The 144,179-nt window shown below is 41.3% G+C and overlaps 2 protein-coding genes across 3 annotated transcripts; one reads left to right on the top strand and one right to left on the bottom strand.

Annotated features, from left to right (window-relative positions):
• Positions 1 to 86,393: 86,393 nt before the first annotated feature.
• On the bottom strand, positions 86,394 to 101,545 carry LOC126161925 (beta carbonic anhydrase 1). The gene is made up of 5 exons (XM_049918098.1): positions 101,407 to 101,545; positions 101,243 to 101,327; positions 91,397 to 91,536; positions 90,174 to 90,413; positions 86,394 to 89,407 (listed from the first exon to the last, which is right to left on the bottom strand). Exons 1-5 carry the CDS (start codon positions 101,497 to 101,499, stop codon positions 89,198 to 89,200), a joined length of 768 nt encoding a protein of 255 aa, XP_049774055.1. The 5' UTR covers positions 101,500 to 101,545; the 3' UTR covers positions 86,394 to 89,197.
• A 160-nt stretch (positions 101,546 to 101,705) lies between these two features.
• LOC126161924 (uncharacterized) lies at positions 101,706 to 106,273 on the top strand. 2 transcript variants are annotated; one of them, XM_049918096.1, is made up of 2 exons: positions 101,706 to 102,019; positions 102,132 to 106,273. In XM_049918096.1, exon 2 carries the CDS (start codon positions 102,188 to 102,190, stop codon positions 103,334 to 103,336), a length of 1,149 nt encoding a protein of 382 aa, XP_049774053.1. In that variant the 5' UTR covers positions 101,706 to 102,019; positions 102,132 to 102,187; the 3' UTR covers positions 103,337 to 106,273. The 2 variants fall into 2 exon arrangements, with proteins under 2 accessions (XP_049774053.1, XP_049774054.1); XM_049918097.1 differs by having other exon boundaries at positions 101,886 to 102,024.
• Positions 106,274 to 144,179: the final 37,906 nt, after the last annotated feature.

The raw sequence follows: 144,179 nt of genomic DNA, 5'->3' as shown, positions 1-144,179 counted from the left end.
TGGCCGCTCAAGACGCATTACGTCAAGGTCACTTGGCTTTCTTACCGAAATATTTATGACACCAGTTTGCAATACAGTGATAGTCTCATATAAAAATATTTCACAGGTCAAGAATTTGCGTTAGAAATCTGTAGAAACAAAATGCTATTGATATAACAGTGTCCAAAAAATTTTCGTCGGCATTGTAATACATTCACGCATCTACACACATTTCATAACTCTTAAAGTACGATTCTTGGTTTCCAACATCCTTTTTCACAAGTCAGAGTCCCTAACCACTACTCATTATTCCTTACCTTATTCATCGACACTTCAATATTTCATCGTAATAGATACGTAGCATAATCAAATAACTCATATAGCATCAGCTTATTGATCATAAACATTCCACAATAGCATAATACACATAGTCATCGTAATAATAACATCGTAACACCTCAGTCAACTCTCAAAATCGTCGTAGCTTCCTCCAATAATTAAAAAAAATTCTCTGCTCATGTCGAAAGTGTCATCTGCCTCAAACGTACTTTAAAAATCATGATCCCATACCAAATATATCATTCAAAGTTCTCATAATATCACAATGGGTCCAAAAAAAATGAACAGTTCACAAAGTACAGACAAAATACAATTTCGTAAGTGTGAAGTTACCCAACTGTGTAATTGCGTAAACATGTGTCACTGATGTAGTAAAAAAAATGTTTATCTCTCAGTTAAATGATCAGATAGCTGTGTAATTTATGTGTTAGAGAAATATGGTACCAATGTGTAAAGTCGTGTAAGCAAATAGCATATTAGCTAGGGCTCCTTGTGCTTGCCAAACACATGGTACACAAAGTAAGCGTGTACCCCCCTGAGGATTATTGTAATTATACCCTCAGGTGTTACAGATTACAGCAATGGAATGAAATCTATCAAGGAAAACTTTCTTTGTAATTCAAAAATCTTTGAAAATAAATGTTTTAAGTACAAAATTAATCACTCAAATACGTGTCCTGTAGCGCTAAATGTGCGTCTTGCTGTAAGATAATCTCTGTGGAAATGTCATAGTTATTGTCCTCCGAAAGCTAAGTTCTGCAGAAGTCCATGTACTTACCTCATGATAAACAAAAGTGAAATGCTTTGCGTATTGATATCTTAGTTATTACACTTATTGTTGTGATGAAGAAAGTACTTTGCTGTAACGTATTGTTGTGCTATGGAAAAGGCTGTCTCCTTGTAGCTATACCACAAAAGTTACTATTAAAACATGTTTTACTTTCCAGAATAATTCAGAAAACTGTGCAGATATAAAACAGAAACACCGCAAAAGCAACATTGTAAATTGTCATTCATTAGTAGTGTCGTGATAAAATCGTGTAGCTGTCACATAAACTAACCACTGTGTCATCTGGTATTTCACAGAAAGTACTTTAAATCCAGAATGTATTTTCAAGTAAACCAAAATGTTGCATTAAAATCTCATTAGCAGTATATGTTCTAAGTATGTAAGCCGTATATTTGTTACGTAATCATGCAACTAACAAGGAAGAATGTATAAATAACAACACTGTGTCGCCTGTTCGCAATAACAATGCATTCGCAATTACTTGTCTAAGTTACCTATGTTCTTGACTGGATAGTTAGTTAGCTTTAAAACATAGTAGCATGTTAACAGTTTGTAAGTGTGACAAAGAGTACTAGTAACATGAAGTGAAAAATTTTATAGCAAAGACTAAATTAAAAAACAGTTTATCTCTCAATAAACGGTTTTACATGTGAGATGTGGTGTAACCCTTTGCTCTTCTCAGTACGCAGAGTTTCAACTTGAATGCAATTATCATGCGGTATTCGTCCGTAAAGAATACTGGAATTTTGCTCAAGGTTAGCGTCAATGTTATTTTTCTCTGAGCCAGCCGGCGCAGGTGGCTGCCTGCGGTGCGAGTCATTGTCTGCTATCTCTTTGTTGGCGTGCATCGTTATTGGGATTAGGAGACCTAACTTCCACAAATTCACGTTGTCGAGAGTGCCCTGCTCTGTTTGAATCTCGCCAGTTCTGATGCAATTCAGCTCTGTCGTTACGATCATATCGTCTGTCGTCATGTCGGTAGATTCCATAGTTTCTTTCTTGTCGGTTAAGTGGTGGAGAATTTCTCCCTGAATTATCACTGCACGGTGGACCGTTGCGTCTAAAGTTATTGTGTCGCCCTTGATAATAATTATTTTGGTTCCCAAATTGTCTGTTTCTAAGGTAATCTCTGTCATATCCATTACTACGGAACTGCGATCTTTCTCTGTAACTATTATTACTCTGCCAGTGGTTGTCATATGGGTGGTGTCTGTTTTTGTTACGATTTGCGCTGTAAGAATAGCCTTGTCGTGTCCAGTTATTATTTCTTTCATCGCGGAATTGCGACGGATGTGATCTGTAATTGTTGTGCTCCTGTTTTCACGCTCCGTGATTGTCAGTGTCAATTTCCAGTTCTTGTAACAGTCCCTGAAAAGCTTCAATGTCGTCTTTGCAACGTCCTGCCAAAACAATATTTCTTAAATGTTCAGGCAATTTCATTAAGCAAATGCGGATGAGTTCTGAGGGGCTGTATGGGTTTGACAGGTACTGATTCTTGTGCAATATGTCTTCAAAATATTTCACAAGACTGGAAAATTCAGATTGTTCGAAATGTTTCGTCATTATGATGCTATGTTTTACTCGGTCTTGTGTAGTTTGAGACCAATATGCTGAGAGGAAGGCATGATAAAATTCTCCTTCACTGTGACAATCGTGAATGACAGATCGCATTCTTACAGCTGGTTCATTCTCTAAAAGGCCACACATAAATTCTAATCTGTGCTCTAATGACCAGTTGGGAGGAAAACAATGAGAGAATTGATGGAGCCACGCTTGTGGATGAATGTCATTGGCAGAATTCTTAAACATTTTGAATTTACGTGTAGTAATGAATAGCTTATAGTCAAAATCATCGTGTCGGCGAGTAGCATATCGGTCATTGTTACGTCGTGTCGGTGGTTCCATCTCAAAATTCGGTGCACCTTGCCAATTTCTTTCATAATTTCCGAAATGCCCTACGTTGTTATATTGTGGCTTTTCCGTATTTCTAAGTTCCTCTTCCCGTGTTGGAGTGCGAGTGTCCTCTGAAATATGAAATTTTTGTATTACTTGTGCCAACTGATCTTGTACTTCCCAGATTTCTCTTTTGTACTGTGTATTGATTTGATTTTGATTTTGTTTGAACTTTCTAATTTGTTCATACTCTTCTGTGTCAGTGAAGGCTACAGGTCTTGTGTCATTCAGATCATCATCTACCTTTGTAGATAAGTTAGTGACCTGATCCGAAAGTTCAGCTACTTTCTCTGATAGTGAACACATTTCCTCAGTGTGTTTTTCTGAACCAAGTTTCAGAGTGTCCATTTGTGTTGAAATCGAATCTACTGTGTCCTTTAAGTTTTCCTGAGTTTTTGCAAGTTGCGTAACCGAATAGGTAGATGCAACTGAGTTAATTTTAGCCCACAAGGTCTCATGATTTTCATGAACAATGGTTTGCAGTTCTTTTATGGCTGCTTCGTGATTCTGTAATGCATTTTCATGCCGCGAAAAAATAGGTTGAAAATGCTCACAAATTTGTGTTTTTACGTCATTACAGACTTTTTGACATTTCGATTCAATGTTATGTAACTCAGTAGTTAAATCTTCACGTGTTTGTTCAAGTGTGGTGTCTAACTTCCGAAGATTTTGTTCCATTGTGTCTAACTTTTGAAGATTCTGTTCCATTGTGTCTAACTTTTGAAGATTCTGTTCCATTGTGTCTAACTTTTGAAGATTTTGTCCCATTTGTTGCATTAATTGTAATAACAATGCATTAGTGTCTGGAATCTGTTCCTCTACGCTTTTCGGCAGTGCATTTGCACCAGCGACATTCACATTTTGACAAGCGGATAATGTATATTGACTTATTTGAGAAAACGGTGAGGAAGCAAAACCTGAATCTACAGTATTTGCAAAATTGTGTCCTATCATTTCGGATTCCTGAGGCGAGCTGTTGCCGAGCGATCGATCGATAATGCTTCCCTGTTCACTAATTGTTTCACTGCCTACGCCATTGTTTGCCGCCCGCTCCATTTCCCTATGCACAATTACCAAATTACTATGTTGAACATTAGTTAATTCATTACACGGTGGCGCTAACACACTGCTTTCGTCTTCACTGTCATTTCTCAGTTTACTTTGGAGCCTAGTATTACGTTTTTCACACGCCATTATTGTCACAATATTTCACAAGACAACACAGAAAAACACAATTTGAAGAGCCAAAATAGGGGAACACATTAACATAGCACTGAAAATAATATCTAGTTAATTGCAAGCGCAGCTGCGAAATACTTGGTGCAAATCTACATGCATGCCACAACTGTTTTACTGTACAAGAATGAAAAACTAAAACTACAAAGGAAATTTTCTCTACAATTACGTGCTAGCAATAAACAAAAGCCACACTAATTACACAAACTAGAAGAAAATATCAGAAGATTCCAGGTTCGAATCCTGGCAGGGTCGCCATATGAAACATCCCCTTAGAACAATTATACATGACTGTGCTTAAACTGACACACAATATTTTTAGCGCAACGCAATCTGACTTTCAAAAATCTCTACTAAAGAATGGCCCTGACTAACATTAACCTACACCTTTCACAAATCACTTACCTCACAAAAATCTTCGTTACTCGAACTACTGCAATACAGCGAGTGCCACTACTGCCAGCTAAATACTATGGAAGGCACTAACTACTAGTAGGCATAGTTAGCAAATGAAAGATTTTAATAGAGAACAAACAATGTATTCACCTTAACAGTCATAATGTATACAGCAGTTCATGACATCCATTTTTACAAATATCAAACCTCCGCCATTTCTCTCCCCACATCCACCACTGCTGGCAGCTCACCTCCAACTGCGCAACGCTACGCGCTGTTCACATCCAGCTGCCGCTGCCAAACACTAAAATGGCAGACAACAATGCAAACTAGCCACAGACTGCACACAGCACAGCCAGTGATTTTCGTACAGAGCGCTACGTAACGTTGCCAATAAGAAAACATAAACAGCCTACTTACACTGGAAATAATTTGCAGTTCAAAACCTGGTTTATAAATCTATCTTATCATCATGTGGTCTGTCCAACAACTTCCAGTGTGTCAGGTCTCTTCCACTTATACATTCTTCTGTCACTATTCGTAAGAATAAGACCAAGCCTTAGCGATGATTAAATTGTGTTCTCCTAAAAATTCTACCAAACGACTACCTCTTTCATTCCTTTCCCCCTCTCCATGTTGTGCAACTAGTTTTCCTCCTCTTCCTTTTCCTATTTACTATCTTAATTTCTTTTATCTCATCACACATTTTTTCAATCTCTACAACTAAGGAACTCAGTGACACACAAATTTGTACCATTGTGGTGGGTGCTGTCTTCATCTATCATGCCTATGATAATTCATTCAGTATGCCATTCTTAGTAACTTATCCCCATTTCTATTTTCATACTCATTATTAGGCCTACTCCTACACTACCCCTATTTGATTTTGTGTTGCTAATCGTTCACTGTCCTTTGTGCCACAGCACCGTACTAGTTCCCATTTTATGTTAATTTATCCTTTGCTCTTTTTAAATTCTCTAACCTACTTGCCGCATTAAGAAATCTAACATTCCACACTCTCATCCGTAGAATGCCACTTTTGTTTTTCTTGATGACAGCATCCTCCTGAGTAGTTCTCGCCCAGAGATTTGAATAGGAGAGTATTTTACCTGTGTAATATTTTACCCAGAAGGATGCCATCGTCGTTCAGTCAAACAGTGCAGATGCGTGCCCTCGAGTACAAAATTACGGCTGTAGCTTCCCTTTGCTTTCAGCCCTTCGCATTACCAGGATACCAAGGCCGTTTTGGTTGATGTCACAAGGCCATTGATATGTCGCCCTTGCAGCTACTGAAAAGGCTGGTGCCCCGCTTCAGGAACCACGAGTTAAGCTGATTTCTCCAAAGATATCCCTCCTTTGTGATTTCTCCTATGGTATGGCTGCCTGCATCGCTGAGGCACACAAGCCAACCCATTTTAGCAAGCTCCATGGTGCCTCTATAAACTCAATAGCACACCAAAATTAAATAGAAGTCAATATAAAAAAAAGCTGTGGCGTCCAACCAGCAAATGTCAATAGATTGTCTCACGACCAACGGAATAACGACCTATCACCCTGGACACTTTTATTATAGACATACCACAGTTTTAAGTTCCCAACCTATAAACAAAGTAAGTTAATACTGCAAAAACATACCAATCTTAATTCTGTACCCATTCGTATGTGTAAATAACACCCTAAATTTCTGTTTCCACCAGCTTATAATACCTAGCGCAAATCCCATCGCACAAAGTCACACGTTTCTGAAAGAAACGTTCGTTCCAAATCGAAGCAAGTTAGGCATCCTGATTAAATCTCCCACAAAACCAGACTTATTTGAAAAATTGCACACAAAAAATATACTCTATTCTATAATATTGCCCCTAGTTCTCAACAAGGCGACCATGGCACATACCACACCCTGACGTGATCGCCTACCCACATCCCATATTGCCTCCAAGAGTCATACGCAGCCACTCCAAAAGCTCTCATCTCCAACAAATATACTGCTTTAAGGCCAAAATTCACTTTCTCATGCCGCAAAAAGGCTATTTTTTTATCTTCGGCCGCTAGCGAAATAGAAACCACAGTGAAAATCAAAAATGTTTTATTTTTACCATTTAGCTACACCTTCGAAATACTTCTCTATATTGTCGCCGCTCCGACTTAGAAATTTGTCAGTACGGACTTTCTAGTACCCTCGTCATAGAAGGCAGCGGTTTGCGATTTCCACCAATTCCCTACCCTGGTGTGTAGCTCGTGTTCTATGCCAAGATGCTGTCCTCATAGCAGCGGTTCATGTGAACGAAGAGATGAAAATCAGGAGCCAAGTTCGGGTTGTATGGTGGGACGAAAATACTGCAGGAGCAACTTCATTGCACCTGCAGTATGTGGTCGCATGACAGTCACATTATTTGGGCAGCATGAACCTAGCGGAAGCAATCATCAGGACTTCACACTTGGCGGCAGGCACTATTTTCAGGCATCTTTACGTGCTCGATATGCCCTCAGACCTCCCCCCATGAACCATGGACCTTGCGATGGGTGGGGAGGCTTGCGTGCCTCAGTGATACAGATAGCCGTACCGTAGGTGCAACCACAACGGAGGGGTATCTGTTGAGAGGCCAGACAAACGTGTGGTTCCTGAGGAGGGGCAGCAGCCTTTTCAGTAGTTGCAGGGGCAACAGTCTTGATGATTGACTGATCTGGCCTTCTAACACTAACCAAAACGGCCTTGCTGTGATGGTACTGCGAACGGCTGAAAGCAAGGGGAAACTACAGCCGTAATTTTTCCCGAGGGCATGCAGCTTTACTGTATGATTAAATGATGATGGCGTCCTCTTGGGTAAAATATTCCGGAGGTAAAATAGTCCCCATTCGGATCACCGGGCGGGGACTACTCAAGAGGACGTCGTTATCAGGAGAAAGAAAACTGGCGTTCTACGGATCGGAGCGTGGAATGTCAGATCACTTAATCGGGCAGGTAGGTTAGAAAATTTAAAAAGGGAAATGGATAGGTTGAAGTAAGATATAGTGGGAATTAGTGAAGTTCGGTGGCAGGAGGAACAAGACTTCTGGTCAGGTGACTACAGGGTTATGAATACAAAATCAAATAGGGGTAATGCAGGAGTAGGTTTAATAATGAATAGGAAAACAGGAATGCGGGTAAGCTACTACAAACAGTATAGTGAACGCATTATTGTGGCTAAGATAGATACGAAGCCCACACCTACAACAGTAGTACAAGTTCATATGCCAACTAGCTCTGCAGATGACGAAGAAATTGAAGAAAAGTATGATGAGATAAAAGAAATTATTCAGGTAGTGAAGGGAGACGAAAATTTAATAGTCATGGGTGACTGGAATTCGACAGTAGGAAAAGGGAGAGAAGGAAACATAGGTGAATATGGATTGGGGCTAAGAAATGAAAGAGGAAGCCGTCTGGTAGAATTTTGCACAGAGCATAACTTAATCAAAACTAACACTTGGTTCAAGAATCATAAAAGAAGGTTGTATACATGAAAGAATCCTGAAGACACTAAAAGGTATCAGATAGATTACATAATGTTAAGACAGATTTAGGAACCACGTTTTAAACTGTAGGACATTTCCAGGGGCAGATGTGGACTGACCACAATCTATTGGTTATGAACTGTAGATTAAAACTGAAGAAACTGCAAAAAGGTGGGAATTTAAGGAGATGGGACCTGGATAAACTTAAAGAACCAGAGGTTGTACAGAGTTTCAGGGAGAGCATAAGGGAACAATTGACAGGAATGGGGGAAAGAAATACAGTAGAAGAAGAATGGGTAGCTTTGAGGGATGAAGTAGTGAAGGCAGCAGAGGATCAAGTAGGTAAAAAGACGAGGGCTAGTAGAAATCCTTGGGTAACAGAAGAAATATTGAATTTAATTGATGAAAGGAGAAAATATAAAAATTCAGTAAATGAAGCAGGCAAAAAGGAATACAAACGTCTCAAAAATGAGATCGACAGGAAGTGCAAAATGACTAAGCAGGCATGGCTAAAGGACAAATTTAAGGATGTAGAGGCTTATCTCACTAGGGGTAAGATAGGTACTACCTACAGGAACATTAAAGAGACCTTTCGAGATAAGAGAACCACTTGTATGAATATCAAGAGCTCAGATGGAAACCCAGTTCTAAACAAAGAAGGGAAAGCAGAAAGGTGGAAGGAGTATATAGAGGGTCTATACATGGGCGATGTACTTGAGGACAATATTATGGAAATGGAAGAGGATGTAGATGAAGATGAAATGGGAGATACAATACTGCGTGAAGAGTTTTCCAGAGCACTGAAAGACCTGAGTCGAAACAAGGCCCCCGGAGTAGACAACATTCCATTGTAACTACTGACGGCCTTGGGAGAGCCAGTCCTGACAAAACTCTACCATTTGGTGAGCAAGATGTATGAAACAGGCGAAATACCCACAGACTTCATGAAGAATATAATAATTCCAATCCCAAAGAAAAAAGGTGTTGACAGATGGGAAAATTACCGAACAATCAGTTTAATAAGCCACAGCTGCAAAATACCAAGACAAATTCTTTACAGACGAATGGAAAAACTAGTAGAAGCCGACCTCAGGGAAGATCAGTTTGAATTTCGTAGAAACGTTGGGACACGTGAGGCAATACTGACCTTACGACTTATCTTAGAAGAAAGATTAAGAAAAGGCAAACCCACGTTACTAGCATTTGTAGACTTAGAGAAAGCTTTTGACAATGTTGACTGGAATATTCTTTCAAATTCTAAAGGTGGCAGGGGTAAAATACAGGGAGCGAAAGGCTATTTACAATTTGTGCAGAAACCAGATGGCAGTTATAAGAGTCGAGGGGAATGAAAGGGAAGCAGTGGTTGGGAAGGGAGTAAGACAGGGCTGTAGCCTCTCCCTGATGTTATTCAATCTGTATATTGAGCAAGCAGTAAAGGAAACAAAAGAAAAATTTGGAGTAGTTATTAAAATCCATGGAGAAGAAATAAAAACTTTGAGGTTCGCCGATGACATTGTAATTCTGTCAGAGATAGCAAAGGACTTGGAAGAGCAGTTGAATGGAATGGACAGTGTCTTGAAAGAAGGATACAAGATTATCAACAAAAGCAAAACGAGGATAATGGAATGTAGTCGAATTAAGTCGGGTGATGCTGAGGGAATTAGATTAGGAAATGAGACACTTAAAGTAGTAAAGGAGTTTTCCTATTTGGGAAGCAAAATAACTGATGGTGGTCGAAGTAGAGAGGATATAAAATGTAGACTGGCAATGGCAAGGAAAGCGTTTCTGAAGAAGAGAAATTTGTTAACATCGAGTATAGATTTAAGTGTCAGGAAGTCATTTCTGAAAGTATTTGTATGGAGTGTAGCCATGTATGGAAGTGAAACATGGACGATAAATAGTTTGGACAAGAAGAGAATAGAAGCTTTCGAAATGTGGTGCTACAGAAGAATGCTGAAGATTAGATGGGTAGATCACATAACTAATGAGGAAGTATTGAATAGGATTGGGGAGAAGAGAAGTTTGTAGCACAACTTGACCAGAAGAAGGGATCGGTTGGTAGGACATGTTCTGAGGCATCAAGGGATCACCAATTTAGTATTGGAGGGCAGCGTGGAGGGTAGAAACGTAGAGGGAGACCAAGAGACGAATACACTAAGCAGATTCAGAAGGATGTAGGTTACAGTAGGTACCGGGAGATGAAGAAGCTTGCACAGGATAGAGTAGGATGGAGAGTTGCATCAAACCAGTCTCAGGAATGAAGACCACAACAACAACAACATGCCCTCAGAGCTGAAAAGTGCGACGTGACGCGACAGACGGGTATACTAGGGGCATTGCGCAACACATCTGCGTAAAACTTCGCCGGACTTTCACTGCGGTTTGTATTTCACGAGCGATCAGAGGCTAAAAAAAATAAAATATAAAAAAAATGAATGGCTCTCTTAATACGCTCGCACATCTCATCCATCAACTGATCAACTGCTTCCAGGAGCTGGGAATCAACTCTCAGAGACATTCTGTCACCTACGTCGGTCTCATCAACAATAACAGGAACATCAACATTTTCACCAACCAAACAACTATGCTCCGATTCAGCGAATTGAATCACCATGCAAGAAATCACACGTTCTTAATTTTTAATGACCTCTTTCACACCGTTTCAGGTGCTAAGAATATATTGTTGTGTGCATGAGGTGTTTCAAAACAGTACCCATAATTTTGGTGGCATTTCAAGTGGTTGGGGTACGGTGAAACACACAATCATACAAACCCACGATTGTCAGCAGCTAAGAGGCGTGCTGCGAGGATGAAGTCAAGGGTTTTGAACGCTTCAGATATAGTTTTCCATTGCCTTTCATTATTAGCTTAAATTTTGTAACCTCCCAACAGAAAAATAATTATAATATCTACCTTTAGTGTAACCTCCCAACAGAAAAAAAATTCTTTTATGTTCCCAATAATAAAATTTCAAGTTTTAATGTGACCTTCCATTAAAGCCTGACTGCATATCGAGATTAATAAGTTTTGACGTCACCAGCGCTGCGTTATGGCCCTGAGAAATCATCCTAAATAAACTGAAAAATTCTTACCGCACAATGATGTCGCCGGATAACGTTATCTACACTCCTGGAAATTGAAATAAGAACACCGTGAATTCATTGTCCCAGGAAGGGGAAACTTTATTGACACATTCCTGGGGTCAGATACATCACATGATCACACTGACAGAACCACAGGCACATAGACACAGGCAACAGAGCATGCACAATGTCGGCACTAGTACAGTGTATATCCACCTTTCGCAGCAATGCAGGCTGCTATTCTCCCATGGAGACGATCGTAGAGATGCTGGATGTAGTCCTGTGGAACGGCTTGCCATGCCATTTCCACCTGGCGCCTCAGTTGGACCATCGTTCGTGCTGGACGTGCAGATCGCGTGAGACGACGCTTCATCCAGTCCCAAACATGCTCAATGGGGGACAGATCCGGAGATCTTGCTGGCCAGGGTAGTTGACTTACACCTTCTAGAGCACGTTGGGTGGCACGGGATACATGCGGACGTGCATTGTCCTGTTGGAACAGCAAGTTCCCTTGCCGGTCTAGGAATGGTACAACGATGGGTTCGATGACGGTTTGGATGTACCGTGCACTATTCAGTGTCCCCTCGACGATCACCAGTGGTGTACGGCCAGTGTAGGAGATCGCTCCCCACACCATGATGCCGGGTGTTGGCCCTGTGTGCCTCGGTCATATGCAGTCCTGATTGTGGCGCTCACCTGCACGGCGCCAAACACGCATACGACCACCATTGGCACCAAGGCAGAAGCGACTCTCATCGTTGAAGACGACACGTCTCCATTCGTCCCTCCATTCACGCCTGTCGCGACACCACTGGAGGCGGGCTGCACGATGTTGGGGCGTGAGCGGAAGACGGCCTAACGGTGTGCGGGACCGTAGCCCAGCTTCATGGAGACGGTTGCGAATGGTCCTCGCCGATACCCCAGGAGCAGCAGTGTCCCTAATTTGCTGGGAAGTGGCGGTGCGGTCCCCTACGGCACTGCGTAGGATCCTACGGTCTTGGCGTGCATCCGTGCGTCGCTGCGGTTCGGTCCCAGGTCGACGGGCACGTGCACCTTCCGCCGACCACTGGCGACAACATCGATGTACTGTGGAGACCTCACGCCCCACGTGTTGAGCAATTCGGCGGTACGTCCACCCGGCCTCCCGCATGCCCACTATACGCCCTCGCTCAAAGTCCGTCAACTGCACATACGGTTCACGTCCACGCTGTCGCAGCATGCTACCAGTGTTAAAGACTGCGATGGAGCTCCGTATGCCACGGCAAACTGGCTGACACTGACGGCGGCGGTGCACAAATGTTGCGCAGCTAGCGCCATTCGACGGCCAACACCGCGGTTCCTGATGTGTCCGCTGTGCCGTGCGTGTGATCATTGCTTGTACAGCCCTCTCGCAGTGTCCGGAGCAAGTATGGTGGGTCTGACACACCGGTGTCAATGTGTTCTTTTTTCCATTTCCAGGAGTGTATATATCTGCTCCTATAAGAAATTTTTGGCACAGCCCAGTGCAATGCTGGCCACTAGATTTTCATTTGTAGGAAAGCAAGTGATTTACTTTTGCTTAATCAACATGAGTATGCACAGGAAAAATTCGTAAAATCTTTAAACTCAGATAAATGACTGGCAAAGTTTTCTTCAGAACAAAAGTTATCATTGAAACGTTTCTGGAAGGAATTACATGGGACTAACGTTACAATTGTGGTTAAATCAGTTGTGGCAATTAACATATGCGCGCGGCAACAAAGAACCATAATATTTTTTTTTATTACCTTGTACTACATCGCTCAGGTACCGCCATCGTTCTGCAAGACCGGCCCAACACAAGTCAACAGCTGCACTGCCCTGTCCGAACTCCATAACTTAAGTGCTCTGTGCGAGCTACAAAACACGACTGCTGTCTGCGATCTGCTAAACTCTTCGACCATAGATACTAGTAGACTGGCCTTGCTGTGCAGAAGCTATGGGGCTAGTGTGGCTCCAACATAAACCACGTGACTGTTGGCAAAACGTGGCGGGATTTCAAATCAGCGGTCTGCCATCCTATGTTTGTATCGGATTTTCCCCACATTTCTCAATTGACTGCCAAACGCTTCCAACAAAAACTACTTTTTTATTTGTGAGAAATTATGCCAGAACTACATTTGACCTGGATTTGTTCAAAGTACCATTTATAAAATCTAACAAATACATCGAACGCCACTCTGGTGGGCAGCGGGACGAAATTACTATAAACTATCAATTATAGTAAAATGTCGTTAAAATTCTTTTAAACAGTAAGAGTGGGCTCGTGTCAAAACTTTAAACGTTGTATTCGCCACGTTTCGAGCTCTAGTCACTTATAAAAGAAAATGGGCTATGGGTATTATGTCAACTATAGGTGTCAAAATTGTTTACTTTAGGAACAGGTCCATTTTAGAGTATCAATTTTAGGTGCACTTCAAAGGTTCAGTTCCCACTATTTTTACAAAAGTTTAAACTATCAGTTTAAAAAAAAAATGATATTTTAGATGAAAGGTGAGACTTTGCAGTTTCAGAAAATAATTTTGGAGTCTAGGTTTAAAAATGACAGACACTGTAAATACAAATAATAGATATACATTGTAAATAATAACTAACCTATCAAAACACTTCTCCGCGAAGTGCTTCGAGCAAAGGCGCGTATGTGCAAATGGCTTAAAGTTTTTCCGTTTCAGGGCCTGTATCCAAAGCTGCCTTCGGTTTTCATCCTTTCGGAACCTATGTGTAGGAACGAGAAACGATTATATTTACTTCTGTAACCGAATTATCACAGATACTTTCCAAAATGTAATATGAGTCTGACTTTACAGGCATCACTTTCAACACTTTAATTTACGTGATACTCTATTTCAAGTGTAAAAAAAATATAAAAGTCACTTCAGCAGATTTCAATAAACGCATCTGCACTATCATAGAAACACTTACACGTGAAATGTAATGCCATTTCCCCGACAAAACGCTGAGTACAGCCATAAGCGCAACACGAAACAACCATGTGTTGCCAACATTCACGTGACTTCAGCCCAGAGATGTTGGAGCCACGAAAATGACGTCAGGGCCAGTCTATTATATTTAGGAGGATGCTAAGTTCACCGGAGTTGGATACGATGTGACGTCATTGTGACGTATACACGCTACATCGAAAACGATAGAAACCGTATGTCGACTATTCGACTTTTGTGAACTTTCGAGAGGTTGTGACAGGGTAGCGCTGTGCTCTGCGCCATTCGTTTAAATGTGTTTTGCGTTCCTTGCGTTTAAATCGTGTGTTGCACTGCGTTTGTGTCCTGTGCGTTGTTTTTCGTTTGATCGTCTCTAATTATTGTGGCTATCCGCTCATGTTGTCATGCAATTCGTATTTTGCATAATCTTGTCTTAGCAAATTATACTACTGACATAAACCACATTGACATGACCACATGCTAAAACTATTGTGGTTGTATACATGACATAATATACAGTACGTCTGGTTTATCATACCACCATGGAATGCTTTGACACTGCATTCAATCATTTCATACGTCAATCAGTACTAGACACTAACCTTTGGTTAAGATTACATTGAGAAATCCACTTCCCCTCGTATTTCATCTCCGGTCGACGATTTTTCTTCAACAATGCCTCATATTTTTCTTTTTAAGTTCGAAATTCAATCATTCTACACACCAGTCATTACTGGACACTAAGGTACCTGTCTCTGTGGTCCGAGTGTAAAATTACTTGGAATTATGGTTGATAAAAGACTATCTTGGGATGGACATATAAATTACTTAGCTAACAAACTTGCACTTTCAGCTACATTATTTAAGAGAAAGAAGTCAGCAAGAGTATGCTGCTACAATCTAATATGTACTGACAAGACCAATTGTATGAAACCATACTAAAATGTTGATAATAAATAAATAAATATTATTTTCGGCGTAAGCATTCAATACAACAATCACACAATCTAATCTGGTCGGGACATAAGAAGACTTCACTTTTTTACGAAACGTGTTGTCCGTGGTGTTTTCAAGGCCACGGTCGGGAATATTTCTATTAATATCCAGCTCTTTCACCTTTATTTTGGCGAAATACATATACGCTGCCACACAGCTGTTTTCAGAATCGCACGTGTCAAAACAAACCACTAGCTGACGACAGTTTAGGATCTCGAACGTTCGTAAAAGTCGATAGGTGTGTTAATCGACTAAAGCGTATATACGTCACAATGACGTCACATCATATCCACGTTGGGTGAACTTAGCATCCTCCTTATATTTATGGTCGAAGGCTAAACTCGACTTACTGCCAACACTGAACTGACCAGCGATTTTATTGTAGCATAGATATTCCATATCGCAGGCAGCGCGTGAGCAATCCATCGAAACTACATCTGCTCAAGTGCTCTAGCGAATGGTAATGAACCCCTAATGAACCTCTTACAATGTACTTAAAACTTGTTACGTATATTTTGTCGATTAGTCTATGCAATTAAAAAATTCTTCCATTTGTGTTTCCTTTCTGTTACATAAATATTGTCAAATTATAAATTTGCATTGCTACTTAAGGCTCCAAACTGACTGCTGCAATACCCAGTACCGACGACTATGATGTGTGCTACTTGGGGATCGTTTCGAAACACCCCAAAAACTGCAGTCTCCGGAGAAAACGCATCCCAGTATAAAATTTTACTACATTAAATTTTCTACAAAAATGGTTCTGTTAATTATTTTCCGTAGGACTAATAGTTAGTGCGTATCGAGACTATGAAAATCTCTTGTATGGTTTTTGAGGGCGTTGCAAGCTGCATAAAACCTGTAGGTTGGAGCAGCTGAATCACCCTGTAAACCCTAATGTAACTGATATCATATTAGGGCATGTAACTAGCCTATAATCACACATCATTAGAGAATATTAAGGAATATTACTACAAAAGACGAATTTTTTTATAATGGATGTACCAGTATTTCTTACCAATTTCACTGTGTCAGTGCATCAGTCAGTGGAAATAAACTGCTCAAAATAAGTTTAACCATCTGCATATCTGTGAGCATATGCACACTTCAATTCCAGAGGAGCACCGGATGAAAGAAAAAGTATTACGAAACTGAAAAAGAAGATGAAAAATTCTGTTAAATAAAAACAAAAAAACTAGAAAAATAAAAGAAAGTGTGCAGTTTTGCACGCCTGTAAAATCAAGATCTATTGTTGCCACGTGGCTCCCTCGGCATCCCCCTTGGCATGCTGTCCACTAGGTGGTCAAGACGCTGATGCTCTAGACTGACCATCAATTCGATGGTGGCCGTCCTGAAGCAATCTAGTGTGTGAGGAAGTTTCCTGTGATAACGTACTCCAAATTTCAATGGTTCTTAAGCATACTCGATGGCGTTCATATCAGCAAGTACCCCATGAAATTGTATTCCATTAACTGTTGCCTCCGGAATTAAGGAGTTCACGAGGTCGGCAGGTTATTCTCATACATTACCGTCTTGAAAGAGGAACTCATAGCCAAAATGTTGGTTGTAGGGCTGGATAAGAGGTAGAAGGATTGTGTCCCAATACTGCAGAGTCCTCAAACTACACTCGATAACGATAGAGGCGTCCGACATCCGTTCATGACACTGGCTAAAAACTCCACCAATCCGCCTTCACGCTCAACCCAACTGACAGCAAGCCTCAGATGTGCATTGACACGTACTCACCTCCAAGCCCTTCTATGGTGATCATCAGGTGTCAGACAAATCCTGCACTTGTCAGTGAAGAGAACCTGACACCACTGATCCATGTTCCACTCCAGGAGTGCACCATGGTGCTGGGGATTGGTACTCCTGTCCTTAACAGACGCCTAAAACCCAAATTGCTCATGTGGAGATGTTTGCGTGCTGTCAGGGTCGACGCAGCCCTCCCAGTTCCCTCCAAAAGGGCAGCGCGCAGACCTGTTGCATTATCCTCGGAGTAACTATGAGTCACAATTTGTAGACAGCCGTCATCAACCAATGTTGACCGCGGGCGATCACTACGGGGCCGATTTTCATTGTTTTATGACAAAGGATATTGGTTAATTTTCAAACTACGTTGCTGTGGTGTACAGTAGTTTACACCAATTCTGTGGGCAACTGACAATCCTCTAGCTGTGAAATGACAGTACGCTCACTACCTACAGGTACGTTCACACGAACCATAAAAATAGCTTACAACACATTCCAACACTGGGACAATAAGAATCGCAGCCACACGTACAACATTATCGGCCACTGCTGCACAGCAATACATCTCGGGATGTTTACACCACCCACAGTATGGCCGCGAAATGGACGAAAGCGAGCTAGTGGAAGCGAGTGTGGCACGCCTGCAGTTGCATTCCACAAGGAAAAAAGTTAACAAGAGTAATCCGGTTTCGTTGATATGTCCTTATATAATTAAACGAACTGTTCCCGAAACTTTAACCTGTTGACTGATACCGCCCGCTGTTCACACTTTTTCCAGAATGCTGAAACACCATTTAAAATATAAACTAGGAAGAAAATTAATATAGAATTAAATGTCTAACAAAGGAAATATGTCGTGAAACTGATTACAATAATTGCTACTGCGCGAATAAACTATAGCAGCAAGACCCGTCTTGGAGGTAATACCGCCAGTCATCACTAGATCGCAGGACAAGCGAAAGTTCGAAAATTGGCCAGAATCGTGATTTCAATCTTGTATTTATTTATTTATCATTTCCCATTTTTTCGCGTAACCTGCACCCTATAAGATACTTCAGCTCATTTCACAGTTACCCGTATTTTCAGTATTAAAATCCATATTGCCTGAAAAACACTAAGATAATTTATGGAAATAGTACCAACAAAGTCACTACAACGTTGGCCAATCGATAGATCGAGCAGTATCCGACATTTCTCGAGCTGTGACGTACTAAGCTGCTCGAGCTGTTCGAGTCTTCCTCAGAGACATCACTAGTTCTTGATGGTTTGACAGATAGTTGGTGCACATAAGGTGGAGAAATCTTTGAAGATATAACTCTGACCAAAGAGTAAAACTGAAGACGGGCTAACAATTTTAGAGAGACTGAAGCGTACACAAAATTATCAAAAAGGTGTTATGGACAAAATATCAAAATTCGAATATTTCAAAACAATTCACTTAGTGTGTAGATTACATTAACGATTCTACTTATTGTGCAAACAACACTATTTCCATGCATGTGGCACCTTGTTATACCTAACTACCAACCTGTAAGCTACGTTATCATCACTGTGTTACCATTACGCATTGTGGCGCTAATGTTTCTTATTCAGCTAAACACTCGGTAATTGCTTCAAAAACTGAAACTAGTTAGAAGAAGTCTAAACAAATGCAGCTTAAGTGGAAAAATAGGCTTTCGTTTATAGTGCACAAAAGTTAATGAATTAATGGAGTTTTCAGTACTGGAGAGCAGAAGTGGAATGCAGTGTCACAAATGCAGAAAACTATTATGTTTAGAAATAAATACATTTAAAGTGAGCTAAATTTAAAGTATTCACTCTAGATGACACGTCACAGTATGTCACGTGAAAAGCATTCCACACTGAATTCCAAATGGCGGTAAATCAAACGTCAGCATCAAAGAATCTTTGGAAGATAATTTTGACCATATAAGAAAGAAGCGTCGTCTGCTAACATTTGAAGACAACATAGGTTCTTCACGCTTGCTCACTTTATAGTAGTGGAATTTGTGCTTTTGTGCCTTCTTAGATCCCACCGTCGCCCCCTCCCACCCCCCCCCCCCTCCTCGCTTCGGGCACCCCCATCCTTGGTTTGTTTTCTTAGCACACTGCAAAGTTTTAACGAGAACTTTATATTTTTTCTACAGAAACCTCCCCTTAGAACAAATTATACAGGACTGAGCTTAAACTGACACACAATATTTTTTAGCGCAACGCAATCTGACTTTCAAAAATCCCTACAAAAGAATGGCCCCGACTAACATTAACCTATACCTTTCACAAATCACTTACCTCACAAAAATCTTCATTACTCGAACTACTGAAATACAGCGAGCGCCACTACTGCCAGCTAAATAAAAGATTCAAACTACGGAAGGCACTAACTACTGATAGGCATAGTTAGCAAATGAAAGATTTTAATAGAGAACAAACAATGTATTTACCTTAATAGTGTTGAAAAACCATAATATACATGTTCATGACATCCAGTCTTACAAATTTCCAAACTCCGCCATCTCTCTCCCCACATCCACCACTGCTGGCGGCTCACCTCCAACTGCGCAATGCTACGCGCTGTTCACATCCAGCTGCCGCTGCCCAACACTACAATGGCAGACAACAATGCAAACTAGCCACAGACTGCACACAGCACAGCCAGTGATTTTCATACAGAGCGCTATGTAACGTTGCCAATAAGAAAACATAAACAGCCTACTTACATAGCCCCCATGCTCCCCACAAAAAATTTTACAAATTGTTTTGGGCAGTGGCCAATAATGATTTGATAAAATTTTTCATAATTACAATAACAAAGATATCAAATGCCCACACTTATTGATACAATGTTGGTCAAAAGCTAAAATTTTCTCACAGTCCATAAAGACAGTCCTGATCATTCATCACAGTAAAACTGCCGTTTCTTTTCTCAAAGTCTGAGCAGTAAAAGACAATGCACACGGAAGTAGTAGATTTCCATGCAGTCTTGAAGAAGTGGTGTTGTCCTTCTAACAGAAAGACAGTGCTGACTCTTGACATGCTGACAGGTAATGGGCCACAACAGAGCAAACCCACAGCAGAGTCAGTCGAAGTTTTGAAGAATATTGGTAGGTAGGTCATCACAGAGTAGACCCACTGTAGTCCTGGTAGAGATTACGGTATTGGTGGGCCACCAGAGGTGCAGACCCACTGCAGTCCTTGTAGAAATAATGGTACTGGTGAGTCAGCAAAGGTGTGGACCCACTGTCGTCCTTGTAGAAATAATGGTATTGGTGGGTCATCAAAGGTGTAGACCCACTGTAGTCCTTGTAGAAATAATGGTATTGGTGGGTCATCAAATGTGTAGACCCACTGTAGTCCTTGTAGAGACGGCCAGCAGCCATCTGTTGTGACTGTGCAGGTGCACAATCACCATTGAAGAGTCTTGCAGATAATATAGCAAGTCCATAACCACCACTTGTGCACTCACAAAGTTTTTTGGAATTGTCCTTAGAACCAGCAATGCTGTTATCCAGTCCCTTGCTGAATTATTAACACATGTGCAAACACTAACAGTCCCTACTTCTCACATATTGTCCATATACTATGACCAACAGAAACGTGTGCAGTGAAATGTAACTTACAAGTTAATAATATGATGAACTGGTGTCAATTACAATTTTATAACCTAAGAATACAATTACAAAGGTACAAAATACATCATTAAAGAACATAACAATACAGATAACTTTTGTAGTAATACAGGCTTTACAACAGAATAGAAATAAACATATACATCAATGTTACAGGAATTATGAGATAAGTAGATACATAAAAGATTAGAATAACTTTTGAAACATCAACTTTACACATGAGCATTAAAATGAAACAGAATAAATAACGTCTAAGCATATTTTGAAGGTAAATAAGATATTATTAATGCCAATTATATTTGAGGATAACAGTATTCCTCATCATAGTGAATGTAGCTTAGTATTAGAAGAAGAAAAAATTCTATGAAACTACACAGAGACAGGAAGAAAACAAATACACAAGGGTACACAAACACATAGTGGGATAACACCAAAAGGAAAGGACAGGGTTTGTTTTCAGTGTAACATTTGATACTGCAGTCCGATTTTCATACAGAGCGCTATGTAACGTTGCCAATAAGAAAACATAAACAGCCTACTTACACTACTAGTGTTTCTCTACAAAAGAGACGTAGCTAATATTGGAAGGTGATCTCTTATTTACATTTTAAAATAAATGAACAAAGAAAAAGCCTACACTGCACATAAATAAAAACAGATTGTTTTTACGATAATTGCTTCAACAGTGAAACAGTCAACTCCAGGGAGAGAAAAAATACATTATTTATACTTACGTTTTTAAAACGTGATTTGGAAATGGGAAGGAAAATAAGACCCATAGGACTAATGTGTACTGCATGATAAACATTGTTGCACTGCTTGTATTTGTGGAAGCTAAGCTCAATACCTGTAGCATCGTACAAAAGGTAGTTTGGGGTCCTCTGGTTTGGATTAGAGTGAAAGGTCTAAACTAGAGGTTCAGACGATCCTGCGACAATATGGGACGCAAATTTCTCGACCTCCGCTATCTTGCGGAGTGTTTTCGGGTTCCCCTCAACAGGTCAGGTGTGCACTACACGCATAAAACACCTTCTATGGTAGTGGAGTACATATGGCGCGCACGTGTTTTTTTGGAGGGGTGAGAGTGGTTACAGGAGCCCCGTCCTAGGGGCTGCCAAAACTAATATACATCAGTCAGCTTCTTCTCAGAGAATGCTCTTCCCTACAAATTAGAAGTAGTAAAAGGTTAATATGATATTAGGAAACTGCAGGAGCATCCATGCTAAGGTCCAGAATTAGCATCGCTTAGTGGAGATTATAATGCCCAGGCACTGTTAGGATCAGAAAGTTGGTTGAAACCGGAAGTAAACAGTAAGAAAATCCTAAATTCAGATTAGAATATTTACCGTAAGGATAGGTTATCTATCAACTGTAGCGACGTATTTATTGCAGTAAAGAATTCGATAATATCTAGCGAGGTTACCACGGATTCCAAATGTGAGTTAATATGGGTGAGGCTAAGCATTGAAGATGGGTCAAAAATGGTAATCGGGTGCTTTTATAGACCACTTACATTAGGAGCTGTAGTAGTAGAGAGTTTCAGAGGGAACTTGCAGAATTTCATTAATAAGTTTCCTGATAATGCTGTTGTAATAGGGGGTGACTTCAACGTACATGGTATATATTAGGAGAATTATGCTATCAACTGGTCTCAGAGACAGGGATTCATGTGACATTATTCGGAATGTTTTATCCGAAAATTGTTTCAAGCATATAGAGAACTAACTCGTGAAGGTAACATCTTAGAGCTACTAGCAACCAACAAACCCAAACCCGAATCAGTTAACGTAGAGGAGGATATCAGTGATCATAAGCCTGTTATAGCATCTATGACCATGGGTATTACAGGCAATGTTGAGAAAAGTAGGAAAATAATTTTATTTTGCAAGAGTGACTGGGTCCAAACATCAGAGTATCTAAGTAGTCAACATCAAATAACCAATATTTGGGACGAAGATGTGGAGTACAAAAGTGAAAAATTGGAAAGCATCGTTCAATATGCCTTAAATGAGTATGTTCCGACCAGTATTTTAAGAGAAGGGATGGATCTCCCGTGGTTTCATAGCCACTTAGAAAATTGATGGGTAAAAAAAGAGAGCCTCATCACAGATTCAAGAGAAGTCAAAACATAGATGACAAATAAAAGCCGAACGAATCGAAAACGAGCGGAAAGAGAGCAATGAGAGAAGTGTTTAGTGACTCTGAAAGTAAAATTTTGTCAGCAGATCTGACTAAAAACCCTACGAGGTTTTGGTCTTAACTATAATCAGTAAGTTGTTTGAAATCATCTATTCAGTCACTTAGTGACCACAATGGCAATGAAATTGAAAATGACAGAGAGAAGGCTAAAAGACTGAATATGGTTTTCCGAAATTTGTTTTGCAGGAAAAAATTGTAATACGGTTCCTCCTTTCACTCATCGTACGAACTTCGAAGTGAAAGATATTGAGATAGCTAATCGAGGAACAGGAAAACAACGACAATCGCTTTGTAGTGGAAAGGAATCAGGATCAGATGAGATACCTGTAATATTCACCTGTAATATTCTACAGAGATTATGCGAAACAATTTGCTCCCCTTCTAGCAGAAGTTTATCGTAGGTCGCTGGAGCAACGAGCAATAGGAAAAGCGCAGGTCATTCCCGTTTTCAAGAAGGATCGTAGGACAGATGCCCACAATTAAAGGTCTATATCGTTGTCATCAATATGTCGTACAATTGTGGAACATGTTCTATGTACATGTATTATGACATTTTTGCGCATACATAGCAAAAGAAATTCACTACTGTATAACTACGCTATAGATGAAAAATTGGTGCAACAAGTAAGTACCGTAAAACTTCAAGGAGTATCTATCCGGACCGACCTTAAGTGAAATGACAACATAAAAAAATACTAGGAAAATCAGATGCCGAACTGAGATTGAACTACTAAACAAGTAGCTTACAAGAGGCTTGTTCGAGTACTGTTTATAAGCTTCAGACCCTTAACAGGTAGGACTGATAGAAGAGGTGAGAAGATCCAACGAAGAGCGGCATGTATCTTCACAGAATCTATTAACCGCCGCGAGAGCGTTGCAGAGATACTCAAAAACACAAGTGGCAGACGCTGCAAGAGATGCGTTGTGCATCACGGAGAGAATTACTGTTGAAATTTCGAGACAGTACTTTCCGAGAAAAGCCGGACAACATATTACTTCTCGCCACATACATCTCGCGAAATGTCCACAACGAGAATTCGAGAACATAGAGTTAATACAGAGTTTAATAACGATCGCTGTTCCCACGTGCCATTTGCGAATGGAACAGGAAAGAGGGGATCAGTTAATGGTATCAGAAGTACCCTTCGCCACACACCGTCAGATGGTTTGCGGAAATAGATATCGAGGTAGATGTATCTTCTCGTGTGAAAAAATGTTTATATTCTATAATGCTTATACGACAATTTCCCTATCGTGTGTGTAAAATTTAGCGCATTAGCTTTGCCAGCAACAACCATTATTAATTTTATTTTTGCTGTTTATTAATTCAACTATTACTGATGATCGTTTCTTAAAGGTGATGTTATATGCTGACTTTTGCTAAACCAGACGGTCTCTCATAACCCCACTTTCACCGTGAAGTATTTGACTGTGCGAAGTGATGTGCTGTAACGTACTGAGTGCTGTGAACGCACCACCATTTGATAAGATGTGACATGGAGGTGTGATGACACGCATTTTGAATTAGCCATTATACGCATCACATTTTTTAACTTCACCAAACGTGACGGACCCTAATTTCCATGGGGACTGAACCCTCTGCAGAGTCGCTGAAACCTTTCCTGCCACGTCCCCCTCTCGCTCTCTCTCTCTCTCTCTCTCTCTCTTTCTAACAAGTAAACTCATACAGCCAATATTGAGACAGATGACGCAGCAGTAAGACACTGGACTCACATTCGGGAAAACGGCGGTTCAAATCCCGGTCCATCCATTTAACTTCCCTATAATTTCCCCAAATCGCTTAAGGCGAATGCCGGAATCGTTCCAGTGAAATAACACAGCCAATTTAATTCCCCATCCTTTCCAAATCCGAGCTTACCCCCATCTCTAATGACCTGGACGTCTGCGTGACATTAAGTCCAAAACTTACTTCCTTTCTCTCAACCGTTTAGTAATTGATGTAATCTGTGACTACTCGATTACGAAATGCAATCCCAACCACCAAATTAAATTCCACCACTGATGGTTGTCAATGGTAGTGCCTGTCTTATAATACTTCTCCCTGCAATTAATCTTTAATTTTCGAGTATGTTGGTCTCGCATATTACCACGGTCAGTCGTTCTTATATCGTTGTGACGTTCTTACATAGTTGTGACCGAAAGGAGCACCTGAAATAGAATAATCGTTCTGTCTACAAATCCAGACCACCAGTAAAATAAAAGCGTCACGGAAGCGTTATACTGTTTCTTAAAAAGTGTAGGAGACGGATAATGACTTTCGAGACACGAGAGCATGATAAACATGTCCAATTAGCCGTCATTCCTTAATAACAATGCAAATCTACAAGCATTGTGCCTACTACGCCTTCTTTCTTCTTACAATTTATGGTCCATTATGAAAAAAATCAGCTGTTGTAGAGAGACAAAAGTGTACAGGAAGAAGCAAGACCCGAATGTCGTAGTGAACAATTCTCGACAATCGCATGAAAAGATGTTGCCACAGAGCGCGGTCCAGGGTATTAGACACACTAACGAACTGTTGACACTCAAGCCTCACGTTCTGTCCCGGCTTCCTGCCAGTGTGTGTTATTTAACAGCTACGGGAGATTCCAGGATCTCTGTGTTAACAAGACGTTTGGTTTACGCGATAAAATTCGATGTTGTGTGTAAGTAGCAGAGCTCTTCGTTCGCAAGGCATTTCAGTTCCATTCGTGCTTCACGCTGAGCTTTCGTGACAAAATCTGCTTCCAGTGTCGTTGACAGGATATCATGTAATCGGTGTACTATTTTTATAAGCACGTAATCTAAAACACTTTCAGATAGATTGGCCTCTTCGCCCAAAGCGGAGCAAAAAACTGAACTCGAAGTTGTTCAGTCTCTACTAAGATCAAGACTTCATCAGCAGTGTACTAGAAAACGAACATCTTGAAAATTTGCGATTGTCATAATGGGAGAGCGATTGGGACAGCAAAGGTACCCTCAGTGGAATGCCACCTTCATTGACATCCAGAAATGCCTCAGGAGAGTTACCCATAATATCATAACCCAATTTCTTACGAGATATTCGCAGCACCCAGAGGGTGTATGCAGAAGGCAGGTATACAAATGTGACTATGGAAAACACAACACCAAGAGCACTTTACGATTACCTGTCACAACCACACACTCTAGAATGTAGCGTAGTATGGTGTTCATATTTAGTCCACCCATTAACCCTTTAAACACGAGACCCGTCACCAACGATGGCGTGAGCTAACTACAAGACCAAATAATATTTTTGGTTTAATTAGTATTGTCAACGTGGAGTTGTAAAAAAGTAACCCAGCCAATCATAGTATCAGTACTTTCCATCCTTTTATTTATTCATTTTCTGACGGTGTATTTTGAGTGAAGTAATGTATGAACAAGCCTTTATTGAAATGATAATTACGATCACATTCTACCTAACTTTTCATCTTTTTCTATACAGCCTATTGATCATAAAATGAAATAATAAAATTGTTGCTACAATAGATTGTGTAATAGCGTAATGATAGGTATATAAATTAAAAGTGAATACTATTAAAAATCCTAATTGTGACCCATCTAACCTTCACATAATACACTGAAGCACCAAAGAAACTGGCATAGGCGTGCGTATTCAAATACAGAGATGTGTAAACAGGCAGAATACGGCGCTGCAGTCGGCAAGACGAGAAGTGTCTGGTGCAGTTGTTAGATCGGTTACTGCTGCTACAATGGCAGGTTATCAATATTAATGTGAATCCGAACGTGGTGTTATAGTCGGCGCGCGAGCGATGGGACACAGCGTCTCCGAGGTAGCGACAAATTGGGGATTTTCCCGTGCGATCATTTCACGAGGGTACCGTGAACGTGAGGAATCCGGTAAAACATCAAATCTCCCACAACGCTGCCGCTGGAAAAAGATCCTGCATGAACGGGACCAACGACAACTGAAGAAAATCAATAAATGTGACAGAACTGCAGTCCTTCCGCAAATTGCTGCAGATTTCAGTGCTGGGCCATCAACTAGTGTCAACATGCAAACCATTCAACGAAACGTAATCGATATGGGTTTTCGGAGCCGTAGGCCCACTCGCGTACCCTTGATGACTGCACGACAAAAAGCATTACGACTCGCCCGGTGCACGTCAACGACGACATTGAACTATTGATGACTGGAAGCATGTTGCCTGGTTGGACGAGTCTCGTTTCAAATTGTATCGAGCGGATGGACGTGTACAGGTATGGAAACAACCTCATGAGTCCATAGACCCTGCATGTCAGTAGGGGAATATTCAAGCTGGTGGAGGCTCTGTAATGGTGTGGGTAGTGTGCAGTTGGAGTGATATGGGACCCCTGATACGTCTAGATACGACTCTGACACGTGACAAGTACGTAAGCATTCTGTCTTATCACCTACATCCAACCATGTCCATTGTGCATTTCGACGGTCTTGGGCAATTCCAGCAGGACAATGCGACCCCCCCAAACGTTCAGAATTGCTGCGGAGTGGCTCCAGGAACACTCTTCCGAGTTTAAACACTGCCGCTGATCACCAAATTCCCCAGACGTAAACATTATTGAGCATATCTGGGCTGCCTTGCAACATACTGTTCAGAAGAGATCTCCACCCTCGTACTCTTACGGATTTATGGACAGCCCTGCAGGATTCATGGTGTCAGTTCCGTCCAGCACTACTTCAGACATTAGTCGAGTCCATCCACGTCGTGTTGCGGCAATTCTGCGTGCTCGTGGGGGCCTTACACAATATTAGGCAGGTGTACCAGTTTCTTTGGTTCTTTAGTGTATATAAAAACTTTTTTATTGTTGAGCACAGCTTAGCGCTGCCATCCGCCCGCGATTCCCAGGTGTGTCTTAGTTTTGAGGGTGTCCGGGGTCGTCCTGTGGGGTTTTAGACAGTTGTCCCGGGTAAACCAGGACCATTTTTTGTATCCGGAGAAATTCAGTTGACTGGAAATAGATTTTTAATAAATATTGGTTAAATTTCTCTAAATGAGGGCTGCCGCGTAGGTAGTTTCGTTAGTTTTATACGGAAAAAGTAGCTGCAAGGATCTTCGCCGCTCTCCTATACGTTTTCCATACTTCTCTAATGAGGGCAATGAGAAGCCGCCGACAATCGACGATCGCATGCACCGCACCGCTGTCTCGCGCATGCAAGCCAGTTGTGCAGCTGTAGATATGTTTCACTCCACACGTCCGTGCCGCAAACAAAATATCTCGACATTGCCGTACACCGACTTCAGTAAGTCTGTATCATTTATATACGCTAAGAGTTTTCAACGCGTCATGCTCTAATTTTTAATCGGTCAACTTATAGTCGACAAACTGTATGAGTCTGGGAATCTGATTTGACCATAATGTCAGGGTTTTTCGAATTCTTTGTTTAGGGTCGGCAATATAATTGACGGCAGTCTTCGCATAGCTGGATGTTGCTTTTCAGAATGGAGGTGTAGTAACATTTACTCACCTTTGATATATTATTTATATATTTACTAACGTTACAGAGTGACCCACAGCCATGTTAACTATGCTAAGTCGTTTTTTACTAAAAACTAAGTAACAAAGCTGCAGAGATAGTCTTCGTCTTTTTCTGCAGATTCTATGTTATTTTGCTTCTCTTTCACATAATTGCATTGTTAACTACGAAAACACAAATGTGATACATAAAGTACATTTTGATAAGATTTAGATAGTAAAAGATGGATAGTAAAAGAAGTCCCTTTACTCGGGTATTTCCAGTGAGAGGGCTTCGGTAAACACCTCGAGCCTGTCTCACCTCCATTAGCATGTTCTGTTCTGATAATTTTACTACTACATATGTATGTACGTCGTGAGGCCAGCTCTATGAAGTCTGTGTATCAGATATAATGTTAGTATTTGTTTCTACACTCCTGGAAATGGAAAAAATAACACATTGACACCGGTGTGTCAGACCCACCATACTTGCTCCGGACACTGAGAGAGGGCTGTACAAGCAATGATCACACGCACGGCACAGCGGACACACCAGGAACCGCGGTGTTGGCCGTCGAATGGCGCTAACTGCGCAGCATTTGTGCACCGCCGCCGTCAGTGTCAGCCAGTTTGCCGTGGCATACGGAGCTCCATCGCAGTCTTTAACACTGGTAGCATGCCGCGACAGCGTGGACGTGAACCGTATGTGCAGTTGACGGACTTTGAGCGAGGGCGTATAGTGGGCATGCGGGAGGCCGGGTGGACGTACCGCCGAATTGCTCAACACGTGGGGCGTCAGGTCTCCACAGTACATCGATGTTGTCGCCAGTGGTCGGCGGAAGGTGCACGTGCCCGTCGACCTGGGACCGGACCGCAGCGACGCACGGATGCACGCCAAGACCGTAGGATCCTACGCAGTGCCGTAGGGGACCGCACCGCCACTTCCCAGCAAATTAGGGACACTGTTGCTCGGCGAGGACCATTCGCAACCGTCTCCATGAAGCTGGGCTACGGTCCCGCACACCGTTAGGCCGTCTTCCGCTCACGCCCCAACATCGCCTCCAGTGGTGTCGCGACAGGCGTGAATGGAGGGACGAATGGAGACGTGTCGTCTTCAGCGATGAGAGTCGCTTCTGCATTGGTGCCAATGATGGTCGTATGCGTGTTTGGCGCCGTGCAGGTGAGCGCCACAATCAGGACTGCATACGACCGAGGCACACAGGGCCAACACCCGGCATCATGGTGTGGGGAGCGATCTCCTACACTGGCCGTACACCACTGGTGATCGTCGAGGGGACACTGAATAGTGCACGGTACATCCAAACCGTCATCGAACCCATCGTTCTACCATTCCTAGACCGGCAAGGGAACTTGCTGTTCCAACAGGACAATGCACGTCCGCATGTATCCCGTGCCACCCAACGTGCTCTAGAAGGTGTAAGTCAACTACCCTGGCCAGCGAGATCTCCGGATCTGTCCCCCATTGAGCATGTTTGGGACTGGATGAAGCGTCGTCTCACGCGGTCTGCACGTCCAGCACGAACGCTGGTCCAACTGAGGCGCCAGGTGGAAATGGCATGGCAAGCCGTTCCACAGGACTACATCCAGCATCTCTACGATCGTCTCCATGGGCGAATAGCAGCCTGCATTGCTGCGAAAGGTGGATATACACTGTACTAGTGCCGACATTGTGCATGCTCTGTTGCCTGTGTCTATGTGGCTGTGGTTCTGTCAGTGTGATCATGTGATGTATCTGACCCCAGGAATGTGTCAATAAAGTTTCCCCTTCCTGAGACAATGAATTCACGGTGTTCTTATTTCAATTTCCAGGAGTGTACAATTACTTTGCCCATATGCCAGCGCCATAAGCGGGAGAGGAGCCTCGGAAGTGTTTCCTCGAACCTCGTCTACCCAAAGGACACTTTTTATCAATGTTGTGTGTTCGTGTTTCTGTAGTTCAGTCTCATTATACTGCATATGTATTTTTGTGTTCGATCTTTAAAGTTTTAGAATTTGCATCTTATATCTTACGTCTTAGATATCATGTGAAAACTAAGTATATGGTATAATTGACAGAAATACGTGATTATAAATTATCCAGTGCTGTTCCAAAGCTCAGACTTAAAAGCAGGAAGTGTCGTGCGTCCGTTTGCTGACACATCATCTCTGTATACAGCTGAACTCGCTGGCGCGTGCGATTCCGTACCGCGGGAAACTACAACGTGCGGCTATCGCCGGCGTTAAAGGATTTAATTGCCAATAGATTCTCAACGCCAGTTCCTGTTCCACAACGGCTTACCCGGCAAACGGCAGAGCATCACGCCCGCTAGTATACGAAAAATACCAAATTTGAGCTTTTTCTTCGAAAGTTAAGGGACGAATCCTTACCTAAAATCGCTATGTACCAAAACTAAAATCATACGCGGCCCCAAGTGTAGTTTCCACGTATCTTGCTCCGCTTTAATTATTGAAAGGAGATAGCTGATATAACAGTAATTTGTAGAATCAAAAGTAAAACAAGTCTCATAGCACAGAATACAGGCTCGATAACGAACGCAAATCTGACCGTTATGTCCGTACTTTTATTAAAGTTCATCTATTAAGAAGACTACAGTCATACCTCCTCCCCCCATGAACCATGGACCTTGCCGTTGGTGGGGAGACTTGCGTGCGTCAACGATACAGATAGCCGTACCGTAGGTGCAACCACAACGGAGGGGTATCTGTTGAGAGGCCAGACAAACGTGTGGTTCCTGAAGAGGGGCAGCAGCCTTTTCAGTAGTTGCAGGGGCAACAGTCTGGATGATTGACTGATCTGGCCTTGTAACATTAACCAAAACGGCCTTGCTGTGCTGGTACTGCGAACGGCTGAAAGCAAGGGGAAACTACAGCCGTAATTTTTCCCGAGGGCATGCAGCTTTACTTTATGATTAAATGATGATGGCGTCCTCTTGGGTAAAATATTCCGGAGGTAAAATAGTCCCCCATTCGGATCTCCGGGCGGGGACTACTCAAGAGGACGTCGTTATCAGGAGAAAGAAAACTGGCGTTCTACGGATCGGAGCGTGGAATGTCAGATCCCTTAATCGGGCAGGTAGATTAGAAAATTTAAAAAGGGAAATGGATAGGTTGAAGTAAGATATAGTGTGAATTAGTGAAGTTCGGTGGCAGGAGGAACAAGACTTCTGGTCAGGTGAATACAGGGTTATAAATACACAATCAAATAGTGGTAATGCAGGAGTAGGTTTAATAATGAATAAAAAATAGGAGTACGGGTAAGCTACTACAAACAGCATAGTGAACGTATTATAGTGGCCAAGATAGACACGAAGCCCATGCCTACTACAGTAGTACATGTTTATATGCCAACTAGCTCTGCAGATGACGAAGAAATTGAAGAAATGTATAATGAGATAAAAGAAATTATTCAGGTAGTGAAGGGAGACGAAAATTTAGTAGTCATGGGTGATTGGAATTCGACGGTAGGAAAAGGGAGAGAAGGAAACATAGGTGAATATGGATTGGGGCTAAGAAATGAAAGAGGAAGCCGTCTGGTAGAATTTTGCACAGAGCACAACTTAATCATAGCTAACACTTGGTCCAAGAATCATAAAAGAAGGTTGTATACATGGAAGAATCCTGGAGACACTAAAAGGTATCAGATGGATTATATATTGGTAAGACAGAGATTTAGTAACCAGGTTTTAAATTGTAGGACATTTCCAGGGGCAGATGTGGACTCTGACCACAATCTATTGGTTATGATCTGTAAATTAAAACTGAAGAAACTGCAAAAAGGTGGGAATTTAAGGAGATGGGACCTGGATAAACTTAAAGAACCAGAGGTTGTACAGAGTTTCAGGGAGAGCATAAGGGAACAATTGACAGGAATGGGGGGAAGAAATACAGTAGAAGAAGAATGGGTAGCTCTGAGGGATGAAGTAGTGAAGGCAGCAGAGGATCAAGTAGGTAAGAAGACGAGGGCTAGTAGAAATCCTTGGGTAACAGAAGAAATATTTAATTTAATTGATGAAAAGAGAAAATATAAAAATGCAGTAAATGAAGCAGGCAAAAAGGAATACAAACGTCTCAAAAATGAGATCGACAGGAAGTGCAAAATGACTAAGCAGGGATGGCTAGAGGACAAATGTAAGGATGTAGAGGCTTATCTCACTAGGGGTAAGATAGATACTGCCTACAGGAAAATTAAAGAGATCTTTGGAGAAAAGAGAATGAATATCAAGAGCTCAGATGGAAACCCAGTTCTAAGCAAAGAGGGGAAAGCAGAAAGGTGGAAGGAGTATATAGAGGGTCTATACATGGGCGATGTACTTGAGGACAATATTATGGAAATGGAAGAGGATGTAGATGAAGATGAAATGGGAGATACGATACTGCGTGAAGAGTTTGACAGAGCACTGAAAGACCTGAGTCGAAACAAGACCCTGGGAGTAGACAACGTTCCATTAGAACTACTGACGGCCTTGGGAGAGCCAGTCCTGACAAAACTCTACCATCTGGTGAGAAAGATGTACGAGACAGGCGAAATAGCCTCAGACTTCAAGAAGAATATAATAATTCCAATCCCAAAGAAAGCAGGTGTTGACAGATGCGGAAATTACCGAACTATCAGTTTAATAAGTCACAGTTGCAAAATACTAACCGTGAATTCTTTACAGACGAATAGAAAAACCGGTAGAAGCCGACCTCAGGGAAGATCAGTTTGGATTCCGTAGAAATGTTGGAACACGTGAGGCAATACTGACCTTACGTCTTATCTTAGAAGAAAGATTAAGGAAAGGCAAACCTACGTTTCTAGCATTTGTAGACTTAGAGAAAGCTTTTGACAATTTTGACTGGAATACTCTCTTTCAAATTCTAAAGGTGGCAGGGATAAAATACAGGGAGCGAAAGGCTATTTACAATTTGTACAGAAACCAGATGGCAGTTATAAGAGTCGAGGGGCATGAAAGGGAAGCAGTGGTTGGGAAGGGAGTGAGATAGGGTTGTAGCCTCTTCCCGATGTTATTCAATCTGTATATTGAGCAAGCAGTAAAGGAAACAAAAGAAAAATTCGGAGTAGGTATTAAAATCCATGGATAAGAAATAAAAACTTTGAGGTTCGCCGATGACATTGTAATTCTGTCAGAGATAGCAAAGGACTTGGAAGAGCTGTTGAACGGAATGAACAGTGTCTTGAAAGGAGGATATAAGATGAACATCAACAAAACTAAAACTAGGATAATGGAATGTAGTCAAATTGAGTCGGGTGATGCTGAGGGAATTAGATTAGGAAATGAGACACTTAAAGTAGTAAACGAGTTTTGCTATTTGGGGAGCAAAATAGCTGATGATGGTCGAAGTAGAGAGGATATAAAATGTAGACTGGCAATCTCAAGGAAAGCGTTTCTGAAGAAGAGAAATTTGTCAACATCGAGTATAGATTTAAGTGTCAGGAAGTCGTTTCTGAAAGTATTTGTATGGAGTGTAGCCATGTATGGAAGTGAAACATGGACGGTAAATAGTTTGGATAAGAAGAGAATAGAAGCTTTCGAAATGTGGTGCTACAGAAGAATGTTGAAGATTAGGTGGGTAGATCACGTAACTAATGAGGAGGTATTGAATAGGATTGGGGAGAAGAGACGTTTGTGGCACAACTTGACTAGTAGAAGGGATCGGTTGGTAGGACATGTCCTGAGGCATCAAGGGATCACAAATTTAGCATTGGAGAGCAGCATGGAGGGTAAAAAACGTAGAGGGAGACCAAGAGATGAGTACACTAAGCAGATTCAGAAGGATATAGGTTGCAGTAGGTACTGGGAGATGGAGCTTGCACAGGGTAGATTAGCATGGAGAGCTGCATCAAACCAGTCTCAGGACTGAGGACCGCAACAACAACAGTCATACCTAATGCGAACTGCTCTAGAAAACTGTTCTAGGGCATAGAGTCTTCATTTAGTAGACTGAACAAAAGACGTCGAACGAATTCAAAGAAGAGCTATGATAATCGTTTTCTTTCATGACGAAGATTAACAGTGATGTTCACGGAGATCAATGAATTTCGTTGCAAGAACAATGACATTGTACTCAAAAAATCCGGTTATATAAATTGAGAGAACCGATATTCAAAGTAGATTGTGTATGTATTCCTCATTTAAGAACAGGTATTAACAGAAATGGCTGAGTGACAGATCAGCCACGTTCGGCAACCACTGTATGTACACGGTCGTCAGAAACAGTCTGAAAAGCTTTTAAGGGTGTTGCCGGGTAGTGTGTGTTGGGAAAAACTTGCTAAGAAAAAAATTCGATACATTGCGCCATTTCCGATTTAAGTAGTACTCACGTTAGACAATTAGGTAGTAGTGCGCGCAATTAAAGTACTTGTACGCGCTGAAATGCCGTAATGCACAAACATCTGTTTGTCCATGGGTTGCCATTTGTTCAAGTGCTCATCACCAGTTAAAATGTGTTTTTCAGAAGTGAAAAATTTAAGTTAGGATACGAAATAAACAAAACGTTTGAGGACAGCGAATCTGCCTGTGCGATGACCTAAATGGCTAACTTCAATGCTAATTAAACCGGAGACGGCTCAGTGTATCGAATTTGTCCCTCAACAATTATTTTCAGCATAACCTACCTTGCAAAACCCTTACAAGTTTTTCAGACGGTTTCTGACCACCCTCTGTATGTTAACCACCACATCCTACAGTCACAGTGTGCTCTGATTTCAATTTAGCTTCAATATTAGACTAAAATAACAATACTATATACCAAATGACAGTGTATGTCGTATCGTTCGTCGTTTTTGAACTCGGTAATTTACTGTTGTGTGCTCGCTTCTGAACGTAACTCCATTCGTCACGCAAGCGGTACGTAGTTAACACCTGTTGTAGCTGTGAAATACTGAAACAGAAATAAATAAAAAAAAAACACAGGAAAAAGGATTAGGATTTATTTTCAGTTTCAGCCCAGGACACGTTCACATAAAAAATTTCAAGTTTTTCACAAAATCGAAAATACCGGAGGTCTCTGACCCATCAGCGCATCGTAACTCGCTAAGAAAATCATTTCCGACATTAATAGTTAAAAATTTCAGGCTGTAGTAGGAGGCTTGGAGATAATTGTCAGATTAAAAAAAATACCACAGACACCACTCACTTTAGGAACACCGCCGTTGCCGATTAAGTGCACAACTTCCAAACTACTCGAGAGGCTTTTCCCACAGTGCTATGTGGGCACCAGCTCGGGAAGCAAGGATCGAGCGGAGAATGTGGCTTAACTCTTTCATGGCTAAAATTTATTTTGCATATGTTCCAAAAGTAAAAGGTCAAAAACTGTCTTCCTTTGTGATAAGTAATACACTTCCATTACCAAAAAGATTTAAGCTTACCGATTTTGAAAATCTGTCAAATGGGACACATGTTTCCCACAAACTTGACTAGTTCGGTGTTTTCAGAGTTAAATTTTTAATTTTAGAATGATTTTATCAGGATGGCAATTATGGAGAAAAGTATAACAGATCAGTAGCAAAACACGTTTATTCTCCTGACAGTGAGAAAATTAAATGTCGCACACAAATTTTCAACATAACATTGTAAGATGGCTATGACATGCCACACACCAATGCTTTCTACATTCTGTGAAGTTTTCTGGAGGATATACATCACACTACATACAAATTATATACAATCTTGCAGAAGTACTGAGGTGTGCCATAATACTTCAAAACAAAATTTATTATGTGTAAGAAAACACAATTAGTTACTTCAGACTTTTTTGGAATGGAGAAGATGATGACTTGATCTGATTTTCGTGAAACAGACTTACTGTGCCACCTATAAACACATGTCGCCTCATTTGATCGCTCACAGCTTTCTTTATATCCGTTTCGTGGTTCGTACTATTTTCCGAAAGCACCTCACTACATGCTAGCATTAGACATATGTGACACAGATTTCCCAGTGCTCAAAGCTCCATACTACGTTAGCGGAACGCAAGTGCCCAATCAATCTCGAAAGTAACCATGACAGGAAAGTAGCCCCTAACACGAAATGTCTTTTAACCTGCGTTGAACATTCGCGAAACGTGCCGTGAGATGTGTACGGATGACTAGACAGAAGCATCGCCTGCGAACAGATAGGTGTACAGCCGGATTCACACGAGCAACAGAAGTCGCATGCAGTTGCATGCTTTCATCGGAGCAACTTAAAAGATGCAACTTTTGTCATGTCACAAAAAGTGCGATTTGGTTGCACTTGTTTACGCCTTTCCTTCCTCCACTGTTTCCCAGTGGCTGTGTTTCGAAACTCGAGTATTCTCTCGCAGTTATCGTGCAGTACTTGCTGCTATACTCCATTATATTTCAATGTGTGTTCGTTTTATTATCGAAAAAAGTCAAAATTGTGGTCGACAGGTACGCTTTCACAGCTCCCGGAACAACAACAACAAGAAGCTATGTTTAATTTTCTGTGTGAGTGTGAGGGTGTGTGTGAGTGGGTGCGCGCGTGATGTCTGCAAAAAACCAGTGATGGAGAACTATCCCACAATCTTGAAAGATTTGGAGTCGTATAAACTTCTTGGTTTGTGAGACCAAGCACCGTATAAATTGTGGATTATATGCGGCATATAGCCCCCGCGAGTGATATGGCAGCTCTTAAACTATAAGTCAGTTATTCGAAATGTCTACATCAATGAATACAATACTGTTGGTTAGTTCGCCGTAGCAGACAAAATTTTCACCTTCGAGTGTTATTTCTTTTGTAAATGCGCTTTTGGCCTATGCTCGAAATCTATTTTCGGATCCAACATTTGGGTTTCGTTACCTTGCGTCTAACTCTTCACACAGCTGTACGGCCATAACCTGTGCTATAACATTAATACCAGCCATATAATCTCAACTGTCGCTATGGTGGAAGCTGTGCAACTACATAAACTTTGTGGCGTCCTGTGTGGAAGGTAGCTTACGGTGCCAATACAAAAAGCCACACTCTGTGGTGTCACGTTAGTTGCGTGTGTGGAGTCGGCTTACGGCTTCGAAATGGTTCGAGAAATAAATGTTCCACATTACGTACCCAGTTCTAAGCAAATAAGGGAAAGCAGAAAGGTGGAAGGAGTATATAGAGGGTCTATACAAGGGCGATGTACTTAAGGGAAATGTTATTGAAATGGAAGAGGATGTAGATGAAGATGTAATGGGAGATACGATACTGCGTACACAGTTTGATAGAGCACTGAGAGACCTAAGTCGAAACAAGGCCCCGGGAGTAGACAACATTCCATTAGAACTACTGACAGCCTTGGGAGAGCCAGTCCCGACAAAACTCTACTATCTGGTGAGCAGAATGTATGAGACAGGCGAAATATCCTCAGACTTCAAGAAGAATATAATAATTCCAATCCCAAAGAAAGCAAGCGTTGACAGGTGTGAAAATTACCGAACTATCAGTTTAATAAGTCACGGCTGCAAAATACTGACGCGAATTCTTTACAGACGAATAGAAAAACTGGTAGAAACCGACCTCGGAGAAGATCAGTTTGGATTCCGTAGAAATATTGGAACACGTGAGGCAATACTGACCCTACGGCTTATCTTAGAAGCTAGATTAAGAAAAGGCCAACCTACGTTTCTAGCTTTTGACAATGTTGACTGGAATACTCTCTTTTAAATTCTGAAGGTGGCGGGGGTAAAATACAGGGAGCGAAAGGCTATTTACAATTTCTACAGAAACCAGATGGCAATTACAAGAGTCGAGGCGCATGAAAGGGAAGCAGTGGTTGGGAAGGGAGTGAGACAAGGTTGTAGCCTCTCTCCGATGTTATTCAATCTGTACATTGAGCAAGCAGTAAAGGAAACAAAAGAAAAATTCGGCGTAGGTATTAAAATCCATGGATAAGAAATAAAAACTTTGAGGTTCGCCGATGACATTGTAATTCTGTCAGAGACAGCCTAGGACTTGGAAGAGCAGTTGAACGGAATGGACAGTGTCTTGAAAGGAGGATATAAGATGAACATCAACAAAAGCAAAACGAGGATAATGGAATGTAGTCGAGCTAACTCGGGTGATGGTGAGGAAATTAGATTAGGAAATGAGACACTTAAAGTAGTAGATGAGTTTTGCTATTTGGGGAGCAAAATAACTGATGATGGTCAAAGTAGAGAGGATATAAAATGTAGACTGGCAATGGCAATGAAAGCGTTTCTGAAGAAGAGAAATTTGTCAACATCGAGTATAGATTTAAGTGTCAGGAAGGCTTTTCTGAAAGTATTTGTATGGAGTGTAGCCATGTATGGAAGTGAAACGTGGACGATAAATAGTTTAGATAAAAAGAGAATAGGAGCTTTCGAAATGTGGTTCTACAGAACGATGCTGAAGATTAGGTGGGTAGATCACATAACTAACGAGGAGATATTGAATAGATTTGGGGAGAAGAGAAATTTGTGGAACAACTTGACTAGAAGAAGGGATGGGTTGGTAGGACATATTCTGAGGCATAAAGGGATCACCAATTTAGTACTGGAGGGCAGCACGGAGGGTAAAAATCGTAGAGGGAGACCAAGAGGTGAATACACTAAGCAGATTCAGAAGGATGTAGGCTGCAGTACGTACTGGGAGATGGAGCAGCTTGCACAGGATAGAGTAGCATGGAGAGCTGCATCAAACCAGTCTCAGGACTGAAGACCACAACAACAACAACGCGTACACTCGGATAAAGTGTAAAAAATTTCACTGCAGAGGATCGAGAGGCTAGCGAAATGAAATAGATGGCCGATGTGTTCACCTAAAGAGACTGATTTACCGGTACGCTGGAGTTTGGAACCTTCCACGAACCGCAAGCGTGACTGCTTTCCGTTATTCGTTTGCATATACACTTGTCCGTGGATGCCGAATGGGCTAATTGAAGCGACATTGAAAAATAGGGGCAGCGGGAACACCCGTGCGCTCACGGTGGGCACTTATCGCTGCATTGCTAACTTCAAGCGCAGGATGGCAGCCACAGCGGCGTAGCTTTGCCCGAGAGGCAGAGGTACGGAAGGAAGGAAGCGAGCAAACGACGGGAGGCAGCGAGGCGCGTGGAAAGCGGGTGACCCCGTTCGGCGCGCGGTGCGCATGCGCCGGCGGCAAGTGTGCCAGCGGGACAGCCGGCTCACGGCCCGGATGCGCCGCCGGCCGGTTTCCGGCCTGCCACCTAGCGCCGCTGCGGGCTCTCCCAATCAGCGCACGTCAGCACAGTTTATGTAACAGCCCCTCCCCCCTCTCAGTGTCACCAATACGCCACTTCGCGCGCTTACCTTCCCGGCCATGGCGCGCGGAGATAAACTGCAGCTGCCCGTTTGTCCTTGAGGAGCGCTGCACTTCCCTTTAGAGGACCTGGACGTCATTAGGGCCCAAAAAACGATTTTTTTGTGCTTAATATAATTCTGTGATTCTTCCTGATTCGAAAAATATATACTTTAACCCTGTGGCGCATAGTGTCTACTCTAGTGGACAACTGTTAATGGTCGTTTCTTTGGCATTTTCAAACAGTCCTGAGGCTGCAAAAGCACGCAGTTCACTGCAGTGGGCACTCCACACTGGTCTTGTGTTCTGGATGCATTTTCAGCCTCATGACTGACTGAAAACGCCAGAGAATTGACCATTAAAAGTTGTCCACTGCAGTGAAATTCATGTACCACAGGGTTAAGCCTAGTTTGCACGACCACACTAGGTCGCTCGCAACTGCGCTAACGGCCACGGTGCATACGCGGCGCTTTTGCGCAACTCGGAGAAACTATAAACATTTTCCACTTGAACCGACTTTGGCGTAGTTGCCTGAGTATTGAGCTTCGGTGTGTCGGTAGACAGTAAACAAACTGAAACATGGAGCGAGGAACGTAGCAAATTGTTGACGTTTTGAGTGTCAAAGTAATGCATGTGTGTTTTTGGGGTTTTAGTAATGATGATAACTCCTAAAAAAAAAAAAAAAAAAAAAAAAAAGAGAGAGAGAGAAAGCAGCCACGCATTGCTGCGCTTGAGGCTGTCATATGCGATCTGAAAAATGGTTCAAATGGCTCTGAGCACTATCGGACTTAACATCTGAGGTTATCAGTCCCCTAGAACTTAGAACTACTTAAACCTAACTAACCTAAGGACATCACACACATCCATGCACGAGGCAGGATCCGAACCTGCGACAGTAGCGGTCGCGCGGTTCCAGACTGAAGCGCCTAGAACCGCTCGGCCACAACGGCCGGCCTATGCGATCTGTATATGGATTGGTAGACAATATCGGACCAGGTTTGTGATTGGATTCAGGATTTCCTAGAAGAAAGAACACAACATGTCATTCTTAACGGTTCAAAATCTGCAGATGTAGAGGTAATTTCGGGAGTACCGCAAGGAAGCGTGATAGGACCTTTATTGTTTACAATATACATAAATGACTTAGTTGACAACATCGGTAGCTCCGTGAGGCTATTTGCAGATGACACGGTTGTCTACAAGAAAGTAGCAACATCAGAAGACTCGTACGTACTCCAGGAAGACCTGCAGAGGATTAATGCATGGTGCGACAGCTGGCAGCTTTCCCTAAACGTAGATAAATGTAATATAATGCGCATACATAGGGGCAGAAATCCATTCCAGTACGATTATGCCATAGGTGGTAAATCATTGGAAGCGGTAACGACCGTAAAATACTTAGGAGTTACTATCCGGAGCGATCTGAAGTGGAATGATCACATAAAACAAATAGTGGGAAAAGCAGGCGCCAGGTTGAGATTCATAGGAAGAATTCTAAGAAAATGTGACTCATCGACGAAAGAAGTAGCTTACAAAACGCTTGTTCGTCCGATTCTTGAGTATTGCTCATCAGTATGGGACCCTTACCAGGTTGGATTAATAGAAGAGATAGACATGATCCAGCGAAAAGCAGCGCGATTCGTCATGGGGACATTTAGTCAGCGCGAGAGCGTTACGGAGATGCTGAACAAGCTCCAGTGGCGGACACTTCAAGAAAGGGGTTACGCAATACGGAGAGGTTTATTATCGAAATTACGAGAGAGCACATTCCGGGAAGAGATGGGCAACATATTACTACCGCCCACATATATCTCGCGTAATGATCACAACGAAAAGATCCGAGAAATTAGAGCAAATACGGAGACTTACAAGCAGTCGTTCTTCCCACGCACAATTCGTGAATGGAACAGGGAAGGGGGGATCAGATAGTGGTACAATAAGTACCCTCCGCCACACACCGTAAGGTGGCTCGCGGAGTATAGATGTAGATGTAGATCTGAGATGCAGAGCAAAATTCATTCAATTAGGAGTCCATATAGAAATGAATTAAGAAAAATGCAGACAAGCAAAACATCTGGCTGCGGAACAGTCCAAATGTACAAAACTAGAATTCCTTGGTTCGAGTTGGCCATTTCTTTTTTAACAAAAATAGTTAACGCTAGAAAAGGCTGCGGAAACATGAATTCTTTATACAATATTAATTTATTTAAAACGTCTCAGCAGAGCTTCCCATTAACAAGTTGTAGTACAGATTCTTAAAATAATTTCTAGTGTCTTCCAGTACAACTCAATTTCTTTTAGGAAGGTCGATGAGCAACAGAGCTGACGTCGTTTCTTTATTCAGTCACGGACCCAACGCGACCTTTTTTTTTTTGTCTTGTGTTGCGATTGCTTGCAAATCAGCATTAACTCCGCTAGAGGTTGTACAGCTGCCAAAACTTTCATTTTACTCATGACTGCGGCACTCATCAAACAACGAAACTGAAGTGTACACTGGTGGCGCCATGCCTACAGACATACAGACATATACGAAACCGTCTGCGTGAAACTCGTTTCACGCATCGAGTCTCGCAAGCCAGTGTTGTCGTATAACCTAAGCTGCATGTATAGTACCTCATCATTTTCGTGTTTAAATGCCTTTCTAAAGCAGACGCGGCGCTTGGATGCGTAGCTGTCATACTACTGTCACACTCAAAATCTTGCCTACATTCAAGGGCGCCCATACAGAATTTTTTAGTGGGCTGCCCAGACCTGGGGGTCTTATACAGGGTGTACATAAAGTTAGGGAACAATTTCAATTATTTGTTGCACAAGAACTAAACATTGTACAGATGTCATATACACTCCTGGAAATGGAAAAAAGAACACATTGACACCGGTGTGTCAGACCCACCATACTTGCTCCGGACACTGCGAGAGGGCTGTACAAGCAATGATCACACGCACGGCACAGCGGACACACCAGGAACCGCGGTGTTGGCCGTCGAATGGCGCTAGCTGCGCAGCATTTGTGCACCGCCGCCGTCAGTGTCAGCCAGTTTGCCGTGGCATACGGAGCTCCATCGCAGTCTTTAACACTGGTAGCATGCCGCGACAGCGTGGACGTGAACCGTATGTGCAGTTGACGGACTTTGAGCGAGGGCGTATAGTGGGCATGCGGGAGGCCGGGTGGACGTACCGCCGAATTGCTCAACACGTGGGGCGTGAGGTCTCCACAGTACATCGATGTTGTCGCCAGTGGTCGGCGGAAGGTGCACGTGCCCGTCGACCTGGGACCGGACCGCAGCGACGCACGGATGCACGCCAAGACCGTAGGATCCTATGCAGTGCCGTAGGGGACCGCACCGCCACTTCCCAGCAAATTAGGGACACTGTTGCTCCTGGGGTATCGGCGAGGACCATTCGCAACCGTCTCCATGAAGCTGGGCTACGGTCCCGCACACCGTTAGGCCGTCTTCCGCTCACGCCCCAACATCGTGCAGCCCGCCTCCAGTGGTGTCGCGACAGGCGTGAATGGAGGGACGAATGGAGACGTGTCGTCTTCAGCGATGAGAGTCGCTTCTGCCTTGGTGCCAATGATGGTCGTATGCGTGTTTGGCGCCGTGCAGGTGAGCGCCACAATCAGGACTGTATACGACCGAGGCACACAGGGCCAACACCCGGCACCATGGTGTGGGGAGCGATCTCCTACACTGGCCGTACACCACTGGTGATCGTCGAGGGGACACTGAATAGTGCACGGTACATCCAAACCGTCATCGAACACATCGTTCTACCATTCCTAGACCGGCAAGGGAACTTGCTGTTCCAACAGGACAATGCACGTCCGCATGTATCCCGTGCCACCCAACGTGCTCTAGAAGGTGTAAGTCAACTACCCTGGCCAGCAAGATCTCCGGATCTGTCCCCCATGGAGCATGTTTGGGACTGGATGAAGCGTCGTCTCACGCGGTCTGCACGTCCAGCACGAACGCTGGTCCAACTGAGGCGCCAGGTGGAAATGGCATGGCAAGCCGTTCCACAGGACTACATCCAGCATCTCTACGATCGTCTCCATGGGAGAATAGCAGCCTGCATTGCTGCGAAAGGTGGATATACACTGTACTAGTGCCGACATTGTGCATGCTCTGTTGCCTGTGTCTATGTGCCTGTGGTTCTGTCAGTGTGATCATGTGATGTATCTGACCCCAGGAATGTGCCAATAAAGTTTCCCCTTCCTGGGACAATGAATTCACGGTGTTCTTATTTCAATATCCAGGAGTGTATATTCCATTTTGAAGAAAAACTCTGAAAGGTTTTTTTTTAACAAACATTCCATATGCCAACCTTGAGTGACACTGCAGACGTCAATACAGCAATCGAATTCTTGCCATACCCGTCCCAGCATGGCAGCGTCGACTGTGGCAGTCGCTTCCCGTATTCTCTCCCGGAGCTCTGCTAAATCACGCGGTATAGGCGGTACATACACCAGATCTTTAATCTGTTCCCACAGAAAAAAGTCATACAGTGTGAGATCTGGTGACCGGGGAGGCCATTTCATGAAACAGCTGTCCCCTCCTGTAGCACGGCCCATCCATCGCTGCGGCAGCTCCGTGTTCAGGTGCCCACGAACGTCACGATGAAAATGCGGTGGAGCCCCATCCTGCTGAAAGATGAACGGAGAGTCCGACTGCATTTCAGTCATCAACCATTGCCGAAACATGTCCAAGTAGGAATATCCAGTGACAGGGATCTCGGCGAAGAAGAATGGCCCGTACAGTTTTCGACGTGACAAGGCACAAAAAACATTTACCTTTGGGGAATCTCTCTCAAATTCAACGCATTCTTGTGGATGCTTTGTATCCCAAATTCGACAATTGTGCCTGTTCACTTTCCTATTAGTGTGAAAAGTGGCTTCGTCGAAAAGAATCAAGCGATCAACACCGCCATCCCCATCGTCATTCAATTGTTGCAATTGCGAACAAAACTCAAAACGCTTATCTTTGTCGTCGTGACAGAGCTTCTTCACTAGCTCCAATTTGAATGGTTTCATAGACAGCTTCTGTCGCAGGACTTTCCACAGTGTCATTGGAGCCATTTCGAGTTCGCGGGATGCACGACGCACCGATTTCTTTGAGCTCCTTAAGAACGTCTCTAGTACGCGCTCCACATTCACTTCACTCACACTGGGACGTCCACTTCTCTTTGCCGGGCACAAGCAACCCGTCGGAACGAATTTGTTGTGCCAGCGGTAAATGGCCTTCCTTGTTGGTGGCTTCTTGCCGTACTTGGTTCTAAACATCCGTTGAATAGCTATAGCACACTCGTTTTTGTCGAACTCCAATACACAGAAAACTCGTTCTGCACCTGAACTCGCCATATTTGCGGCTAGGGCTGACTATCGGCAAATTACCAAACTACGCTGTGGCGGTGTACATGAAAAAAAGAAAACTTTCGGGGTTTCTCTTCAAAATGACATATGTATGATATCTGTACAGTTCTTAAGTATTGTGTAGCGTTCTCGCTTTCCGCGCACGGGGTCCTGGGTTCGATTCCCGGCGGAGTCGGGGATTTTCCCTGCCTAGAGATGACCGGGTGTTGTGTCGTCTTCATCATCATTATTCATCCCCATTACGGTCGGAGGAAGGCAATGGCAAAACCTTGCCTACTCGGCGCCGGCCGCTGTGGCCGAGCGGTTCTAGGCGCTTCAGTCTGGAACCGCGCGACCGCTACAGTCGCAGGTTCGAATCCTGCCTCGGGCATGGATGTGTGTAATCCTCTCAGGTTACTTAGGTTTAAGTAGTTCTAGGGGACTGATGACCTCAGATATTAAGTCCCATAGTGCTCAGAGCCATTTGAACCATTTGAACCCAGTCGGCGGTACGGATCTCCCGCATCATCCCCTACGCTCCTCGGAGTATGGAACCTCATCATCATCATATACATACATATATTTCCTCCCTCTGAGAAAAAGGGGGGAGAGGGGGGGCGGCCACTGTTGTCCATTGGTATGGACGCCCATGCGTTGTTTAATTTTGGCGCCGCTCTTTCCATATCAACTCGTTCGTGCAATATACTTGATGAATATATCAACTATACTATGAACAGGGATTTATTGCAGTATCTTTCTGTCAATCCAGTAGTGTACTTGAGTTCACGGTTGCCAAAAACTGTTTTTGTTGCCACGTCATCTTTTCACATTGGTGTTATGGCCGTCATAATATGTTTTAATGATAGAGTACCAACCAGATTAAAAACAACGAGCGGATTACGCGTGTAAACTGAGGACATCGTGAAAAGTGGGCAGCTACGAGCGCACAGGCAACGTGTCACTGAAGCTGGAGAAGCTGCTGATAGCAAGACAAAGAAGGCTAGAATAACGAGGAAAAGAAAGAAAGAGTAAAGAAGAATCAACAAGATTATGGCGTTGGAATGTTTTGACGTGTTATCACTGAGAAGAAAATGACATGTAAATCTTCAGTTTCAATTTACCGTAATCAACGTTTTCCTTACTGATTATTATCTCATCCGATATTAACGCTACAGCCACGCGGAGTAGCCGGGCTGTTAGAAGCGCCATGTCACTGACTGCGCCAGAGGTTGGTGTCCTCCTTCGGGCATGAGTGTGTGTGTGTTGTTCTAAGCACAGGTTAGTTTAAGTTAGTTTAAGTAGCGTATAGGACTAGGGAACAATGACCTCAGCAGTTTGGTCCCTTAGGCATTCACACACATTTGAACACTAACTCTACAAAAACAAAATTTTGCATGAACAATAATATAGTGCTTGCCTACACGGTGAACCACATTGATCAGTAGTGTATTATTTGGAGCTGGATCATGTCATATGTTCTTAAACTATTAGGAGAAAAATTGACTTCTAAATAGCACTTTTTTTAAATAATGAAAATAAAATGGTTCAAATGGCTCTGAGCACTATGGGACTCAACATCTTAGGTCATAAGTCCCCTAGAACTTAGAACTACTTAAACCTAACTATCCTAAGGACATCACACACATCCATGCCCGAGGCAGGATTCGAACCTGCGACCGTAGCAGTCCCGCGGTTCCGGACTGCAGCGCCAGAACCGCTAGACCACCGCGGCCGGGAATGAAAATAAGAAACTGGTAAATATACCCGGTTAACTTTTTCAACAATTTCATAATTAAAAGAATAAAATTAGTTATGATCTTTTATTTAGAGCAGTGTGGAAGATCAGCGTACCTAAAACAAAAATTACACGTAATTCAGTAAGTAAGATAAAAACAAATATTCGCTGCACTATATACACTAAAACTCTTACATTTTTTCCACATACAGATCACAATATACAGGTTCCATTCCAAAATCTATTCAAATTTTTAAGCTATTAAGTTTCAAAATACTAGCAAAAACTAGAGGCCATGAATTCCTGGTACCCAGAATGCAGCTGGCAGCCACGTCAACAACAACGGATATCCAGATATAAAAATTACTAGTAAAAATTGAGTTACGGTTTTCACTTCGATTAGCCTGTTGGAGAACCTGGTAATTAAGTTCCACAAAATTCCACAGTACATTTATTTATGCTTCTCAACATGTCACAGACAATGCGTCAAAGTGGTTCAGTTTAGGCCTCTGTAGTAGGAAACGTATTGTAAATATGAAAAAACCACGAATTGAATAATCAGTTGTCATCCAACTGAGACGCAAGCCGTGAAGGTTTCATCTCACGATGTTGCTTTTACTAACATAAGCATAACATGATCAATTACTAAGCATTACGATAAAAATATATTGACATTTAGCAAGTAGAGTCAAGAACTTAGCCAGGATGTTGTCGGGGGGAGGGGGGAGGGGGGATAGATCTCTTGGATCTTAGAAAAGACTCGTGTTTTTCATTCATACTGAAAACGCATTTTTTTAAAAATTTTATGTGCATAATTTGCTTTTGGAAGGCCTTCATACAGATAGTATTCGGTCTACAAAATTAAACATATATAGGGCGAACATTAAGAAAACCGACAAACTGCAAGATAGGATTCGTGACTGGAAATTGAGGAAGAAAGATCCTATGAACATGTGTCTGGAAATGCATCGTTGCCACAGTAGATGGCACTGACGAATGACAGTTCCTCTGTTCCTCTCACCTTGTGCCTTGTGTTCCTTGTGAGTTACAGGCTGTGTGATTGACGCAGCGTGCTGCAAGCAACAGAAAGGTGCAGTATTCATGTCGTGGACAAGCGGAGATGGTGTTTGCGTATGGCCAAGCAGAGGGAAACGATCGAGAGACAGCACAGCTACACCAAAAAAAATTTTTTTTCAACATTTCGCTGCCCTGTCAGCAATTGTATAAATATTAATTTTAATAACCAACAGCCTCAGCATTCGTGACTGCCGCGTCGCGGTCGCGAGGTGGGGCCGAGGCAGTTTCAGATAAGTTTTTACAGTGTGACGATAATTTACGAATTTTAGTTTTAGCTTGACGATGCCTACTATGGGCAAACGGTAGTTACTTTTATTCTGAAGAAGGTTGGGTTATCCCGACTGAAACTTAGGTAAATCTAGATAAACGTTGCAGCTGAGGATGTTGGTTATTAAAATTAAAATTAACACCAGAAAAAGTACCTTCGCAGACACCAACCACATCACACAACATTTAAAGTCCTTTTTTACGCGTTTGTGTGATCATTGGTCCTTTCAGAAAGACGAACGTGCAGGGAGGCAGTGGACTTTGTGTACACCAGATTTGGAGGGGGGCGCTCTACTAGCTATTGAGACGAACCCTAGTGCAAGCTCCAGGCAAGTGACCAGCCATCGGTGTTAGCCAGACTACGATTGTGTGTATCCTGCATGTCAACCGCAACTGCCTCTATCACCTGCAATCCCATGGCGGCCACTTTGAATATCTGTTGTGACGAGGATGCGATGCAGCTCTCTACCGTGTTCCGGAACGATTTGTTGTCGTTGCACGCACACCGTCCATTTCCGGATACATGTTCATAGGACCTTTTTCCCTCCTTTCCTAATATAAGTTTCACTGTCACAGAGCAGAAGAATCTTAACGTTGTGTTGAGCAATTTATAAAGTAAAATGATTTCAAATTTCTTTTGACAATGACTATCATTCTAGCACTTAAATTTACGACTTATCTGAAACCAAGTCAGAATTCCTTCAACACATCAAAGCATCCCAAGTTCCTCGATTCAATTTCAAGTTTTATTATTATTTTTCATTTCATTAAAACTCTCCAATCTGAACACATTATTTCAACAGTCAACTTGAAAGTATAGAAAACAAATTTGTTTATGAAATAAAACGGAACACACAAATACTATTAACTAGAGTTTTGGGATCTTAAAACTGATTCACACATTGATTTTAACTAGACCTGTGGCTATACAGTCTTTGATGTTGATAAACTCCTCTATGGTGTACAACGCACTTGGTTGCTTATATGACGTTTATTTTACTTTAGAAACGAACGAGCTATACAATGTGCTACTTCCGTTCTCCACAAACTCCTCCTCAATGTTCGGCACAAGAACTGATTTTCATAACTGAGTTCCAGCTGGGTGTCCAGACTGGATGATATTTTGCCATTCTGGCTATTAGTGATACGATTGTCAGCAGTTTTTCTAATGTATGCAACCATTGCCGTTTGAGCTGCATTTTTGCTGATCAACGCGGTTTTGGATGTCACAGGCAAATCGAAGTGTATATTTAGGCGTTGACTAGTTGCTCCTCACCACGTGCTGCTGTGGCTGCGCCTGGTTAAATCAAAAGAAAGAAAAGAGAAAGCATAAGTTTCTTATATGTGTGGGAAATGGATATACGTCCCATTCTCCTTCTCCCTCCTGTCTCTGTCCATCTCTTCTTCCCCCCTCGTTTTGCATATCTCCTCCTCCTTCTCCCTCCCTCCCTCCCTCCCTCTCTCTCTCTCTCTCTCTCTCTCTCTCTCTCTCTCACACACACACACACACACACACACTCTCTCTCTCTCTCTCTCTCTCTCTCTCTCTCTGTCCCTTTCTCTGTCCATCACCTCCGCCCCCTCTCTCATCCTCTTTCTGTCCATCATCTCCCCCCTTTTCTATGTCCTACTCCTACCTCTATTTACATGTCCTCCTGTCCCGTTCTACGTCCATTCCATCCCACCTCTCTGTCAGTCTTCTCTTCCTCCCTCTCGCTCATCTTGAGCCTTGTTTATTGTTGTTGCAAATTCGGATCCTGTAACGTTATTCCAACCATTAGATGATGAGCCACAAAGACAAGTTTCCTGTTTGCTAATAACGTTTCACTACTATATACAGGGTGTTTCAAAAATGACCGGTATATTTGAAACGGCAATAAAAACTAAACGAGCAGCGATAGAAATACACCGTTTGTTGCAATATGCTTGGGACAACAGTACATTTTCAGGCGGACAAACTTTCGAAATTACAGTAGTTACAATTTTCAACAACAGATGGCGCTGCAAGTGATGTGTAAGATATAGAAGACAACGCAGTCTGTGGGTGCGCCATTCTGTACGTCGTCTTTCTGCTGTAAGCGTGTGCTGTTCACAACGTGCAAGTGTGCTGTAGACAACACGGTTTATTCCTTAGAACAGAGGATTTTTCTGGTGTTGGAATTCCACCACCTAGAACACAGTGTTGTTGCGACAAGACGAAGTTTTCAACAGAGGTTTAATGTAACCAAAGGACCGAAAAGCGATACAATAAAGGATCTGTTTGAAAAATTTCAACGGACTGGGAACGTGACGGATGAACGTGCTGGAAAAGTAGGGCGACCGCGTACGGCAACCAAAGAGGGCAACGCGCAGCTAGTGCAGCAGGTGATCCAACAGTGGCCTCGGGTTTCCGTTCGCCGTGTTGCAGCTGCGGTCCAAATGACGCCAACGTCCACGTATCGTCTCATGCGCCAGAGTTTACACCTCTATCCATACAAAATTCAAACGTGGCAACCTCTCAGCGCCGCTACCATTGCTGCACGAGAGACATTCGCTAACGATATAGTGCACAGGATTGATGACGGCGATATGCATGTGGGCAGCATTTGGTTTACTGACGAAGCTTATTTTTACCTGGACGGCTTCGTCAATAAACAGAACTGGCGCATATGGGGAACCGAAAAGCTCCATGTTGCAGTCCCATCGTCCCTGCATCCTCAAAAAGTACTGGTCTGGGCCGCCATTTCTTCCAAAGGAATCATTGGCCCATTTTTCAGATCCGAAACTATTACTGCATCACGCTATCTGGACATTCTTCGTGAATTTGTGGCGGTACAAACTGCCTTAGACGACACTGCGAACACCTCGTGGTTTATGTAAGATGGTGCCCGGCCACATCGCACGGCCGACGTCTTTAATTTCCTGAATGAATATTTCAATGATCGTGTGATTGCTTTGGGCTATCCGAAACATACAGGAGGCGGCGTGGATTGGCCTCCCTATTCGCCAGACATGAACCCCTGTGACTTCTTTCTGTGGGGACACTTGAAAGACCAGGTGTACCGCCAGAATCCAGAAACAATTGAACAGCTGAAGCAGTACATCTCATCTGCATGTGAAGCCATTCCGCCAGACACGTTGTCAAAGGTTTCGGGTAATTTCATTCAGAGACTACGCCATATTATTGCTACGCATGGTGGATATGTGGAAAATATCGTACTATAGAGTTTCGCAGACCGCAGCGCCATCTGTTGTTGAAAATTGTAACTACTGTAATTTCGAAAGTTTGTCTGCCTGAAAATGTACTGTTGTCCCAAGCATATTGCAACAAACGGTGTATTTCTATCGCTGCTCGTTTAGTTTTTATTGCCGTTTCAAATATACCGGTCATTTTTGAAACACCCTGTATAAACTGACATAAAAAAATCGCAAAGGCAAGGAGTAATTGTGGGACATAAACAAAAGTTGATCGGCGTGTTTCTACGTGGAAAAATGATATCCGTCCAGGTTTCACGCCAGTCGCATAACTGTGGCGCCAGTAGCGCCGCTATGAGGATGCAGATCAGGATTGCTTTAAATACACGTTGTAACGGTCGTAAGCGTTAGTTGCTTTTGAGATTGGACATAGTGAGTTGTTATCAAGTATGCCTTTCAGGCGAGAAAGACACTACTATTAGCGTCTCAATGAGTTTGTACGAGGTCATCTAACTACTGTCAATATCTCTATGAGTTTGAACGAGGTCACGTAACAGTGCTACAAGAAGCTGGATGTTTCTTCTGCGATACTACATAAAGGCTTGGCCAGAGTATAGCCAGTGTACATGACTGCTCGCAGCGGTGATGGCGAGAATGTACGGTCGTATGAAGACCGGTTTCCGGATGGCCACGTGGCTCTACCGAGAGGGAAGACCATGTCTCTGACGCATCGTACTGCATCTGCCAGGGCCGGTTTAAGGAACAGACTACCGAAAATCCTTGCGAAGATTTCGGGGGCCTCTTAGTTTTCTGTGGCGTGCACTGTGTAAAAATTTGAAGTAAACCAGTTAAGAACTTTTCGAGATAAATACACGCATATTGGAAAGCAACTATGTATTCAAATTCAAGTGAACCATATTTGAATGCAATGCAGCAGCGTGTTCAAATTTCAAAGGAATCGGTGAAGAACTTTCGTAGAATTAAGACTGTGGGGTGTACATGTTCGTTTGTAAAAAGTCGTAAATCTCCAAAAATTCTTCACCTATTACTTTAAAATTTTGACACGACGATGCATTCGTATACTTGAATACTTTTCTCGGTTAGAAACTCGATTACAGGACGCAGTTTCTCACGCACGCTAGAAATAGAAACCTCCAGTGGCAGAACGTTGCGGCTTGCGTCAGCGAAGCGGAAAAGTCGACCAAGAAATACCCATGACATGTACTAGAGATTGAGAACGGAATAAAAAATTCGGAGTCATTATTTTCCGGCACGCGCGTATTCGAATGCAATGTTGTTTCAAAATTTCAAAGCAGTCGATAAAGAACTTTCTGAGATTTACGATTTTGTACAAATGAACATTAACATTTTTATTTAGAGAGATTTTACTTTATTGTTATTTGTAACGATGTTTACCGCTCCGCCGCCGTGTAAAATAGTGAAATATTGTAACCGCTAAGTTCTACCAGTCTCCGAATAACATCTCCAATGGAAATGGAAATCAGCGTTTGGCGTCATTGGCCGGGAGGTTGCGTTGCAGGTCCGGCCGTCTTGGTGCAGGTCTTATTATATTCGACGCCACATTGGGCGACCTGCTCGCCGGATGGGGATGAAATGATGATGAAGAGAGCACAACACACAGTCCCAGCCCCAGAAGAAAATCTCCGACTCAGCCGGGAATCGAACCCGGGCCCGTAGAACGGCAATCCGTCACGCTGACCACTCAGCTATCCGGGCGGACAACATATCCTATGCTAACATTAAACTGCTACAGATAAGTAATCAGGCTATTACACAGTGAAGCGCAAAAGAAACTGATATTGGCACGCGTATTCAAATACAGATATACGGCAACAGGCAGAATATGGCGCTGTGGTCGGCAACGCCTGTATAAGACAAGTGTCTGGCGCAGTTGGATCGGTTACTGCTGCGACAATGGTAGGTTATCAAGATTTAAGTGAGTTTGAACGCGGTGTTATAGTCGGCGCACGAGCGATTTGACATAGCATCTCCGAGGTAGCAATGAAGTGGGAATTTTCCTGTACGACCACTTCACGAGTGTACCATAATGTCAGGAATCCGGTAAAACATCACATCTCCGACATCGCTGCGGCCGGAATAAAAGAAAAACTGCAAGAACGGGAGCACCGAAGACTGAAGAGAACGGGTCAACGTGACAGAAGTGCAACCCTTCTGCAAATTGCTGCAGATTTCAGTGCTGGCCCATTAACGAGTCTCAGCGTGCGAGCCATTCAACGAAACATCGTCGATGGGGTTTTCGAAGCCGAAGGCCCGCTCGAGTACCGCCGATGACTGCACGACAAAAAACATTACACCTCGCCTGGGCCCGTCAATCCTGGCATTGCACTGTTGATGATTGGAAACACGTTGCCTGGTCGGACGAGTCTCGTTCCAAATTGTATCTAGCGGATGGACGTGCACGGGTATGGAGACAACCTCGTGATTCCATGGATCCTGAATGTCAGCACGGGGCTGTTCAAGCTGGTGGAGGCTCTGTAATGGTGTGGAGCGTGTGCAGTTGGAGTGATATGGGACCCCTGATATGTCTAGATACGACTCTGACAGATGACACGTACGTAAGCATCCTGTCTGACCACCTGCATACATTCATGTCCATTGTGCATTCTGACGGAGTAGGGCAATTCCAGCAGGGCAATGAGACACCCCACGCGTCCAGTATTGCTACAGTGCGGCTCCAGGAACACTCTTCTGAGTTTAAACACTTCCGCTGGTCACCAAACTCCCCAGCCATGAACATTATTGAGCACATGTGGGATGCCTTGGAACTTGCTGTTCTGAAGAGACCTCAACACCCTCATAATCTTACTTCAACTCGTTTCAAACACTTTGATAACTCCACGTCGCAGTGCAGAGTGTCCGCCACCTGATACTGTCGTCACCCTATTCCCATTGCGATGCAGTCCACAACTAGCAGGGTAAAATGTCACTGAAAAGCTCAGTAAAGACATATTTTGTTTCAGGAACAGAGATTAAAATAGTACTCAAACCTACGACAACCCGACGTCAGTCGTGGCATACTTACTTGAGAAGCTCAGTCTCAGATCAGAGGTGATGCATAAATTTTGAGTTCACCCGTTTCTTGGTACACAAGTGGCTGCACACAAGAGTGAAACGGCGATAGGGTTGGAGACGGTACAGTGTGACTCGGTTGTTAGGCTGAGGAGGTAGATGTGCAGACAGGGGAAACGAGATTCTGGAGTGGCCTAGTGGCGTCCTTTTTATTGCTTCTTCACATATTAACAAGGAACATACAGAAGGTCACGGACACTGGTTTATAAAAACACAGACGAGGGTTACTAGGTTTTCAAATCGGTTACCAGAAAAAATGGCCACTCAGCCTATAACGTTACTGAAATTCAGGTGTACACAGTGCTGTGTAGTACTACAGACCGCGAATCATGGAGGTGCCAGCCTCTATTATTCTAATAGAGCCCTTAGGTCCAAGTACTCGCACAATGAAAGTGACATAGAGGCGTAGATACACGTAGACAAAGGCACGGTAGAAATAACAATAACAATAACAATAGCCCAGGGTACGCACAGGCAAGCTTTGTAAGTCCTTCTTAGTGCTCAAAATTAACTGAGTCTGATTTCGCACTTACATATCATCTGCTGTAGGCCCGTTCACCCAAGGCGGCTGTCACTGGATCTCTTCTGTTCGCTGGAACTCTCGAACTCTGCCTATCTTGCCGTTTGAGAGCCTCAGTGTATGGCGTTGTGGCTGTTTTCTTATACACTCCTGGAAATGGAAAAAAGAACACATTGACACCGGTGTGTCAGACCCACCATACTTGCTCCGGACACTGCGAGAGGGCTGTACAAGCAATGATCACACGCACGGCACAGCGGACACACCAGGAACCGCGGTGTTGGCCGTCGAATGGCGCCAGCTTGCGCAGCATTTGTGCATCGCCGCCGTCAGTGTCAGCCAGTTTGCCGTGGCATACGGAGCTCCATCGCAGTCTTTAACACTGGTAGCATGCCGCGACAGCGTGGACGTGAACCGTATGTGCAGTTGATGGACTTTGAGCGAGGGCGTATAGTGGGCATGCGGGAGGCCGGGTGGACGTACCGCCGAATTGCTCAACACGTGGGGCGTGAGGTCTCCACAGTACATCGATGTTGTCGCCAGTGGTCGGCGGAAGGTGCACGTGCCCGTCGACCTGGGACCGGACCGCAGCGACGCACGGATGCACGCCAAGACCGTAGGATCCTACGCAGTGCCGTAGGGGACCGCACCGCCACTTCCCAGCAAATTAGGGACACTGTTGCTCCTGGGGTATCGGCGAGGACCATTCGCAACCGTCTCCATGAAGCTGGGCTACGGTCCCGCACACCGTTAGGCCGTCTTCCGCTCACGCCCCAACATCGTGCAGCCCGCCTCCAGTGGTGTCGCGACAGGCGTGAATGGAGGGACGAATGGAGACGTGTCGTCTTCAGCGATGCGAGTCGCTTCTGCCTTGGTGCCAATGATGGTCGTATGCGTGTTTGGCGCCGTGCAGGTGAGCGCCACAATCAGGACTGCATACGACCGAGGCACACAGGGCCAACACCCGGCATCATGGTGTGGGGAGCGATCTCCTACACTGGCCGTACACCACTGGTGATCGTCGAGGGGACACTGAATAGTGCACGGTACATCCAGACCGTCATCAAACCCATCGTTCTACCATTCCTAGACCGGCAAGGGAACTTGCTGTTCCAACAGGACAATGCACGTCCGCATGTATCCCGTGCTACCCAACGTGCTCTAGAAGGTGTAAGTCAACTACCCTGGCCAGCAAGATCTCCGGATCTGTCCCCCATTGAGCATGTTTGGGACTGGATGAAGCGTCGTCTCACGCGGTCTGCACGTCCAGCACGAACGCTGGTCCAACTGAGGCGCCAGGTGGAAATGGCATGGCAAGCCGTTCCACAGGACTACATCCAGCATCTCTACGATCGTCTCCATGGGAGAATAGCAGCCTGCATTGCTGCGAAAGGTGGACATACACTGTACTAGTGCCGACATGCTCTGTTGCCTGTGTCTATGTGCCTGTGGTTCTGTTAGTGTGATCATGTGATGTATCTGACCCCAGGAATGTGTCAATAAAGTTTCCCCTTCCTGGGACAATGAATTCACGGTGTTCTTATTTCAATTTCCAGGAGTGTAGATGGTATGTGACTGCTTCGCTTTTTACCTTCAAATCGCAATCAGAGAGTTTGAAATCAACGGTTTCTCGGTGCATGTACCCTCTTAATGGACTGACCAAAACGGCTCTCACTGTACGTCCCTAACTAAGTTACAAGGCTTGCAACTAACAATGATTTCTCTATTTTTCTGGCAGTCTTTCGTTATTTGAACATTACAAATCAGAGGAAATGATTCACACCAACTTCCACGGAATCAGTACAATTTAATCTTACTTTGACAAACCTAATATCATCATAGTAGTTCCAAGGGATGTAGGACATGGTCATTAATTTCGATACCATATTAGTTTTCCAAGTCAGAAATTTGGGGTCAATAGGGATTGGCGGAGCTATGTTTCTGGTATGAAAATACTGCATCAATTGCACAGGCATGGAGTTACATCAGCAGTTCCCTGAAACTATATCTTACAAGAGGGCCCGCAAAAGATGCTCTGTGGCACAGTCGAAACTTTCCTTGTGAAATAAGGGCGAAAATAAAGAGACATTAAAAATGTAAATGCCGTGTGGCTAGGGCCTCCCGTCGGGTAGACCGTTCGCCTCGTGCAAGTCTTTCGAGTTGACGCCACTTTGGCGACTGAAATCAGTAAAATAATAAACTCACTGAAAACTAAAAGCTCTTACGGAATTGATGGCATTCCAGCAAGGTACTTAAAGCTTGTTCCCCACAGATAAGTAGGATTCTCAGCCACGTATGTAATAGCTCTTTGGAGCAGGGTGTTTTCCCCAATAGACTGAAATATGCCATTGTAAAACCATTGCATAAAAAGGGGGATACGTCGGATGTCAACAACTACGGCCCAATCTCTCTTCTGACAGCTCTATCAAAATTTTTTGAGAAAGTAATGTATTCAAGAGTAGCCTCCCATATTTGTAAAAATAAAGTACTAACAAAATGTCAGTTTTGTTTTCAGAAAGGCTTTTCAACAGAAAATGCTATATACGCTTTCACTGATCAAATATTAAATGCTCTGAATAACCGGACATCACCTATTGGTATTTTTTTGTGATCTCTCAAAGGCCTTTGATTGTGTAAATCATGGAATTCTTTTAGATAAGCTAAATCATTATGGTTTGAGTGGGGCAGTACACAAATAGTTTAATTCATACTTAACTGGAAGAATGCAGAAAGTTGAAATAAGCGGTTCATGTAATGTTAAAACAACAGCTGATTCCTCAAACTGGGGGGATATCAAGTACGGGGTCCCACAAGGTTTGGTCTTAGGTCCTTTACTGTTCTTGATATGCATTAATGACTTACCATTGCACATTGATGAAGATGCAAAGTTAGTTCTTTTTGCTGATGATACAAGTATAGTAATAACATCCAAAAACCAAGAACTAAGTGATGTAATTGTAAATGATGTTTTTCCCAAAATTATTAAGTGGTTCTCAGCAAATGGACTCTCTTTAAATTTTGATAAAACACAGTATATACGGTTCCGTACAGTAAATGGCACAACTCCAGTAATAAATATAGACTTTGAACAGAAGTCTGTAGCTAAGGTAGAATTTTCAAAATTTTTAGGTGTGTCCATTGATTAGAGGTTAAACTGGAAGCAACACATTGATGGTCTGCTGAAACGTCTGAGTTCAGCTACGTATGCTATTAGGGTTATTGCAAATTTTGGTGATAAGAATCTCAGTAAATTAGCTTACTATGCCTACTTTCATTCACTGCTTTCGTATGGCATCATATTCTGGGGTAATTCATCGTTGAGTAGAAAAGTATTCATTGCTCAAAAACGTGTAACCAGAATAATTGCTGGAGCCCACCCACGGTCATCCTGCAGACATATATTTGAGGATCTAGGGATCCTCACAGTAACCTCATAGTATACATATTCACTTACGAAATTTGTTGTTAATAATCCAACCCAGTTCAAAAGTAATAGCAGTGTGCATAGCTATAACACCAGGAGAAAGGATGATCTTTACTATGCGGGGTTAAATCTGACTTTGGCACAGAAAGGGGTAAATTATGCTGCCACAAAAGTCTTTGGTCACCTACCAAACAGCATCAAAAGCCTGACAGATAGCCAACTAACATTTAAAAATAAATTAAAAGAATTCCTAGATGACAATTACTTCTACTCATTGGCTGAATTTTTAGATATAAATTAAGGAGGAAAAAACTTAAACATTAGTGTCATGCAATATTTTGTGTAATGTAATATCTTGTACAGACATCTTTTATTAACCTGACACGTTCCACATCATTACGAAGTGTCGTATTTATGATCTATGGAACAAGTATTAATGTAATCTAATCTAATCTGCGTGTCGATGGGGATGGAATGACGATGATTAGGACAAGACGACACCCAGTCCCTGAGGGGAGAAAATCTCCGACCCAGCCGGGAGTCGAACCTGGGCCATTAGGTATGACACTCCCTCGCGCTGACCACTCAGCTACCGGCGGCGGACACGGGACATTTACTTTGTGCCAAGACTCAGAAGTTTCTGAGAAAATGACAAAGTTTTGACGATGCTGCTGCATCGGTTCGTATGTGTGGTGTTATACTAAGCGAGTTGATGGTGTTGTGGCTAAGAGCGCAAATAGGTACACAAGAAGAGGAAGAAGACAAAGTGCATTGTTGCCAGATTTCCAATAACATCGTTATTATGTCGTGTGCTGTTGCCATATTTCGGCCAAAGGCAAGTTATCCTATGTAGAAAATAGCACGAAATTTAAATTTTGGCAGGAAATTCAAAAATAGCTCAGTTCTTTTAGTAGGCGTTCCCCCACTTCAACAACGTCACTGTGAAATTCAGGATGGCTGACCAGAGATACTGGCCTAGCCTGCATTGCTGTCAGGTTTCCACCCTGAGACGAAGGATGTCTGCTTCCCGTATAAGTTCAAGACTGTGGTTCTGGAGCAAAAATGAAGGTCCATCCCCTCCCCCCATATCAGTTCAAGGAAAAAAGGTGTTTGTTCCCCCTGCAGGTCCAGGCCTCTCTGTTGGACAAAGGATGGCAGTCTGTTGACCTACATAACATGTTTTCCTCTAAGCTGTTATTCACTCAGACATGTGGTCATTGTTATCAGGTCACTTACACAATTCAAGATGCACACTAGGTTTTCCTGTGCCTCCAAGTTGAAGTCGAGCTGTCATAACTTTAAACAGTTTCCCACCCCACCCCTGCCTCCACACCCGCACCCACGCCAATACCCACCTCCACCCCCACTCCAACCACCATCTGCGACCCCACTCTCAGCCCCACTCACACTCCACTCCCAGCACTCTGTCATCACAGCTTGTACTGTTGTCACCCTAAGGTTGCATCTGACTTGTCCTAAGCCTACCTGTGCTAGTCTTAAACAACTGCATCTTTATTGAAACAAATACCATGCCAGTGTCGCAAAGTTCATGATCGCCAGTCCAGCCTGCAGTGTCGGCCGGAGTGGCCGAACGGTTCTAGGCGCTACAGTCTGGAACCGCGCGACCGCTACGGTCGCAGGTTCGAAACCTGCCGCGGGCGTGGATGTGTGTGATGTCCTTAGGTTAGTTAGGTTTAAGTAGTTCTAAGTTCTAGGGGACTGATGACCTCAGAAGTTAAGTCCCATAGTGCTCAGAGCCATTTGAACCATTTTGAACCAGCCTACAGTGTTAACATAGCGATCGGACAGATATGGGGCTCCGTGTCCACAGCAGTGCAGACAGGCAACGCCATCAGACAACAACTGTGCTAGAAGTGCCGCTCTGTGGATAGGGAAGTCTCGGTATTTGACCCTTCTCCAATTGCAGAAACCAAAGCCTAATTTTATGAAAATGGCTATAACACGACCTCATACGAAAGTGTAAGAACTATGCTTCGGGATCTTAAATGGAATTCCATGGAAGAACGACAATGCAGCTCTTGACAACCGTGTTGGGTTTTGAATATCGGGTTGGATGAAAGACACAACCAGTAGGAGTGACTCCAACAACCCAGAACCAAATGGTCGTGCACAGTATAGTACTTACAGCGAATTTTACTACAAAGTTACGCGGTTTAACAGTGGTTCCTCTGCAACTACAGTGATATTGTACAGCATTACGTAGAGAACTCTCAACACTGGCTATTATCAATATGCACGAGGGGCTTTCAATAAGCAATGCAACACATTTTTTCTCGGCCAATTTCGGTTTACAAAATGCGGAATTAGTTGCGTGACATCGTGGAGTATTACTGCTTCAGCTCCTACAGTTTCATGAAGTTCCGATAGGTGCTGGCGCTATACACAGCCTTCCAAATGGCATGTGTCATAGAGGTACATTTCAAGCAGAGAGCTGTCATTAAGTTTCTTTTGGCGGAAAGCCAGAGTATCGCAGATATTTATAGCCGCTTGCAGAATGTCTACAGAGACCTTGGCTGTAAACTAAAGGACGTTGAGTCGTTGGGCGAGACGTCTGTCATCATCACAAAAATCTCGCCCAAACCTGTCTGATCTCTACAGAGTCGTCCTACTGTACACAGCTGTGACTCCTGCAATGTTGGAACATCCGGACCCTCTCATTCGAGGCGATCCACGGATCACAATCAAACATCTTACTGCACAACTGGAATCTCTGTTGGTAGTGCTGGCACACTCTTCCACTAGTTGGGGTGCTAAAACGTGTGTGCGCCTGCTAGGTTTCTCGCCGCTCAACATAAGACGCTAAAGAGCAACGAAGGACCATACGTGCGATATTGCTTGTGCATCATCATAGGCAATGAAACATGGGTGTGTCACTTCGAACCGGGAACAAAACTTCAGTCAATGGACTGGCGTCACACCACCTCTCCTCCGAAGAAAAAGTTCAAATCCGCACTCAAGTCATGGCGACAGTCTTCTGGGACTCTGAAGAGGTTATTCTGTTTGCTGTCCCCCCTCATGGTGCAAAGATCAATTCTGAAATGAATTGCGATACTTTCAGGAAATTAAAGAAACGACTTCAGCGTGTTTGCCTCCACAAAAAAGCAAAAGACCTTCTCTACAACAACGTAAGGCCTCACATAACTTTGTACACCCGAGAGGAGTTCATAAAACTTCATTGGACTGTTCTCGCTCGTGCACCCTATAGCCCGGATCTCGCACCTTCCAACTTTCGTCTCTTTGGCCCGATGAAGGATGCACTCTGCAGGAAGCAGTACGTGGATGGAGGGAAGTTGTCGGTGCAGCAAGTCGTTAGCTCTGACGTCGACCAGTAGAGTGGTACAATGCGGGCATACGATCCTCCCAGTAAAGTGCATAAGGCGTCGCATTGAACGCAGATTATTCTGAAAAATATGGATTTGTAGCCCATAGAGTTGGTGTGTTGGAATCCTGTATAAAACCAACCTGCTTTCAGAAAAAAAAGTATTGCATGTCAGCCGTGCTGAGGCTCGCGTTGGAGCCATTGCTACGTTGGCAGCGTTTAGTTGGTATAGTTACGGTTGTCGTCTTCTTCTTGTGTTCATTGGCGCCACTCCATTTGCAAGCGTTGTCTGTCCACTAGTGGCAGCAGCGGTGGTTATCGATATCTAGCAACGGTGGTACTATCTTTCGGGCGACGTTGTGGTGTTTCCGTGGCGTGTGAGTCGGCAGTTCGGATGGGGACGGACGAGCAGCGAGGTCCACGCAGCGCGAGAACACGCTGGGACAACTGGCGGCACGCATGCACTGCCGGATGGAAGGGCTGTGGTCGCGAGTGGTACAACCTCGTTGTCAACTGGACCCAGCAAGTTTAAGTTGAGTGGACCTTAATTCAAGTAGTGAAACCTCCACCATTGTGAGATCTCGCCATTTGCAGTGTCGCCGAGAGGAAGAGCAGCGAGTGGAGCGTTTGGGGAAGGCGAACCTACTTAGACTTCTTCCACTTCTTATTATTAATTGTTGCTTTCTATATGTTATTATTTGTGAAGTTCAACATGTGGTATTTTTTCTGCCTAGTGGCCGCTAACGCCCCAGTTACCTGCCCTGGAGCTCAGTGTATGTTACGGCCGAAAGAAAGGCCGGCGCATCACCACTAACTATTCGCTTAGGGGGTCCAAAAACACTAAATACGTTAGTTAAATGCGCAATGGCGGTAGCAGCAGTCACATTACGACTCGGAAGAAGCCAGGTAAACCTCGAAAACGCGATACGTACCGATGGCCTCCTTTGGTGCGAGGTAAGGGCCCCACATAATCAATATAAAGTTTGTCCATGGGGCAGGATTCGCGTTCAGAACTCAGGAAGCCCTGTTGAAGAGAGTCCTTCGGTTTGACCACATGACACAACTGACACCGAGAAATCATCTCTCTAACGTCTCGGGCCATAGACGGCCAAGTCAGATGCTCCTTAATCTTCATCAAGGTCTTATAGGTTCCTAAATGCCTGCCAATCAAAGAGTTGTGAAAGTAATGGAAAGCCAGGCGTACTAGGGTGGCTGGTAGACAGATCTTAAACTCCCTGGCATGTCCCACCCTTTTACAAAAAATGACTTTGCTGTTAACGTATTCATCCGAACCCCGCCAAAAGCCGTTTCTTAACGAGTCCCCAAGTGGGATCCTGATCCCGACGGTCGGCAATGTCAGTAAACAAATGAGGAATACCGCATAACACGACACGACTAAGATTGCCCTCCTCAGTTTCTTGGACGCCCTCAGTAGATGGATGTTCAGTCAACATATGGCTGAGGACGTCCGCGAGCGCATTCTCACTGCCCCCAATGTGTTTAACCTCGAACTGAAACGCCGAAATGCGTACCGCCCACCTCGCGATACGACCGGTTTTACGCGGTCTGGCTAGCACCTAGTTTAAGGCTTGAGTGTCAGTCTCTAGCTGAAATATTCTATGTTCGAGATAAAACCTGTACTTCTCCAGAGCGAACAAAATAGCCGATGCCTCACATTCGTAAACAGAATATTTGAGCTTGGCGCTGGTTAACCGACGAGACACGTATGCTAATGGCTGCCTTTGACCCTCGAATTCCTGGAGGAGGACTGTCGAAATTCCCGCATTAGATGCGTCGGTTTGGACAATCAATTTCATATTAAAATCAGGCACTCCGAGAACCGGTGGATTGGCTATAGCTGCCTTAATGTGCTCAAAACCGGCTTCTTAGGCAGGTCCCCATTCAAAACGCACCCCATTTCGGCGCAGTTCATTTAAAGGAGCCGTCAGCTGAGAAAAATTAGGGACAAAACGCCTAAAATATTTCGCCATGCCTATAAATCTGGTAATCCCACATTTATCAGTAGGTGGCGGCAGAGCCCTCAACGCATTAGTCCGCTCCTGGTCAATGCGAATGCTCTCACTTGATACTAGATGACCTAAGAAGGATACCTGCTGCCTGGCTAATGTCACCTTACTGTCAAATCGGCCCCCTGCAACCTAGCAAAAACTTGCGGATATGTTCCAAATGCTATTGAAACGAACGACTATAAATTACCAAATCGTCCAGGTAATTATAAACACAGACTAATTTCAAGTCTCCAAGAATATTATCCAGCAAACGAGTAAGGATGGCTGCACCAGTAGCCAAACCAAAGGGGACCCTGTTAAACTCAGATTCCAATCAGTACAAAATGCCGTAACGTGTTTACATTATTCAGCTATGGGAATCTCATAATAGGCCTGATTCAGATGAAGCACGGTGAACCAATTAGCCCCGGCAAACCAAGTAAAAGACTTATGAAGATCAGGTAAAGGAACTGATTCTAGGATAACCTTCGTTTTTAGGCGACGGTAGTCAACAACAGGCCGAAAATCCCGCCCCTGATCCTTAGGGACGAGGAATATAGGGGAGGCATAAGCAGATGTAGAAGGCCTAATAAATCCTTACTCCAGCAGTTTGGAGATCTTTCCCCTAAGTATCTTCATCTTAGGCGGTGAGAGACGATATGGGGACTGCCCGACAGGAATATGGCCAGATAGACGAATATGGTAGTCAAGAACATTAGAAACACCCAGTGTCACAGAGAAGCTCTGGGAACCTCTCCAACAAACCCCCTAGTTCAGAGGCCTGCTGGGAAGAATATGAGTGAGATCAAATTCACTAACATTAGTAACAACAGCCAGCATTGCCGCATCTCCATGCACCTCACGTTTAGCACATTCACAGAACCCAAATTTCTGAGCAGAAGCGATCTTAAAGAAAAAGGCGTACCCGGAATAATCCAAGACGAGACCAGTTTGACCGGTAACCAAAGCCGAAGACAAGGGCCACGAGAAATCGCCAACCGAGATACTCCCTCGGACCCAACCATGCAGAGGCAACACCTGCCCATTGGCAACATCTCTGCACCGGAGAAGAGACCGACCTAAGCCTCGCAAGATGACCAAATTCAAGGAACCATTCCAAACTCAACAATGAAAATTAGCCACCGGAATCCAAAAGGGCACAAATAGGTTCACCACCAACTCGAGAACAAATATAAGGCAGAGGAGGTGATGATCGCGTAGCGACACGGGAACACCAGGGTTTAAAGGCTCGTCCCGGTGTCGCTGCCCAGCCAGGCGTCATTTATTGACTCTGGGTGTCCGCAGCTGAACGCAAGTACGAACTAAATGCCCTCTCCGACCGCGCCTGAAACAACGCAGCTGATGTAGATAATCCGGAATTCTTCTCGACAACGCCCGGGACTGAACCTTAACTTCACGGCATTTATCGTCCGAGAGCGGCAACGCGGATATCGCTACAATGGCGGCACGAAGTTTCTCCCAAGTTGAGGGACGACCACGAAAAACAAAGTGTGACTTATCCGCCGCTCGCATCCCCCTCAGGATACTAGAATCTATCTCCTTTTCTGGCAATTCAACTAACAAGGCCAAACAGGCCGTCTTGACTCTTTCCACATATTGATGTAACTCAGAGGAGTTACATCAATATGGGACCATGGAAGTTCACAAGCAGCTCGAGTGTCGATATATTTGGACATACCAACACTCGAGCTGCTTGTGAACTTCCATGCTCAACCTCTCGCTAATTACAAGCTCCCTCAACTGCTGCAAGGAAAACCCTTCTGCCATGGCCCTGGATACCAGAGTCCTCAATTCGCCTCTAGTTAAAGGATACAATAGGGACAAAGCTACTTGATGCAAAATACCAAACGCATCAGCATGTTGTTCAAAGCGAGCCAACAACCATAACAACCTCTCAATTTGCTCGAGTCGGTCAACAACTAATTCCGTGATATCTCGAAAGAAATGCACGAGGGCATTAGGCAGTTTAGCAAATGCCCCGTCTAACCTCTCGGGAGACATAAGGGCGTTATTGCCGGGCTCGGTAGTGCACCGCCCGGATGATAACAAATCCCGCTTCCCGGTCCTCTTCCCATCAAGTTCTGAGCATGTGACCTTAAACTGCAATTTACTAACCAAGAATCCTAATTCAGCTGTTGATTTTTTATCACGATCCTCTAACTTTAATCGCCTTAAATCAGATATCCGGTTGGTCAAATGTATCAACTGCACCCGTACCCTGTCTAACTGACTGCCACTAGGTTGAGTGCCCTCTATGAAACCGATTTTATCCGCTAGTGGCAGCAGGGGCGGTTATCGATATCTAGTAATGGAGGTACTATCTTTGGGGCGACATTGTGGTGTTTCCATGTTACGTGAGTTGGCAGTTCAGTTGGGGACGGACCAGCAGCCAGGTCCGCACAGAACGCGAACATGCTGGGACCAGTGGTGGCACGCATGCACTGCCGGATGGAAGGGCTGTAGTCGCGAGTGGTACAACCTCGTTGTCAACCAGACCCAGAAAGTTTTAAGTTGAGTGGACCTTAATTCAAGTAGTGAAACCTCCACCATTGTGAGATCTCGCCATTTGTTTGCGTGTTGTTGCTTGGAGTGTTGCCGAGAGGAAGAGCAGCGAGTGGAACATTTGGGGAAGGCGAACCTAATTAGACTTCCTCCACTTATTAATTGTTGCATTCTATATGTTATTATTTGTTAAGTTCAACCTGTGGTGTTTTTCCTGCCTAGTGGCCGCTAACGCCCCAGTTACCTGCCCTGGAGCTAGTGTATTTTACAGCAGTGTACATTTCCTCACCTTGCCACTGCTATATGGTAAGGCATGTAGTTCGACAGTTTCCTTGATTTTTGGGCTGGATGGTGTTTTTTTTCTGTACTCTGGTAGTAGTGGTTCCTTTCTGCTTCCAGATGCTCTAAACACCAGAATCTGAAGACGTAGTGCTGACCACCGGTTCCTCACTGGACCCATCTCAGTCCTGGTCAACCAGCACCTCCAACCAAACATGCGGACACCCATCCTTTGCAAAAGAAATCAGTCACTTCCCGGAACATTTCAAACCCATTCTCATCCTTCTCTCACCTGCAAGCATTCTTGTGATTAATGAGGTGACCTCACTTTATGCTAACATCCCAGACACACAGAGCCTGTCAGCTCTAGTAAACTACCTATCCCAATTGCCAACTGAAAGTCTTCCTAAACCTCATTTATCGTCATCGTAGCTAACTTCATCCTTACCCTCCCTGAATCCATCAACACCTACACAAATAATTTCTCCAAGGACTTTCTCTCCTCTAATCACCCCATAGATCTTATTCAGCAACATTCTAATAGGCTTTATCCTCCTCTCACTGACTAATACAGCTCCCACTTCGAACAAAATTAAAAGCAGTCCTTAGGCCTTGACACCCTGAATACATTACTATGCAAAGTCAAGCCCTGGAAGGAGAACTACTCTCTCCGGTATCCTCTCGAGACCAACCAAAACCACCATAACCCTCCTAATCTCCATACCAGTATAGTCAAACCATATGACAGTCCCCAACCATTATCCCTACCACAAGTTTGCAGCTCCTGCAATAATTCCCACTGTAAAATCTGCATTGTGCACCCACCTACCCCAGTCCTGCCCTGCCCTGTCCTGGTAAAGCAGAGCAACTTGCAATGCCACATATGCCATTTATGAACTAAGTTGTGTCCACTACGTAACATTTTATGGAGGAATGAGGACCACGAAACCAGCAGAGGACACAGATGAACATAGGAGAACTGTGCTTGGGGTACCTAGTAGCTAGTTCCTGAACATGCTTTTCAGCATGATTCAAGAGACCTGAGTGCCTGCTATACCACACAAGCATTTGGATCCCCCCATCTGATACCAGTTTCCCTAAAATCTGTTGCTCAGTACACCTCCTGCACTTAACATCTGTTAATGCATTTCTCCTCCTCTCATTTCATCGTCATTTTAGACACCTCACTCTGTTCCTTATTACTTTCATGTTTTAATTTTCATTCTGTTTCCTCCCCTGCCTCTCATTTCCACCCCCCAACCCCCTTAGTTTTTAATTTTCTTAATTACACTATTCATTTGTCTTCCTCTAATCCATATTTACTTTTCACTTAGTTCTTACCATCTCTGGCTTTTAGGAACAGTGCTTATAAATGTACTATTTTGACCTCTGATTGTCTCTGAGAGCCGCCCTTCATCCATGTCACCCCTGGTCCACATAACTAGTGGCTCGCTTTCATCCTGGGGTGTGAGTGACCTGCACTTCTACTTTAACCTTTGCCAGCTACCCCTCTCACATCCCAAAGGGTTCAACTAACAGATTCTTAAGCTAGGACATTGTGTGTACTTTTATGTTTGTAAATTGGTAGTGTTAAATATTTGATCTAAATGTAAACACCTCCCTGAAACTCTGTCTTATAAAAATACCATAATTATTACATTAATGTTAGAGAAGAGCATGTGGACCATTTTGAGTAATAAAGATTTTTTTCTAATATTTTCTATTTTTTATTGAGTTAGGCAATGGAAGTTTTGGACAGATGACAAGTATTAGATGTATTTGCAGTCTCAATGTTGAAGTCATGTTTTCATTGCTAGGGAAATTGGTTAAGTCATTTACCTTGACAAAGGATTTACTTCAAAAGACAGCAAGCTTCCTTTCTCATCTGTGTGCACCTGTTGACGACTTAAGGTTCCTACTATTTAGAAAGTGGTGTCCATTACAAATTATCCACATTCCACCAGAAGATTTGTACTATATTTACACTTAATGATAGTTAAAACAATTCACAGACACTATACGATATTTGTTTAGCTTTATTTTATGGAATCTTCAGTGGTTACTGTAACAACATGATTTGTCTTACAAATCTGTTCGATATGGTCATAAAAGGTTGCTGATCGAAACTAATACCAAACAAAAACAAAATTGTATGTATAGCTTTTTGATTCACAGATGGTATCAGCATTGAAACATTTAACAAAAAGGTAAATATTAAATTTCTCTAAGCATAGAAGGATGACACTCCAATGCGAGACATACATAAAGGTACAAGGGCTATCCAGAAAATAACCTCCATTAGACTACAAATAAAATATTGGACTGTGTAAAACAAATTTATGGGAAAATTTATAAATGAAATATTTTACTTCTGCAAATAATCCAACAATGTAAAATCCAGGATGGAATAACAAACTCCCCCCCCCCCCCCAACACACACACACACACACACACACACACACACACACACACACACACACACACACACGCGTGTGTGAAGTTCATCTTGTTCTTTGTGCACACATTAACATCCATATAGTTGAGTGTAGCTTTCATTTTCTGATTAGCATTTCTTAAAACATAGTGTACAATTAGTATTCATGTCTCTAGTCTCAAATATTCGTTGTCCAAAGATAATTTAAAAAATTCCTCATTATTCTATAAAATTCAATTTTGTCTAGACACCTAATAACAGTATGTGCAAAATATTGCAGAAGTAAAGTGTTCTTATAAGAAAAGTGTCAAAATTCAGTCTCCAGATCACTTCCTTTTATTTGCATATGACCATTTTTGGGCCAGCTGCCCATCTTCATATCATTTGTTATAGTTACACAATAACCGGTCGACAGGTTTTTTTATTTTTTATTTTTTATTTTTTATTTTTATTTTTAAGCAACGATTGTGGTAACTCCACTTAGACAAATATGTCTAGTTTTGATAAAGTGTACTTTATGATTTAAATGAAAAAAACAAACTCCTATTAACTGACTCAAGTACCCATTACTGTTGAGAAAAATGAGCTTGGAGAGTTTGAGCTGTTGTAGGAAAGTTAGCTCTGATGTGCTACACAGCTGTAGTGAGGATAACAGCTGGACAGGTGGGAAAAATTTAGGTCCCTTAAGGGTTGGCTGGACAGTCCTAGGAATGGGAAGGTTGAGGGGCTGGGGTGGTGGTGAGGGTGGGGGTGGAAGGGAAGAATGGGAGGTGATAACAAGAAGTGAGGCACATAGAAAGAAAATGGTATACAACAGTTTTGTCATCGGCAAAAGAAATGCCTTGGCCTTTCTACCTCAGTTAGTTAAGGGAAGTCTCAGAGTCTCAGGTAACGTAGTACAGCCATGGTTCAGCAGATAACTAATTGTTTATCACATAGTAGGAAATATGTTGAAAGTCCTGCTGAAATGTAGTAGTCACAAAAGAGTTGTGTGCCAACTATTGTAGGAAGAATTAGTGGCCAAGTATCATGCCACAAACTTCTAAAACCCAAGTTGTAGAGGACAAAAGTTCTATATGCAAGGATTTTGGACAGGAGGTACATCTTATGAAAGTGGTTGGTGCAGTAGACAGTATTGACATGGATCTTGGATGTAGTATTCGTAGTACCACCATAAAGATGGCTTCAGCAACAGTTCATACAAAATGTTGGTTTTGTTCATGTTTTGATGCATTATGATTGCCCCAAATTGAACAGCTCTGCAAGGTCAGTAAAGAGTTATACTGAGGCTTCAGTCAGTTCCTATTGATGTTATTGGCAAATAGGGTTTTATGAATCAGTGGGAAAGAGACAGAGAAACTGACTGGGCTAACTTTAGATTATTTAAGGCCAGACACTGCAATTTGTGGAAACATTCCTGTAGTCACTCATGTGAAGGCAACCCAGTTTTGAGGTTACCCCACAAATCAGGCTATCATTATTTTAAGGTAGTAAAATAACTGATAATTTTGAACACGAACCATGTGAAGATAAAAAAAAGGGAAATTAACTTACTGCAACAAAATAACAAATGGAACAGAAGGCTATATAAATCATATACATACTACTCGTATTTCATTGGAATCTTGGCATAGGAAACATGAATAAGGATAGATACAACTAAGCATCCAGTTGCTGCAGGTCAGGTATGGCAACAGAATGTCAATTTTTTTAATATGACAACTACTCCCAAGATTTTGCAGTGATCAGCGTCTGAGTTTTTGCTCAGAAATAAATGAACATTTAACACTAATGGTCAGAATATACGGTGCTCCAACTGGTAGTTTTGAGTTATTCATAAAATAACTTTATTCATCATTAACTTTTTAACTCATAAACATAAAAAGTTAACACTAAATGGAGATTTTAATTTAACTGTTTAGAGTGTATCTAGTCTAAAATTATATGAGATTTCCTCGCCATTTCATATAATGTAGATCCCTTACACAATTTTCAACAAGAGTTAGGGGTGTGAAGAACACTGCTACCGATAACAGTTTTATAGATGCATCAAGACTGTGAAATCAAAATATAAATCCTGTAGTTAAAGATCTTTCAGAGCATTCTGCTCAACTGCTGATGTTTAATACTGTGATGCCCAACATAAAAAACTAAAAATGGAAGCATGCAAATGTAATAAATGATACAAGGAATAAAAAAAGTATTTGCAAAATATAGACTAGGAAGATTTAATCAAAACATGCATGGTGATGTATTTTGTTGAATTACAAAGCACAAATCACTCTGACCACGGGTTGCAAGGGACTAACCTATTGTGAGGATGAGAGAACACACGAGAAGGAGGGGGAAGACATTAATGTTTAATGTCCCATCAACAACGAGGTCATTAGGGATGGAGCACAAGCTCGGATTTGGGAAGAATGGAGAAGGAAATCAGCCTTGTCCTCTCAAAGGGGCCATCTTGGCATTTGCCTGCAGCAATATAGGGAAATCATGGGAAACCTAAATCAGTATGGCCAGATGCAGGTTTGAACCATCATCCTCCTGAATCCAAGTCCAGCATGCTAACCACTGCTCCACCTCACTTATTATGAGAGAAGACAAAGATAAAGCAATCATTTACTTTACAACTTTCATAGGCTACTTTGAAACTTTTCATTCTATAAAGACTAATCCACATAAGAAAATTACAGTAAATGTTCCTAAACATGAGTTTCAAATGGAATCACAATCTCATGCTAAACTAAGAGAAAACTTCCAATTTTAACAAAATAATGTAATTGGATAAATAAGAAATCTACTCACCAAGTGGTGGCAGAACATTCACATAAAACAAGATTATAATTAGGCAAGCTTTTGGAGCGAGAGACTCTTTCTTCAAGCAGAAGAGTTGAAGAGGAAGGTAGACGGGTGAAGGAAAAGGACTGGAGAGGTCTAGGGAAAGGAGTAGATTTTGGGAAAGTTGTCAGGAACCGCAGGTCATGGGACAATTACAAGACAGGATGAAAAGGAAAGACTGATTGTTGGGGACTGCACTGGAAGAGATTTGAAAACCCGAGAGCTTAAAGGTGGAAGGCAGGATAATATGCAATAGTCAATAAGAGTGAAAAGCAAAGTGCATTGTACGTAACAGAGGTGGAAGGGTGTTGGTGAAAAATAGGCAAGTAAGACACTGAAAGATGTAGAAAACTAAAACAAAGTGAAGAAAAGAGTAGTTACTGTCAAGAAATGCTGATATGGAAGAAATTAATGTAAATTAAGACCAGGTGGGTGGTGAGAACCAAGGATTTACTGTAGCACTAATTCCCACCTGCAGAGTTCTGTAAAACTGGTATCTGGGGGAAGAATCCAGATGGCGCATGTGGTGAAACAGACTCCGAGGTCGTGATTGTAGTAGAGCATACTCTGCAACAGGATATTGTGAGTTACCTGTGTACACTGATGTAAAAGGCGGAACAGTATTTACATAACAGCTGGTATATGACATGTGTAGATCCACAGGTGGCTCTCCCTCTGATAGCATATATTTTGACAGTTACAGGGTTGGTACAGGTGGTGGTAGGAGGATGTATAGGGCAAGTCACACAATGGGGACATCATAGGATTAAGAGCGATAGGGTAGGGAGATGGTTGCAAAAGGAGCATAGGGTCTGACAAGAATATTGTGGAGACTGGGAAGGCAATGAAAACCTATTCTAGGTGTGGTGGACAAAATCTTAGACAGAATGGCTCTCATTTCATAGCATGATTTTAGGAAGTCATTCCAGACCAGGATAATACTGAGTGAGCAGTGGTGTGCTCTGAAGGTGGGTGTTTTTTTTTTTTTTTTTTTTATTTGGAGGGATCAGCAGTACCAGGATTGCATGTGTTGTTGGCCTGGGAAATCTTGTTTTGTACTAAAGTGTTTTCCTCAAATGCAAAGGCTCTATGGCAGGGAATATTTGACACGGAAAGGATGCAACAGTCAAGATTTAAGTGTTGTTGTTTTTTTAGTAGGTTTAATGTGGACAGAAGTGTGTAGCTGGCCTTCAATGGGGAAGAGATCAACATCAAAGAAAGTGGCATGGGATTTGGAATAGGACCATGTGAAATTTAATTGGGAGAAGGCATTCAGAGAGTCTAGGAATTTTAACAGCTCAGCCTCACTGAGTTCATATGGTAAAGATGTCATCAATGTATCTAAACCAAACCAGGGGCTGAAGGCTTATGTATCCCAGGAAAGCCCCCTCCAAGTGACCCCTGAGAAGGTTGGCATAGGAAGGAGCCATCCTGATTCCCATGGCTGTACCCCTTATATGTCTGTCTGTATGTCTATTCCTCAAAGGTGAGATAGTTGTTGGTAAACATAAAATTGATTAAGGTGAGTAGGAAGGTTGTCATAGGTTTGGAATCAGGTGGGCTCTAAGAGAATGTTCATCAGCAGACAGGCCATGTACATAGGGGATGTTGATACAGAGGGAGGTAGCATCAATGGTGACAGGTAAGGTGTGTGGTGGGAGTGGGATGGGCACGGATTTCAGACGAGCTAGGAAATGGTTGGTATCTTTGACATAGAAGGAAAGTTTCTGTACTATGGGTTGCAGGTGCTGATGAACCAGGGCAGATACATGTTTGGTGAGTGCTTTGAAGCCAGCAACTATAGGATGGCCAGGATGATTGGGTTTGTGCATCATAGAAAGAAGGTAAAATGTGGGAATGCATGGTTTGGGTGGGGTGAGAAGTTCTATGGGTTGAGATGTTTGTCTTTGTGAGGGGTCTGAGGTTTTAAGGATGGACTGGAGGTCAGTTTGAATCAGAGGGATGGGATCTTGATGGCAGACACTGTATGTAGAGGTGTCAGACAATTGGCGTAGACCTTCACTAACACACTACTCTCAGTAAAGTGCCACATAGGTAGATCCTTTGTCTGCTGGGAGGATAATGATGGAGTCATCAGCTTTTAGGGAACATAGAGCCTGGAGTTCTGCAGAGGACAGGTTACGGTCATGTCATAGGAGCCTGAGGAAGGGTTATGAAGCAATGTTGGATGTGAGGAACTCTTTGAAGGCTTGTAAGGGATGATTTTGAGGTAGTGGATCAAGTTGGGATCACGGTTGGAACTGTTCCAGGCAGGGTTGAATATCAGGTTTTGAAAGGTTTTGGGACTGGGTTGCAAAGTGATATTTCCAGTTGACATTACGCGTGAAGGAAAGCAGGTGCTTCACCAAAGCAGTATGATCAAATACAGGTTTAAGTTTGCAAGTGAGACCCTTAGATAATACAGATAATTCAAGAGGGGAACGTGTTTTAAATGAGAGGTTGAGGACACAGTACTGTTGTGACTGGTTCTTGTGATTATGGATTATTCTTGTCTGGAGGCAATGGTGAAGGCTGTGGGATGTTAAGGAGATTGGACAAGCTCGGTTTGTAGGAGAGGAGTGATGGTTGACAGTGTGACTGTTTAGGGAGCTGCAGAGAGACAGGAAGCGAAACACCACTGTTCAGGTAGTTTAGGAGAAGGTGGGATAGCTCTTTGAGGTGAAGTCTGGCATATTGTTTCAGTTTGAAGTTGGCTTGGCAGATGATACCATAAAAGGAAACATGAGGGGGCAGGTATCTACAGGTTTCTGTAAAAGGAGAGAAGTCTGGTGTCCTGGAAATTGGCTGAGGAGGCATATAGGTCACAGATCAGCTGGCTAAGATTAAGAGATTGCCGAGACAGAAAATTAATGTAAATCAAGGTCAGGTGTCTGCCCCAATAGCTGAATGGTCAGCTTGGCAGTCTGTCATGCCAAGGGGCCCATGTTCGATTCCCGGCTGGCTCAGAGATTTTCTCCACTCAGGGACTGGTTATTGTGTTGTCCTCATTATCATTTCATCACCACCAGTGGAAGGCAATGGGAAACCACCACTGGAATCACTTCCCTAGACACTCATGCAGTGGACCTCTCTGATGAGGCTTCCCCCAAGACAAGACCTGCCATAAGGCAGAACACAAAGTTTTTTTTAAGGTGTGTGGGTGGTGAGAACCAAGGACATGTCCTAGCACTCATTCCCATCTAAGGAGTTCTGAAAAACTGGTGTCTGGGGAAAGAATCCAGATGGTACATATGGTGAGACAGGCACCGAGGTCGCCATTGTCATGTAGTAGAGCATGCTCCGCAACAGGATAGTGCATGTTACATCAATATAAAATGCCTAATAGTGTTTACATAACAGCTGGTATATGACATGTCGTTTCACAGATGTCTCTCCCTTTTATAGCATATGATTTGCCAGTTACAGGGCTGGAGGGTGCACACGGCTGGAGGGTGCACAGGGCAAGTCTTGCAGTGGGGACAGTCACAGGGATAGGGGCCATACAGTAGGGACATGGGTGTAAAAGGAGCATAGGGTTTGACAAGAACATTGCGGAGATGGGAGGGCGACAAAAAGATATTCTAGGTGTGGTGGGAAAAATTTCAGACAGAATGGACCTCATTTCAGAGCATGATTTTAGGAAGCCATGGCCTTGTCGAAGTAACTGACTAATACATCAATTAATATAATACTATTTTATATAATTAATACATTAATTAATGCATTAATCAGCTACTTCAACAATGCCATGACCCCCTAAAAATCATACCCTGAAATGAGATCCATTCTGATATTTTGCTCCCCACACTTAGAACAGCTTTTTGTCACCCTCCTAATCTCTACAATATTCTTGCCAGACCCTACACTCCTTCTACACCCATCTCCCTACCCTATGGCTCCTACCTCTGTGACGTCCCCACTGTATGACTTGACCTATACACCCTCCTACCGCCACCTGTACCAGCCCAGTAACTGTCAAAACATATGCTATCAAAGAGAGAGCCACCTGTGGATCTACACATGTCATATACCAGCTGTTATGTCAACACTGTTCGGCCTTTTACATCAGCATGACTACCACCAAATTGTCGGTTAGGATGAATGGGCATAGACAGGGAGTGTATACTGGCAACACGCAATATCCTGTTGCAGAGCGAGCTCTACTGCATGACAATAAAGACCTCGGTGCCTGTTTCACCACACGCACCATCTGGATTTTTCCCCAGACACCAGTTTTCAGAAGTCCGGAGGTGTGAACTAGCGCTACAACATGTCCTTGCTTCTCGCCACCCACCTGGCCTTAAATTATGTTAATTTCTTCCATCTCAGCATTTCTTCACAGTAATTACTATTTTCTTCACTTTGTTTCTGTCTTCTATATCTTTCATTGCCTTACATGCCTATTTTTCACCACCACCCTCCCACCTCTTATGTACAATGCACATCGCTTTTCACTCTTATTAACTCATGCACAATTTTTAAGCAGTAATTTGTCTCTTGAATATTACCCTGACTTCCACCTTTAAGTTCTCAGGTTTTCAAATCTCTTCCGATGCTGTCCCCAGCAATCAGTCTTTCCTTCTCATCCCGTCCGATAACCCTCCCCTGACCTGCAGTTCTAGATGACTTTCCCAAAATCTACTCCTTTCCCTAGACCTCTCCAGTCCTTTTCCTTCACCCTTCTTCCTTTTTCTTCAACCCTTCTGTCTCAAGGAAGAGTCACTCACTCCAAAAGCTTGCCTAATTATAATCTTCTTTTATGTTCTGCCACCGTTTGGTGAGTAGATTTTTTTATCTATCCAATTAAATTAACATAAAACTTTAATTCATGTCAAGGGACATGAATGATAGCGAGGTTAAATCCCATAAAAAGTGTATTGGAAAATTTTAAGCAAAGTCATCACAGCATCAAAATGAAAACTATCTGTAACTTAGTAAAGGTAAGGCAGCAAAAACAAAACAATAAAATGGTGAAACTGCTTTGAAGGGAAATAATAAACTGATGAAATATAGCTCCAAAATTGCAGACCCTGTAAGAATATTTTTCTGTCAGTTGGAGACAGTTTGTGTCTGGCAGTTACACAAAATTCAACTACATCATCATTTCCAACAGCACTACAAATATAATCAACTCTCTCAAAAATAAATGTTCCAGTGGTTATGATAAACCAGTACAACAGTAAAATGATGTTCAGCAGAGCTTTACACTATGCTAAGTTATGTAGGTCACTAACCTTTCCAGTGTGGTATATTCCAGAAAGATTTAAATACACTGCTGGCAAAACACTTAAAAATTATAATAGCATTTGGAGTCCATGTTGGAATATCAACAACATTATGGAAAGGATAAACTGCTATCACTCCAGCAGCTAGAGATAGTGCCCAAGTGTGCACGGTGTGTGTGTGTGTGTGTGTGTGTGTGTGTGTGTGTGTGAAGGAGCTTTTGGCCAAAAGTTCAGTGTGCAGCTGTCTTTTTTCCATGTGTGTCTCCAATTCAATGGGTCTTCTTTACAGTTAGTAGCACTCTATACTTTTCATAACATTGTTCTTATACCCATTTGGAATATTTTGTGACCTGGCTAGGGTCTTGCAAACCATGATAGTTCTCAAACAATAGTTAAAATGTGGAGATGGTTTATGGTTCTTACCTGCATACCAGAAAGTAGGGTGTGTCAGTTCCATATCAATCACACAGCAACAGACATTCAGAATTGGAAGCAGACAGACATGGTGAACCACAGGGTCTTCTATTTCTGATATACATAAACACACACAGAAGATGTACTCTACTGGTCCAGAGTTCTTCAAGCTACATACTTTATTTGAATGTACAAACACATTGCACAAACTAAATATTTTATCTTTTCGTCATGTAAGTACAATACAACATGGTTTAGATTCTAGCCTCCTCCAAGTACCCATCCTTTGCCCCTAATACAGCTGCACAAACTCTTGGTATTGTGGAGAAAAGATTTTGTACTGCATTTGCAAATATTGCATTCCAACATGTTTGTAAATTATTCCATAGAGCTTCGACATTAGATGACCTCAGTTTTCTAACCTCCCTACCAAGTTAATCCCACAAGAGTTCAACAGGATTTAAGTCAGGGGCTGATTTGGCCAAATCATAATATTCAGTTCCTCCTATTTCTTTTTTCTATTGTCATATCCTCTGCACAATGTAGAAACAAGTTTGAGATAACTGTCCTGCTGCAGAACAAACCCACGACTAATACATCTCTCACCAGGTAGAACTGCATTGTTGATCAGTATACAGTGATATCCTTCCTTCTTAATGTTCCATTAATTCTCACTATATCATCGACTATCACCTGCAAAACATCCCCATACCATGCCTGATCCCTCACCGCGCTTCACTATTGGTGTTATGCACCGACTCTTCATATGTTCTCCACAAAGTCGATGAACAAACATTCCATGATGGCTTCCAAATACTTCAAACAGATTCGTCTGGAATTAACACCTTGGATATTCGAATAGAACCACCTCAGGTACAGGAAGATCAATGTTGTTGTGGATACTCATCAGCACCTCTCTAGGCAAACAACCAATCAAATACACAACAGATGCACTTGATCTTTATATCTTTGTGCTTTTTTTTGTATCAGAATGGGGATATGATACAATATTTAAAACAAAATCTTGGTTTTAACCACAAATCCCGAGTTGTGATAGGTCATTGGAAACTTTTGACTGATAATGTACACTACTGGTCATTAAAATTGCTACACCACAAAGATGACGTGCTACAGACACGAAATTTAACCAACAAGAACAAGATGCTGTGATATGCAAACGATTAGCTTTTCAGAGAATCCACAAAAGGTTGGCGCCTGTGGTGACACCTACAACGTGCTGACATGAGGGAAGTTTCCAACCGATTTCTCATACACAAACAGCAGTTGCTTTTTTTTTTTTTTTAGGATTAAAAAACAACATCATCAAATGTCCTTTGAGAGGTTTGTCAAATTGATAAAACAAAGAACACGAGCAGCTGCTCGTGGGTCATCCGCTAAAATGGCATCGAAAGTACTTGGCAGGTTAACATCTAGACACAGTGTGTTAAAATCTGGACAGGACATTAAAATGTGTCGAACCGTCAGCAAGTGCCCACATGGGCAGAACGGAGCCGGCGCAGCCGTCAGCAGATGGCGATGGCTGAACCGGCAGAGTCCAATTCTTAACCGGGCCAAAACTACCTCCTCCCGCCGAGAAGGGCGTGAGGAGGACGTCCAAGCCACGGGAAGAGGTTTTAAGGCCCGAAGCTTGTTGTCTGTAAGTGCAGCCCAATCGGCATGCCACAGCGATAGAATGCGCTGACAAATGACCCTGCTAAAATCGGACGAAGGGACACAACAAGAAGCTGTCCGAGGCTGGAGGACCGCAGCCTTGGCCGCGGCATCTGCAGCTTCGTTCCCAGGGATACCGACATGGCCAGGAACCCACATAAAGCTAACCGGAGAACCGACGTCCACCAGCTGCTGAAGAGAGCATTGGATCCGGTGTACGAAAGGGTGAACCGGGTACGGATCACTGAGGCTCTGGATGGCACTCAGGGAGTCGGAGCAGATGACATAAGCAGAATGTCGGTGGCGGCAGATGTAAAGAACAGCCTGGTAGAGGGCAAAGAGCTCAGCTGTGAAGACCGAACAATGGCCATGGAGCCGGTATTTGAAACTTTGTGCCCCGACAATAAAGGAACACCCGACCCCGTCATTGGTCTTAGAGCCATCTGTATAAATGAAAGTCATACTGATGAACTTCGAACGAAGTTCCAAAGAACGGGAGTGGTAGACCGAACCGGGGGTAACCTCTTTTGGGAGTGAGCTGAGGTCAAGGTGAACGCGGACCTGAGCCTGGAGCCAAGGTGGCGTGTGGCTCTCGCCCACTCGAAAGGTTGCAGGGAGTGAAAAATTAAGGTGTTGAAGGAGGCGACGAAAGCGAACTCCAGGGGGTAGCAGGGCAGAGACATACAACCCATATTGACGGTGGAGAGAATCGTCGAAAAAGGAACGATAAGACGGATGGTCGGGCACTGACAGTAGCCGACAGGCATACCGACAAAGCAGTATATCGCGCCGGTAGGTGAGTGGCAATTCGCCAGCGTCAGCATGAAGACTCTCTACGGGACTAGTATAAAATGCTCCGATCGCAAGTCGTAAACCCCGATGTTGTATGGAGTTGAGGCGGCGTAAGATGGATGGCCGTGCAGAGGAGTATACGAAGCTCCCATAATCCAGCTTGGAACGGACGATCGACCGATATAGACGAAGTAGGACGGTTCGATCCGCTCCCCACGACGTACCACTGAGAACACGGAGGACATTTAAAGAACGGGTACAACGGGCGGCCAAATATGTCACATGTGGAGACCAGCTAAGTTTCCTGTCAAATGTAAGGCCTAAAAATTTGGTTGTCTCCACGATTGGGAGAGCAACGGGACCGAGTCGTAAGGACGGTGGGAGAAACTCTTTGTAGCGCCAGAAGTTAATACAGACCGTCTTCTCGGCAAAAAACGGAAGCCATTGGCAACACTCCAGGAGTAAAGACGGTCAAGAGAACGCTGAAGACAGCGCTCCAGGACACGTGTACACTGCGCGCTGCAATAGATGGTAAAATCGTCCACGAAAAGGGAGCCTGATACATCAGCTGGGAGGCAATCCATTATTGGATTGATCGCGATGGCGAAGAGAGCGACTCTCAAAACTGAGCCCTGTGGCACCCCATTCTCCTGGCGAAAGGTGTCGGACAGGACAGAACCCACACGTACCCTGAACTGTCGATCCATTAAAAAGGAACGAATAAAAAGAGGGAGGCGACCGCGAAGGCCCCATGTATGCATGGTGTGGAGAATGCCCGCCCTCCAACAGGTGTCGTAAGCCTTCTCCAAATCAAAGAACACAGCCGCGGTCGGGCGCTTCCGCAAGAAGTTATTCATAATGAAGGTCGACAAGGTAACCAGATGATCAACAGCAGAGTGGCGCCTACGAAATCCACATTGTACATTGGTAAGTAGGCGTCGAGACTCGAGCAGCCAAACCAATCGAGAGTTAACCATTCGCTCCATCACTTTACACACACAGCTGGTAAGCGAGATAAGTCGATAACTGGAAGGCAAGTGCTTGTCCTTCTCCGGCTTAGGAATTGGGACAACAATAGACTCGCGCCAGCATGCGGGAACGCGTCCCTCAATCCAGATGCGATTGTATGTACGAAGAAGAAAACCTTTACCCGCAGGAGAAAGGTTCTTCAGCATCTGAATATGAATAGAATCAGGCCCTGGAGCGGAGGACCGTGATCGGCCAAGTGCGTTTTCGAGTTCCCACATGGTGAATGGGGCATTATAACTTTCACAATTCGAGGAGCGGAAGTTAGGTGGCCCAGCCTCCTCTGCCTGTTTGCGGGGGAGGAAGGCAGGGTGGTAATGAGCGGAGCTCGAAACCTCTGCGAAAAAGCGGCCGAAGGCATTGGAGACAGCCTCAGGGGCCACAAGGACGTCATTCGCGACCTTCAAGCCAGAAACTGGTGAGTAGGCCTTAGTGCCAGATAGCCGGCGCAGGCTACCCCAGACAACAGAAGAAGGAGTAAAACTGTTGAAGGTGCTTGTGAAAGCAGCCCAGCTGGCTTTCTTGCTTTCTTTAATAATACGACGACACTGAGCACGTAATCGTTTATAATTGATACAATTCGCCACTGTAGGGTGGCGTTTAAAGGTGCGTAAAGCACGTCGACGAGCACGTAAAGCGTCTCTACATGCTGTGGACCACCAGGGGACCGGTACGCGACGTGGAGAAGAAGTAGGGTGAGGGATGGAATATTCAGCAGCAGCGAGAATGACTTCCGTGAGGTGGGCGACCTGATGATCGCAGCTTGGGAAGGTTTGATCCTGAAAGGTCGCCCTGGAAGAGAAGAGCCCCCAGTCTGCCTTGGAGATGGTCCAACTAGAGGAGCACGGAGAGGGGGTATGCTGCAGGAGATGGATAACACACGGGAAGTGGTCGCTCGAATATGTATCAGAAAGTGCATACCACTCAAACCGGCGTGCAAGTTGGGGAGTACATATAGAGAGGTCTAAATGGGAATAGGTGTGAGATGTGTCCGAAAGAAAAGTAGGGGCGCCAGTATTGAGGCAGACAAGATTGAGCTGGTTGAAAAGGTCGGCTAACAAGGAGCCCCTCGGGCAGGATGCTGGAGAGCCCCAAAGGGGATGGTGGGCATTGAAGTCTCCAGTTAACAAAAATGGTGCAGGTAGCTGAGAAATAAGTTGCATCATGTCTGCCCTGGTAACGGCAGATGACGATGGAGTGTAAACGGTACAAAAGGAAAACGTAAAAGTGGGGAGAGTAATGCGGATGGCAACTGCCTGCAGGCCGGTGTGCAACGTGATGGGATCGTAGTAAATATCATCCCGGACAAGCAACATAACCCCTCCATTAGCTGGGATACCTACCATAGGGGGTAGGTCAAAACGCACAGAGGTGTAGTGTGCCAAGGCAATTTGATCGCATGGGCGTAGCTTCGTTTCCTGGAGGGCTACGACGAGCGGACGGTGCAAGCGGAGCAGCAACTTCAAGTCCTCTCGGTTGGAGCGAATGCTGCGAATATTCCAGTGAATAAGTGCCATCGTAAGAAAAGGAAGATGAAAGAAGGGGTCACCTCGAAGGCCGCTGAGGGCCTGGCTTCGAGTGAGCACTGCCGCCGCTATCAGTAGGCGGACAGTCATCGTCCATTGGGTCGATAGGTTCATCGGCCATCTCGGGAGGATGGCTGGGAGGGGGAGCTTCCTCCGCCGGTGAACAGCCAGATGTTCGGCTACCAGTGGAGCGGCCAGGCGAAACGGATGACGGCCTGGGGCGGCAACCGCTGGGTGGCGCAGGAGAAGAAATGCGCCGTGCCGGAGAAGGAGAACTGTGCTTCCTATGAGCCTTTTTGGAAGGACGTTTGGTGGAAGTACCGGTCGAAGGCTGGGAGGTCGAGGTATGTAGGAAGTCTGCACGGGATGGTTCCTTCTTGAAGGCCCGTGCATCTGACTTCGGGGTCTTTGTCTTAGCAGAAGCTGATGAAGGGGCTGGTGTCTGTGGGGTGATGGGAGGAAGAGGAGACGTCGACCGCGCGATCTTAGCACTGGCCGAGAGGACGACCGTGGTGCTGAAGGTCAGATCGCATGTCTGGATTGCTACCTCCCTGGTAGTCCGAGGAGAGGCGAGGACAGTACTGTATTTCCCCGCTGGGAGCAGCGCGGGTTTCCTGCTAGCCAATAGCTTGCGAGCAGCCGAAGTGGACACTTTCTCTTTGACCCGAATTTCTTGGATACAGCGTTCTTCCTTATAGACAGGACAGCCGCGGGAGGATGCGGCATGGTCACCCTGACAGTTCACACAACGAGGAGACGGAGGTGGACAGTCACCCTCATGGGCATCCCTGCCACAAGTGACACATTTAGCCACATTGGAACAAGACTGTCGAGTGTGATTGAAACGCTGACACTGGTAGCAGCGCGTAGGTGTCGGGACATAGGGGCGAACAGAAATAACCTCGTAGCCCGCCTTGATGCGCGATGGCAGCTTAACACTATCGAAGGTCAAGAAAAGTGTCCGGGTCGGTACAAGGTCATTGTTGACCTTTTTCATGACCCGATGGACAGCCGTCACGCCCTGCTCAGCGAGGAAAGATTGAATCTCCTCGTCAGTCAATCCGTCGAGGGAGCTAGTATAGACTACACCTCGGGACGAATTCAAAGTTCAGTGGGCCTCCACCCGGACAGGGAACGTGTACAGGAGGGTGGCCCGAAGCAGTTTTTGTGCCTGAAAGGCACTCTCAGTTTCTAGTAATAAGGTACCGTTACGCAACCTGGTACAAGATTTGACAGATCCGGCTATGGCATCTACGCCCTTCTGGATAACGAAAGGGTTGACAGAGGAAAAATCCTTTCCGTCCTCAGAACGAGAAACGACGAGGAACTGTGGGGCAGGCGGTAGTACTTTTGTCACTGGTGGCTGGTCACATTTCCGTTTTTGGGCAGAAGTCGAAAGCGATGGAGTAGAATCCATTGCGGAGGAATCCCCCATGATTGCCAGCGTCTCCGATGGTGCGCTCCTTCCTTGTGGGGACCCTCTCAGAGGGCACTCCCGCCTTAGGTGAATGTTTACACCTCAGGTCACACCTCCCGAGAAACAGACGGAGGGACCAATCGGCATGGTCAGAAGGTATCAGCTCAGGCAATCACCCCTCCCCGGGCCTGGCCTTTACCAGGGGGTACGCGCGTGCCTTACATGTCTACCCAGGGCGGGGACTTACGCGTTACCCCGTCACCGGCTACGCGTGCGAACGCGTGGGTCGGCCTTCAGGCACGCACAGGGAGGAAGGAAGAAGAGGAAAAAGAAGAGAGAGAGGGAGAAAGAGGACAGACTGTCTCAAACGCCGAGGCGGAGACCAGAGAAGGCAAGGAGAAGAAGGCAATGAGAAGGCAAGGAGAAGAAGGCAATGAGAAGGCAAGGAGAAGAAGGCAATGAGAAGGCAAGGAGAAGAAGGCAATGAGAAGGCAAGGAGAAGTCAAGGGAAAGAGTAAGGAAGACAGTGAGGTGGAGAAGAGCAAAGAAAGGAACCAACAAAAGGAAGGAAGAAACGAGAAGTGAAAAACCAAGAAGACAATTATAGGTCGTGGAACCGTCCGTCTCCGGACGCAGGCGCTAACTACCCCCGTGAGGGGGATGGACTCCTTTTAGTCGCCTCTTACGACAGGCAGGAATACCTCGGGCCTATTCTAATCCCCGGACCCGCAGGGGGGACAAACAGCAGTTGACCAGCGTTGTCTGGTGAAACGTTGTTGCGATGCCTCGTGTAAGGAGGACAAACATGTACCATCATGTTTCCGACTCTGATAAAGGTCGTATTGTAGCCTATGGCGATTGCGGTTTATCGCATTGTAACATTGATGCTCGCGTTGGTCGAGATCCAATGACTGTTAGCAGAATATGGAATCAGTATGTTCAGGAGGGTAATACGGAACGCCGTGCTGGATCCCAGTGGCCTTGTATCACTAGCAGTCGAGATGACAGGCAGCTTATCCACATGGCTGTAACGGATTGTGCAGTCATGTCTCGATCCCGGAGTCAACAGATGGGGACGTTTGTAAGACAACAACCAACTGCGCGAACAGTTCGACGACGTTTGCAGCAACATGAACTATCAGCTCGGAGACCATGGCTGCAGCTACCCTTGACACAGCATCACAGACAGGAGTGCCTGGGATGGCGTACTCAATGACGAACCAGGGTGCACTAATGGCAAAACATCACTTTTTCGGTTGAATTTAGGTTCTGTTTACAGCATCATGATGGTCGAATCCACATTTGGCGACATCGCGGTGAATGCACATTGGAAGCGTGTATTCGTCTTTGCCATACTGGCGTATCACCAGGCGTGATGGTATGGGGAGCCATTGGTTACACGTCTCGGTCACCTCTTGTTCGCATTGACGGCACTTTGAACAGTGGATGTTACATTTCAGATGTGTTACAAACCGTGGCTCTACCCTTCATTCGATCCCTGCGAAACCCTACATTTAGGCAGATAATGCAGACTGCATGTTGCAGGTCCTGTACGGGCCTTTCTGGATACAGAAAATGTTCGACTGCTGCCCTGGCCAGCACATTCTCCAGATCTCTCACCAACTGAAAACATCTGGTCAATGGTGGCCAAGCAACTGGCTCGTCAGAATATGCCAGTCACTGCTCTTGATGAACTGTGGTATCGTGTTGAAGCTGCATGGGCAGCTGTACCTGTACCCTCCATCCAAGCTCTGTTTGACTCAATGCCCAGGTGTATCAAAGCCGTTATTACAGCCAGAGTTGGTTGTTCTGGGTACTGATTTCTCAGGATCTACACACCCAAATTGCGTGAAAAGGTAATCACATGTCAGTTCTAGTATAATATATTTGTCCAATGAATACCCGTTTATCGTCTGCATTTCTTCTTGGTGTAGCAATTTAATGGCCAGTAGTGTATATTTGGTCCTGTCTGCATATGATATGAGTACAGCAATAAAAGTAGCAGCAGTCCTTTTACTGAAAGACAGTTAAAGAAGTACTACAAAACAGTGTTCAAGGTGAATGGACTATCATTGCATTTTAAAAAGTCTAAGTATATGAAATTCAAAAATTCTCATACATCTCCTCAAGTTATAAACAAACTACAAAAATAACTGAAAAACAAGAAGTATACCACATTTAGTTTTTTGAAACTAGCTGGATTTGGAAACCCACGCCCTAGAATTAACTAAGTCTCTCCGTTTAGCTACATTCACAGTTCATGATTAATGCAATAGGTGATTCAAACATGAATAAACTAATTTATTCTGCATATTTCCATTTACTGACGAATTAGAGAACCGGTTTTTGAAGAAACTCACCGTAGAAGAATATTTAAGTATTTTGGATTTTGTTTCATATATTCATTAAGATGGAATACAGCATGAATATAAAACTAGGACCAAACTCAAGCTCTAAAACAAGTTAAGTGCTTAACATTAGTACAGAAAGAAGTCCACTACATGGATACACATGTATTCAGTAATCTGTCAGAGTATATTAAATGTCTTAGGCTCCATTGGTAATGTGTTGCAGTTTAAGACAGAATTAAGGAACTTTGTATTGGACAGTTTCTTCAACTGTGTCATAGATTATCTTCACCAAAACACTTAAAATTAATTTTATGTTGTTCTGTACAATAATATTTCATAATGTTAAGCCATTTATTGTACTGCACTTTAAATATACATGAATGACATCTTTTTACATCACAGAGACCCTTATCTGTAGGGTTGACAGATATGACTAATGTATTGTAACCCCCCTTATTAAAATATTCCAGACTATTATGCCACGGTTAATGAATTTCTTGGGGAAAAAACAATGTTTTGTTCTCATCTTGCTGCGGATATCTTCAAGAAGGCTCATAGCTTCTATTCTTTTGTGGGGATGAAATTCATTTACAAGTGGCACAGTAGTATGGAATATTGTAATAAGTGACATTTATTGTCATGAAATGTTTACATTTTACAGTTATAAATTGGCATACATCATTGGAATTATAAATCGGCAGGCATCATTGGTAGAACTTTCTGAATGCTCCGAGCCAAATTATTGATCAAAATAATTCACAGAAGTGGACCATGCGTAGAAAGTTAGAGGTATAGTTTTGGCAGTAGGTGCCCATACATCTTGTAAATATTTCTAAAAAAAGTTATATTTATGAACCACCATAAGCTGCTGATGGGAATAAATCTTTATTGAACCTGGTAGAGATAAAGGTTTATTTCATCAATAGCCCTAAATCTTTTTTAAAGAAGTCTCTCTTCAGATTAAAAGTACTGATCCTCCCACTATATGCTCCTTTGATTGTGTGATTTCACCATTATTTGAAGTGACTACAAGTCTTTGTACCTTAAAACTTCCAGGCAGACAAAAAATGTAAGCTGGGTAAGAACTTGCAACCTTATCCTTTGTAGGCACTGCTTTTGAGTTATTCAGTACCTCTCCTCCACTTTCTGAATGTCACAAAAGTGAGTCGGGGTTTATGCCTAAATGGCTCAGTCAGTAACAGTATTCTCTGCAATAAAACAGTTTCCAGGTTTAAATTCCGCACCAGCACTCAATTTAAATCTGCCAGGAAGTTTCAAGACAGCCCACATTCAGCTGAAGGCTGAAAAACTCCATCTGGAAGCAACCCTAGGTTTTGCCTATACCATACTTCCGCAAATCATAATAAACCAGGATATGCAGGGGAGCATCTGTGGAGTTTGGAAACAAGGAGAAAGGTATTGCAGAATTGAAAATGACAGTATGTCATGAATCATGCCTAAAAACAGTAATGGACAGCAAGAAAGGCAAGGTTGAACATTTGATCTCTGCTCCTGCACAAAGTTTTAACTCACAGGAGGTTCTAAACACTAATTTCTTTGATGCTGTGGCATGCATTCATTGCAAATGAAACAAATGTATAGTGCACTCCACATGAGCAAATATAATTAAAACCCACCTTGCATCTTCAATAAATTAATGATTTTTCATGCATGGTGAAATTTTATTCGATATTTTTAGTATTGTGTGTTTTCAGATTTATTCATGACTATTTTTGTTACAAAATTTCTTATGCAATACTTTCTATTTTTGTTACAAAATTTCTTATTCAATATTGAAACTTCAGTTAAAATGTCAGTAGCAAGTCTTATTAATGCACGTAATCAGAACTGGAAGTTGATTTACTATGTTCCATTTGTAACAAAATACTATTTACATAACATATACTGTGAACAACTCAGTGTACAGTGCCCACAAAAGATTTTGTGGCTAAAATGCACTTCCAGTGTAGAAGGCTCTTCCACTGCGTGCTGCTATTGGCAATGTGTTCCTGTCGGTGGCAGCCAACAGGGGGACGGTATAAGATAGACAGTGAGAGTCACTGAATCTAGTTTTTTCTTTCAGCAGAAAATGCAAATTGACTACATTTATTTTTGATATGGAGAGTGGGCAGAAAACTGAATATGCTGACAGATTGATCTGTGGCACAATGCCAGGTATAGGTTGGGCAGGAATGTTGTTGCGAGTTCGTGAGGCCAACAAATCTCAACAGAAAAAACATAACTGTCACAACAGATTAATGAGAAGTGTAGCCCAAAATATAAGCCCACCATTGCAATAACCTACATGTGTGTCTTAATTCCAAGTTTTGCTGAAAATTCTAATGGTGAGGTTAAAGTTAACTTTTTGAGTCATCAATTTTCTGACCAGTTTAATGCCACCAGCCATAAATTCCTCTTCTGTGCCAAACTCTTCGTCTCAGAGTAGCACTTGCATCTACATCCTAACAGAACACAATACCAACTCATTACATTTACAAACCCTAGGAAATTAAGAATAGGCGTTCTGACCTGCTACCAGCAACCAACTCACAAACTGTCAGTTCACTCCTCATCATCCAGCCGGCCAGAGTGGCCGAGCAGTTCTAGGCGCTACAGTCCGGAACCGCATGACCGCTATGGTCACAGATTCGAATCCTGCCTCGGGCATGGATGTGTGTGATGTCCTTAGGTTAGTTAGGTTTAAGTAGTTCTAAGTTCTAGGGGACTGATGACCTCAGAAGTTAAGTCCCATAGTGCTCAGAGCCATTTGAACCTCATCATCCATCACACAAACTTTTATCAACTGTGGCACACAGTGGAAGAACCAGGTACACCCTAAGTACACTTTTACTGATTTTACAAGTACAGCAATCAGTTTTTACTTAAATGTCATACAGAAGATGACATGTAATTATATTAGTATCTCCAAAATGATGGTCTCGCATACAATGTTCATTCTCGTCCACAAGAATTAGACAATAATGTGTTTTGAGAAATCTTTCCCAGATCCTTTTACACACATCAGATGTTAGCCTAACACCAAGTAAATCTGTTTAACAATGTGCAGCCATTGTATAATGTTATACACAGCAATTTCACAAACATAAACTCTCACTGAAGTATAGTACGATGGCTGTTATGAGTAGTACCTATTCACTTCTTTTATTAGTCCCATGACAGTATGCTCATTTATTTCCACAAAACGTTTGTTTTGCCGACTAAAATAATAGATGTCACCTGTGTATATATCAAACCACAGTGCATGTATGTGCAACTGATGTGTTTCCAAACGTTTCTTGAGGAACCCGTAACTTGCAATGTTCTGTAGTTGCTGGAGACAATTGACCTAAAGTAGAAAAATTGTTAAAGTGAATTATCTAGTCACTAGCAAACGTAAATACTGTGCAATTCAAAGCAAAAACATTTAAAAAGAATTCTTGCATGATATTACAAATTGTTAACAATGAAGAATTAGAATGAAAGGTAAATGAGGAGGACACTGATTACTATCAGTTATCAAAAACAATGGCTGTACTTAAATTATGGTCTTTTTTGTGCTTATTGATGATCAGTAATTAGGAATTGTTATTGGAGTAAATCATCAAACCAGTCACTTTGCATTATTACTTCTATTTCAAGGTCCGATGTATTTTTCTAATCACTTTTTGATGACATCTGTGACAAGGAGGACAACAGATTTTTTTTTTTTTTCCTTTCCAATTTAAACATTTCACAGAAACCATTATAACCTTCCAAGTACACATATGCATTTGAAAACTCAGTTTAGCTGGGAACAGTAAATAAAGACAAATAATAGAAGGTGTCTGGCTCTGATTCACACAAAACATTTTTACTGGAAAAGTAAAGGATTTATCAAATATCAATAACAGTCTGCTTTTGAGTCACGATAAAATACTAAAATACAGATTAAAATTAAACAGAATCCTAACTAAGTGAGCACAATCTGTCATAAATGTGATGACTGAATACAATCATCAATTTTCTACAAAATCCATTTCTAAAATAACCAGCTTATTACTTTGACACCCTACCCAGTTAATTAGTCACACTTAAAACCACACATCTAAATTAAATGACACCACACTACACACCTGTGACAGCTTGTCTTCAATACTGAATTTGTTATCAGGGTCAATATATGCCACAAATTTGCGCATGGGAGTCTCAGCTTGAAATAATAATGGTTGGTGAAATCCTCCAGTCTCTAACTTTTCAAATTTCTTAAGTGATGCATTGGCATGGGCAATAAGCCATCCACGAAGAGGTGATATAAGCCTATTATCCCTTGATGAGAATTCTTCACACTTCAGACGATGCAGCAAATTCATTGCCTTATAAAACCAAACAGACAAAAATAAATAACAAAGAGACAATAAAAATCATACTACTAGTAAATAATCAAACAACAGAAAGTCCCGGATGGAATAACTGCAATATTATGAAAAGAATAGATCATTACTTGCCATATACAGGAGGTTCTAAGTCACAAACAGACCCAATTAAAAGAATGATAGACATTTAAACTTTCATACAGAGGTCCTTCTGTGGAAATAGAACATGCATGCATTCACACAAGCACAACTTTCTCACACACACGGCTGAGGACTTTTTCCCGAAAGCTTAAATTTCTGGCAGTCTTTTCACTGCACCTGTCTGCGACTCAACGCTTCCTCTATGTAGTGAGTAGTGATCTATCCTTTTCATAATACTGTCACTAGTAAATAATGCTAGACAATGAAATTTAAAAAAATTCTCCTCACATCTTCATGAGACATTTCTTATAATTAATTTAGAAGTTATTTTACTTATTTTCCATCCAGTCATTTTCATAAGGGTTACACTTTCAAATTTAGATTAGTAACACACCACAGGTCATTACAGAGTTCTGTTCAATATCAGAGAGAGAAAAGTCAAATAGACATTGGGCAGTCAGGTACATGCATGGTATGATCACACCTTTTGCACAAATTAGTTGAGGAAGAACTTACATTAAGCTGACAAGTTTGTGTGTCTTTGATATCTGAGTCCAACATGGTACAACTTTGCCAACTGTCTTGTACACAACAGGGAAACATAGCACTTTGTAGAATTCTTTGCTACATCACAGAAAGTTGTTTCAGAATGTTTATGTACACAATAAGAATACCAAAATTTACTTTAAATTTACAGTTCTCCTCAGCGTTTAATTCAAGTACTTAATTTTATCCTACATGTAACGCACAACTGGATGTGTAAAATTAGAACTATGTATTTCATACAGTTATCTAAACCTTACTATTCATGATTAACTGTCAATAAATTTAAATGAACTAACCTTGCAATCTGAGTGACCACATACTATAACATGTCTGATGTCATTTATAACACAACCAAGTTCCAATGCTGCTGGTTCAGTAGTTGTAACTTCCTCTGGAAAATTCTGTGAATTTGGTATCACATTACCAGCATTCCGGACTGAAAACAAATAAGTTTCAATTCTGGTGAATCAACAACATACCCACTGAGACAGGACACACATTCAATAAACTGCTTTAGTATCTGACAACAAAAAAAAAAAAAAACACTCAGTTTGTCTTGACTTAATCACAGTGTTTAGAGAAAGAAACAAGCAAACCCCCAGTTCCTTAAAGAATTGAACATCCATGTATAAAACAGATTCAAACACCTAATTATTTTACAAATATTTAATGCTAAGAATGTAAGCAAAGAAAAGGTTTGAAAATATGCTTAAAGTTTATTGGAGTCATCATGAAACACTGGATGAACATAGTCTGGGAAATTTGCATTCCATTTTAAGCAAAAGCACATTTCTCATGCATCTCAATGTTTAATACATCATCTCTCCTGAACTGTATGTTGTACAATGATATAATTTTGCAGGTACCATTTCAGTGGCATATGCAAAGACTGTCTGGAAACTATCTTGTGAATACAGTGGATGATATGGAAGTAATAAATTAAACATTGTATCACATGCTGAAGTTTTGCTGTATGAACAGCAAAAATGTAGTAAGTCATAAACTTTTTTCCTTTCATCATTTTCTGTGGAGTGTTAGTGAGAAAATGTCTTAACAATTTGAAACAATGCATAAAGTTTGTTGGATGTTGCCAAGAGCTATCATTGTAAAATAACGGATGAATACAGTCTGGGTATTTGCGCACCACCAGTTATGCCACTTCAAGACAAACATACAATTTCTAACTAATATCTGTCTTACTGTGTTAAAATTCTAACATAAGATTATATATCTTAATGAACAGGTTAAGACAGCACTTTAAATTTTTAAATTCAGGCAATAATTATGCAAAATATTGAAAATCAAATTTCTGTTGTCCCGGTAAGCCATTAGATAGGCAAGCTGCAACTGGTTCTGGGTTCTGGGATAGTCACTTTGTAATATAGATTACGGGACATATGCTGGAAAGAAATTTATAAAATAGATATTTCTGATGTAAACATTTTTCTACAGCTCTGACTCTTATTTTCCCCTGAAACCACATGAAGGGCATAATTCAACATAATCAAGAATAGGAGGTAAGTAACTCCTAGAATCAGAGCATCTTTTGTTAAGAATAGAGAGCTCTACATAATTAAAAGAACTAGCAGTAGTCAAGATTAAAAACTCCATTAGCAAAATTACTGTCGAATTCCCCACTCTTTCATTACGGTGTGGGCAGTGGGAGGGACCGGAGCTCATATACTGCACTCAAAAAATTAAACACTCCAAGAATAAGGGAAAAACTATGGTTTCTGTTGCTGATAATAGTAACCAGTTTCAGTTTAACTACATTATACACCATGATCCAGAATAGAGTTATGTACTTTGGTGGTAATACATTTACCAAGTTCCTGTGTAACATAAAGTAAGCAAGAACTTTCCTGGCATTTCATCAGCACAAGTGGATGGCATTGCCAAAGATTCAGTCACCACGACTTATGGCATACTGTAGTAGAGCCCTCATTTGGATGTCACCTTCACTTTCACCAATGTCTGAGGGCCTGGTCGTTACTGCTGTAACTCTCTCCTTGTTACCTGCAAACAATCAGTTGCTGCAGCAGAAGAATATAGGATCACTTTGCCTTGAGGTGATCTTCTTTCTTGCTGAAACTATTGCCATGCTTATGAATTTCAATGGCTCTCCTCGACAAACAGTTGTAGTGGCTCTTCTCCACAGCAAGAACTTCCTTGTCAGTGAATTTTATTCTTGGTTGGTCTCTCACTGAGTGAGCTCCACCATAGCTAATATTTATTTTCGATGATCTCAATACTGGTGGGCCATATGTTCATTCCAACAAGGGCTTTAACACATGTACACAGTGTGCAGTATATTCCCAACACTGTGAGTTGCTCCACTTGGTACTTTGCCAATCTGAGACATACGCTGCTCTTCTTGATCGGTTTGTACATAGTCTTTATGTTCTGTGGAATACATGGCCAAGTTTGTCACCCTGTGGCAGAAAGCCATATCTAACATTTCTTCTTTTGATATGTCACTACACCAAGTGTTAGGTTTTGTAACACTTGTTATATAATTTCAGGCACAACCATTGTCCCTCAAAATTCATTTCAGGTGCTGAATCTCATATCTGAGGTGTTACAGATTCAGTCTCCAAGAAAATCAGAGAATGGTTAATACCAGCAGATGGCAAAAGGGATACAGTTGCAATGCCTGGAATATACCGCATACTGCATAGACGTGGACAGTGCCTTGTCTGAATGACCAGATGATCCACCAGTACCAAGATTATCATCATAAACAATACTGCAGGGTGGAACAAGTTGAGAAACTTTTAACAAGAAAGTAGAAAGCCTCAAGATAAATGGACTCTTGATTCCCATACTGGAGTAAATGACTGTTGCAGGTAACAAGTGAAGAACCATAGTGGAAATCATCGGGGGAAGTCCCTTGGGAAAGGCCTTCAGATGTTGGAGCAACAGGTACATATAATCTCTGGCTGTAGTCTCTACTTCAGTCCAACACCAACAACAGAGGTTCAGTCTTTGTCATCCTTCCATTGGTGCTGGTGAAATGCTGGGCCGGAAAAATCATTAAATGAACATTGGTCAAAAATTCCAAAATGAAAGCCAACATACAATATATCATCAAGTGGCCACAAAAGGCTCAACAATTTTATATAATTCCAGAAATCCAAAATCCTTAACAACTCAAACAGAAATTACAAACATAACTCACTAGCCACTCTCTCCATAAATATCTGAGTTCCTGAATTCAGGGTGCGAGAAGTTCTGTTAACTAGATGGCAAGTAGCAGTGTTCATTATGAAGCTGAATTACAAGTAGTACTGTACTGTAAATAGGACTTAACACTTACAGTTGTAAAAAAAATATTTTCTTTGAAATACGCCAGTGTAATCAAATAAATATAATATCCCTAACAGCAGATAAACGACAACTATGTAGTAAAACTAAGAAAGCAGCAGCTTATTTACGAAGTTACATGATTAAATTTGGGTCGCTGAAGTGTGAATAGCTTTAAGCAGTTTAATGACAGGTTACTGTTCTATTCAGTTTCTACAATGTCATTGTCTTACATTAAAGTAAATCATGACTCATTCCACATCTATGATGGTTCTCCATTTGATGAGATATGGAACATGGTGGATGAACAAACGAATGAAGGAAGGAAGGAAGGAAGGAAGGAAGGAAGGAAGGAATGAATGAATGAATAAACTCACTCACTCACTCTCCCCCCCCCCCCTCTCTCTCTCTCACACACACACACACACCACACACACACACACACACAAACCTCAGCTTGTATGGGTTGTGACCTATTACCTGATATCTATCTTTGGGGCAGAACTGAATTACAACTTCACCCATTTGCTCGTTTTTTACATCTATGCTCACACTTAGACAAAGTTAGGAAAAAAACAGTACTGCTGCAAATGGTACCAAGCACCTAGCACAACGTATACCACACAAAGAAATTATTGCCAGCACCAGATTTATATCTTGTTTTGATAACATCACTGTCTAGGGCCCTTTGGCGATTTCCACAAAAGGTGACCATCTTCAAAGTTAACTTGCAGTTAAGGACTATGCATCTGTTGTACAATGCTACAAGTGTATGACATTGGCCACTCAATCAAATGCTGCAGGAAAACATACATTATTGGTGCAAATGTGGGAAACAAGGTCACAAACTCACCTGAAACTGTGTAAATAAAAAAGTTGCCTCCTCTCTAATGTGTACAAGTCATTGCTGAAGACAGGTATATTTCTTGATTGCATGAAAGTGGCAAAAGTTGTCCCAATCTTTAAGAAGGGTGAGAAAAGTAATGCGGAAAACAACAGATCTATATCACTGTTATACATGTTTGGCAAGCTTCTGGAGAGACTAAGCTATCAAAGATTAATAAACTTTCTGGAAAAGAACCAAGTCCTCTCAGATGCCCAGCAAGGCGTCAGGAAAGCTAAATCCACAACAACAGGAAAATATAGGTACATATATAAATATAATAGAGGGAAACATTCCACGTGATGTCTGCTTGTGTCTGTATATGTGTGGATGGATGTGTGTGTGTGTGTGTGTGTGTGTGTGTCTATCAACATACCAACACTTTCCTTTGGTAAGTTACATCATCTTTGTTTTTTAAGTACATACATACCACCACAGATGCTCTAGACAAAATACAAAATGTAACTGGGACCCTCCTAGATTTGTCAAAGGCATTTGATGTCACTTGACAAACTGCCGTCATGTGGCATCAGAAGCATCCCTCTGAGCTGGTTCAGATCATTTATCTCAAACAAGAAACAAGAAGTAGCAGTAACACACAATGATCATGGATGTATTGAAACTTAACTACTCTGAATACAGCAATATCACACAAGATGTGCCCCCAGGTTCAATACTTGGACCAATTTTGCTCTTTCTTTCCACTGATGACTTATCGTTGAATATCACTCTTTGCAGATGCCAGCAGTATCCTCCTTACCAGTAGAAATGACCATGACCTGCAAGAGGCCATACCGAAAAGTGCAGATGAGCTGGGTAGTTGGTTTGACAGAAGTAATCTGATGGTCAATACAAAGAAAACAAACTTCCTAAACTTCTGCCTGAGAACCACAAAATTTATGCCTAATATACAACTACTGAGGGAATTAAATTAGGAAATGAGACACTTAAAGCAGTAAGGAGTTTTGCTATTTGGGGAGCAAAATAACTGATGATGGTCAAAGTAGAGAGGATATAAAATGTAGATTGGCAATGGCAAGGAAAGCGTTTCTGAAGAAGAGAAATTTGCTACCATCGAGTATAGATTTAAGTGTCAGGAAGTCGTTTCTGAAAGTATTTGTATGGAGTGTAGCCATGTATGGAAGTGAAACATTGACAACAAATAGTTTGGACAAGAAGAGAACAGAAGCTTTCGAAATGTGGTGCTACAGAAGAATGCTGAAGATTAGATGGGTAGGTCACATAACTAATGAGGAGGTATTGAATAGAATTGGAGGGAAGAGGAGTTTGTGGCACAACTTGACTAGAAGAAGGGATCAGTTGGTAGGACATGTTCTGAGGCATCAAGGGACCACCCATTTAGTATTGGAGGGCAGCGTGGAGGGTAAAAATCTTAGAGAGAGACCAAGAGATGAATACACTGAGCAGATTCAGAAGGATGTAGGTTGTGGTAGGTACTGGGAGATGAAGAAGCTTGCACAGGGTAGAGTAGCATGGAGAGCTGCATCAAACCAGTCTCATGACTGAAGACCACAACAACAACATACAACTGCGTGGCTCTGTAACACTCCCCACATCAGAAGCAAGATTTTTTTGGCCTGTGTGCCTAGGATGCATTAAAGTGGGAAACACACACAAACAAAATGAACTGTAAACTGAACCAAGTGCACTATGCCTTTCTATGTGCAATTTCATAGTGTACTGCAGTATGGTATCACATTCAGGGGACACTCCACACACAGCAAAGACATTCTCCTCAGCCAGAAGACAGCTGTGAGAATAATTAACAGAGCAAAGCCAACTGACAGCTACAGATCTCTTGCCCAAAGTTCACTCATTCTTCCTCTTGGCAGTCTCTACATTTTAGGAACATGTAAGTTGTAAAAAGTAATTTTACTAAACTCAACAAAAATGTGAATGTTCATGGTACAAGATAAAAAACAAAACTCCCTGATGAAAATATGTGTACCTCCACCTTCAAAAACTCACCATTTAACCAAGGCATCCAACTATACTACAGTCTGAGAGCAAAAATAAGGAACATGTAGACTCTGCTTTTGCTTAATAAGAGTATGAAAACATTTCTACCTGATCACTGCTTTTACATAGTATCTGAATTTTTGGTCCACATGTGTGAAATATATATGAAATCAATTGCAGAAATGAATTTTTTACAAGAAGTAATCAGTAATGTAAAATGTATGTAAAATAGTTTTTTGTTTATGCCACCTCTACATATGCAAACTGTGTGTTCTTCTTTAATAATGCCAACAAGGCAGGCATTTTGTATATATGTGAGAAAGAAACGCAATTAAAATAATTAATAACTACATAAAATCATGTTTATACATTCCCATCACATCACCTAATATCATCAAACCATCACATCATGCTATGAATTGTCCAACATCAGTTGTATATTGTGCATCACCATGTGCATGTCTTGTACAAAAATGAGTCAAAGGACAAATACATAAATAGATAGATAAATAAATAAATGTATGAGGAACAATAGTGGGCCTAAGCTGAGCCTTGGGGAACCCCATACATAATTTCCACTTAGAACAATGTCCCCAGGCTACATTGGCAGAATTATGGAATATAACTTTCTGCATTCTTTTGATTAGATATGACATCATGCACGGGTTGGATGTACCATCATTCCCACAAAACTTCAATTTATCTACATCTACATCAATGCTGTTCAAACAACCACACGGTGGCACATACGATTCACATGGTAAAATGCCATAGAGGGGTTACAGAAAATATCAACTGGTGCTAATTTATTATTTAACGCTTGTAAAATTTGGTGAGTGAACATGTAAATAGCATTCTCAGTTCTGAAACCCAAAACATGATTTGTTGAGGATATTATTGTTGAACAGGTGAGATACTATTCTAGAATACATCACCTTCTCAAAAATTTTGGAAAATGATGTCAGCAGTGAAACATGTCAGCAGTTATTGACATCTCTAGTATCACCTTTCTTATGGAGGGGTTTGACAATGGCATATTCCAATCTCTGGAAAAATGCCTCAAGCTAGTGAAACATTACACATTTGAGATAAGACAGAGCTTAATGGGAAAAAAATCTTTATTACTCTCTTGGAAACACCATCAAAATCAGATGTGTTTTTATTTTCGAGAGACTGTATAGTTTTCTTAACTACAAAAGGAGAAGTTAGTGACACATTTATACGATTGGAATCCTATGAGAGTTGATTTTCAACAAACTGCTGTTATTTTTTTCTTTAACTGTTTCTCCCTGTGCTTTCACTACATTCAAGAAATTATTGTTGAATATATTTGCTATCTGAGAGTCATCATTTACAACCCTTCCATTCAGTTCAATAGCAATGTTATCCTGTTCTGTTGCTTGTTGTCCTGTCTCTCATTTCATTACATTCCATAACCCACCTCTATGCCGTGGCCACTAACACACACTTGTGCGGTGGCGCTCAACCTGACCAGCAAGGGGAAGAGAGGAGGTGGAGTAAAGATCCTAATCACTAGACTTTGTGCCAATGTCCTTTTTTAAATACCGAACCCCTCAGCAGTGTCTCATGAAGTGAGGGCATATGACACCATTGATGGTGATCTGTCAGTCGGATGGAGATGTTAAACTTGGTGGCCCCTTTGGTGCTATTCACAGAGAGACTGTAAGGTACTTTAATCCCTCTAGTAGTCCATGGCCTTATTTTTCATGGCTACTTAATGTCCTTTCTCATTAACTTTTGGTGAAAGCTATTTTCAGTTTATCATAGAATAGATTACATTTTACTTTAGCATTTGGTTCATTATAAATTTCATACTAGGTCATCTCTTGCAACTATTTTTAAAAACATTTGTCATGGTGTTATAAATTATTGTAATTTATTTCCACTGAGGAGTACCTATACTATAATGATGATGATGATGATGGGAAGTCCCGTACTCCTCGATAGAGCATAGGGGAATGATGCGGGAGACCACACCGCCATACTAGGCAAGGTCCTAGTGGAGGTGGTTTCCCATTGCCTTCCTCCGACTGTAATGGATAAGGCAATATATTATTTATTCTAATTAATTGTGTATCATGATCTGAGGAAGATTTGTTACAAGGTAACAGTTATTTTCTTGCTTTCAGTTCCACTTAAGAAAACAGTATCACGTAAGATCAAATTGTAAGGTCCAAATAATGTTTTCAGGTCTTTTTTCCTTTGAGAATCATTTATAAAATCTACATTGAAGTCACCAGTGACTATTAATTGCTTGCTGCTGCCAGAAGTAGCACAGTATGAAATCCAGATTCCCCAAACAGCTCAAAGTTTCAAAGGGAGGGATCTATATACAGTAACAATTAAAACTGAACTGTTTTTCAGCATTAGTCCACAAGCACATACTTCTGTGTGCTGATCACTACAAAATCCACTTCATCGCAATGTTTCTGAACATCTGTCTTCATATACGAAACAACTCCTCCTTTTCTGACATTATTTCTGCATGAGTAAGCTGCTGGAATGTAATATTTTGTATGTGATTATCTGGTGCTCAGATAGGAACAGGATGTTTATCTTTCCAAAGCTTTCTAAATTTTCCAAATGTTCTGAGTTTTTGCTCCAACTAATGACACCATGACTGACAGGACAGTAAACCCTGATCTTCCTTCCTTTGTCCAAAAAAGAAGAATGAGGGACAAGAGCAGCATACAACATGATAATGCATCAACAGACTGAATGTGATACAAGTCTCAAGAAATGTCACTAATGTGAAAACATTACCAAAACAAAAACCAACAACTAACAGATCTCCATTGATACAGGGAGTTTTGGTAGGATTATTCTTGTTTCAACCACTTCAAACATATCAATCAATTAAAAAGAAAACCTGTCTGAAGACTTTCGTTGCCAACTCTCAGCCAATGTACAACGTTCCAATCTAATCAAAACACAAACTACAGTCTGTCAACACAACTTAAACAAAAAAAGGGGGGGGGGGGTTAATTCACAATCACATTATTAAGTTACATAACTTAGACCTCAGGCTATACTACAACTCAGTCTCACCACAAACTGAACAAAACAAGAAAAAAATAGTGCAGCTGGTGAAACCACTTATCAGAGCACAATGACATTATCATAATATTCAATACACATGCTATTTCCAGTAGACATTTTATAGTCTCTCCACTTTATCACCTATAAGAAAAGCATACTGCCTGAACACAACCGATAGATACAAGTCACCATACCAACTATGTAATATAGTGTCATGCACAAGAAATATACCGATGTATCTTGCTTTTCACTAGACCACAGGGGGTTGGGAGGGGGGGGGGGAGAAAAAAATGGTTCAAATGGCTCTGAGCACTATGGGACTCAACTGCTGTGGTCATAAGTCCCCTAGAACTTAGAACTACTTAAACCTAACTAACCTAAGGACGTCACACACATCCATGCTCGAGGCAGGATTCGAACCTGCGACCGTAGCGGTCGTGCGGTTCCAGACTGTAGCGCCTTTAACCGCTCGGCCACTCCGGCCGGCGGAGGGGGGGGGGGGGGGGGGGGGGAGAGAGAGAGAGAGAGAGAGAGAGAGAGAGAGAGAGAGAGAGAGAGAGAGAGAGAGAGAGAGTGCATATAGTAGAGTACCTGTAGCTCTCAATTTGTATTTTACATCATTCAACATGCTTGAAGCATCTCCTTCCTGAAGATTTCTATCGAATACAATGTAAAAGCAATGAATGAATATGAAAGGCAGGCAAACTTGAACTTGACCAGAAATAGTCAGCCCCCTCATAGCTTTCACAATATTACACATTAATAAATACGTATTATAATTCAGATGGTAGTCTTATAGTTTTGTAAGTAATGACACAAAAATGCGCGTTTTAATTTCCTGTTCCACTTGTACACGACTGTCTGTTAAAAATAAAAATACCTTATTAAAGAGACTGGCAGAATTAAATTACCTTACCAACAAACATGTCGCCGATATTTGTCTCGGTGAAGCGCGTTGGAATCATTCGGCTGTCCATGCAAGTAAAAAATACTGCTTTGGGCTACAATCAAAAAATTTTCTAGCGTTACTGAGGCTGCATTTTAAAAGACAAGAGTAAAATCAGTTGTAAGAATACATACCTCTGGATTATCCCTGACTCTCTGAAACTGTTCTACCATTGTTTTCCTATCAGTCGCTCTGTACTTCATTATACCTCGCAAAATCCTGTCCATCGTTACATGGATTATGTCAGCGCCTTACAGGCGCCGGCGTTCTATCATGAGCCTGAAGCGTGGTATTGAGACATGCGTGTATTTGAGTTTGGTCTCTCGTGATGATACGGCACTGACATTGAAACTGCTTTCACCTTCTCAAACTGTACGCGTCACTCGCTTCGCACAGAACAGTTGTGTTTGTTTATTCACAGTGCTTGTCATCACGCAAGGTCGCCAACATACCTATGAAACGCAAAAATTAGATTGAACCATGGTGTTTGTTTATTTACCTTACAGCGGGAATGTCTCACTGCATAGCACTCATTAGCGCTTAAAAATAATATAGACCTGAATAATTAATAGTGTCGAGTAATGCAATGATAAACAAGAAATAGGAAATTATTCATGTGTTTGTGCAACATCCGAAAACACGATCGTCGGCGGTGACGTTTATTTGAAACATTTAAAACAATATCAAGCAGTGGTGTTGCAGTGAAAATGAAGTCTCTCTTTGCTTTAATTTTCCGAAAATAAGAAAGTAAGGTAGTATAATAAGTTTAAGTACCTAATCACTGACAATCCGTTAATTTTTGTGGACATAATAATGCACTGTGTTTCCTTTTACACCTGGTACCTTGTTGTATTTACAGAAGCTGCAACCGCAGTTGATGTTGACTGACGACAGTGGTTGATATTGGCCAAAGAGATGAATGAATATTCACAAACTACAAACGTGAGCAGCCCTTCAGAATACAGTGGATGTGCAAAAGTTACTGGATGTTATTCAGAAGAGTTTTCAAGAACTTCATCTGATAATGGCAGAAGAAACCCATTCCATATCAATTATTTGGACAAATTGAGGTACCCAGTTTGCAGTCCTTCTCTTTTCAAAAGCATTGAAAAAGCAATATCTATTCCCTGTCAAGAAACCGAAATATTAACATCGTGTGATATCGATGAAAGTGATATATTTCATGATGAAACATTGGACTCTGAAACAGAAAAAGCAGCACAAGAAACAATTTCAAAATTCTTTGAAGATGCCTCTAAAGATCTATTTGTTACACCTGACAAAGTGACAAATTCGTTTCTAATAGCTACAGGAGAGATGAGGGCAGATGAGGACATTTCTTTGAGTTATATCTGTGACCCATCAACTCTTCAACATGACATTCATCTTAGCACTACTTGGACACAAACAAACATTACATTCCCATCAAGTCTGCCTGAAGAAGTCGAAGAAGCTTTAACTTTATACAAAAAACAAGTTGAAACTGAGCTGAAATTAGCTAAATGCAGAGTGTGTGATACTGTGTGTGGAAAGCATTCACAAGGTACCCAGACTGATGACTGGGAAATGAATGCTGAAAGTTTTAGAAAAGTTACAAGGTGCTCCCAGACAATATTGAGCTTCCCAAAAACATTAACAGAAGAATTAGAAGCTCTGTTGTCTTCATATGAAACATTCTTTGAGGAAGTCTACACTGATATACGGATGTCAATGCTGAAACGTCAGTTGTTCAGTGAACATTATGTTTCATCTCCACAGTTCCACAGCAGCAGCCCACTTTCTGTGTTAGATGATGGTAGTCCTTTGCAGAGTAAGTCATCAGTTACACCTCAGTGTGCTTCTGTGAGCTTAAGACATTATGGATCCCCAATGATGGGTGACATTTTATCACCCACTGGTATATCCCCCATTGTGAAACCTTCAAATACAAATAGATTTCTATCGAAACTTGATTTTGTCTCCTCTAATTTTGAAACACCACATTCCATGTCTCCTTCAGCATTCTTGCGAGTGAGAGGTGCTATTTTTCCATCTCTAGAAGATGTCAGCTGTCAAAGGAACTAAATATACTACTTATGATATATGTGTTGCCTAAATTGTTGATCGAACAGTTTTTTATTCATTTATTATAGTATATCTTTTAATCATTTTATGTGATTTTTGAAGTATTAATGATGATACTATTTTAAAGTGTACACTATTTCTCCAATTGAAATCTATTGTATTATTTAGTAATCTGGGAGAAAGTGTAAATTTAAAACAGGTGGCCTAGTTTTCTTTTATAAAGCAATTTATAAAAGCTTAGCATTTCTGTGACTAAAATCATAATGTTAAGAAATTTTAGATTTACATTTGACTTCAACTTCAGTGGAAGTTTTTATAGTATTGGTAAATAACAATTTCTGTTTATTGTTTATTTGGTAAATCCGTAATTGAAAAGATTTGTAATGAGTTCCATGGAGCCAATATAAATTAAAGTAATTATGATAGAACTGATAAATTTGTCTTTTAGTATAAACAAACAGCAGAACTATTTGCCTGAGTTGTTCTCCACCTCTCCTCTTCTGACTCTTACTGTTCTGCCTCCTCCTGCTTCTTCTTCTTCTTCTTCTTCTTCTTCTTCACTTCCCAATTTTTCCTGTCTACTTCAACTTTTCCTCACTTGCATATTGTATGTGAAAAATTTAGGTGGCAGTCTTTATTTGCTCATTCTGCTAATGCTTTCATTCAGTTTTGTTCTGTTGCTGTCAATTTTTTCCCTATGTCACTGTTCTGAGAAATAATCATCTTGTGGTGTTGCAGTTCTTCTTATGTCCTTGCTTGCTATGAAAATATGACGAGGAATTCCGCCTTATGCAAGACATCTTTTCATTTTTATTTTACCCAGACATGTTTCAATACTATTTGTGCTGTCTTCAGTGGGTTATTTTATTTTCTTACTTACTTGAAGTTATTGAGTATTTATGGTGATAGCTAGTCTGCTACACGATCTACAACTTCTCAAGGCTTTGATGTTGTAGTGTTTTCTCATATGCTTTGGCGAGGTGAATACGCTGATTTCTGTAACTTATAGTAATTTGACAATGCACTTTCTATGAATTTTCAAACATGGGCTGAGTTTTTGCTGCCATTTGTTACAACAACACGTAATGACGGCAAAAACTCTTCCCATGTTTGAAAATTCATAGGAAGTGCATTGTCAAATGACCATAAGTCACAGAATCAGCACATTCACCTCGCTAAAACATAGAAAACACTACAACATCAAAGCCATGACAACTTGTAGATTGTGTAGCAGACTGGCCGCCAATATAAACACCCAATAGCTTCATGTAAGTGAGAAAATAAATTAACCCACTTAAGATCACACAAATAGTGCTGGAACATATCTGGGTAAAACGAAAATGAAAAGTGTCTTGCATAAGGAGGAATTCCTCGTCGTATGTTCTGAGAAATTTCATTCTTACTGCCTTAATTCTGTTCTCTAGCTTTTTATACACAACATGTGCTTCACTTCCACAAAATAATGGAGGAACAGTTATGGCATAAAAAATTTCAGTCATGTCTCATGTTATGTTTTTCAGTCTCATATTTATTGTCCCACATATATTTGTAAGTTTTGCTTGTTTCTTCTCTGTATCCATATCATAATCATATTTTATACCAGAAAGTAGATAATAAGATGTTTATTTTTTTCTAATATGTCATTATTAACAACAATTTCTGTTTTTGTGGAGTAATTTTCTTTAAAAGTCTTATTTTTACTTTTGTATCAAGAGGAAAATTCTTTCAACAGAACTATAAAACTTTGAGATAGAATTGGTGCCCAGTATCGCTCACCCATTTCTGGACGTGAAATGTCAGTGCTTGCTTATAGACTCATATCTACATCTATATATAAAAGTACTTACATTATCCTAGGCCTTAGAACTTGTAGCACCTTCCTCAGGGAGGAGAGGTAGATAGACTGAGGAACACACAACAGTGTAATTGTCCACTATCATTGATTGTGTTGATTTTCATTTGCAGTCAGTGCGACTGATAAGATGTCAAGTTTTTCTCCTTTCTCATACAACTCAAGAGACACTAATAATTCTAAAGGTTCTAATTTTTTTTCTGTGGAGTGGAAGGGTGGGATCTTAATTTATCGTTGGACATCCAGAGTAATACATAGACTGCACATTGTATGACTTCTGATTGCGTTCTGCAGAATGATACGTGTGATGCACTCAGTCTCTGATCCCTCAGTCAGAGGAGTAGGAATCATATTTTAATGATGCCTCCACTGATGTACTTATTTCTTCCAATTTTCTTTTAAAACATGAAAGACAATATTTTCCATTACTGTAAGATGTTTGGAGTTAGGAAAGTTATTTCATGTATAATGCCTTGTTCATCACAGATTCTTCTAGAATATTATTCTAGAGGGGATGGCTGACAGTAGAACAGGCAAACAATCTGCTCATTAACTGCATTGGAAATGGCACACAGTATGAACAGTGTCACCCTTTCCTTTTCCATGAAGACCTAGATGAATGTCTGGTGTGCAGAACATACCTCAAGCCATGTGTTGTTCATGCAGTGAACTACAACTGCTGTTACTATAATAAGCTAACAGTAACTGATACATCAGACTACTAGTACACTGTGTTGTGTCATGACTAGGTCATGACACAGCATGTTTATAAGAGGTATAGGAAGTTGATTGCACAAGACAGCAGCAACCAGTTTCCTTAGACCTCATAGTAAATAAATAGTGAAATGTCAAGCTACTGTATATAGCTGAAATGAAGTGTTTGTAATAAGACTGAAAGTTTATTGTTAAGCAAACTGCATAAACACTGTTCACTGGTGTCCATTATGAGCCTGAACTAAATGTGCATAAATAGTATTCAAGTCCATTAACTGTATTGTGAGCTCTCTTACATTATAGATAACACTAACATTTTTAAGTTATGATCATTGATGCCCCAAATAAACCATTTTTCAGATAATGAGCAGTAAATACAAGTCCCAGTTGTTCATTGCATCACAAAAATAAATGTAAGTCATGACTGTAGCTGACACAAATAATTACAAGTTCTGTCTGATCTATCAGCCACAAATAAATACAAATCCTGACTGTGGATAACTTTTGAAAAATGCAAACACTTTATTGAAAATTCACACAAAAAAATTGGCAAAATCTTCGAAACCACCAAATAAAATCTGAGTCCAAACTGTGACTGATCAGAAAAATTTTACACACAAATTATTCCAAGTTCCAACTGAAACAGACAGCCGATTCGCTGCGTAGAGTAACAAAAGTCCTGCTTCTGGTGATGTCTGAAACTTAGTTTCCCCCAACTTTTTTTCATTTTTCCCCTCCTACAAAAATTGGAGGCCCTACATGCCAACTTTCATGCTGACCATGCAAAAATTCACTGTCACCCATGTCATAGTTAATATACTATTGTACAGTCACAGAATACAGATCTGAGTTGTTATCTGTTAATATTGGATCTACCCATTAACACGGTCCCACCTATGAGATAGTGGACTAAGCAATTGAAAAAGCATGAGGGTTGGAATGCCACAGCATCTGCAGAAGGGGATGAAAATCTGTTGTGAGAGTATGACTGGGTAGTAGCGTAAGTGGCGGAATGAAAGTTACATGCCGCTCGTGGCAGCTCGTGCTGAGTATTAGGCTATGTTAGTAGATGGTTCTTAAATGTATTACCTTAGTCATCAGCACCTGTGATGTCTCGTAGGCTGGCTTGTGTGGAATAATTGTTCCTGTCTAATTAGATGGACCATTTTGATTATAAAACTTGTCTTTCAATGTAGTAGGTGTGTGGGACAGTTTGTGAGGCAATATTATTGGTGTTGCTGGTAGTTATCTGCCAAGTTTCATCATAGGTTGATACAGCCAGTAATTGTGTTATGTCACAGGGGTTTGCTGATTTGTGTTGTCTATGGTGCATTAGCTGTTGACCACAGTCGGAAAGTTTCACTTGTGAAAGTGTGCTATTTATTGGTTGTCGTCATAGCTTTCCAGACTTAAAATAAAGGAGTTATTCAACTGTGTCATCAGCAGGCTCAAATGAGTCATGTTCATGTTACTACTCACCATCTTATTCCAATGCTTTGCCAGTTGAGCATTGGTTAAAGTAGTATGGGCCTCACATATCGTCTGTCGTGTACTGCAAGTCATCCTCCCAAGTGACTTTCCAATACAGCCAGGCACCAAGCTATTTGATCATCCTGGAAAAGCATGTTGGATCTGTGTGTTAGGGTATTCTGTCTGCAGAGTTCATATTTGTTCAGTTGTCATGGCCTGCATGTGAACAGGACTGCCCCACACTTTTGAACAATTACTTTAACTCGCCATTTGTTCAGCCTGTGATTGACGGTCCAGAATTTTGCCTGTAGGTGTGAGTTGCTGTTTAATGGTTTCCAATCCTGTGCCTGGATAGCAGTGTCATCTGCATGTATGATAACCGTCATGTTATGTGTAGTTAGAAGATTGTTAATGAAGAGGTGTGTAGTGCTGATCATTTGCCCTAAATGTCAGTTTTTAAACTTATGTAAGTACGGTGTGAGTGAATGAGACATACGAATCCAGCAGGGGACCTAGTGTCGTAGAGTTCATGTCTGATGCCTTTATGCCAGATGTGATGGCATTGCAGATATTTATAGTACTTGTTCCGACCCAGGGAGAAATTGTCATGTAGTGATTCCTGAATAAGAATTGCTCCAGTCTTAGGATGTTTATGTCTATGCAGTACTATACCTTTTCCTGCCTCTTTGTTGAGAGAAATCAGCAGGCTGATGGGTCTGTAATTCCATGGGGAAATCATCCTTTCATGGCTTCCTGAACATCAGGATCTCAGCCTTCTTAAATGCGGGCAAATGTTGTTGTTGGGGAAATGTTGTTTATGACAGGTTAAAAATTATGTGATAGTAGGCTTTCCCAGTATATGTGTTGTTTCCATTGCTCTCAGGTGTCCAGCCGGATGCGATCGTTGAAGTCCCATGATATTTTGGCAAATAACCTTTCTGCCAACATTAGGTGGTTCTGATGGAATGGTCTGTCTGCTCATTATCAGTGTTATTTATGTCCATCAGTCAGGAGTCGACTCTCTGCGCCGACAGTCCATTTGTGGCCGCTGACATTCCGATTGCAAGCACCGACACCTCAATTGCGGCTGCCAACAATCTGTTGCAGACACCGACCCAGGTCCCCAGCGTCGCGCCGGGTGGTGGAGGATGCAGAATCCCGTGGAGTGTCCTCAGCGGCCATCGTGTAAGAATCTTGTGTCGGCTTGAGGCATGACTCCTTGATGGAGCTAAGTAATGGTGTCCATGTCTTGCTGAGTTGAAAACCGGTGTCTTGGTTTATGAGATTGTCCGTTATGCAAATTTCAATGGCCTCCTTGAAGATGCTGTCCCAGTAGAAGCTGGTAGGGGCTAGAATCTTGGTCTCTTCATATTTCACATTGTGTCCAGTTTCCAAGCAGTGTTCTGCCAGTGCCGACTTGTTAGGCTGGCTTAGGTGCGTGTGGTAATTGGTGTTCTTTGCAGCAGTCTTTGACTGTTCGGATTGTTTGACCAATGTAGGATTTGCACAACCACATGGAATATTATATATGCCTGCTTTGAGGCCAAATCTGTCTTTCACTGTTGCCAGTTAAAATTGTTCTGTGCGGTCCTTGATTAGTCAGTTTTTAATGCTATCTGGATGAGGATGAGGTACTTGGTGGCCTCTGTGATTTCAGATATTGTGGTTTGTATGATTTAGTTGCAAGTTGGTTGAGTAATAAGGCATGCTATCTCCTCATCTATTTCAAGTGTTAATGTTGGCCCTGAAGGATTTGCATTTGATATAAAAGACTCTGTGAGTGTGATGGCCATCAGTTCCTCTTCTTCCTCACAGGATTAGACTGGTCCATCAGGTCCTTCTTAGCATGGGAGTGTAGTGTCATCTCTGGTGAAGGGTCTTGCCCGATTTCACATGCCTAGTTTAGTGTTGTCTAATCCAGCTAGTTTCTGATCCCGAAGTGTGTTTCTTTGTGTATGTATCTGTATGCATATAATGCCCTAAAGTCTAAATATGCAGTTGGTATTCTACCAGTACTTCCTGAATCAATTTGTCAGGGTGATAAGGCCTAGGATTTTCTGAGGCTGAATCATCGAATGATGTGTTATTAGTAGATAGGCATCCACCATTGCATCCTGGATGGCAGTATTAAGTGTAGCTATGCTTTCATCAATTTGAGCTGTGTTCGTAACTTGCATGTGTTTCTTAGATACAACTATCGAGTGCCTTGTACAAAATCAAATTCATTCCCTTATGTGTAGTATTCAGCATAGTTCTGTGTACTCCACTCACTGTTCCATTTGAAATGGAACTGGTGTGGGGTTAGATTCCAAGTAATTTTTCAGACCAACATAAAAAACAATAAAGGCAGTTTGGAATACAATTAGTGTCAAAAGGAAGAAAAAAGATGGCTCAAACAAAGAAACAGAGATTAGATCAAAGAAAATAGGTAGTGCAGTAGCTGCAGATGGTAGATAAATAGCTAACATACTCAATGATAACTATATAAATGTGGTAGAGAACTAAATATTTGACAGGAATAGCCTAAAAAAGGTTACTAAGGTATAAAAAAACAGGCAGAACCACGTTCATGAAACCAGTCACAGAAGAGCTGAGGAAACAAGTCCAAGAATCAGGTGGTGGCGATGAAACATTAGCTCACATAATAAAGCTAGCGAGCGAGCAAATTATCACATCATTGTTGGATACAGCAGAGGTGCCAGTGTACAAGAAAGGGGATAAAGATGATCCCAACTACTATAGGTCAGTCTCACTGATACAAGATTTCTCAAAAATCCTGGAAATGCTTATGTATAATAGGTTAATTGATTACTTGGACAAATATAACATTCTTGTACCATCACGCCATGGTTTCAGAAAGGGTAAATCTACAGAATCAGCAATTGCCAGTCTGACTGAATACATAATACAATCCAGAGATAAAAAAAGTTGTATCTGCAGTGTTACTGGATCTCTCTGAAATATTCAACACTATTGACCATGAAATACTTATATGAAAATTGGGATGTTATGGTATTTGAGGGCAAGCAGGGAATGGATAGAATCATCCTTACACAACAGGAAACAATATGTATCAATAGGCGACACATATAAGTCAGAAACCAAAGCCATAAAATGTGAAGTGTCACAAGGATTAGTAATAGGGACATTGTCATCAATCTGTCCATTAATGATATAGGTATTTAAGAGAAAGAGAGGAAAATATCATATGCAGATGACATGACAATACTGTACAATGAACAAAATGTGGAACAGCTTCAGAAAAAAGCATACATATTTGCAAACACCACAGCTCAATGGCTGTTGAGAAAATGGACTGGTTGCAAATCTAAATAAATATTATCTATGTAGTGTTCAGAAACAAAGAGAAGGCTGTGCACATGGATGTAGAGGTGGAGGAAACAAGGCTGGAAGAAGTAGAATCTACTAGATTCTTTTACGTATTACTGTGAATAATGAGCTGAAATGGAAATAACATGTTAATTCTGTCCATAAGAAACTCGACTCCATCATAGTCACAATGAAGCAGCTGTCACAGTATGCAGAAAGACGGCTTCTGTGCACAGCATATCATGGACTCCTTCAACCATACCAGCAATATTAAGTCATGATATTTGGGAACTCTAACAAAAGAAGACAATTAGGATCATGTTAAGAAGAAAGGCCTCTGAAATGTGCAGAAACTATTTAAGAAACCTAGGCATCATAACTTTTACATCTTTATATAATATGTAAAACAATACTACAAATCACAATAAATAGTGCAGAATGGAGTACAAATGCCATTCTACACCCACAACATGTGGAGGAAGAATGACATATGAATCATACTCCACTGACTGACAATCCTTGAAAAAAGTCCTCAATACTCAGCTATCAAATTTGTAAGAAGCCTGCCTAAAAACCTGCATCATAGTATATATGGCACTAAATTTGCAAATAACCTCAACGACTGTATGGTTAAAATGGTTAAAAAGGAACTTGGTGGTATCTGTTGAGAGGCCAGATAAACTTATGGTTCCCGAAGAGAAGCAGCAGCCTTGTCAGTAGTTGCAGGGGCAACAATCTGAATGATTGAGTGATCTGACCATGTAACATCAACCAAAATGGCCTTGCTGTTCTCATACTATGAATGGCCAAGAGCCAGAAGTAACTATAGCAATAATTTATCCAGGTAAAATTAACAACTGCTTGCTACAAAATAGAAACTCAACTTGTGAGGGATGCCATAACAAGCCAGGAGGCCACAGTGTCCAAGAGGTTGTCGTGCAATGGGAAGCAGTGCACTACCTGCACCAATGTGGACAGGCTATGCCTGATGAACCGGTGGGTAACAGATAACCAAACACTATGAACAACCTGGAAAGCCGAGAGCAAACAAGCAGACATATAATTCATGCATAATAATCATAGAATACATGAAAATGCTCAAACTAAGACAAGAAACTCAAAGTGAGCATGTCCCCAGGCCCCAACCGATCCTTACATTTTACAACAAGAATAATACAGTAAGAATAACTAGGAGGGTTAACTGGTTAATCTTACAATAAAATATAATAAGTCAAGGTAATAACCAAGAAATCACAAGGCTACTCAGACACATGAACTTAAGTGACTTAAAAGGTAAAAGGCAAATCTTGAGGGCTAACACTCAAACAACTACAACAGTAATTGTATTTAGAACAATAAATATTACTTTTTTTTTCTTTTGGAAAGAGGCAAAATGTCACCAGACTTGTGGAACTTAATTAACCAAATGAGCCAAAATTCACTGGGGTGCTAGTGTTTGTTTACCACAGCTGAAGGCAATTTTATAGTTGTTACATCAGTCAGGGAAGCAACAACCTCCAATACAAATAAGACTCAATTTCAACCTCAATGGTCATTAATATGAGTAACAACGTAAGCAGACACTGACCAAGTTGCAATTAAATGAAATTTTAAAACACATTGAATATTGCACTCACATAATTTTAAACAGAGGCACAGGAAAGTAAATTTAATACTTGAGACAGAGTGAAAAAGAACCATAGGAAATCCAGCATAAGGGGAGCAACTTCAGCATGGGAGCACATACGTCAATCAGGTAATGAATACTTTACCCTCAAAGGGCAGAACAGATGGCACCAGAAAATGAACAGCACTCTAATACTCACATCAGCAACTACGCTTCCTTAATCCAGTGTAAACTGGCTGCATCCACATTAGGCCCTAGTACTGCCGACCAACACAACTCTACCAACCACCAGCTGCTTAGACAATGCTGCACCTTTAAGCTCCGTATGTCACATGTGCCCCCCCCCCCCCACCCAGCCTCCTCTCTCTCTCTCTCTCTCTCTCTCTCTCTCTCTCTCACACACACACACACACACACACACACACACACACACTCACTGACAACCCGTGTGGTCACCAATCCACTCCAAGAAACTACCACCAAAGAGTCAACTAACAGAAGACTGAAGCACCACCCAGGTACTAGACAGAGATGGATCATGCCAGCAGGCAAAGATGTAAGAACATAGACGTAGGTGACACGGCTAATGTGGGATGTACTTTTCTCCACTGAGGAACTGCAGAAAGCTTGTGTAGTCTGTTTTAGTTAACATGTGCAGTGCAGTGTCCTCTCTCATGAATTTGGTGTGGAAAGTGATGGGGCTGTACCTGGTAACCAATAGCATGCCCCTCTTCATGCGATATATCCTGAAGTTGGTCCTGTACATATTGGTTGTTTCGCTGCGACTCACTCGCATCACATCTGCTTGTTACTGACAACAGTAGCAAAGGAGGAACAATTCTTGAAACATGGTGTGTGTCTCCATTTTGCGATTTTTTTTAGAAAATAATCCCTGAAAGGCCCCATTCCTAACCTCTACCAGAAAGTATTCAGAAAATGATACCAGCGTTCTAACTGTACTGATTTTTTGCATGGCCAACTCTCTTCCTCATAACTGATATGCACAGGTTTGAATTTGAGATATAATGCACACAGTAACTACCATCTTCTTTTATTATCTGATCTTGCATATTTTGACAATTTACAAGCATATTTACATATGATAGTTTAAGGTTTTTATTATGCATATAATCCGGTCTCTAGTCATAACATGAACCCTAGTAACTGGAATCAAGTGATATCAGAGTGCACCAGCCAGTAGGCTGACGGCGTCAACAGGGAATTGCCAGTCCAATGCAGACACACACAACAGGGCAGGGATGACTGACACCACAGATCACATGGTGAGATAACAAGACCAGAGAGCAAAACCAAATCTGATAACAAGACGTAGCAACTATCAGTGACGGAGAGCAATGTTGAATACATAAACAATGATGAGCACTGTCGGAACACAACTGCGGTCTGACCCTTTGCGCTGCTGGCTTTATAGGACTACCATGAGCACCAATAGACCAGCGCGGTGGGCTTGCCTATGCACTGTGGTGGTGCCAGCAGTACTTGCAGATTAATGGGGCACCACCTAGCAGCTGTCATCTACATCCATGCCTCCTGGCAGGCTGTCAAAATTCAGATTGGGATACCAGATTAACAACGTTACTTGACTTTTCAACTGCATATTTATGTCATTTGGAATACATGTGCAGTTTTGCATATTCATGAAATTTATTTGAAATTAGTGAATGGACAGCTTATGAATGTGCCTTAATGACTGCCGTATATTATCTTGAAACAGCATACATGACATACTAAGTGTACTTTTAACTGCTTTAGAATACACCAATCGTAGATATAATGACAGACAGTCTATATGTAATGTTCTCTTTACACTGTCTATACCATTCTTTAAATCACATTTTTTGTCAAGTTGCCATGAATACAACAAAATTTTATGCTTTAGGGAATTGTTAATCTCCTTTTTTCAAATTAATTTCTGACATCAGAAATACTGCCACAACCTGTGCTACAAACAGTGGGTAGCAGTTAGTATTGCTGGCTGGCATGATGTGGGGCACCAGTTCAAACATGAACAACAGCAGTTATTTCTTTTTATGCACAATTACAATTTCTAGAAATTTCTTATGTGTTTAATGTTTGTATATTTTGGAATATTCAGTGTTTATGTAAATGAGAGCACACTCTTTCCAGGAGTACAGTTCTGTCCTCACTGTGTATAGGTGTTCTTTCGTTGTTGAGCATTGCACTTCATTGACACACTAATCAAAGATTTAGACTTGACTATGGTTATGACACGATATACTGACAAGAAGACTACTGTCCTTTTTATCAAAGCTCTTGAAGCAGCAAAGATAAGAGATATATGTGAGTCTGACTCACACTTTTCTTGTTATATTTCATTGTAGGTGGTATATTTTATGATTTTCTCACTTTCATTCTTGTTTTTCATTTGTTTATGGGGAGCAAAAAATATCAGTCAATTCTTCACTCTATTCACTATTCTTGTACACCTCACAATGCATGACATTCAAGTAAATCTCGTTCATGCACCATTGCTCTCTTACAACTCACTGCTGATTATGGAAAAATTGAGAAATAACTTGATTCACTACTTACAACACTCATGCTGTACTGATCAGCTGGGTTTCATGACACCGCACTATAGAGATGTTCGTCCTCAAATATGGTGCTTATTTGCAGTAGTGATTATTAAATTAATTAAGTTAAGGCTGTTGTTCAACAATCACTCAATGAGTATCACACACTGTTAGCTCACATGGGTTGGCAGTTGTTCCAGTGGTCACATCTTCCTACTTCTACCAACGTGTGGCGATCAGTGGCCACACTACTAATGAACACACATGCAACAAATGAAAAGAAATGTAACACCGTATAGTACTAGAAATTAGCACCTTACAGTTGCTAACCATTATTAGAATTTTGAAGAAGTAAGCTTTTTTCAAATGTGTTTTGTCAAACAGGTGTTCTGTTACACCAGTAGCCATTTGAGGTCTATGAAGTTATGAATATGTGAACACCTAGTGATGTGGAAACAGGAGGAGAACTTTTTCATTCCACAGGAAGACAACAATTCCAAGACAAAACTCTCACCATGGGTATCTGCTTAATGGGACAGCACATACATATAGTATTTTCATATCTAAGTTGATCGGCAGCTTTAATTCACTTTAGTATGGTTTATTAGCAATGTCCAGGGTTTGTTCACATGCAATATATTTTTCCTTATGTGCTGCATGTTGTTCACAAGTTCTAAAACCCCAAATATTCTGGCTGGAGAAATGTAAATTTAATTTTGCCTTTTTGGTCCTGTTGGTACCATACTGTACTTAATTTTTCAAGGATTATGTCATTTTTAAGATTTTACATCATTTTCTACATGATTTTGTTTCATGTCTGTTTATGACTCAACAATTCACTCTTTTACTGTTGGGAAGAACAAACAATGTATGTGCCTCTAGGAACAATGCAACAGTAAAAAATGGAAACTCCATATAGGAATATCAGTAATGTAGGAAAAGATAGATTGCTACTTACCATAAAGAAGACACGTTAAGTTGCAGACAGGCACAATTAAAAGACACTTACACAAAGCTCTTAGCCACAACCTTCATCAGAAAGAGAGAAACACACATCATTCATACACATCACAAGCCATATGTATCCTCCCCTCGACCACCAGCTTTTCTTTTCTAAACAGTACTGACTGTAGTTATGGTTACTACACATTCTCTGTTCCAGTAATTATCCCGGCCTCAACCTATGATATCACACTGTCTCCACACACTCCACCCAACAGTTTCCACCCTCTCTGTACTATCTTCTCCCCATTCTTGTATCCCAGCCTCTTTGTTTGCCACCCTCTGCCAATACACCTACCCATCTTTCCCCACTCCTCACCTTATCACTCCGTTTTTCCCCACCTCCCTGCCTCAAACCCTCCTGATGCTGTTCCTGTTGGCGTTCTAGTTCCTGCACACTCCACTAGATAGCTTTCCTCCCCCCCCCCCCCCTCACCCATACACTACTGCCCCTTCCCCTTCCATACCATCTCCAGATTGCTGCTGCCATCCCACATGATAGGTTGCATTCTGGCCTGAGCCGTCGGAATTGGCAGTCATGTGTACATGAGATGTGCTTGCTTGTGTATGTGAATGGGGTGTTTCTCTTTTGCTGATGAAGGCTCTAGTGGAAAACTTTCCTACATTGTCGATATTCATATGTGGAGTTTCTGCTGTTTGTGTAAGTGTCTTTTAATTGGGGAACTTAATATTTCTTCTTTATGGGAAGCAGCAATCTATTTTTCCAACACAGTTAAGAATGCAACACTGTTGCTCAAGAATGTATTTGTATATGTTGTAAATAAATTGAGGGTTCATTTGCTTATTGTCACTGTCACATCACTTTCCTTCAGGAAACTGCCAGAATGGTTCCTTTGAAAGGGCACAGCCAACTTCCCTCCCCATCCTTGACACAATCCAATGAGACCAATGATCTCCACCAAGTCAACCAACCGACCACAACAATTTCTGTTATTAACTTATACCAGGTATGGGTATTCAAACAAAACTATCAATATTTTATATTGATGTAGCATCAAACATAAATCCATTTGTGAAAAATTGATATTCATGTGTCAGCTTTTTAGATTCATTTTTTAAACTCCAGTTATTTCAGCAAATGGTGACAGATCATTTAACTACAAGTATGTGTTGCCCAACAACAGGTGTTACCTCACTTTAGAGAACTTCTGCATGCTGGCTGTCATACACTGCAGTAGCTGATTATGAGAACAACCAAATGAAAACAACTGATTCATTCGGTTGTTGAAAAATAATCAACTCATTCAGCTGTAGTTGTTTGTATCAGTTGAATTATTCATTGATTTTTTTATGAAACCAGTCTATAGGATCGCTGTTTTGAGTAAAATAAGTGTATCGTACCAACAGGATGTCAAAAGAATTGATTCAGTCGTTTGCAGTTTTATGTGTCAGTTAGATTATTATTCATTCATTCCTTTTGAGTGAAACCAGTCTGTGGGAGCAACCAAACGAAAATGGTGAACAGTCAGTTCTGAGTGGAAATATTCAATCTTTTTGGCATAGTTAAATCATTATTATCAACTTATCACTTGTCGACACTGTTATTGTTGTTGCTTTATTTGCTTGCTGTTGAGTGCAAATAAGTAGCTTTTAGGTCAGTTTTTCATCCATGTTTATGAACAGGCATTCTCTTAACTGTGAACTTTGGATAAAAATGTCAAAACGCTCAGTAGCATGGAAATGGAAGAAATTACATGACTGAATCACAAGTAATCATCAAGATAAATTCAGTACATTATACAAGACTGTGAACTGCTACTCATAAGGAAAAATTAATTAACTAACTAACTTACTCTGTGACAAAGATAAGACAGGTACTGCATTAAAAAAAGCTGTCTTTTGAATTTTGTGTCTAGATGCACACATTATAAAATTTTTACCTGTCTATCATAAACAATCTGTGAAAAAAATTTGACTATAGATGAAAGCGTTTTCTTCATGGCTGCTGTAAGGAGAGATCGGGTTAGGTACAGGATGAGTTTGTCGTCAGGGGTTTCTGTTTCTCCGGTTCTCAGAGAATGCCAGGCAAAGTCAGACAAAACTGCTACAACTCACGATGAAGATGCTGTCTCCCTTAGCAGCTACAATATTCACAGTCACCATAAGATTTTCTTTTCTGGAAACACTTTCAGAATGATAAGGTTCAACAACAGTGGCAGTATTATATCTTCTGACTAACAAACTGGTCGCATAGGGAACGTCTTGAACATACAAGCTGACAGCGAAATATAGTGCATCGTTCAGACTGTGATAGTAGCAGATTGCCCACTATTTTTAATTCGTGAAGAAATCTCTGTGTACTGTATTGCTAAACACAATAATAGTTTTTATGAAGATATGAGGGGATCCAATGTCGAATAAAAGTTCGTAAACAATATTTACCTTCTTTTTTCCACAAATTCAATTTTTATTCTTGATAATCACGATTACATGTTGACCTCCACACTTCAAATTACTTCTATATGCAAACTTATCTCCAACAATTACAATTAAAAGTAGATGCTCCTTTTTTTCCCCCAGCAAAGAGAATTGTTATCAAAGCAAAGAGCACTGTCATATCAAATTACGGTATTGCATCATCGCTGGTACTCGCAGCCAGAATTTTACAAAAAAAAACATCCAACAAGTGGCAGGATATGCTTAAAAAGCAAGTGATCACATAGCCAAGCAAGTAAATATTATATCTTATGTACTCTCTGTTCACATCACCTCACTGCCCCATTGGCATACCCCCTGTGAGTACCCCTTGGCTGATTCAATGTGTACAGCCCACTGAGACTGAAGCTGGCTAACAGAGAAGTGGAGAGACCCACTGAGGAATTGCAACCCAAGGTTACTGGAGCTTTTGAGTCAGCAACTTTTCTATTGAGTGTTAAAAACACCTTGGCAGATTATAGATGCAAGTCTGATGGGCTCCTGGAGAGCTTCACTTCTGTTACTGCTTCATCTGCCACTGCTTTTTCAGCATACACTGCCCCTTTTATCTGCTGCTGCTTATCAATGAGTCAGGATATCCACTCAATTCCACTGCTTCAGTGCATTTTTTCTCCCTCCAGCATTACGTTGGCCCTTATATACCCTCAGGCTGGACTCTCTGAAGCTACCTGTCATTAGGCTCAGAATTTGTCCCAGAACAACATTACAACTTCTGTATCCTTCCGTTGCGCAAGCCTGTGACTGGGCTATTGGCCTGACTGCAGGTAGAGTGCAGACTTTTTTCACCAAGGCATCAGGAGGAGAAGGTTGTGGGCTAATCTCCGCAGTCACCTTGTAAAACAGGGAAAGATCCCTGGTACTCATTTGAAAGCAGGCTGAGTGGGTCTGCTGTCATCCTCGAGGGATTGGAATGAGGAAAAATCTCCACCCCTATACAATGTTGGACCCATGACCTCCAGGGTCTGAGTCTAGTACTGTACTCACTAGACTACTACACCCACTCTGTAACCTTAATGCACCCTAAAACTTTATCCACACAGTAGGATGCAAACTTTTGTGCTGATTAATTTGAAATTGCATCGTAAGTTGTGCAATGGATGGTTCACCCACAGTTAATCTTTAATCTCTCTATATAAAAGGCAATGTCCTGACTGACTGACAGACTGACTCATCATCACCCACCCGAAACTGCTAAAGATAGAGACTGCCGATTTGGAAAAGGTGTGGCTCTTATACTGCAGGCATTGATTTAGAAGGGATTTTTTGAAATTTCAACCCCATGGGAGTGAAATAAGGGCTGAAGTTTTTTTTTAAATATGTTGCTATTAAGGCAATTTTGATCCTAAGCTTTGAAAATTGGTATTTGGTTTCTCGGTCAGAAAAAGAAACACACATTTCAGCATTTTTGGCAATTTGACCCTTAGGTGGTGACATAGTGGGTGAAAGCTTTATTTGAAAATGTGTCATAATTAAAGAACTACTAAAGTATTTTTGAAGCTACATCTATGAACATTGGTATCTAACTTCTGGGTTACAAATAAAAAATACATGTTTCAGTGTTTTTGAAACTGAACCCCAATGTGGATGAAATAAGAGATGAGATTTTTATGAAAATATTTTATTATTAAAGCATTTTTAAAGCTAAATCTGTGAAAATTTAAATTTGGCTTCTCAGTTAGAAATAAAAAATATTTGTTTCTCTGTTTTTGGCCATTCAACCCTTATGGGGGTGAAATCAGGGATGGAATATTTCATTGTGCAAGCATTTTTGAAGCTAAGTCTATGAATATTTGAAAATTTGTATTTGTCATCTCTGTTAAAATAAAACATTCACAAGTCACTGTTTTTTGAAATTCAACCTCTAAGGGGGTGAAATAGTGTCAGATTGATTCACTGTCTCGTCATCACACAGCCGAAATTGCTAAGGATAAAAACTTGAGGTTTGGAGAGGGTGTGGATCTTATACTGTAGGCATTGTTTATGAAGGGATTGTCTGAAATTCCACTTATATGGGGGAGAAATAGGAGATGGAAGGCTTTTTGAAAGTATGTCACTATTAAGGGAATTTTGAAGCTAGAACTATGAAAACTGATATTTAGTTCCTCTGTAAGAAAATAAAAAAATACATGTTTCTGGAATTTCAGTCCTTAAGGAAATGCAACAGGGGATGAAAATTATTAAGAAAATATTTTGTTACATTAAAAAATTTTAAAGTTAAATTTATGAAAACAAATATTTCACGTCTTGGTTAGATGTAAAGAAATATTTGTTAGGGGATGAAAGTTGCTATGGAAATATTTCCAAAGGAATGCAAAAGGTATGATCAACAAAAACTTTGGACTCCAGCTACCAGAGTCCTTTTTGGTCAGAAGTACATTCAGAAAAGATTAATTTGTGTGAAAAGCTTAGAAGGTGTTGTAATTTGTGAACAATGTAAAAATTTGATTAAATAAAAGCAAAAAGATCTCTGTAGGCCATACAGTCTATGTAAGCGAAGCAGAGGTTGCTAAACTAGCTAAAATATAATTAGCATGACTGAACAATTTTACTTAATAATTAACAGAATCTAAAATTTATTAGTGACAATATGTATACACAGCTGATCTAAACTTCACTGAAGAGGTTCTTAATTAGTGATGTATTCTCAACATAAATGTGGCAGGAGGCCTCTAGGAAAAATGCAACAATGTTTTTTTTAAGAATGTGTTTGTACAGATCCATGCATGTTATAAAAATGGACATGTGTGTGTGTGTGTGTGTGTGTGTGTTTTTCCCACATCTCCTCCTAAACCACTGGACAAATTTCAACCAAACTTGGTACACATATCCCTTACTGTTGGGCAACAGTCAGTGTAGGACTAAGAGCCACCTTCCTATTATACTTCAGGAGATATGATGTCATAAACAGTGAGATTCATGAAAAACAGCCACATCATGCATGATGTTTAAATTTATTACTTATGTGCTACTAACTCTTCTTACAACATATTTTGCAGACATTATCCTCATATGCTGCTGAATGTACCTACACAAATACATTATCATACAACATATAGTTCAAGAGGTATGACATCATAAACACTGACACACGCGAAGAAATACCACATCTTTCATGAAGTTATAATACTATTATATTGAACTATATGAAATAAAATTGTCATAACTTCTGAATGGTGTGCATCAGGATGTTCAAACTGCATGGTTGGCCACAGGACATGATGGGAATTAACATGCACTGTATGGTTTGCTTTAGTGATGAAGCCCATTTTCATTTGGATGGATTCATCAATAAGCAAAATTGGCATATTTTGGGGATTGAGAATCTGCATTTCATGATTGAGAAGTCTCTTTACTCTCAACAGGTGACTGTGTGATGTGCAATATCCAGTCATGGAATAATCGGTGCAATGTTCCTTGGTGGCATGGTGACTACCAAACAATACGTGTAGGTTTCAGAAGAGGATTTCATCCCCATTATCCAGAGTGATCCTAATTTTGACAAGATCTGGTTCATACAAGATGGAGCTCGACCCCATCAAAACAGGAGAATGTTTGATGCCCTGGAGGAGCACTTTGGGGACCGTATTCAGAGGCCACTGGCATGGGCCTTGATTGGCTGCTGTATTCTCCAGATCCGAACACTTGTGGGCTAAATTAAAGACAAGATGTACAGCAATAACCTCAAAACAATTGCTGAGCTAAAAACAACCATTCAGGAGGTCATCAGCAGCATCGATGTTCCAACACTTCAGCAGGACATGCAGAATTTCACTATTCGTCGGCACCAAATCACTGCCAATGCAGGCATATTGAGCAAGTCACAACATAAATCTGAATATATATAGTGATGTTTTCATTTTGAATGAAGTGTGTGCATACCATAGTTCGTAACTAATTTACATTTTCTTTTTTTCTTCATATAGTTCAATAATTGTCACCCTGTACTTTACTAGTAAGACATTCCTACATTGAGTCAACTTAAGGAAATCCCTGACACCTGGTTGTGCTTTTGATAGCTTTCAACAATGAAGCACAAGTGCCTGTAGGTGAAAACAATAGCCCTCTAGAGAGCTATGAAGTGGCATTGCCGTAAAGAGTGTTACAAAATCGTGTTGTAGACATGCAAAGCAGCTGTGCCCAGCATACAGAAACTGTCTGGATGCTGAGTTGCAGAAAGGCACAACAAAAAAGACTGTCAGAAAGTTAGCTTTCGGCCAAAAAGATCTTTGTCAAAGATAGACACGCAAATGCACCTCACACACACATGACCAAAGTCTCTGGCAGCTGGAGCCAGACTGCAAGCAGCAGGGCATTATGGGATAGGCAACTTGATGGGGGTGAGGAGGAGGCTGGAGTGAGGAAGGGGTGGGATAGCAGGAAAAGGGGGGGGGGGGAGTTAGTGGAAAACAAGAGAAGTAAAAAGAGTGGGTGTGCTGGTGGGATAGAGGGTTGTGTAGTGCTGGAATGGGAACAGGGAAGGGGCGAGATGGGTAAGAATATTGACTAATGAAGATTGAGGCCAGGAGGGTTATGGGAACCTAGGATATATTGCACGGAGAGTTCCCATCTGTGCAATTCAGAAAGCTGGTGTTGGTGGGAAGGATATACCTGGCACAAGCTGTGAAGCAGTCATTGAAATGAAAGACATCTTGTATAACAGATCTCCCGTGTCTTATCTTTCCAGTCACCCAACACCTGTCTTCCTGTAACAGACCTAGATGCAAAACCAGTCCCATACATCCTGCCAACACCACTTACTCCAGTCCTGCCATAAACATCACCTATCCCATCAAAGGCAGTGCTGCCTGTGAAACCAGTCATGTGATATACAAGCTAAGCTGCAACCACTGTGCTGCATTCTGCATGGGCTTGACAACCAACAGCTATTTGTCTGCATGAACGGTCACTGACAATCTGTAGCCAAGAAACAGCCGGACCACCCTATTGCTGAGCACGCCACCCAACATGATGTCCTTTATTTCAATGACTGCTTCACAGCCTGTGCTATCTTGATCCTTCCCACCAACACCAGCTTTTCTGAATTGTGCAAGTGGGAATTCTTCCTGAAATGTATCCTACATTTCCATAACCCACCTGACCTCAACCTTTGTTAGTCATCATCCTTACCCATCTAGCCCCTTCCCAGTTCCCATTCCAACACTACACAACTCTCTATCCCACCAACACATCCATCTTTTTATGTCTCTTCTTTTCCGTTAACCCCCCATATCTCCCCTGCTCTCCTTCTAACCTTCTGATTGCACCTAGCTGCCCCACTCTTCACCTCACCCCTGCATTTTCCCAGCAGCACTTTACTGTCCCCCACCCATACCCTGTTTTCCCTCTCCCTCTCTGCCCCAGCTTCCACTTTATGCCTACCTAGTTGCCTCTCTCATAATGCCCTGCTGCTTCCAGTCTGGCTCCAGCTAACAGTGTGTCATGTCTGTGTGAGGTGCGTTTTGGTGCATTTGTGTGTGTGTGTGTGTGTGTGTGTGTGTGTGTGTGTGCATTTTGTCCATTTTTGACAAAGGCCTTGTTGTGTCTTTCAGTGAATCAGCATCTTTGCTATATGGTGAGTAGCAACTATCCTTTTCATTATATTGTTACTTAAACATTCGTACATTATGTATATTTATTTGTATGATATAATTTGAAAGATGTTTTCATGAATACGTGGAAATGAAATATTTTTGATATTACACCGCAAATGCAGTCCATTTTTTGTTTTTGTTTGTAATATAAAATTGGCAAAATATCCAGATAATGCCAGGTTTGTGAGCTAGATGAAAATTACCTGATGATTCATCCACTTATTGTCACTTTCACATCATGTACTGTCGTTAACTTATATGGGTGGTTATAATTACAGTGCAGCTATTCATGGAGTTCCACTGTGGGCCATAATTATTGTATGACAGTGAAACTTGCTAGATGCGCTAATGCATTAATGTGGAACCAATTTACACAGGAAAAAAATTAGTTCCAATTATGGTGACCAGATGCATATCCAATCTCCAGTGCTCATATTGAACAAATTGTGTAAGTGGCAGTTAATAAAAAAATCAGCATTATACCTTTCACACTTGTTTGACCTTTTCTGCTCACATCCTGTTCCTAATCCATTACAGATGGAAACATTTCTGTACATCTTTCTTGAATTCACAGCATCAGATATGCACCTAGTGGCCAAAATTGCATCTAATTTTGTTTTTTCATTGTAAATTGGTTCCACATTGACACATAAGAGTATCTAACAAATTTTGCTGCCATACAATGATTAGAACTCACACTTGTCCTATATGGCAATATTTTGTACTGTTATTATACCAAGCTTAATGTCCATTTGTGAACTATTGATATTCATGTGTTGATTTTTTAGATTCATTTTGAAACTAAAGAAAAATATTGAAGTACACATTCTAGTTGTTTCAGCAATTTTGAAATATTTTCTAACTACAAGCGTTTATTGTCTAACAACAAACATTCCTTCACTATAGAGAACCTCTGCTTTTTGACTGTCATACACTGCAGTAGCTGATGATGGAAACAACCAAATGAAAAAATTGATTCAGTCAGTTGTTGCAGAATAGTTTTACTATATTATTGATAGTGTCTAAAAGTTATTCATAACAACAAACACAGGGTGGTCAGGAACAGCCTGGAAAGTTTGTATTTGTGTTTCAGGATAGATTGTGCTAAGGGATAATTGATAAGAAAAAGAGTCTGATACATTCTGCCATTTCCGAGTTAATTAGCTTTGACATTAGCCAATCAGATGATTGTGTGCACATATTCAAGCAACCTGCCAGAGACAGGTCACCAAACATGTTCTTCATTTTGTTTTCTAAAGTTGATGAAGAGAGCAGTACAAAAATTGGACGTCAAACTCAAGCCGAAGATTGATCAGTCTTGTGCACTATGATATGAGAATAACTGACATTAGTGTTATGTGGTGGGCAACTTGAATTTGCACTCGCAATGGCCTGATTCATTAACTTCAATGCTAATTAACCCAGAAACAGTGCAAAGTTTTGAATTTTTTTCTTAACAATTATTTCTCAGTAGAGTTTACCCTGCAACAGCCTTACAAGCTTTTCAGACTGTTTCTTACCATTCTGTACATAAAACTGAACTAAAATTGACTGAAGAGGTTCTTACTTAGTTATGTATCCTCAATTTAAAGACTGCAGGAGGACCACACAGTTCAATAGATCAACGACTCAAGCAACTGCTTCAGACTGACAGAAACAAAACTGTCAGTATCCAAAAAGTGTGTAGCAACTTTATCATCATTCCAAATTGTGTATGATTTATAAATCTTTCTCCAGATTCTACATCTCAGCCTTATTCAGTTAGTCTTATCACTTATTTCTCCCCCTTTCCAGTAGCCACAGTATAACAAATAGGTACTTCAATACTAAGAATACAATAAAAGTGTACTCTTTGGCATACCCTTGCAGTAATATTAAGGGTATAAACATGGCTGCAGTCACAGTCTCCAAACATGTCTTTATTTGACAAAATTGCATTGGATGATCAGTTTACACTCAGCATTTTCCAAAGTGGCTGAGCACATTTGTCATGCCTAATGAAGTTCTGTGTTATATTCAAGTGCAGAACCTAATTCTTGAACAACAAATCCAGTTTCGACACTGTTGTTCCACACTTCTGGGGCTAGCTTGGAGGTTACGGACATCATTAAATGCCATGAGTATTTCCAGGTAAGATTTCTATTCTGCAGAGTATTTGAGAGAGGGGGTGTCTGAGTACTGTAGACTTATCTGTCAGGGAGAATTTCCCTTATGCGCGAACAGGGTAGGGTATCTGCAGTGCCATTTATCCACATAATTATTATAAGTTTTGCTAGCTGTGAAAGCTCTTAGCTGTTAAGTTTGCTACACAAGTCAGCCACTCAAGTGCCTTCAGAATGAATGAGACAGTTCATTGCCTTGGCATCTATGTAGCTCCAGCACATTGGAAAACTTTGATGCACTGTGATTGGGCACCTTTGACTTATTTCCCTCCTTTCCAAACCCCCCTCTTATCAACAAAGCCACTACTTCTTGCTGTCACACTATATGAGACACTGCTCAGGAAGGAAGATTAGTGTTTAGAGTCCTATTGATGACAAGACCATTAGAGACTGAAGCAGTCCTTTCTCATGTATTAGATAAAAACACTGTAGCGTATGGAAATGTTGTGCAAACCTGCAAGCTCAAACTGGCTTACCAACTGGCACAAAGCCACTCATCACAAATCTGCAACTAATCAGTGATACCACAAAACAGAACAAACATTTCATGAATATCATGTTAGCAGACTAAGAAAAATTGCAGCAGTCTGACTAAAGTCACGTTTGGTCATTAAGTCCACAGAAATGTTAGAGTCATATGGTGGACAAGCTGAATCATTAAACTGATCAATGAAAGAAGGCAAGAGCTTATGCAACAGAAAAAAAGCAAATAGTCACATGACAAATAAGCAAAGAACAGCAAAAATTGGACTAGCTGCTGTTCTTTGTTTTTGTTGTCATTGTAGTTACTATCAGCCATTAGTCAGCTGTTGGCCCATGCACTGCAATCTTCAGGCACGTACACCCGTATTGTTTCTGGATATTTTCTAATTCCATATATCTTTCTTCAGTTACATCATAGACTCAATCTTTTCTTTTATCTTGGTGTCTTGGAATCCAGCAAAGAATTTCCTTGGTCTTTATGTGTTCCATTAGCCAGCTAAATGTTTCACCAACCTCCATTTCATGTTGATTATGTCATAATTCAGACTTCTCACCCCACTTGATTCCCAATCCAGTTGTTTGTTTTCTTTCTTCTCAAAGTAATTCATATCCTGCATCCTTCCTTAGCCTACTTAGCTTCCCTCCAGTCTTTGAATGGTTTTCACATTAAAACTCCATGTCTCACTGCCATAAGCCATAACTGGCAGTACACACTTACAGCAAACTCTCCATCTCAAGCACAATGGACTCTTCATTTTGAAAACTCTATTTACCCTATGAAAAGCACTTCCAAACATTTTTATTAATCTGTTTATACTCTTCAATAGCCATAGATACTAGCACTGTTTAACTCATTCTATGATTTCATTGTTAATTTGTGATATAATATTTCAATGTATTGAATAATTTGTTTCACTCATATTATCATCGATTTTTAGGCCTACTTCCAATCTTCTGTATCTACAATTCTACATCTATGTCTACATACATACATATTACATAATCCACTGTATAGAGTGTGGTGTAGGGTACCCTGTACCATTTTCTTTGCTGTTCCACTTGCAAATAGAGTGAGGGGAAAATGACTGTGTATATGCCTCCATAAGAGCCCTTATTTCTCCTCTCTTCAAGGTCTTTACTCAAAATCAACATTGGCGGCAGCAAAATCGTTCTGCGGTCAACTTAAAATGGTGGTTCTCTTAATTTTCTCAATATTGTTCCTCAGAACATCGTCTTCCCTCCACGGATTCCCACTTGAGTTTTTGAAGCATCTCCCTCATACTCGTGTATTGTTAAACCTACTGGTAACAAATCTGGCAGCATGCCTCTGAACTGCTGCAACGACTTCCTTCAGTCTGACGTGGCACAAATACCAAGCACTTGAGCAGTACTCAAGAATGAATTGCACTAGTGATCTTCTTTACAGATGAACCACCTTTCTTAAAATTCTCCCCATAACATGATGTCAACCATTCACCTTCCCTGCTACAAGCTCTACATGCTCAATCCATTTCAAATCACTTTGTTATATTGTGCTTAAATATTTAATTGATGTGGCTGCATCAAGCAGCACACCACTATTTGCTGTATTCGACCTTTAGGGTTTGTTTTTCCTACTCATTCGCATTAGCTTAACATTTTTCTACATTTACCACTAGCTGTCATTCATCACATCAACTGTAAATTTTGTCTGTCATGTTGTATCCTTCCACAGTGCCACAGTGCAAAATACAGGATAGGATGATGACAATAATATGAAAAGGATAGAGTGCTACTCACCATAAAGTGGAGATGCTGAGTCAGATATAGGCACAACAAAGAGACTGTCAACAAGTAAGCTTTCAGCCAAAAAGGCTTTCATCGGGATTAGACAAAACACACACACACACACACACACACACACACACACACACACACACACACACGAGACCAGTGTCTGGCTGCCAGAGGTACATTTGTGCGAGTGTGTATGATGTCTGTTGTCTAATTCTGATTAAGGCCTTTTTGGACAAAAGTTTACTTGTTTGACTGTCTTTTTGTTGTGCCTATCTGCAACTCAGCATCTCTGGTATATGGTGAGTAGTGATCTATGCATTTCATAATATTGTCATTATTGTACCCCCCACTCAATGATGACACCTCCCTGTACACCACAGCATCATCAGCAAACAGCTGCTGGCTGCTGCTCACCCTGTCCACCAGATAATTTATAGGTATAGTAAAAATAACTGCATTCCAATCACTCTTCCCTGGGACACTCCCAACAATAACATTGTCTCTGTTGAAAACTCGCCATTATTGACAATGTACTGGGTTCTGTTACTTAAAAAGTCTTTGTGTCAGTGACATATCGGGAAACATGTTCTGTATGCTTGTATCTTCATTAAATTCTGCTATATTAGTTATCTAAATTCATGTGCACTAGAGCAAACATTACAGTGCCATCAGCTAAGTGAAGATAGTTTATAATGTTCCATTAACATTGATCCATTCTTCTATTTCCCAGTTTAAGGTTCTGAAAACTAGAAAAGTTTTAGTAATATGGAATCTTCTTGCTTGACCCCTCTTTCAGTTATGAATTTACAATCATCATGATGAAATGCAATAGGTGCATTGACATATTTGTTTCTTCAGTCTTCTAAACTAGTTAAATCAACACATTTCAGAATGAATCTTTCTTTCTGCAATGAATTTGTGCATCCTCCTCTGCAGAGATATAGATTCATTCTGGAAAAGGCCCCTAGTATATGGTGGAGCCATTTAGGATGATACTTCTTCCCTGTCCTCACCTAATCCTATCCAAATTTACATATGTTTTTATACAAGGTGTACAACTTTTCTTCTGTCGTTTTTTTCTCCAACATTTGAGGCTTTAAGGAAACAAATTGGTTCCACATGTATCAATCAAAGTATTTTCCATCACTGGCCACTACTTTCTCCCATCTTTTGGGCAATGTACGAATCCTGCGTCGAAAATATTGTTCATCTTTAAGCGATCCACGAATAGATCCATTTTGTGATTTCTTCATGAGATTGGAAGTGTTGGTCAGCCAGGTCATGTGCCATTGATCTAAACAGATGATAGTCAGAGGGAGCAATGCCTGGAGAATACGGTGGGTGGAGTAGGACTTCCCATTTTAACGTTTACAAGTACATTTTGACCTCTTTTGCAACGCGGGGTTGAGCGTTGTCATGCTGCAAAATCACTTTATTGTGCCTCTTGCTGTATTTCATCCATTTGTCTTTTAATGCTGTGCTAAAATGCATTAATTGCATTCAATAATGAGCATCTGTGATTGTTCACTTGGTTTTAACACTTTATAGTACATGATGCCGAGCTGGTCCCACGAAATGCAGAGCGTGATCTTGGAGCCATGAATATTCGGTTTGGCCATCGACATGGAAGCATGGTCGGAATATCCCAATGCTTTTTTGCATTTAGGGTTATCGTAATGTACCCATTTTTTGTTCCTGGTCACAATGCAATGCAGAAATCCCTTCCGTTTTTGCCTCTGAAGCAACTGTTCACAAACTCACAAACGCTATTCAACGTCTCTTCGTTTCAGCTCACATGGAACCCAAGTTCCTTCTTTCTGAATCATGCCCATAGCCTTGAGACTTTTTGAAATGGCTTGCTGTGTCACTCCCACTAATCATGTCAATTCTTCTTGAGTTTCATGCTAGTCTTCACTTAACAATGTCTCCAGTTCTGCATCTTGGAAAACTTTCTGTCTTCCATCACTACGCCGGTCTATGACATTAAAATCACCATTCTTGAAGCATTGAAACCACTCATGACACATCCTTTAGTGTCCTTACCATACGTACTTGAGAGCATTCGATGAGAATGGGCCGCTGTTTTCTACATATTGAAACAAAACAGTAACACCTCCCGCAAATGACAAAAATTAAGCTCGTAAACTGAAATTTTCAATCAAGAACAACTTTATGATGCAGACACAAATCGACTAATGTTCAGAGTTGAGTAGTGAGCTTTGTCTGGAGCATTCAGTTGATAAAAAAATTGTCTATGAAATGCAAGATTCTGGATTTGAATCCTGGTCCAGCAAACAGTTACAATTTGTCATGAAGCTTCAAATCAGTGCCTTGTTTCTCTTGAGCTGCTACTAGAGATTTTGTTGTAACCAAGTCAAAAGCTTTCTCAACATCTATGAATCTCAAGCCAAGTGGCAATTCATATTTACTGCTCTGACTTATAATTTCATTCATGATTTTCAAATGGTGCTATGTGGATAATGATAATTTTAGTACAAGTAAGTATTGAAAGCCAGCAGGTCTAAAATTTTTATATATTACCTATACCTTTCTTATGAAGTCAGATAGTTACAGCATTTTTTTCAGTTTTCTGGTAATTGTCTGCTTCCCCAGATATTATGTAAATAATTTTACAGGTTTGTTTTGTATTACTTATGCTCTGGTTTTCTATTTAAAACCCTTAATTTTCTGATGTCCTTCCTTTCTTCATAACTCAAATTGCATTATACTTTTCATTTGATATTACTGGTGAAATATCATTATTTTCATGTGTTTCTATGTTGTGGAACCGGCAGTATATATTATGCCATAGTACGACATTATGCAGAAAATTGGTAGCATCGGTACATGTCCTGATGTTGTAGGTGGACATGTCAAACTCGAATTTCTATGCCTATCAAATAATAAAAAATGTATTATAAGTGCAACAACAAATTATTGAACAACTTTAAAACATCAGTGAGAAAAATATTGCATCCAATAGCTACAGATAGCAATAATTAGTTTACTCAAAGTTGACATATGTTCATCTACAATGTTAGGACATGTACTGATGAAGGCAATAAAGCTGAAATAAGCTTACATACTAAAATAAAATATCAAGTCAAGCAGCATACTTTCTACCAATCATCTGCATAATGTGCTAGTGTGTCTCATTATTTTCATTGTTAACCATCTCACATATTGATCTCTTGATATTGTACAAACATTAAAAGAAACCTCTGAATGCTTATAAAATTTTGTCTATGTAGTTAGTTCTGGTGCCACTTTAACTGATCAAATGTGATGTGTACCCAAAACATTGATTAAGCTTTGTTTTCTTCATAAGCTTACTGTTTTCAGTTCTTTGTATAGTCAAGTTTCCATTTTGTATTCCAAAAGTTTTTTTCTTTTTTTTTTTTTCAAATTCGACATAATTTATCATGTTCATATTATCCTTTCCTTGAAACTTGCACCTTCTCTTTAAGAGCTGCTGTGTTCTATCTGAAATTTGCTTTTGATTTGGTTTCTTCATACCTACAGCATATTTTATGTTGCTGAAGTACCTTTGTTAAATAACAGAACTTTTGTGGATGCCTGTATAAGCTTCATTTTTCAATATAATCAGTAATGAACTTTTAATTTAATCTAGTGTACCTCTCTATCATTAAATTTACATAATCTACATTTCTTCGCTGAATAGTTTCTGGCTTTCTAGACTTTTGTCTATTTTTACTATATGTATTGGTGACCTGCGGTAATTTGAAATTCAAAACTGGTTTAGGGCCAGCATATCTTTCACAATTTCTGAATTGTTTAGTGCAATATAGTCAGTTCCATTTTCAAACAATGGAAATTCCATGTTGGAATATCAACAATATAAAGAAAAATATGACATGTTGAGTTGCAGACAGGGACAACAAAAAGACTGTTAATGTCACATTTAGCTTTCAGCCATAGCCATCTTCAGTAAAGGAAACACACACACACACACACACACACACACACACACACACACACACACACACAGAAGCACACCTCATGCACACATACATGCCATCTCCAGCAGCTCAGATTGGTCAGAGGTGCTGGAGATGGCGGTTTGTGTGTGTGTGAGAGGGATGTGCTTGCTTGTGTATGTGAATGTGTGTGTGTGTTTCCTTTGCTGAAGATTGTTTTGTCTGAAAGATAAATGTGTAACAGTCTTTTCATTGTGCCTGTCTGCAACTCAACATGTCATCTTTACAGTGAGTAGCTCTCTAGCAGCTTCAGTCTTGGTTCCATTTGTTTCTTGCTGAAAGACTAGTTTCTTCCTGTAGAATGTCTTAATCCCAACATGTTGTTCATTTGACAATTATGACTATGAATGTAAGACCCATGTTATTTCTGCCACTACATCCAAAGTTTCCCATTAAACAATCACACCTTTGTTTTTGTCTTACTTTTGCATCATAATCACCCCTGTATCATGCTGTAGTTTGATTTTATTTTTGTTTGATCCTGTAGGATTACATTGTGTACAGCAAGTGTATGAGTAATGTAGGAAACATCAAGAACATAAAACAGTATCATAAATTTCTTAAACGGCAGCCATATTTATTAGAGTTTACAACTCTATCAATTATTTAGAACATTATTTGCTGATTTAATTTGTTATGTTGTCTCTCACAAACAGTTTTACAGATAAACCATCATAAAGAGACGTATTCATGATTGTGAAATGAGTCAGATTATGCTCTAACTTGCAGATGGAGCCACTACAGGACCCTGTTGTGAAGTATACTAACAAGAAGTTACAGCTAGTGTGAATTTTCTCAGATTGATAATCAACTGCTGTGTTTATCTAAGACTTCAAATGTAAGCATTACCCAACTTTACAAAGAGCATTGCAAGCTGCTGTCTGCATACTAATAAGGTTGAAGCTTATTTATATTTATAATTACAAATGATTGACTGAGTTTTGACATCATGTAGCTTCCAATATACAACACTCACTCGTTTGTACTAGTAACCATTGCAAAGAGCATATTTTAAAGATTTATTTATGTCTCTCTAGGTTACATTGTGCAGCAACATCATTAGGGAGTTACTGTATTGCGGGTAAGTGCAAGAATGTGAAATCCCTGAAGAAGCTTCTGCAAGATGATTGGTTATCAGCTAGCTTCCAATATACAACACTCACTCGTTTGTACTAGTAACCATTGCAAAGAGCATATTTTAAAGATTTATTTATGTCTCTCTAGGTTACATTGTGCAGCAACATCATTAGGGAGTTACTGTATTGCGGGTAAGTGCAAGAATGTGAAATCCCTGAAGAAGCTTCTGCAAGATGATTGGTTATCAGCTAGCTTCCAATATACAACACTCACTCGTTTGTACTAGTAACCATTGCAAAGAGCATATTTTAAAGATTTATTTATGTCTCTCTAGGTTACATTGTGCAGCAACATCATTAGGGAGTTATTGTATTGCGGGTAAGTGCTTCTGCAAGATGATTGGTTATCAGCTAGCTTCCAATATACAACACTCACTCGTTTGTACTAGTAACCATTGCAAAGAGCATATTTTAAAGATTTATTTATGTCTCTCTAGGTTACATTGTGCAGCAACATCATTAGGGAGTTATTGTATTGCGGGTAAGTGCAAGAATGTGAAATCCCTGAAGAAGCTTCTGCAAGATGATTGGTTATCAGCTGTACATGATATTCATATTTTACTCTTCTGTAGAATGTGAGTAAATACATTTTGAGTGTAGCTGAACTGCCCCAGTGGATTATGTCATAGGACAGTATTGAGTGAAAGTATATTTGCATTTGCACATTTTTCTACATTTAGAGCAAGTTGCCATTCATTAGACCAAACAGAAGTGCTGCCCAAATTATCCTGTATGCTCCTACAGTCAAACAATGAAGACAGTTTCCTGTACACAGCAGTGCCATCAGCAGATAGTTGCACATTGCTGCTCACCCTATTCATTGGGTGGTTTTGTTTGAAGAGAACAAGAGTAGCCTATACTCCTGAGGATACCCTTGCCCTTGATGATGAATACACGCTGTCCTGAACAACACACTAGATTCTATTACTTAAAACCTCTTGGAGTCATTCATATATCTGAGAACCTTTTCCACGTGCTTGGGCCTTCATTAACAGTCTGCAGTGAGGCACTGCATCAAGTGCTTTCCAGGAATCTAGGAATCTGGAATATGCCTATTGCCCTTCATCTGTGGTCCACTGGATATTGTGTGAGAAAAGTGTAAGCTGAGTTTCACATGAGTGATGCTCTTGAAATCTGCACTGGACTGTGGGCAGAAGCTTTTCTGTCTGAAGGCAATTCGATATTCAAACTTAAGATATACTCATGAATTATGCAGCAACCAAAGTTTAGGAAATTGGTCAGTAATTTTGTAAATCCATTCTTTTACCCTTCTTATACGCAGGAGTCACCTGCATTTTTTCCAGTTTCTTGGGATTTTGCACTGGGTGTGGGATTTGTGATAAACGTAAGACCAGTTAGGGGGCCAATGCTGGCAGTACTCTCTATAAAACCAAATTGGGAATTCACTCATACCTAGCACCTTATTTATTTTCAACTCTTTTACTTGCCTGTCAACACCAGGGGGTGCCAATTTCCTCCTGTATCCTCCATACTGGAGTCTGTATTATAGCACACAATGGGATGTCTGTATGATCCTCCTGCCTGAATGATATTTTTAAGTGTTAAATTTACAACTTCAGCTTTCCTTTGACCATCTTCCATTGTTCCATTGTTGCACTAGACTGATTGGTTGTTTGGCTTAAGAGGGGGGGGGGGGGGGGGGGCATGCCAAACTGCTCAGTCATCGATCCCACACCAGACTGGTCAATGAGAGCTGAATAGAAGCCTTCAGTCTGTTTAGCAATTTTACATAGAACAAGAATTTTCACAGGCTCTCAGCAAGACCTTACCCTAATGTATGACAGAGGAAGTTGTATGCTTTGCACATTGATCTTTTTAATGACATGCAAATTTATATAATGTTTACGTGCCAACATTTCTGTGTTATTTTTTGAATTGAAAGTGCAACAGTCTATATTCCCTCAGCATTTTTGCAATTTTTTTTATTAAACTACAATGCTCTTTTCCATCCTTAACCCACTTACTCAACACATACTTCTCCAAACTGTGATTTACTATCAGTTTAAAATCTGCCCAAAATTCCTCTATGTCCACAATACTGGACCTGAATGAGGTCCATTCATTACATAAGCAGGATGCTAACAACTACTCATCTGCTCTTTCAAGCATAAAAGCACTCCTAACCTTCTTGATAGATTTATTAACTTTATTAACCATCATCACTATGATGACACATGATCAATACTCCTGATCTTTATCTGACACTGCCGATGAGGTCAGGCCTGTTTGTAGCTACAAGGTCTAAAATATTTTCATTGTGTGTGGTTGCTGAACTAGCTGCTCACGACAGTTTTTGGGAAATGTGTTTAGCACTGTTTCACCAAACTGTCTGTTCGTACTACCTGTGATGTTTCAATAGATGTTTGAGTCTATACTCACTAGTTGAGTCACCTCAGACTAATATTGCAGTATTGGGGTGCTTACACACCACTGAGCATAGACTTTCTTTGAAGTATCATGCAACTGTAATGGCAGTATTGGGTGGCAAGTGAAAACATCCGATGATTAACTTGAGTTCATCGAAGCTAGTTACTCCCTTCCAGATAGCTTTGCAGTTAGAATCAATTTGAACATCAATAGGTATAATATTTTTGTCAGTTGCAACGAACATTCACTTCCTACAGTGTCTAACTCCTCTCTTGTACAAGTGTTCCATGCTTCATTAAATATTTCAAAGCTTTCTATTTCAAGTGTCATCACCCTGTCAGTTTCAATTATAATTTGAGTGCTACAGCTTTCCTGGAGGGTGGTAAATTCTGAGACTTTACTTTGAATGCTTCAGCAATTTACTGTTAAAATGTTGAACTTTGAAGTGTCTTTACTTTGTTTGCAGACTGATTTCACACTCTGTGTGTCGGGTGCTAAGTGTTCACCAGAGGACCTAAAACTAAACTAAACAAAAAAATAAGCCACATGTACACCACAAGTGCTGTATTGCCTGAGTTCATAGTTGCTTCATCTGTGTACTGTATCCTGAACTATAAAGGCCTATCCAACAATTGTCCACTCCACAATGTAGGTTCAAAGATCTGCAGCCAACACCATCAAAGAACTGATGAACCTCTTGAGATGCCTGACTTGGCTCCAAACCAAAGAACTCCAATATATTCTGGGTACAGTATTGCAGAATTGTAAGTTCTGCTTGCATCTCATGAAGATGTTGTCACAATTTCTGCCAGCCATCCATATGCACTTAAAATGCCACCCTCAAATGTGAGAGATGAGGGAAGCATTTTAATTACTACTGACACTGAGTTAGAAAAAGATATACAGTTCTCTAGTTCTGTCCATAGCTGGACAGTGATAAGAGTGAATTCTCAATCACACCATCAGAGCAACTTAGTGTTGGCCTCCACCATTCACACATATGAAGACGAGTGAAAGTAGAAAATTTAAGTCACAGTTAATGAAAGTTCACTTTATAACGTAGCTGCTCCATGTGATGAGATACTCAGCTTTGATATCCTTCGGGGTTGTTGCTTCAGAAAGTCCCATAATTTGACATTGCTGATGTACTAATTTTTAAATAAAACTGAGTATATCACTTTTCTTGTCATATTATGACTTATTTGCGTGTACATGGATGGAATATACAGTGGCCATCTGACAGCCTCCAAAAGACAGTAATGCAGACTGACTTCTTGGCTCATGCACCACTTCCTTTTATACAAAACTAAACAATTGAATACTTTGTTAAATGTAAGATTTACAAAAAACAATTAAACGTCATGAAATAATTTTAGCTAGGTACATTTAAATATGGGTCATATATTGCCTTACATGTTCTCATATTCATTTTGGAAAAGTTTACTTAATTTCATATACAATTGCAATGAATTTTACAGTACAACAATTTACATTACATTTTAGCTGATCGTAAACAAATCACTTTGAATAAGATATTGTTAACAGTATTCTGGTTTCCTCTCAAGTAGTTATATCATTTGAAATAATCATAGTGAATAATATCACAGCTTTTCAGAAATAGAGAAGAAGTAAATTTTCAAGAATATGTAGCAACATGACTGCACAGTTCATGACATGAAATTTCAAAGTGGGGTTATTAACAAATACCTTACTCCCCTTAGTTGCTGCTATAAACTGGGTAGCAAATTAATATGAAATTTAATCTGACATAGTAAACTCATCTGCAATAATTTTTTAAATGGCAGTTTATGATTGGAACTGGTTATATTCATAACAGTATAAAGTCCAGAAAGTTAAAAATTCGTGCTAAAATGACCTCTTTTTGACATGAGGAAGCAATTTCAGATAATGATGGGAAGGTAGTCCCACTTCACACTGAGGATGGCCTCAGTACTCAAATTACAGGTGTCACTGCTGCAGAAATGATCCACAACTTGCAGATGACTGTATCTCGCAGACTTGATAGCCCCATCTTGGATAAGGCCCCTGGCAGACTGGCAGACATACTGAGTGCATACTGGACTTCTTTCCAGCATTGGACACTATTTTCATAAGGGGCTTCATAATGTGCCAAACACTGGAGGTTCCAATAACTTAAAGACCTCTCTCTCAGTGTTCCTGCTCTGACACTCCCAATGGAGCAGTCACTTGTCCATTTACAGTGTTAATGGACAAGGCAAGACGGCTAGTCTCCACATTCATCCTCTGTCCCAAGCTACGCCTGGCAGTGAGTGTGGTCTCCTTGTGTTGGCTATGCTGGAAGGTGCCTCGATGGCAGAGCCCATGGACAAAATATGCAACACTTGAGGTGCCCCTTTTGACGCACCAGTTTTCCTGCCACCACTAAACCCAAAGGCAGCAACCTGTAGATGGCTCAGAGGCAGCAGCCTATAGACAGTTGACTGTGTTCAACAGCAACTTCAGCTGTCTGCGAACTGTGGCCAGCTCCTCCTGCATGTGCATGCAGACACATTCCCTATTCATCCTCCTAATAAATTTCAAATGAAAATGGGGGAAAAACAAGAGTTGTGATCTTTTAGAAAAGTATTTGCACTACTAAATTTGTTAAAAACAGACACAAGATACTATACCACAACTGTTGCAGAAAGTTCTTCACTGCATGATGGCAGTACAAATATTTGTACTTGCTGTATTCACATGTAAGTTATGCTTCTGCCTAGTGTTATAAGAGTGAAAAATCATGGTTATGCTGAAGATATTTTCTTCTTTTAAAGTGCTCCCTTTTGCAAAGATTAGAGCTTGGTAAATACATAAACAAAGCAGGGGAAATATATTGGGACTTTTAAATATTAGCCCAAAGGGGCTTCTGTATGTAGCTTGTTTTATTATTATGACAATCTTTTTCTGTAGTCAAAATGTTTTTCTGCTAAGTATGGAGTTCCTCCAAAAGACAATTCTGTACATCAGTAGTGACTGGATGCTGTTATGTTACAATGTGATCATTAATGCACAGCTTGTATTTTGTGTGAGGCTTCTTACAGCAGATGTGAATGCATGTAGCTTTTTATTTAGATTATTCAGGTTTATCTCCCATTTCAGATTTTACTGAATATGTTGTTTTTGTCATCTTCAGTCTGAAAACTGGTTTTATGCAGCTCTCCATGTTACTCTAGCCTGTGCAAGTCTCTTCATCTCTGAATAATTGCTGCAGCCTACATCATTTTGAACTTGCTTACTGTCTTCATCTCATAGTCTCCCTCTAAATTCTTACACCTTCCCCCACCCAACCCCAGTACTAAATACTAAACTGGTGCTCATTTGATGTCACAGAATGTGTCACATCAACCAATCCCTTCTTTTAATCAAGTTGTGCCACAGTTTTTTTTTTCTCCCCAATTCTATTCAGTTCCTCCTCACTTAGTTACATGATATACATATCTAATCATCAGCATTCCTCTGTAGCACAACACTTCAAAAGCTTCTATTCTCTTCTTGTCTGAAGTGTTTATCTTCCATGTTCCACTTTCATACAAGGCTACACTCTGGACAAATATCTTCAGAAAAACTTCCTAACACTCAAACCTATATTTGTTGTTAACAAATTTCTCTTCTCCAGAAATGCTTTTCTTGCCATTGGTAATCTGCATTTTACATCCTCTCCACTTTGGCCATCATTGTACTGCCCATATACCAAAATGCAACTACTACTGCATCATTTCCTAATCCAATTCCCTCAGTATTGCCTGATTTAATTTGACTGCATTCCATAACCCTTGTTTTGCTTTTGTTTTGCTTATACTCTCTCTTGAAGATGCTGTCCATTCCATTCAGCTGCTCTTCTGAATTTTTTGCTGCCTCTGACAGAATTACAATGTCATCAGCAAATCTCAAGAATTTGGCAAAGCAGTGAGTGACCTTGAAGTTGAACTTTAATTCCTTCACCAAATTTTACTTTGGTTTCCTTTACTGCTTGCTCAATGTAGAGATTGAATAACATTGGGGTTAGGTTACAAGCTTGTTGCACTCCCTGCTCAAGCTCTGTTTCTCTTTCATGCCCCTTGACTCTTATAACTGCCATTTGGTTTTCTTACAAGTTGTAAATAGCCTTTTGCCCCATACATTTTACCTCTGCTACCTTCAGAATTTCAAAGAGTGTATTCTAGTCATTGCTTTTAAAAGATTACCCTAGGCTTACAAATGCTATAAATGTAGGTTTGCCTTTCCTTAACCAATCTTCTAAGATATGTCTTAGGGTCAGTACTGCTTTGCATGTTCCAAAATTTTTCCAGAACTCAAACTAATCTTCCCCAAGGTCAGCTTCTACCAATTTCTCTGTTCTTCTGTAATTAATTCATGTTAATATTTTGGAGTCATAACTTATTAAAGCAAGTAGGTAAAAAGACGAGGGCTAATAGAAATCCTTGGGTAACAGAAGAAATATTGAATTTGATTGATGAAAGGAGAAAATATAAAAATGCAGTAAATGAAGCAGGCAAAAAGGAATACAGACGTCTCAAAAATGATATCGACAGGAAGTGCAAAATGGCTAAGCAGGGATGGCTAGAGGACAAATGTAAGGATGTAGAGGCTTGTCTCACTAGGGGTAAGATAGATACTGCCTACAGGAAAATTAAAGAGACCTTTGGAGAGAAGAGAACCACTTGTATGAATATCAAGAGCTCAGATGGCAACCCAGTTCTAAGCAAAGAAGGGAAGGCAGAAAGGTGGAAGGAGTATATAGAGGGTTTATACAAGGGCGATGTACTTGAGGACAATATTATGGAAATGGAAGAGGATGTAGATGAAGACGAAATGGGAGATAAGATACTGCGTGAAGAGTTTGACAGAGCACTGAAAGACCTGAGTCGAAACAAGGCCCCGGGAGTAGACAACATTCCATTTGAACTACTGATGGCCTCGGGAGAGCCAGTCATGACAAAACTCTACCATCTGGTGAGCACGGTGTATGAGACAGGCGAAATACCCTCAGACTTCAAGAAGAATATAATAATTCCAATCCCAAAGAAAGCAGGTGTTGACAGATGTGAAAATTACCGAACTATCAGTTTAATAAGTCACAGCTGCAAAATACTAACGCGAATTCTTTACAGACGAATGGAAAAACTGGTAGAAGCCGACCTCGGGGAAGATCAGTTTGGATTCCGTAGAAATGTTGGAACACGTGAGGCAATACTGACCTTACGACTTATCTTAGAAGAAAGATTAAGAAAAGGCAAACCTACGTTTCTAGCATTTGTAGACTTAGAGAAAGCTTTTGACAATGTTAACTGGAATACTCTCTTTCAAATTCTGAAGGTGGCAGGGGTAAAATACAGGGAGCGAAAGGCTATTTACAATTTGTACAGAAACCAGATGGCAGTTATAAGAGTCGAGGGGCATGAAAGGGAAGCAGTGGTTGGGAAAGGAGTAAGACAGGGTTGTAGCCTCTCCCCGATGTTATTCAATCTGTATATTGAGCAAGCAGTAAAGGAAACAAAAGAAAAATTCGGAGTAGGTATTAAAATTCATGGAGAAGAAGTAAAAACTTTGAGGTTCGCCGATGACATTGTAATTCTGTCAGAGACAGCAAAGGACTTGGAAGAGCTGTTGAACGGAATGGACAGTGTCTTGAAAGGAGGATATAAGATGACCATCAACAAAAGCAAAACGAGGATAATGGAATGTAGTCAAATTAAGTCGGGTGATGCTGAGGGAATTAGATTAGGAAATGAGACACTTAAAGTAGTAAAGGAGTTTTGCTATTTGGGGAGTAAAATAGCCGATGATGGTCGAAGTAGAGAGGATATAAAATGTAGACTGGCAATGGCAAGGAAAGCGTTTCTCAAGAAGAGGAATTTGTTAACATCGAGTATAGATTTAAGTGTCAGGAAGTCGTTTCTGAAAGTATTTGTATGGAGTGTAGCCATGTATGGAAGTGAAACATGGACGATAACTAGTTTGGACAAGAAGAGAATAGAAGCTTTCGAAATGTGGTGCTACAGAAGAATGCTGAAGATAAGGTGGGTAGATCACGTAACTAATGAGGAGGTATTGAATAGGATTGGGGAGAAGAGAAGTTTGTGGCACAACTTGACTAGAAGAAGGGATCGGTTGGTAGGACATATTTTGAGGCATCAAGGGATCACAAATTTAGCATTGGAGGGCAGTGTGGAGGGTAAAAATCGTAGGGGGAGACCAAGAGATGAATACACTAAGCAGATTCAGAAGGATGTAGGTTGCAGTAGATACTGGGAGATGAAGAAGCTTGCACAGGATAGAGTAGCATGGAGAGCTGCATCAAACCAGTCTCAGGACTGAAGACCACAACAACAACAACAACAACTTATTAATCTGATAGTTTGGTAATATTCTTATCTGTCAGCACTTTCTTTCTCTGGAACTGGAATTATTACATTCTTCTTGAAGTATGAGGGTATATCACATGTCTTACATGTCTTGCACACCCGATGAAGTAGTTTTATTGTGGCTGGCTCCCCCAAGTACATCAGTAATTCTGATGGAATGTTGTCTAGTCCAGTCTAGTCTAGTCTCAACTTAGGTCACTCACTGCTTTGCCAAATTCTTCTTGTTACATCATATCTCCTGTCTCATCTTCATCTAAATCCTCTTCCTTTTCTATAATGTTTCCTTCAAGTTCATTTCCCTTGTACAGTCCCCACTACATACTTCTTTCAGCTTTCTCTTCTTTGCTTAGTACCAATTTTCCATCTGAGCTCTTGATATTCATACAGCTGTTTCTCTTTTCTTGAAAGGCCTCTATATTTTTGCTATGGGCCATATCTATCTTTCCCCTAGTGATATATGTTTCTATATTCTTACATTTATCGTCTAATCATTCCTGCTTAGCCTTTTGCACTTCCTGTTACTCTCATTTTTAGACCTTTATTTAGTCTTTTGCCTGCTTCATTTGCTGCATTTTTATATTTCTTCTTTCACTGATTAAATTCAATATCTCCTGTCGTAAACAAGGATTTCTACTGAGCTTTGTCTTTTTCCCTATGCAATCCTCTCAGAGCAACCAATTTCTCTTCTACTGAATTACATTCCCCTGTTTAAGTCAATCATTGCCTAATGGTACCTCCGAAACTCTTAACAACCTCTGGTTATTTCAACTTATTGAGGCCCCATGTCCTTCATTTCCTATCTTTCTGCAATTTATTCAGTTGTAATGTGCAGTTCATATCCAATAAATTGTGGTCGGAATCCAGATCTGTCCCTGGAAATTTCTTACGGTTTAAAATCTGGTTCCAAGAAGTATGTGTTACCATGATATAATCAATATGAAACTTCCCAGTGTCACAAAGTCTCTTTCATGTTTACAAGATTCTTAAACCAAGTGTTATCAATGATTAAATTGTGGATCAATTTCTTCTGGATGGGCCCCACAGCCTTTTTCAGAATGCATTATGGTCTATGAAAAATTCTACCCTGCAATTTCCTCCACAATTCCTTTCTGCCAGTCCATATTCTCCTACTATTTTTCATTCCTCTACATTTCCTACTACTGAATTAAAGTACCCCATCACAATCAAATTTTTCTCTCCCTTAAATATCTGCAGAATTTCCTTTATCTCATCATTTTTTTCCTCCATCTCGTCATCATCTGTGAAGCTGGTTGGCATATAAATTTGTGCCACTATGATGGGTCTTGGTTTCATGTCTATGTAGACCATGACAGTCTGTTCACTATGCTATCTTTAATAGCTTAGCCACATTACTATTTTCTTATTCATTGTTATATGTACTCCTGCATTACCCCTATTTGATTTTGTGTTTATAATCATATACTTATTCAACCAGAAGTCCTGTTCATCCTGCCACCGAACTTCACTAATTCCCACTATACCTAACTTCAACCTATCCATTTCCCTTTTTAAATTTTCTAATTTTCTGACCCTGCCTGATTAGGGAAACTAACATTCCACATTCCAACCCATAGAGGACCAGTTTTTCTGCTGGTGACATCCTTCTGACTAGTCCCTGCCCAGATCCACATGGGACACTATTTTACCTCTGGGACATTTTACCCAAGAGGATGGTCATCATCATTTAACCAAACAGCAGAACTGCATGCTCACGGGAAAAATAATTGCTCTAGTTTCCACTTGCTATCAGCTGTTCGCAGTACTGGCACAGAAGGGCCACATTGGTTTTGTTATAAGGCCAGGTCAGTCAATTGTCCAGAATGCTGCCCATGTAACTACTGTAAAGGCTGCTGCCCCTCTTCAGAAATGATACATTTGTCTCGTGTCTCAGTAGA

This window comes from Schistocerca cancellata, chromosome 2, assembly GCF_023864275.1.
Source record: "Schistocerca cancellata isolate TAMUIC-IGC-003103 chromosome 2, iqSchCanc2.1, whole genome shotgun sequence".
In the NCBI taxonomy this organism is placed as follows: Eukaryota; Metazoa; Arthropoda; class Insecta; order Orthoptera; family Acrididae; genus Schistocerca; species Schistocerca cancellata.
Note: the sequence above shows the minus strand (reverse complement) of the source record. Positions and strands in the feature narration are given on the sequence as shown.

Coding starts and splice junctions, on each gene's coding strand:
- LOC126161924 (XM_049918096.1), top strand. CDS start 102,188: ATGAATGAATATTCACAAACTACAAACGTGAGCAGCCCTTCAGAATAC.
- LOC126161925 (XM_049918098.1), bottom strand. CDS start 101,499: ATGGACAGGATTTTGCGAGGTATAATGAAGTACAGAGCGACTGATAGG. Junction 91,537..101,242: donor TATCGGCGACATGTTTGTTG/GTAAGGTAATTT, acceptor ATTTGTTTTCAG/TCCGGAATGCTGGTAATGTG. Junction 90,414..91,396: donor GTGGTCACTCAGATTGCAAG/GTTAGTTCATTT, acceptor TGGTTTTATAAG/GCAATGAATTTGCTGCATCG.